The sequence below is a fragment of the Lepisma saccharinum genome, chromosome 16, assembly GCF_977018435.1.
Source record: "Lepisma saccharinum chromosome 16, izLepSacc3.1, whole genome shotgun sequence".
Lineage (NCBI taxonomy): Eukaryota > Metazoa > Arthropoda > Insecta > Zygentoma > Lepismatidae > Lepisma > Lepisma saccharinum.
In genome coordinates this window covers 17349299-17482443 of record NC_139244.1, presented here as the reverse complement: position 1 = coordinate 17482443, position 133145 = coordinate 17349299, and the positions used below count along the sequence as shown (strand labels likewise).

At 39.7% G+C, this 133145-nt stretch overlaps 3 protein-coding genes across 4 annotated transcripts; 1 reads left to right on the top strand and 2 right to left on the bottom strand.

Moving 5' to 3' along the window:
- Positions 1 to 22523: 22523 nt before the first annotated feature.
- LOC146000292 (UDP-glycosyltransferase UGT5-like) lies at positions 22524 to 65248 on the bottom strand. Its single transcript, XM_083137785.1, has 5 exons — positions 65146 to 65248; positions 45045 to 45886; positions 43191 to 43413; positions 40853 to 41072; positions 22524 to 24451 (listed from the first exon to the last, which is right to left on the bottom strand). Exons 1-5 carry the CDS (start codon positions 65165 to 65167, stop codon positions 24160 to 24162), a joined length of 1599 nt encoding a protein of 532 aa, XP_082993911.1. The 5' UTR covers positions 65168 to 65248; the 3' UTR covers positions 22524 to 24159.
- Positions 65249 to 68280: 3032 nt separating this feature from the next.
- On the bottom strand, positions 68281 to 91799 carry LOC146000293 (UDP-glycosyltransferase UGT5-like). Of its 2 annotated transcripts, none has more exons than XM_083137787.1 (5): positions 91669 to 91799; positions 73267 to 74109; positions 72032 to 72254; positions 70746 to 70965; positions 68281 to 68635 (listed from the first exon to the last, which is right to left on the bottom strand). In XM_083137787.1, the coding sequence occupies exons 2-5, from the start codon at positions 74104 to 74106 to the stop codon at positions 68341 to 68343; spliced, it is 1578 nt and encodes a 525-aa protein (XP_082993913.1). In that variant the 5' UTR covers positions 74107 to 74109; positions 91669 to 91799; the 3' UTR covers positions 68281 to 68340. The 2 variants fall into 2 exon arrangements, with proteins under 2 accessions (XP_082993913.1, XP_082993912.1); XM_083137786.1 differs by lacking the exon at positions 91669 to 91799 and adding an exon at positions 77400 to 77732.
- On the top strand, positions 77442 to 121281 carry LOC146000171 (UDP-glycosyltransferase UGT5-like). Its single transcript, XM_083137513.1, has 5 exons — positions 77442 to 77573; positions 113909 to 114744; positions 118513 to 118735; positions 119544 to 119763; positions 120990 to 121281. The coding sequence occupies exons 1-5, from the start codon at positions 77546 to 77548 to the stop codon at positions 121279 to 121281; spliced, it is 1599 nt and encodes a 532-aa protein (XP_082993639.1). The 5' UTR covers positions 77442 to 77545.
- The last annotated feature ends 11864 nt before the right edge of the window (positions 121282 to 133145 follow it).

Genomic DNA, 133145 nt, shown 5'->3' with positions numbered 1-133145 from the left:
TGTGGGTGTCCCTTCATCAATTACATCCTCGTATCATCACTCATCCTCATTGTCGCAATTAGCCAAAAGTCGCAGAAAAGCGAAAAACAACCTAATTCAATGAATCCAACAGCATTTCGGATTTTCTTTGTTCTACATTTTTTATCTGCCAACTGAATCAATTATTATTGGTCAACGTAAGTAGCTGTTGTGTGCTCATGTACTACAATTACTCACCCTTATCTCGAACAAGTTTGTAATACAGAGTGTCCCGTTATAACTCCATTAAGCCTTGTTTCCATGATTATGAAAAACTAAATATGCTGACCAAGGCAGTAATTTATTTTATTAAAAAACATAAACTAACGTAACGTTTCAACCTTCTAGCAAGGTCTTCTTCAGACTCTGTATCAAGTACAAAAGTAACCAGATACAACAAGAAGGGTAATATATATACACAAACATTACTCCCTCCAGACTATTTAGAAAGTTGTTTGGAACTTTCTAGCAGATGACTTTCACTTTCCAACTTTACTTTCACCTAAAAGGCTAAACACTTCCATATAGAACGTGGTTGGACTTTTTAATCTCACGCTCTTTTCCCTTCATTTTTCTTCCTTCTCCTCTCCTCTTTTTCTCTTGTCCTTTCCACTCTTTCCAACATCTTCTTCCATTCTTTGTTTAACTTCAGTCCCCCATTCCAGTTCATTGTGTCTTCTTCGCCTTTCTTCTCTATTTCCTTGGCTTCCTTCCATTTTCTCACTAGCATTCTCTTCTCCCTTCCTATCTGCTTAGCCTCATCCTACTCTATGTCATGTCCTGTTTCTCTCGTGTGTTTAAATATTGCATTTCTCTCTCTCTCTTAAGTCGTACATCATCCCTATGTTGTTTCAACCTGTCTTTCAGCCTTTTTTTCGTTTCTCCTATGTACACACTCTGACATTCTTTGCATTTTACTTCGTAGATAATCCCTTCTTCTTCCTCTTCTCTGTTTTCCTTTTTCTTGTTAGCATTCCTCGCTATTCCTAAGATGCTTCTTCCTCCCTTCCTGTAAGTTTTAATTCCTGCTTTCCTAAGCACTTTGCATATCTTTTCTGTGGTCTTCCCCATACTCCTTATTCCAAACCTTCTCTCCTCTTTTTCTTTCTCTTCCAATTCTCCCCTGCCCGTTTTCTTACTTCTTCTGTTTATGTCCAGTCTATCCTGCTTCTCATAGCCATTCTTTTCCAGCTGTTTCCATAGGCTATTTATTTTGCCTTCTTTTTCACATTCTTTCATGCATATTTTCTTGATTCTGTCCTCCATATTCTTTATAAAATTTATTTTTGTCACCTCACTTACATCACTTCTTTTGTGGCAGAATACCCCTGCTGCACACTTCTTCTGATGCCAAGCGGTTTCAATTTCTTGTCCTCTTTTCCTTTTCATCAATATATCTAGATAGCTTAACTTGTCTTCTTCTTCTATTTCAAGTTCCAATAATATCCCTCTTTCTTCATCTTGAATTTCTTTGGCAAAAATGTCAAGCTGCCTCTTCGTTCCCTTCCATATGCCAAAACAGTCGTCCACATATCTGCAAAACAGAATCATTTTGTCACCTCCCTTTTCTATCACTTTCTTTTCCCATTCATTCATAACCAATTCAGCCAATGCTGGGCTTAGACTGGAACCTATATTTAGTCCTTCACTCATTAACATTATTTTATCTCCCATTATACTGCAACCGTTATTCCAAATGGTTTCCAGCGCCTTCACTACCCTTTCACTATCCCATTCTCCTATAATTTCTTGTCCCATTCTCTTTTTAATAATGTCCAAAACGTGTCCCCTCTTGATGCTCGGGAACATACTTTTCACGTCTAAGCTAAACATTGTCGTTTTCATCTCATTTAACTTAAGTCCTTTTATGAGGTCTACTACTTGTTCACTGTTCTTAACTGCTCTGCTTTCTTGCTGTGTTACTAACACGTCAATAACTTTCTTTAATTTATTTTCTAAGGGTTCCAAAATATTGTTTCTGCAGTTCATTACTGGTCTTAACTTTATCTCCTCTTTGTGTATCTTTGGAAAGCCTTTCAAACTTGGTAGTCTTCCTGTCTCCCTTATGCATTTCTCGAATCCACTCCTCCTACAGTCTTTAATGATTCTTTCTTTTATAGTTTGTTCTTCACCTGTTCCACAAATCTCCTCATATCCATTTTCTTTTAGGTCTTCAAACTTCCTCTCGTACCATTCTCTTTCCATCACCACAATTGCTCCACCTTTATCTGTCTGCTCTATCACCACATCATTTCTTGTTTTGATTTTCTTCATCCCTTCCCTTTCTTTTTGACTCAAATTATCTACTTTTCCTTGTTTTCCCATTTCTTTCTTCAGTATGGCTGCTGTTCTTCTTCTAATCTTGTCTCTTTCTGGTTCTTCTTTTATATGGAGCACTGCTTCTTCAATGTCATATATAACTTCCTCATAATCTACATTTCTTTCTTTAACTTTGAAACCTCTGCCTAGTTTTAAAAAAGCTTCCTCTTCTTTTGTTAGATCTACATTCCCTATTACCACAACTCTTCTTCTGGTATCCTCTTCTTCTTCCTCTTCTCCTCTTTCTTCTTTCCATCCTAGTCCCTCTCCTTTCTTCTTCAATTTTATTTTCATTTTCTCTCTAAAGGAGAGAAAATGAGAGAAAGGAGAAAGGAGAACCTGACAAGAATTGAAAAAGCTATTGAAGATGGTCTCACCATTTTTACGAGAGAATATACATTTCATGAAATGAAAATCTGGCAGGAGAAATTTAGAGAGAAAATGAAAATAAAATTGAAGAAGAAAGGAGAGGGACTAGGATGGAAAGAAGAAAGAGGAGAAGAGGAAGAAGAAGAGGATACCAGAAGAAGAGTTGTGGTAATAGGGAATGTAGATCTAACAAAAGAAGAGGAAGCTTTATTAAAACTAGGCAGAGGTTTCAAAGTTAAAGAAAGAAATGTAGATTATGAGGAAGTTATATATGACATTGAAGAAGCAGTGCTCCATATAAAAGAAGAACCAGAAAGAGACAAGATTAGAAGAAGAACAGCAGCCATACTGAAGAAAGAAATGGGAAAACAAGGAAAAGTAGATAATTTGAGTCAAAAAGAAAGGGAAGGGATGAAGAAAATCAAAACAAGAAATGATGTGGTGATAGAGCAGGCAGATAAAGGTGGAGCAATTGTGGTGATGGAAAGAGAATGGTACGAGAGGAAGTTTGAAGACCTAAAAGAAAATGGATATGAGGAGATTTGTGGAACAGGTGAAGAACAAACTATAAAAGAAAGAATCATTAAAGACTGTAGGAGGAGTGGATTCAAGAAATGCATAAGGGAGACAGGAAGACTACCAAGTTTGAAAGGCTTTCCAAAGATACACAAAGAGGAGATAAAGTTAAGACCAGTAATGAACTGCAGAAACAATATTTTGGAACCCTTAGAAAATAAATTAAAGAAAGTTATTGACGTGTTAGTAACACAGCAAGAAAGCAGAGCAGTTAAGAACAGTGAACAAGTAGTAGACCTCATAAAAGGACTTAAGTTAAATGAGATGAAGACGACAATGTTTAGCTTAGACGTGAAAAGTATGTTCCCGAGCATCAAGAGGGGACACGTTTTGGACATTATTAAAAAGAGAATGGGACAAGAAATTATAGGAGAATGGGATAGTGAAAGGGTAGTGAAGGCGCTGGAAACCATTTGGAATAACGGTTACAGTATAATGGGAGATAAAATAATGTTAATGAGTGAAGGACTAAATATAGGTTCCAGTCTAAGCCCAGCATTGGCTGAATTGGTTATGAATGAATGGGAAAAGAAAGTGATAGAAAAGGGAGGTGACAAAATGATTCTGTTTTGCAGATATGTGGACGACTGTTTTGGCATATGGAAGGGAACGAAGAGGCAGCTTGACATTTTTGCCAAAGAAATTCAAGATGAAGAAAGAGGGATATTATTGGAACTTGAAATAGAAGAAGAAGACAAGTTAAGCTATCTAGATATATTGATGAAAAGGAAAAGAGGACAAGAAATTGAAACCGCTTGGCATCAGAAGAAGTGTGCAGCAGGGGTATTCTGCCACAAAAGAAGTGATGTAAGTGAGGTGACAAAAATAAATTTTATAAAGAATATGGAGGACAGAATCAAGAAAATATGCATGAAAGAATGTGAAAAAGAAGGCAAAATAAATAGCCTATGGAAACAGCTGGAAAAGAATGGCTATGAGAAGCAGGATAGACTGGACATAAACAGAAGAAGTAAGAAACGGGCAGGGGAGAATTGGAAGAGAAAGAAAAAGAGGAGAGAAGGTTTGGAATAAGGAGTATGGGGAAGACCACAGAAAAGATATGCAAAGTGCTTAGGAAAGCAGGAATTAAAACTTACAGGAAGGGAGGAAGAAGCATCTTAGGAATAGCGAGAAATGCTAACAAGAAAAAGGAAAACAGAGAAGAGGAAGAAGAAGGGATTATCTACGAAGTAAAATGCAAAGAATGTCAGAGTGTGTACATAGGAGAAACGAAAAAAAGGCTGAAAGACAGGTTGAAACAACATAGGGATGATGTACGACTTAAGAGAGAGAGAGAAATGCAATATTTAAACACACGAGAGAAACAGGACATGACATAGAGTAGGATGAGGCTAAGCAGATAGGAAGGGAGAAGAGAATGCTAGTGAGAAAATGGAAGGAAGCCAAGGAAATAGAGAAGAAAGGCGAAGAAGACACAATGAACTGGAATGGGGGACTGAAGTTAAACAAAGAATGGAAGAAGATGTTGGAAAGAGTGGAAAGGACAAGAGAAAAAGAGGAGAGGAGAAGGAAGAAAAATGAAGGGAAAAGAGCGTGAGATTAAAAAGTCCAACCACGTTCTATATGGAAGTGTTTAGCCTTTTAGGTGAAAGTAAAGTTGGAAAGTGAAAGTCATCTGCTAGAAAGTTCCAAACAACTTTCTAAATAGTCTGGAGGGAGTAATGTTTGTGTATATATATTACCCTTCTTGTTGTATCTGGTTACTTTTGTACTTGATACAGAGTCTGAAGAAGACCTTGCTAGAAGGTTGAAACTTTACGTTAGTTTATGTTTTTTAATAAAATAAATTACTGCCTTGGTCAGAGTGTCCCGCTTATACGTATAATAAAAGAAAAAATCACAACTTTTTTATTTACCAATATTTTTTGTCCAAACTTTGTACAACCATGGAACAACTCAGATTTTTTTTTACAAATCGAGAAAACTAGCGCACTTCTACCTGTGAACCGTTATTGGCATGTCAAACCTGTTGTCAGCCTCAAGCCACATGTTTTGAAGCATGTGCGGGGTAATGTTGCTTGCAACCATAATTCTTTCACGCAAGTCTTGCAAATCTCTAACCGGTGTACAGTAAACTTTGTTCTTAACACACCCCTACAACAAAAAAATCACACACAGTGAGGTCTGGTGACCGTGGGGGCCATTCAATAAAATTCGAACCTCTTCCTATCCATTTTTCATTGAAATGCTCGTCCAGGAAGTCTCTAACGAGCTTTGAGAAATGAGCAGGTTTCGCGTAACTGTTTTTCCAATTTCTTTATTGAAATGTACGATGGAACTACTTCTTTAACACCAAAACCAGGTGCACGAAATTATCTCTGCACAAGTGTCACAGACTTCACTTCAGACAACGTTAAAACACAAAACACCTTTTCTTGTGGTGACCACTTGACGAATGGCTACTGAGAAATTGATAACATCAGTTTTCAAGATATTCTGGCTACTGCGCATGCGCAACTACCACTGACTGTGTTGCTAAAAAAAATTCTGAGTCATTCTTTAAAATGAAACAACAATCACATCATTCTGACAGTTTGTTTAGAAGTTATGAATTTTTATTTTATTATACGTATAAGCGGGACACGCTGTATGTAAACCAGAACAACCAGGGTACTTGTAAATGTAATGAAATAATGTAAAAATAAAAATGAATAGCATACAAAAACGGGGAAACCGTAATTCTGAAGAAATGAGATCCTAGTTTATTGTTTAAAGGCATCAGGACATAAGCGTATACCCCTGAACCTATTTCTAATCTGTGCCCTCTAATGTATGCGGGAGGAGGGGGCTTCTTGAGAAGGTTCCCTGCCCTTTTTTTTCCAGGCCAGGTGTTTGGACTTATTTCTTGAAATCAAAGCAAGTTTCTACCCATCTGCATGACCTCCCTTCACCACCCGCTTAATCAGGCACTTATTATTACCTGAAATCTTACTTTTGCAGGTCATGTAGTGAATGCTTATAGCCAGTAGCGGCGATTGGGTGCCAAAACTGGGCGCAAGGGGAGTTTATTTTCTCTTGGAAGAGAAGGTTTAGCATTAAACAAAAGTAAAGGGTATTAAGAGCCCGTATCACCCCTGGTGACGATACCTAAAAAATAGGTTCTTGCGTCGACGTTCTGTGCTCGAACAGTCAAGTCTGTGGCATTTAAATTTTACTGAGTTAAAGATCAAATATGAAATTTGTTATGTCGCGAAGCCTTTTTTTAAATACATTATTTATTACGTAGTTTTCCTTATCTCAATTCCGTAAAATTCACTTGCTCGCCAATTGTATGTAATAACTTAAATCGACATTTTAAAGCACAAGAAAGCTTCAACTGTTCTTCTACAGCAAAGAAATGAAACTGATCTTACAGAATTGTATTTAGAATGTCTGTAGTTTGTCGACGTACAGAGCAATGTATGTAAATTTTAACTTCTACTTTTCTAAGCTGGTCGCGCTAGCCGTTTCCCCCTCTGTACCGCTGGCGCTCCTATTGAACCCTCCTCCTCACTCCTCGGCCGTCCCTTTTTCTTTCACAATCGTCCAGTCTTCCCTTCCTCAAGTGACAAGAAAACCGCATGCTGAGAGCTAGGAAAAGAAAAAAGAAGGCAGGGAAAGGTTTTGGGGGAGAATCAATGGTTCGGGCGATGCTTGTAAACAGTTCTTCACTACGCGATATCCTAATACTAAATCACGGTCAGTAGAATTGAAAATACTTAGTGCCAAACAATAGACCTTTAAATTGACATTTATGGCTTTTTTATTCATTATCGAGGGGTGACGCTATTGTTAATTAATTAAGCGCCACGTGTCGGGGGTGGAGGAGGAGGTGAGTCATCGATGACTCATGCACACGTGTGAGTTTGGAATTAATGGTTTTCCATTAGTGCACAAAAGATACTATTATGTATCCCGTTTTTACCCTAACCTAACCCTATTGTTGTACTTTATATATGCGTTACAACCGGATATGAGTCATGGGTGCCTCATGCACACGTGGGAGTTTGAATTTAATGGTTTTCCATTAATGTACAAAAGACACTATTATGGAGTTCGTTTTTTACCTTCACCTAACACTATTGTTGTACTTTATATATGCGTTTCAGCCGGATATGAGTCACGGATGATTTATGCAGACGTGTGGAGCTTGGTTTTAAGGGTTTTCCATTAGTGCATAATAGATACTATTATGGCACCCGGTTCCGCCCTATTCTAACCCAAGGAACTCAGTTCCGGCCTATTCTAAGACAGTTTATGCTTTTCTTATACGCGTTACGCCCGGATATGAGTCAAGGCTGATTCAGGCACTCGTGGGAACTTGACGTTAATGCGTTTTCAGGACACGTTTTTCGCTATTCTAATCCAATTTTTGGCTATTTATGCGTGATTTGCAGACGCCGTCGACATCACGAGCGGCCATTTTGGCGTCGGTGGTAAGTCATATTTGGTATAATTGAGGAGCTCGAAGGGTCCTTAGTAGAGGCTAGAAAATATTAATAAATGAATCAACCAATCAGAGAAGAGCAATGAAAAATAATATTAATATTGACGGGCCTTTTTTCTAAGCGTCTATAAATAACGAACGGAAGACGAAGCGGTCCAAGAGAATTCTCAAGTGTTTGGCTTGAAAGTTGAAAGACGTGCCGATCTAAGCGTAACTGAGTTGTTACAGTGCAACTAAAGGCTTTTTTAACTTGGTAAGTATTTTTTTTGCGTGCTATTCTTTATTTGAAGTTGTTTTTTTAGCTGCCATGGAAACAAAGTTTAAGCGTTTTACATTATTTTTGAAAATATTATACAAAGAATACTAGAAAATAACACTAACAATATGTATTGTTATTGTTCCAGGTTCTGTCAATTTCTCTCTCTGAATTCAACGACCGAACTAAGAATGGCTTCCAGCTCCTGGTCCAACATCAGTGCGCTGAGTACTGCCGAGTCCATTTTAACCCATTTTACCCTGGGATTTTACACTTCTCCAGACGATATTATTAACGCATATTACAACTTTTGCGAGAGGGTGGTGATTTACAATGATTACCCATATTCTGATCCGACCTTGTTTTGTGAGACTGCTCACAACATACTGAATCAAACTGGCACGGGCGAACCTCTTTTTTCAGTGACTGGTGAACGGAACAGATATTTCAGGCGCTTTGCCATGGTAGGTCGGGAGGTTTCCTTTGATATCCCAACGCAGGTAGTCGGGGATCCCCAATCTTTTGTCACTGCGATGTTTTTTTTATAAAATATTATACAAAAATATTAGAAAATAATACTAACAATATGTATTGTTATTGTTGCAAGTTCTTTCTGAGAAGCAGTTGTGATGTACTCTGCAAAGAACTGAAGGGCCGATAATTATTCGGTTGGAAGAAACGAATAGTGAAAACTGACGTTATTGAGCAGGTCCCCAGGGAGATGAGTGATTTGGTGCTTATATGTCCATGTTTCTTCGATTATATCGATAAGGATTGTGTGCTGGAGGCTTTGAAAAAGTATACTCCTTACAAGTACATTACATGCTGGGACTGTTATTCAAATGAAGGCAACCAACTAGCCCACGATTGCGTTATTAAACATTTTTACGAGTGCGAGGATGTGCGCGGTAAAGATGAAGTTCAACTCTCCGATTGTTTTATAATTTGCCAAGAGGAATGCGGAGTGAATGAATGCCAGAATTGTGTAGAGTGGATGTGCGAGAGAACCAGTGTTATCTGCAGGATCCGGACAATACAAGTTATATTTTTTATTTGTATCTTGCTAACCATGAAGATGTAACTGATGCTTTGAAGGCACAGGAGGAATCGCCAGGGTACAGAAACTTTTACAGTGTGTTATGTGAAATTTCAAATGATTTCGAACTAGTAAAAACTCTTATTACCCCTATACGTCAATCGGAGCTTGCCCTGGGTTAACAATCAATATTTGTAAATATCTAAAGTGAAAATGGTGCAATTTATTATTGACGCGCAAGGTTTTATGTACAATAATAAATTTATATTGCGTGAGATGTGTGTTAGTTCTACAAATTTGGATACTGTGTATTATGCTCTTGTAAGAGTGCCAGAATATTTCAAAGACAATAATGAATCCCAATGGATGAAAGAAAATATTCATGCATTATCGTACGATACTCCTCTGGGATGTGAAGTGTACTATGTTCGGAGTGTAATTAGAAATTTGAGCTGTCATGGTTCAACTTTCTATTGCAAGGGAGAAGAAAAATCGAAACTTCTCAAAGATTTGTTCAATATTTATAATATTGTAGATTTTCAAAGTGCAAACTGCCCTTCGCTTAGAAATTTGTATATGTTTCAAGGAGGATTGTGCAAGTATTATTTTGATACTTCGCCTCCATGAGAATAAGGTTGTGCATTCAGAAATGTACAAAGACTTGTATCTTGGTACAATACTAAATTTACCAATATGTAATGTATTTTAGTGCAAATAATAAAAGATTTGTGAAAAAATAATTGTTTTCTATGTTGTTATTTAGCCTTATAGGCCTTTTTTTCAAGAACTACTAACTTTCTTGAGTGTTTGATTTAATACCAGGGATTATTTGTGTCTGTTATACTGTATCATACGAGGCTTATTTTTACTACAGTCAGGACTAAATTCCACTTATTGAAACTTTATGCTTAGGCTCTATAGCATGTTTATTGGTTAATCACACGAACCTTACAGAGAATTTTACTGGTCGTACGTCCAGACGCCAGAGCCTTATTATACTGCAAGAAGCACGTACAAACAGTATTACGAGGAAACAATAATTTTTTTGAGTGCTTTACTATAAGGTTACCAGTTACACAGCCAATATTTCCTATTTCAAGTAACTATATGTACCAGAAGCACTTGCACCCCAACACTAACTAGACTTCAATTTATACTATATCAGGAGCTAAGAGAAATTACAAAAGCAGATTATGCTATGTAAATAGCCTTTTGCAAAAGACCGATGACAAAATTTTAAAAATTGTAACAGCCCAGACAGGGACTCGAACCCTGGACCGATAGGTTAAAAGCCTAATGCTATACCAACTAAGCTATCCGGGCACACGGTCTACACGTGAAAAGTTGGTTATGTTAAGAAATATCCAAGTGATCAATAGCATAGAAGTTTTATGTGTATGAAAGGAAATTATAAGATTGACATTAATAATCATTACTCCAAAAGCATAGAAGACATGGTTCACAAAATCCCCTGAACAAGTGCGGGAAGCAAAGAAAGACTGCCAAACCCTTACCCAGGGGGAAATTTTCCCACCATTCGCTCGCCCGTGGGGTGAGCCTCCATTGTTAGTTCTCGCGGTCATTGCTAAAAGGTTTTCTTCTCTCATCTAAAGGGCATTACGCCCTGACTCTATTATGATTTTTGAATGGTGCTTAAATTTGTAGTGGTTAGCGCGTGTCGCAAATATTTTATTTTGGAAAGTTGCACGCGCCCCCTGATAGTCGAGACTTCTGTGAAAAAAAACATCTATAATTGTTTACCGAATATAGATAGTTTTACTGGAAAGAGACATGCCACATATCTCACATTCTATAAATAGGAAGTAATAAGTTATGTATCCGGGAGGGCTACGAAGCGACTTCAAGACTGAATACCAAAGTTATCGGGTAAAATGAAAGCTGGATTTTTATAAGGTACTTTATGATGCTTGGGGGTATGCTCACTCTTGTAATCTGATACCAAATTGTTACTCTGGAGTGTGGTGAGAAGAGTGTTCTATCCAAAGATGACATCTTTGCCAATGAGTATTGTAAGTATATTTTTTAATACTGTGGTGGTTTATTTACTTTTTAAATACCTCTTTTAGTAACTCAATACCATTTTTTTAAATGAAACAAATGGTTTCTACACACGAATTTTTTTATTTTCACAAACTAGTCTACTACAAAGTATGTAATACATAAAGCTTTTTCAATTGTTACATATCAGGGAATACTATTCTACTACAAAGTAACGTTATACTAACGCTTTTTTTTACCTCAAATATACATTTGTAAACATTACATTATTGTTTGAGAAAGAGCTCCTCTTTTTTGCTAGTTTTTGGGTTGATTGTTGCAAATTGCCTCCCAGAACTCGTCCTCTAAAGAACAATCATGAATGTGAAAAGGGTGCAAATTTAATGCACAAGTAGAATCTGGTATATAGATAGGTCCTGCCCCCAAAAGTAAAACTTTTTTGACGAGACTTCATTATATTTAAACAAACAGTGGCGTGCGGGATTACCGTACAACTCCCTCGTTCGTAATGTCTGTATGGGGGTACCAGAAAAGTACACTTTTCATCATTGGTGACAAATTTATTTATGTGCCTTACACTTTTTTGCTCAGTCCTTGATTTGTTTCCTTGCCACAGATAGTTGCATGTATATGCAAAGCTGACCTGAAGATCAGATAGCATTTTGGTATATAATTGCATAACAAGAGTAATATCCAGACTGTCTATTTTTGTTTCAAAGGCTCGTTTAATTCTCACAACTATTCTGTTGTGACTGGTTTGAAATAGGCTCCAGACACGTCCCTTGTATTTATTGATCAACTGCTTCATTTTTTCTTTCTTTATGCACTCGAGATTAAGGCATCTATGATTGCTTTCTTCTTTTTCTCCATGCTCGCATTTCACACAAGTAGGGTGAGGATAGTGAAACACTATTGTCCGGGCCACAGCTTCTACGAGGCACTGCTCATTGATTAGGCTCTCACAGCATCCACACTGTGAAGAAAAGTCAAGAAAAACACATTTGTAAATTTTTTCTCACTTTACGACCATTCTTTTTCAAATCTTTCGCATAGATATTGTGTATCAGTTCCTGCTATACATTGGCCAAGGAATAATTATTCTGGTTATACACTTAGAGTACAGTTTAAAAACCACTTGAGTTTTCACCAAAACTGTGTTCCGTGGCAATTCGAATCAATGTACACTGCAGTCCAATGTATTCCAGGCCCCAGAATCTCTGTCTGTATTGAAACTTTATGTTTTTCGGTAACGTTTTGTCTGTACCAGACCAACAGAAATTTTCACTTAGAACACTGTCATGGCAATGCTTATGGTATCCATTTTGAAGCCGAATTCAATGAATATAAGTTCTCGTCTGTCGACGAGATGCTGCCTTCTTTGTAGTCTGATGTCGAGTTGTTCTCGTCTTGGGTTGAGGCACAAACAGGAACAACGTGCTGAATGAAACTGTAGTGGTGTAGAAACTGACCGTACAGGTGAGCGTTTCTCAGAGCACAAGCTATTTTTCTCAGGCGGTGGTTCTTCTCACAGCAGGTATAGGCAGGGAAACTTAGTAGAGCTGATTTAGGACATCCAAGCTGCTCCAAGTTAATCACATTGCGTTGAAGTGTAGGTAGAAAGGAAATGGCACTTTTCTGCGCCAAAGGAATAAATGGCTGAGGCATTTTCGATAGAGCGGGATAAAATAGTGGACATATTGGAAAAATTCACTTCTCCAGCTTGCCAAGGGAGGCCGTGCACATTTTGAGTTTCCCATAAATTTTCATTTTGTATTATGATATCGAGATCTTCCCACGCGCACGGTGGTTTAAATACCCATGATTGCAAACAATTAGAATCTGGATCCACAACACCTAATTCTTTTGGAATATATTTTCCATGATTATCTCGAGATCCTATAAAATCGATAACTGCTCTCATATTGTGATCCGACTTTGTGACTGACACTCACTCAACTGAAGGGATATTTGCTATAATCAAAATATACGTCAAGATAAGACCCCCGTGAAATCAGTTTAAATGGATGGTGAAAGAATAAAGATATACAGAACAGATTATGCTCAATACATAGGAAAAGTTGGTTATTTTAGAGTTTCTTTGTTATTTAGAAGCAGGTTAAGTTTCCTAAATATATAAGGTAGAGTTTTCTTGTTCTTGCATGTAATTCAGCATTGAGGCTTGGTGGGACCTAGCCACTTTATGCATGAGCTGAAAAATTCGAAGTCAGATAACCCACAACCTTCTGTCAGAGTACATATTTGTTACATGGTACATTTTTGTTTTCAGGAAGAAATAAAGCAGGACTGCACCTTCTGCGAAATTGAAGGGTTTAAGGTGGTGAAAGAACTTTTGCATCATATATAATTGCATCACCCCCCCTACATTAGAAGAAGAAGACAGTTACCTTCGCGGAGGCAGCACTCAACAATAACATTTATAACTATAAATAAGAAACCATATAATAGTGACTGAAAAAGAACTATATGAAAATACGTGTGTGTGAGTGTGTGTGTGTGTAAGAGTGCATGAAAAAAATATGTAAGTATTTATTTTTACATTATATATACATCTTTTGAAAAATGACATTTATATTTTGTTTCATCCCGTACGGTAAGGAGACAGAGTTCTCCAGTTTTCGGCGTTTCGTGTGAACTGCCTGGTGAGTTTTTTGTTCCTTTTCCGAGACTACCTCAAAATTAGCTTTACGTTTAATTTTTCGAGGGTTTTCAACCACTCTCTTTTCAATTTCTCCTTTAACAAGTTGCTTGAAATAGTCAAAATTAATTTGCAATTGCGTCCTGTAGTTCATGGTAATTCCGCGCACTTTAATGACATGTTTCTCATCGTTTGCATCATATTTGTTTTCCATTTTATATGCATAAATCTTGGGGCCACCACCAAGGACATGAGATTTCATACGGGTCTTTAATCTCATTGGTCAGTTCACCGAGAAAGGAACTTGTAGGTAACAGCGTTTCACCCTGCTTTTCAACATAGAATACAGAGTCAAGTGCCCACATAATGGATAGATTCTTTTACTTGATCCATGAATGAATATAAATGCATTCTTCCATAAGCAGTGATAAATGCTGAGACAAGGACATTGGAGAGTACTAGCGGTGAATTGGCCGCTTCCAGGTCGACATAGTTTACTAGCAAGCATTTTTCAAAAATATGGACTACATTTTTAATCTCAAATTGTGGATTGAATACAATATCATGGAATTTCTTTTCTGTATTGACAAAAACTGACTTAGTTTTTAAGACGGATTCTGCAAATTTACCAAAAATCGAGTTAAGGAGAATTTTGGATATGTAACGCAGCCCAGCATTGTATCCAATTTCTTCCTTGACAAGCTGAATACCCTCATGTTCGAAATAATCTCGAATATACTTGTCTTTGTCATGTTCTGTACTGCAAGTAGAAGGATATCCTGAGGACAGTTGTTTCAGTCTAAGGAAAGTATCTACGTATTCTCTGAACACATTATCTGATTCTTGTGCTGAAGGAAAATCCCATACTTCATAAATTTTTAGTATTTTGTACCCTGTCTCTACAGCCAACTTGCGTTCTTCTGATACCCAGGTGCCATGTAAGTATCTTTGTTTTTCGGTGTGTGGGCACTCTTCCTGATTCTCACTTTGTGCACATGCACGTCAGAGAGCAAACATTAACTTGCTATTGCACGCCATGCCCAGAACAGGTAAGTATAAATCTTTAGGTGGGAGAACATCGCACTTTACTACACCGAATATATTCTCCAGTGGGGGAAACTCAGAAGTATAAATCACAGGTTTGCCCGTAGGCATCTTTCGCTGTTTCATCATGGCCGGGTACAGGGAAACAACATCTAAAAGTTTCATACATGAATTCTCGCCATCTTGGCGTTTGTATAGAGCCCTGAAAAGTTCTGTACGACCACCATTGAAAGCTTGTTTGGGGATAAGCGGGGAGTCAAGTGAGTAGCAGTTCTCACCAATAAATTTGCGTAGTTCCGGATTAGTTTTGATTTCGTTATGGAACTCACATTCCCATTTTTCAATTACCGTGTACCCCATTTGCTCCAGCAACGCTTTTCTTGTTACTGTGCGTTCGTACCTCTGATTTAATGTTTCTCCTGTTTCATTAAGGGGTTGATTCATATTTTCAGGGGATCATAACCTGCAAGCGTGAAAACAACAGCCAAGAAAACCGTACACAGTTTTAGTCCCTTCATGGAGCCCGTCCAGCTTATAACGGCCTACTTTCGCTTCCCCGAGATTGCCAGCATGCCTCAATGTGATATTGTTGGTATATTCTAACCATTTCAACCATTTCAACGAAATTAATGAATAAGTATCCTGGTCCCGGAATCCCATCGGTGGTATCTTGATAAGCGTGTTTTCTTTTAGAAATTTAGCCCTGAATATCAATTAGGCTAAAGATACAAGTGTGGCACATCTCAGAAAGCACTGTAATCCCGACAATTGTTCAATTAAATTTGAAAATTTAATATACGCAGCTGCAAGGATTTCAACATCACTAATACAATACTGTCGCAACTCTTGTTGGAAATCAAATATTTTCCCAGTCTGAACAGTTTCTTCATGCCACTTGCGAATTTCCTCCCGTTCTTTAGTGGACTTGGCTTCCACGTCATAAAAAGAAATATCAGGGTAGGGTCCAACATAATGTTGGTTCTCAGGCGTAGAGAAAAGATAGGGAAAGTCGCCTTTACACAGTTCATCTCCGAGACCCAGACTTGTAGGCAAGTCTTTTAATTTCATTAACATGAAATTTAATGAATCACAGAAAATGATTTTCTTGCCCACGGTCATTTCAATAATATTTCGGCCTCTCATAATTACTGAAAGCAAAATATTTTCTTTAGTTATCAAATAATTCAGTACAAAATGAGAATCGTAACGTCCCGCATTATGTGCAGTGCACACAATTTTCTCAAATCCTTCCCTGGGTGTTTGAATATAATGCATAAATTCTGTAATGTTTGGGGGAAATATGCATACGAGAGCCACACGTTTCGCAGAAATCTGCGTCAGAATCTTTACACGCGTGACAAGCCTGCTTGGCAACAGCCAGATTCACTTCATGTTTCTGTGCATCTTCCCCGTCAACCAACATACATTCAAAATCATAAAAAATATACAGAAATTTACTGAATGGATCTACTTTGACCGGGAGAATATAACATTTGTGTGTAGGGTCGACAAAAGCACTACGTACGTGCCTTCCGTACGTAAATGGTTCTGGAAACATTTTCCAGACAGAAACGTACGGTTACATTCTGCACATTTTCGCGGGACAGAGTTAGTGTTTTCCTCTAAATGACTACCTTCACATTTGGAGCAATGCAATGTACACTCACTATGTTGATATTTGTTATTATAACCTAATTGGCATTTGGCAGAGTAGTAATTTTTTACAAGAAGGTTCCGAACTGAATTGACTATATCAAAGTGTTCGTTATGATGCAACAAATTGATTTGTTTAGGGGCAAATGGAGTAGACCGTATCACCTCGTAGTCTCTTTCCCCGTCTTTCATTGCAAAAACAACAATCTGGTACTCGGGACCAAGATGATTCTGGAATTTCATAATATCTTCCACTGTACAGCCATTGGAAGGGTCGACGCTTGCTTCATAACTCAAGTGCATAGCTGCTTCTTTAAATAGATGATCCGTGCGTGTAAACAAGCGGATGTCTTGTGTGTCTTTATCGATTTTAGCCTTATTTTAGCCTTGCCAAGTATATTTGCACGTAGTAAGCACAAATTATAATCGTTATCGATTACAGTGATAGCCCGTTGTCTTTGATTAGCATTATTCACAGTCAGTAATGGAGCGTACTTTCTGTAGAGAGGGACTTTGCTCTTTCCTCTTCCGCGCCGCGGTTCCACAATATGCGCCGTGCATTTAATGGTATTCCCCACAAACAAAAACTCGTTGCTATTGAGCACTTGGCAATATAATGCTGGATAATGTCCGTATTTAACACTGAAAGGCGACGCCAAGGGATATAGATATCCCTGTCGATACCTCCCGCAGAAATAATCACCCCAACTTCGCTTTCGGGTACAACATCATAAAAAAAACCTTCTCATCAGGAACTGGAACATCGAACTTACAAAAGATTGTGGGTCCCCGACTACCTGCGTTGTGATATCAAAGGAAACCTCCCGGCCTACCATGGCAAAGCGCCTGAAATATCTGTTCCGTTCACCAGCCACTGAAAAAAGAGGTTCGCCCGCGCCAATTTGATTCAGTTTGTTGTGAGCAGTCTCACAAAACAAGGTCGGATCAGAATATGGGTAATCATTGTAAATCACCACCCTCTCGCAAAAGTTGTAATATGCGTTAATAATATCATCTGGAGAAGTGTAAAATCCCAGGATAAAATGGGTTAAAATGGACTCGGCAGTACTCAGCGAACTGATGTTGGACCAGGAGCTGGAAGCCATTCTTAGTTCGGTCGTTGAATTCAGAGAGAGAAATTGACAGAACCTGGAACAATAACAATACATATTGTTAGTGTTATTTTCTAGTATTCTTTGTATAATATTTTCAAAAATAATGTAAAACGCTTAAACTTTGTTTCCATGTCAGCTACAAAACAACTTCAAATGAAGAATAGCACGCGAAAAAATACTCACCAAGTTAAAAAAGCCTTTAGTTGCACTGTGACAACTCAGTCACGCTAAGATCAGCACGTCTTTCAAGCCAAACACTTGAGAATTCTCTTGGACCGCTTCGTCTTCCGTTCGTTATTTATAGACTCTTAGACAAAAGGCCCATCAATATGAATATTATTTTTCATTGCTCTTCTCTGATTGGTTGATTCATTTATTAAAAACCTTCTCTCATTGGTTAATATTTTCTAGGCTCTTACCAGGACCCTTCGAGCTCCTCAATTATACCAAATATGACTTACCACCGACGCCAAAATGGCCGCTCGTGACGTCGACGGCGTCTGCAAACCACGCATAAATAGCCAAAAAATGGATTAGAATAGCGAAAAACGTGTCCTGAAAACGCATTAACTTCAAGTTCCCAGGAGTGCCTGAATCAGCCTTGACTCATATCCGGGCGTAACGCGTATAAGAAAAGCATAAACTGGCTTAGAATAGGCCGGAACTGAGTTACTTGGGTTAGAATAGGGCGGAACCGGATACCATAATAGTATCTATTATGCACTAATGGAAAACCCTTAAAACCAAGCTCCACACGTCTGCATAAATCATCCGTGACTCATATCCGGCTGAAACGCATATATAAAGTACAACAATAGTGTTAGTTTAGGGTAAAAAGCGAACTCCATAATAGTGTATTTTGTACAGTAATGGAAAACCATTAAATTCAAACTCCCACGTGTGCATGAGGCACCCATGACTCATATCCGGCTGTAACGCATATATAAAGTACAACAATAGTGTTAGGTTAGGGTAAAAACGGGATACATAATAGTGTCTTTTGTGCACTAATGGAAAACCATTAATTCCAAACTCACACGTGTGCATGAGTCATTGATGACTCATCTCCTCCTCCACCCCCGACACGTGGCGCTTGATTAATTAACAATAGCGTCACCCCTCGATAATGAATGAAAAAGCCATTAATGTCAATTTAAAGGTCTATTGTTTGGCACTAAGTATTTTCAATTCTACTACGGTGGGTTTGTAGTGCAATGACAACAGTGAAGGACGGTGGATATCCCCAGTATATTGTTCACAAATGGGAAGGGCTGACTGCACAGGCTGAAGTACACCTTTACAAAAGGTTTGGCCGCGAAAGAGAAATTGTGCCAAATTATAACTTTTTTTTGTGAGATCACGATAGTCCATTACCAAGGGATTTTTTTAGGGGGAAGGTAACTGTACCCAAAGTTTTCAGGTAAATATTGTGTAAATTCTATCTGGTGGTGGATTATCAACCAGTCACGCAAATGAATGACTTTTTAGCTGTCGATCATAAATAAGTACAATGAACGTTCATTGTCAGTTTGAGATATTTCTGAGGGTCAATGGTAAAAAAATACTTGATGATCTGTTATGGAAATAGTGCTATTTTTAAAGATTTTGAACGTCCGTGCAATTTAATTTCGATTTGACTCCTTTCATGATTTGTAAGTAAAGGGATAAAATATATTTACTTAATTCTTTACTGCGTTATTTTTTCACCAATTACATATATATATATATATTACAGTCAGGCCCAAGGATAAATCGCAACATAAGATAGTTCTGTGTTATCATATACAAAAGTACTTTTAGGCATAGGTCTTATGTAAAATAAAATACATTAATTATGTTGTTTTTTCTTTTCCAAAGACATTATTTAGTGGAATAATATGAAAGACTTACTATTGATAATGACCATACAAAACACACCATAAAAATTGCATTCACTTTCAACTTTCTGCGTCCGGCCACCGTAGGGGAGTGGTTAGCACATAGCGCTACGACGCCAGGGCTCCTGGGTTCGAATTCCGGCTTGGGCGCGGATGTCTGTGAGTGTCCATTCATCAATTACATCATATCATCAATTCATCACTCATCCCCATCTTCGCAAATTGGCCAAAAGTGGCACAAAAAGCGAAGTAAAATGAAGCAAATCAATCAATCAATCAACTTTCTGGATATACGATAAATAACACTATGTAATGTTACACTATTTCTGTATAAGGAATTTTAGGCGTGCTCAGATCCTCCGATTATGGGGAGCAAGGGCCTTGATAAAAGTTTAGCTAACGAAATAAAGCCCTCATTCCATCTCACTGTTTTTATTACATTGATGGGCACAAAACAGGGTCGTGTGTGTCCCGACGCACCTAAAATCACTTTATTAGATGAATTTCAACTTCAGTGGCACCATTGTTCTACTGGCGCTTTATTTTCCATCTCTGTCGTTCAAAGACTAATTTGCGTATAAACGTGGATTAGTACCGCAAATTCAAAAGAACTACACATAATTTATTCATGTGCATTATATGGACAATTTATTCTATGGACACATACAGATAATACAACTAAAGAATAAAATATGTGGAGGTGTTAATAAGAAATTTGCTAGTGGGAGAGTCCAATTACATAGGAAGTAATACACTACCCTTCCCCTATGTAGTTACTTGGAACTTTCGTCGGTTTGAAAATATTTTTACTTTTATTTCTATAAAAGCATAATGTTGTTTAAGAACGGTTATAAGATTCCTCTGCACTAAATTTGTAAGTGAGACTATTAAGCAACTTCTCCCTCACCCCCTCATTTACGCAGCGTATGCAAAGAGTGTGAATACTTTTTTTTGCTGAAAATGGGAAATGAACCACAGCAAGAAACTAATGAAATACGTCTGTTTTTGTGAACAGCCGCAGAATTATCTACAAACTTGTTGAAATTCACAATTTTGCTAGCTTGTACTCATTGGACAAATTACATAGAGCCAGGGACTGCGGTACATGGATCAACAACGGACATTGATTATTTAATACGTACTAAGTGATTGTTAAATCACAAGTCTCCAAACTTGCCAAAAAAAAATTGCAGATCTGGTAGGTGGATGTGTTCAGTGGCTGTAAGATTGCTGTTTGGTTGTTGGAGGGTAAAACGATGATGATAATACGATGCCTACGAAGCTAACTGTTAACAATTATTATCCTATGTAAATCATGTCAACGATCAAAAATTTGGATCGAAAAATTTTCTTGCTCGGTTCGCTCGCAGTTTGCTATTTGCTGCTATAACAGTTTGGTTTGGAGGAAAACGAGCGCTCACAATTCACATACAATTTATATAATATTTGCTGTTGGTTTGTTAAGGGGCGGATGAATAGATTACGTAATGTATTTAAATAATATGTTAATACTTAGGTGTGTGTGTGTGTGTGTGTGTGTGTGTATATATATATATATATATATATATATATATATATATATATATATATATATATATATATATATATATATACTGTATATATAATATACACGCGTGCGCACGAACACACACACACACACACACACACACACACACATATATATATATATATATATATATCACATCAATGCAAAAAACTAAAACAGTGAGATAAAATGAGTTGTTTCTTTCCCGATCTGACATAATTTTCAAGGCCTTTGACCCCCCCCCCTCCTTATCATAGGATCTGCGCACGCTTATGATGTTGGTACCTTATTCTAATAATAAAAACAAGTTAAAATAACGGTAATATTAAATTAATTAATGTTGTTATCACATGAATGGGAAAAGACGGCATAAGAATAGGAATATAACAGCATGTATTCATTATCTAGCTCATGAATAGTTAAGATCGCTTCAATTTGTATAAAAACAACTGCCCTGGCAAGGTGATTTTGAAACAGATAAGGAATTTAATATTTATTGAATAACGAAAAAGGATGCTAGATCCATTGACGAAAAGTAAAGCTCTTAATTTAATATTTAAGCATATTACTTTTTTAGTCGTGTGCATAAATCTTCTTTGACACAGTCATCCAAAGTTGTATGACCCCAATGTAATCCTTCCCTTACAATATGACGGAAATACACCTCTCTCGGTTTTACGACAGATGCTAAACAAAACAAGCATATTTACTTTATTTAATTTTAGTACTTCTTAAGTCTCTCGTGGAAGATTCGGACTCCCTGGACAACCCCACCCCGCCTCCCCTAAATAGTCCTTGGCTCTATTATATGTAAGTTGTATTGTGATGTTCGTCAATGTGTGTCTTTCTTCTTTCAGACACTCGGAAAAAGTGTTGTCTTGTCACAGAGACCCTCTCGGGGTTATAAACGTGGGGCTGAAAAGAAAGGTCTGTTATGGTCAGACTCTGACCTTCCAGGCTGGGGAAGTAGCGGACAGGGAACCTTGTCTGTTTCTTTCGACAGAGCAACCCTCCCTCCAGCAAAGTCTCAAGAGGTATCCCATGCAATGGATTTGCGTTCGACGGGGGAAATGGAATCAATACTGGTAAGACTAGGAAGATTAAATGACATCTGTCCGGTGCTTTTTTCGAGTGACGCTGATACGGGCTGTTAATCGCCGCTACTGCTTACAGCATATTTGGAACATTAAGAATAGGTAAACTGCAACTATCTAACACGTAGGTTAATCCTAGCAAAACCTTAATATGGGAGTTGTAATAATTTCGACTGGTAAAAAGACCTCCACATATTCCGACTCCAGTGAATCACATGACAGTATTCTGTTACCTAGTTCTTCAAATTCTAATTTATTACTAAAACAGTGACAGTTTACCCATATTTATGACGCTCACATTAAGCAACTTGTGATTAAACACTTCTGATATATATACGACATAAAGTAGTAATGATTTACAATCCCAATATTATACTTCAATGGCGCAGTAACCAAATCATTAGAAGCTAAAATTGTTTTCACCTAAACCTGAGAATTGACATGTGTGACTCCTGTACCACAGATGCATTTCCTTGTTTAATGATAATTATGAAAATAGTTGTTTGTAAGACTTTATTTTTTCATATGTAATACATGCTGCAAGCGCATATAAAAGAATTACAAATTTGACTAGAATATATACATCTGGAATATCCTTTCTAGGTTTGCATATGTTGTTGATACCGAGTTCCTAAATGCATACAACATGCACTACATTTTTTTCAGATTTTGTGTTATCACGTAATCAAATATGTAAACACCATGTAGAAGTTGATTATGTGTACAGTTTTGAAAAGTGGTGCACCCCGTGCATTGTTGAAAATTGCTGAGTGCCGAACATCATTTCAAGTTGGTGCTTCCTGTGCATTGTTGAAAGTTGGTGCCCCCATACACCCTTGGAAGTTAGTGTCCCTGAACATCGTTGAAAGTTGGTGTCCACGCGCATCGTTGAAAGTTGGTGCTCTCAAACATCGACTATGTTTCTTTCATAAATCGTTTGTAAAGCTTCTCCCTGTTCTTTGTTCCGTCATGAAAGAAAGCGTGAAAGTAAAGGTTAAAGCGCATTATCCTACCCAACACTATATTCAGGTTAGAACATCAGAAGTTTGCTTCACCTTCTGTGTGTGATTCCAGTCACAACGGCTACAGCTGAGCGTTCATTCTCCAATCTGCGAAAAATCAAGACCTACCTTAGATCTACAATGGGTAATGAACGATTGAATGGTTTGGCTCTCCTGAACATCCATAAAGACAAATACCAAGTGAAAGCAAAGGAGGTTATTGACATATTTGCAAGGAAACATTCACCAAGAATACAGCTACAGTATTTGTAGGGTGAGTTAAATGTCTTTAGTAAGTTCCAATTACTTGACGATTGAAAAGTTAAACTGGTGTCCAAATTACTAGCAGCTTTATCATGTATCATGCATGTTACTGAAAAGGACTCGGGTGCTACTTTAAACTAATTATAAAGCAAAAAAGAATTAAGAAATGAAGTAAAACAGACTGTTTATAATATGAAAGTACTTCTGTAACTTGTGCGTTTCTGTGTTCGTGAGGAATACGCTATGTTTAATATATTGTTTCTTTTTATAATGTAATTTTTAAATATATTTGTTCTTAATAACTTGGCCGTATGTACAGATGACTGGAATTGGTATTTAAAGAAATATTAAAGTATAAAAGACTTGTTTCACCATGGTAAACTTTAATTAAAGTAGTACTGTAATCTTCATTAGTATTTTTGTGTACACTTTTGGAAATTGGTCCCCCCAAAAAACTGAAACCTGGATCCGCCCCTGACCACAAGTACCTCATAATATTATGAAATCATTTCGTTATGAATATTCTTACAATCGCATGCCTCTGAACTTACATTTTATTGTGAATATCACAAACAGTTGCTACACAACCTGATAATGGTGAGAAGAAGGAAAAATGTTGTGAACTTGTAGAACAGAAGTGAAAATTAAGTTGCTGGTCAAATTAGACGATGATATTGTGCGATGTGATATAAGCTGCTAGTCTGTATAGACGATGATCCAGTCTTATGTTCTCTAGTACATGTCCTGGTTACAGGTTTCTACATAACGTTTTTAGAATGTGAGAAGCGGAAATGTAATTGTGTAATGGGAACTGTTCGTATGTACATATGAGTGTTTAGACGCTGTGCAGCTAAAAATATTCGAGTAAATTAGTTCTTCTTAGATTTCTTTGCTTTCCGACAGACCATTGATCGAATGAAGAGTATGAGTTTCTTCAGAACGAAGTACAGAATGGTCGAAATGACCACGAGTACAAGCAGAATGACAGCAATGACATCTAGCAGGAAGTACTGGTACCACGCGAGATCCAAAGCAGCACTTCTCATGTGAGGTGCCCCTTTGTGTCTGATGACATATTCCACCCAATAGGCGGCACGATCCAAAGCGTTCTGTGGTTGGTCCTTGAAGACAGCAGATAATTTCTTGGCGTTATTCCTGTAGCTGTAAAAAACAAAGAATGGGAAAATATTAATGTAATCAGAAGCAATATTGTAGTTAGCGGTGGAAGTTCAATCATTGAAATATCCACAGGAACACTGCATAATCAAATAATGACAAAAATTGAATTTCTATAGGAGATTCCGTCAAGGATGACCACAGTATGATTACGTCGTGTGAAGTTTTTACTTTCTGAATAATAACTTACTTACTTTAAGGCTAATGGTTGTGTTTTCATTGGAAGTCCTTAATTAGAAAAAATAGTCCGTCAGAAAAGTCATTTCAGGCAAATTTGTGACTGACACTATCACGGGCGTCGCCACGAGGGGTGGGGGATAACATATATCGCATCATCCTGCGCAAGCACCTGGCCTTCATATGACAAGGAGACTCATGTACAGTAATCCTAGATTCACACACACACGAAAAATGCAACGAGACGAGAGGAAACTGAAGATATGAAAATAAATTGAGAGTGATAGGAGTAGAGAGGCAGCACTTCGTTCCTACGCGTCAGCAAAAATTCGATGCGACTGGTGTTATGTTACATCCGGTGTAGCGGGGTACGAGCGATTTTATTGTTGAGTCAGCAGAACGTGTCTGATCACGTTGAAGGCATCGGAAGCGGTGGGGGAGGGGGGTCAATGGATTTGTCACGTTGTTTCTTGATGTATGCTAACCTAACACGTGCGTATGTTTGTGTGTGTGTGTGTGTGTGTGTGTGTGTGTGTGTGTGTGTGTCTGTGGAGGAAATGCGCGCGCAACCATTGCGTATGATGCAAAGACATGAAGAAATGATTTAAAGATGGCGCCGAATTTTGCTGTACCCCGAAAGCTTAGCGGCTAAGGTTATTGCTCTGTAAAACAAGAGGCGTCGAGGGTTCGATTCCTGGTAGAGTCAATATTGATTGATTGATAGATTGAGTTAGTTTTTTTTAAGTCCATTTTATGCACGGTAAAACTAATCAGGATTGGACCTACAGTTGAAAAGTGGTGATTCGGACCACTATGTGCCTCCATCGAGTATCGAACCTGGGACCCTTTGATTACAAGGCGACGATGTCAATATTGAATGGTCTCGATTAGCCTGTGTGTACATAAAGCCAACAAAATGGTTGAGTTCGAAAATCGAGTTGGGTTAGTGGTTAATGTTGTCAGATGGCAAGGAAGAGGTCGCGGGTTCGATTCTCTAGGTAGTTAAATTAGGCCAATTGTTTAGTCCCGCCATTATAGGTCCCCGATTAGTCCATCTGTGCATAAATAGTGTTTGAATAAAATCAATATGGCGGCCTTGGGTTAGTGGTTAATGTTGTCGCCTGGTAATGAAGAGGTCGCGGGTTCGATTTTCTAGGTAGTTAAATGAGACCAATTGTTTTGTCCCGGCATTATAGGTCCCGATTAGTCCATCTGTGCATAAATAGTATTTGAATAAAATCAATATGGCGGCCGCATTTTGTGTTCAGCGGCGGCGGCGGCGGCGGAGCGGGGCGGCGCGGCGCGGCGCGGGGGGTGTTTTTTATTCCGCGAGATGTTTTAACCAAGTGGTTGAGGGTTCGATTCCCAATGTTGGTGAAAATTGAATATTCAATTGTATTTGTTTCCGATTAGCTTTTTGTGCACAAAGAGAAAATGAACTAATTGGAAATAGGATGTTTATGCTGTAATGAAAAGGTCCCCGGGTTCGATTCACAATGTCAAATTGGCTGATAATGATGTTGTTTTTAAAATAAAAAAAAAGAAGTGTGTTGAGTCCCCATTAGTATTTATGCAGGAACAGATATTAAAAATCAAAACAAAATGCCTTTTGATTACAACGCAAAGACTTTACCGCTAATGTATAAACATACATTAGAATCTGTTGTTTTGCCGTGTGGGGGCCCCCAGTACCGATTAGCTTAAATGCATAAAGAGTAGGTAAAATAAGCAAGATGGCCGTCACTATTGTTTTGTGATCAAAGAGGAGTCACAGGTTCGATTCAATCAAAGGAGGCATCATTCTATGTTTCAATTCCATGTAAAAGTCTAAAGTTATGTTTCGATTAACCTCAATGCATAAAAAAGAATTAAACAAAAAACAAGCAAAATGGCGACAGATGTGATAAAAAAAATTGAATTAGTTTTTTTTATAGTGACAAGAAAAAATAGCGAATCACTGTTAGAAATAGAATAAAAATAAAGATACTTGCCTTTGCGTGTCCAGCGCTGTGCAGAAAAGCTCTCATGCTTTATCTCCGACAAGTCCACAATACACATTTTTTTTATTGTATAGTTAATTATTAATGTTGTTATTAACACAGATTCTTACCAGTGTGAAGAAAAGCTCTCATGCTTTATCTCCGACAAGTCCACAATACACACTTTTTCATTATATAGTTAATTATTAATGTTGTTATTAACACCGATTTTTACCAGTGTGAAGAAAAGCTCTCATGCTTTATCTTCGACAAGTCCACAATACACACTTTTTCATTATATAGTTAATTATTAATGTTGTTATTAACGATTGTTACCAGTAAAAATATAAACCATGAGGATTTTTAAAGGGGTGATAAGTGAAAAAAAAGCCAAGACATATATTTTATCCCTGTTTATTACCAATATTTACAAAATTCAAAAGAGCCGCACACACACACATACATATGTAAAATGTTTATATTGTGTCACCAGTTTATCAGCATGTTATTTAACAAGTTTTTATTCTTCAAGTTTGTTCACTCACCCACATAAGGAATTGTGTCACTATCATATCCATTTTCTGCTGCAACCACTGAATTAAAATGTTTCACTATATTTTCCACAAGCATGTTCTCGCAAAAAACAAACACTTCTTTGGAAAGTCTTTTTCCGTCGATGTTTTGTATAGACAAAGGCTCAGGTTTTGTACATCCATGTAGATGGGAAAGCACAAACTTCTCCTTATTACATGCATGGACAGGGGAAATATCTGTGCAACCGAAACATTGTTCGCGAAGGTCGAGAATGCAAGATTCCACACAGTTTCCAAAATATGATTTTAGATACGGCGACACTGTTTCACACATAACTTTCGCATGCTCGATGCACACAAATATCTTCATAAAGTTCCGCCACGAACTTTCTGCGATGAACACTATCTCCAGGGAACCGTAAGCTGGTTTCTTCCTTATAATGATCTGACGGCGATTGTACAGTGTGGTTATCAGCAATTCATGTTGCTCACTTAGTGGGTAGGAAACACGAGGCTGCTCACCTGGAATAGCGATGTAATTGTCGATTACTGGAAACAATTCCTGAAGAGCGTGCCACTCCTGCAACTGCAGTTCAACACCGGCCGCCCCGCTTCTGTGTAGCCTGACCACAGGTTGGAAATACAGATGAGAGGAAAGTCCGATTGAAATAACCTTTGTTTTCGAAGCATTCAAATAGTAGACGTGATCAAATAATATCGACTGGCGTATAAGACTAGTTACTTGTTTTTGTTCTTCAGGTAAATGCTGATCGCTCTCCTTCTGAAGAACCCCCTTGAAATTAGTGTACGGTTGAAATCTTTTTTTCAGCGGCATCGAAATAGAGGATTCCATGACTAAGAACTGCGAGATACTGCATGTCGCAGCGTGCAGGTATACATTTGAAGAAATGCGTGGGTGTGTTTTTGAGACGCATGCGCGCGTAGCAAACCAAGCATGTGCTGGACAGAAAAGGTGGAGGGGGGCGGGGCTTTACAAAGATCAATGGTGAGAGAAAAATCAGCAGAATATCATAAACGTCATATTGAGGAAATATTGGATAACAAATATTAATTAATTTAATTAAAGCATCAACCGCATTGTCGATCTGAAATTAGGTTTATAGACAGGGGGCAAAATGGAAAATATCGACGATGTTCTAGTATTGGATTGTTTCTGTATTTCCATCGGTATAATCCTCCACCACATTTGAAGCATACTGTTTTATCCTCTTTTTGAATGTAAAATAATCCTGCTTCGGACAGAGCTTCTACAAACGGGAATTCTTTTGATTGCCAGTTTCTGAAAGAGGACAATCTAGCATTGAAAGATCCCATCTCTGGATATTGCGTCATTGTTCTGTAAAGACACAAAACAAGATAAATATTATAAGTAAGCTGTTGTAAACTGTAACGCTACAAAATTATTAATATACTATTAGTACTATATGTAACTTGTATAAAATTTCAAACAGTATTTACTGTCAATATTTTCTAGTATACGTACCGAGTATTATAAATTTAATTTACGAGTCAGCAAATAAGTTGTTATAATATTGTCGTTTTTTATCGGTACTGGGAATAAAATTTGAAATTTATGCATGGGTTTACCAGAGGCTCTATGGAATAAATACAGAAAACAGTAATGCCCACAGTACACAGACCCGTAACTTTGTATCTGATGAGTGTTGTACGTATAGAATTTAGAGTTACTTTCCAAAAATCGCAAATGGTTATGCACATGTGGAGGTTTTCCGTAACTATCAAAAAATTCCCCCCGGGAGTTACTGTCTATGTAAATTGCTACCCAGTGCTTCCCGGGGCTATCTTTGGGATCTGTATTTACAATCAACGCTGCTGGTAGTTCCACATGTACAGGTAATTCATTAGCTGCGAAAACCCCAACATGATGATTGTCAAAGGCTCTATTTGATATTAACCCGTGAAGCAAATTTAAAGTCGACAGCATTGCTGGACACTAAATAGTAATATTGTGCAACTCACCTTGTTATACAATTAATCCAGATGAATATCTCTTTGATTATTAATTTCCATGAGAGCGTCAAATTCAGAGTAGATAACACAAGTCACAGTAGATTCCAAAGCCGATTTGAAGTGGACTTCCAAGCTAACAGCCCCTTGCCGTTGAAGACTGCAGTGGGATATGGCACTTGCAGCTGCGTCTGGTGTTATATCGAAAACAAGTAATGCGTATCCCTGGGGGTATTCCTCACGCGATATATTGTGTCCTTCATCCATATGGTGTATCCCTGTTCCAGAGAATAATGTGTGATATGCTGTTATGTACTTGTTGTTTTCAAAGTCTGGTTGAAGTGGTTTGCCGGGAATTTGGACTCCATCAACATATAAAGTAAAGAAGTTGTAATTGAAATGTTGAAAATTGAATGGGTTTGTAGAGTGCCGTTGAATGCATCGTTGGTAACAAATCCCACAACTAATCGTTTCGGAAGACGTCCAAGTATCACATTGTCAATTGTTTTTGAAACAATATCTTTTGGAATAGTTACAGCTTTAAGTTGTACTCTTGTTAGAGGGTATTTTGCTGTATGTTTTTGCAATATGCGATTGTGACTAAGTTTGATGGATGAATTGACCGATACTTTTCTCACATATAGTGTAGCATCCAGAATTTCCACTTTGCCTTCACTGTCATCTAATCCCATCAAGCAGAAAGTGTTTTTCGAAGGAATCAGTTTTATTCGCATTTCCACTCCATTGATCAAAAATTTCTCTTGATTGAAAATATCAGAATGCAAGTAACCAAACATATCAAATGTTTTACTCTGTTTTGTTAGTTGGTTACGTTTTGTAAAGCCTTTGTTGTCTTCCGAAACGTTATCAAAAGCGCCTGCTGTATCCTTGTACCACAATGCACTTTGGAGATGAGATGATTTTGCAGATATGTCATAGTTCAGTGCTTTTTCAAAATAAGACCTGTATGGGTGCATGTGAGATGGAAACGAGATGAGTTTGTTATTTAGGTAGATTTGTACTTCGCTGAACATTGCATTGAGAAAATCATTGACAGGTCCAATTGTTTTATCTGTGGGTAGCAATAACTGACCATTCGCTTTTACAATTCTGGCATCTATATTCAACATTGTGTGTGCTAAATCCATATAATCATCACCATGTCCAGGTATTACAAACTCGGTGGGGGCATTATCTGCCAGAGAACTAACAGGTTTGTATCCGATGGTGTGGTGTTCTAAGATGCTTGTCTGAGTAGGTTTTACCGAGAAAATATCCAATTCACTTTTAAAACACTCACATGATTTCTCCCTAATTAGCGCCATATCTAATCAAAAATATCTGATGTTATTTGAATTTTCTTACGGTTGCGTTTGGTTGTTTTCTTGGTGTTTGTATTGGCACTGGATCTCTTCTTTCTCTGAGCGGTCCTTCCAGTTCGCTGTCCCTAAGCAGAGTGATTCCTTTTGAAATGTTTATGCCCCTGATAACCTGAACGAATCATTTCTTTTAGCTTTGTTTCAGCTTTTCTTTTAATATTTGATCTGGCATCCGAAATTCTGGATTGTAGTGACTGTTTTAGGGGTGTTTTGTCTACAACATCACCTAACACATTTACCCCTGTTTTTAACATTTCTTTCCCTACAGCTTTCGCTCCTTTCTTGATAAGAGGCAAAGCTGACCGAAAAAGTCCTCCAAGAAAACTTCCAATGCCATGTCCTTTTTGATAGGCAGCACCGTAATATATGTTACCCACACCAGATCCAGCTTGTTGATGGTAGTATTGAAAATATGGGTCATTCATAATCAGAGCTTTTCACCACAACATCTAAAATGAAGTTTCAAACACACTAGTCCGAAGGAGAATGGGATGTGTGCACCAGTGCTGTCCCTTAAGTCAATTTCTATTTGTTCGAAATTATGTTTCTGCACTGGGATGTTATGTGGTGAATCGAAAATTTGCACACCATCACTTCCAAAAGTATGTTCCATAGGATTAATGTTTATAATACGTAATAGAGGGGCGATAGCATCTCCCACCATATGTGATTCCGCAATATCTATGTAAATATACATCTGGGAAGGAATCTCTCTCACAACATTTGGAGGCGAGCGTCCAATTTTTACTTGTGATAGATCATCGGTCGGTTTAAAACCTAATATCCGTGCCAGTTGAGGTGACAATCGTACATTTATGTTTCTCTGCTTGGTAGATATATCAACAGTCACATGTTTGTACGCAGGATGATTTCGGAGACTAAAATTTAATGTTTCAGAATATTTATTGATTTCTGCAACAATGCTGTTTATAGATGCGTAATAGCCTTCGGATATTCGAAGTTCGTTCCATTTGACATCATCCATAGATTTATATTGAATATAGTTGTTAAATTTTGTAATGTTTAGTATTGAATAAGGATAATGCACTTCTACCAATGCCATCTCCCATTTGTTGGTGTCCAACTCCACACGGTTCTGAAGCTTTGTGGTGTAATTAGTTAGAGTATTACTTGGGAAATATTTCATGGAACTGTTACTAGGCAAACTAAGGCAGAAAGCGTTTGCTTTTCTCATGATGTGTTATGAAGGTTATTTGTACCACTGATGAGAATACCTACAAAAATTTATGCCTCTCTCTCTCTTTTTTTGACTCCAAAAACGATGCGCTAATCCAACTGTCAAATAATCTGGAGTAACCTTTCCAATGAACTAACAACTTTTTACTGGCTCCTTTACCTTTGGTCGCAAGGATTTTATCAATTTCATGCATATCCGGTAAGCGGACCAGTTGCAACTCTTCCGTATAAAATGTTCCATCGATTTTATGTCCTTGTAGATCTTTTAATTCATACACTTGAGGATTTCTTTTCAAAATACGTTCCACCACAAATATTTCTCTTGTCCAATTTTCCATGTAACCTTTGTCAAAGCGATTTTTGGTTTTTGTTATTCTCACTGTATCTCCTATTTTGAATGGCATCTTCAATGACAATAGTGGAGATGAATCAGATTTGAGTTTTTTGTCATACATATTGTGCCATACTTTCAAAACCTTCTCAGGAGTAACATCTGCTGGTGCCATTTTAATACTCGAATGAATTTCATGATTATAAGCTTTCAAAAGCTTTGGGAGTACATTAACATAACAGCTGGTTCTTTGCTTAGTAAAATACTTCCACATGCGTTCCTTTAAAGTTCTGTTGAATCTTTCAACAATACTAGCTTTAATATCAGGATTCTTTGTTGTAAAATAAATTATTGGGTTGGCAACTAAGTTCCCGCCGTTTTTTTTACTTGGAAAAATCTCTATGACATTAAATACGTTTGGCACGAAGGTGTACATCATGCGAAAGAGAATATATTGTTCTACCTAAATTTATGTTTCTTTGTTACTAAGACACATTTTTTTGTTATTTACAGATCATTAAATTGGAATGTCAAGTTGAGTAGAATGAGCATTTTCGACACCTCCTCCTTTTTTGCCTTTAATCAAGGTTCTAAGGCCGCAGAAGCTGCTCGCAACATTTGTGCTGTGTATGGAGTGGGTGCTATAGCTGAAAGAACCACCCGTGATTGGTATGCGAAGTTCAAAAAAGGAAATTTTGACCTCAAAGATGCATCTCGTTCTGGCCGTCCAGTTGAGTTCGATGAAGAGCGATTGAACCACCTGTTGGATGAAAATCCTCGTCAAACAACAAGGGAACTGGCAGAGACAATGGGTTGCTCCCACACTACTGTAGAGAAGCATCTTCACTCGATGGGAAAGGTTCAGAAGTGTGGAGCATGGGTGCCTCACACTTTAAGTGTCACCAACAAAAATCATGCAACAGGTGGTTCAATCGCTCTTCATTGAACTCAACTGGACGGCCAGAACGAGATGCGTCTTTGAGGTCAAAATTTCCTTTTTTGAACTTCGCATACCAATCACGGGTGGTTCTTTAAGCTATAGTACCCATTCCATACACAGCACAAATGTTGCGAGCAGCTTCTGCGGCCTTAGAACCTTGATTAAAGGCAAAAAGGAGGTGTCGAAAATGCTCATTCTTCTCAACTTGACATTCCATTTTAATGATCTGTAAATAACAAAAAAATGTGTCTTAGTAACAAAGAAACATAAATTTAGGTAGAACAATATATTCTCTTTCGCATGATGTACACCTTCGTGCCAAACGTATTTAATGTCATAGAGATTTTTCCAAGGAAAAAAAACGGCGGGAACTTAGTTGCCAACCAATACATTTTGTTTTTTGAGATATTCCTGCACAATACTGTTGGTAAACTCACGCCCTTTGTCAGTTTGTAATTTCAAAGGTTTTCTTTTGCTTTGTTTGAAAATTTGCTGGAAAGTCTTTTTTATACATACACCAGTTTTATTTTTTACAGGGACAGCCCAAGCATGCCTGCTAAAAATATCGATAACTGTGAGTATATATCTGTACCCTTTGTTGTGATTCCGCAAACTCTGCATGTCATTCAAGTCAGCCTGCCATTGGTCATCGATATTATGCACAAAATAAAAGTTTCTCGGAAATCGACGCTTTACAGGTCTATGCAAAGTGTATGCAGTTTGCTTTGTCAACCAATGTTTGATTGTTGACAATGGTATGGATTTTTTTACAGCTTTCCATAGTGTTGAAGCTGTAGAATAGGATGCTGGATGAGGTGGATTGTACCAGATATTCTCTAATATTTTTTCGCTCATGGTTTGTATCTTGACCAAACTGGAACAGTACGTTTACGTTTGTGCCCTGGAAATGATGATACAAAAGAAATTGGTTCCTTTTCTTCTTCTTCTTCTTCTGCTTCTGTCAATTCTTGTGCCTCTTCTTGGTTAGCTCCGGACAGCGGAACATGGCGTCCGGGGTTGCCAAAAACAATCTGTTGAATAAACTCCTGTCTCCGGGGGTTTCCAATATATTCTTGAGGAATATTAGATAACGCCAGAGCTCTATTGAACAGTTGCCACCCAACAGGATTGCTTGTTTTTCGTGGTCGAATTATATCCGATACTAGATCGACAATATTTGAGCCTTCAATTTTATTATTGTTAATAAAAACTGCCCCATATTTATCCCAATCAATATTACTATTATGTAAAAGACGTTCATACAACAGTTCGGCTTTTCTACGATACATGCTAGGTGTAGCAGCTAGAATTTCTTCTTTCATATCAGTCAACTTCTCAGTAGATTCTGTAATCGGTAGCGACACAGGTTCTCTTTGTTTTCGAGTAATAGACAGAAATTTTTGGAGCACAATGCTGTAACGATTCCATTTTTCATCATCCGAAAGACCTTTGAGATTCAAAATTACTTGCATATCCTGATCCAATTGCGATAAGGATGTAGACGGTGCAGACATTACAGGATGTCTCATGTTATCCATAAATTCTTGAGGTATTATAACCATTTTTTTGGCATGCTCCATGTTCAGATTTATTTTCACTTAAATAAACTTGATAACACACCTCCTATTAAAGGGGCTAATAACGCAGGTAGAAATCCTCCGTGTTGCACTAGTATCTGTTTCTTCTGCTTTGTAGAGTGTCCTTTGGCAGAGAGATTACGTATCACCTTCTTGTACCGGCTCAATCTTGTTTTCTGAGGTGTTGAAAGAGGAACATTCCCTTTTAGAACATTGTAACAACACTCACAGATTGAATTAACTAAGGAAGAATCAGCAGCTTGTAATATCGCTGTGCGAAGAGCTGGTTTAGCATCCGACAAAACTTGGAGCACTTTAGCGTGTTTCACTCTTGGAGCCATGATGACAGAATAAACGACTAGTGATTATGCTTGCTTTTTTTGTAGGAATATATACATAATTGATATCATCGTCGGGAAATATCCGCGACCGAAAACGTACTTCTTCCGGAGTGTTCTGCTTCAGATCAAACAGCAAATATCCATGGGGTTCAGCGGTGGCATTGTAATATGCATCTTTTATAAAATTTGGATTCTCCGGGTATACTTGTCTAGATAAATAATTAATTTGGGCTCTGTCTCTTGGATTCTTGAAGCATACAATATAATGACTATTTAAAGATATATCCCTATTCCCTTTTCCCTGATGGAATAGATTTTGAGTGATAAAGAAAAGACTAATATCACGATGATGACACCCTTTTGTGAATAAATCTGTGACTCTTTGATCGCATTCCCTCATCTGATCATCGATAATAATAAGATGAGGTCCAGAATTTGGCACAAATTGGTCAATATTAGGCATTCCTTCCCGAAATTATACAAAACCAGGGAAATCATTGTATGCAGATTGCCATTCCCCGTAGCACAACAAAATATTGTTGAATTTTACATTTACCATTTGGGGTAGACACTGGAGAAAATGCTTCAAAAAATATGTCTTTCCGCATCCTGATGGACCAGCCAATATTGCAGAGAACGGGTGTTTCCACAAGCACTCCATTTCTCAAACTGTGAAGAATGTTTTAAATTACATATAATATAAAAGTCGAATGTTATGAATATTTTTCTAGTTGTTAGATTTTACTGATATGTTGTATCTTCAAATTACATATATATATATTATATTGTATTGTATTATATATATTTTTTATACTTCATCAATAAATAAATATGTGTGTGTGTCTGTATATATATATATATATATATATATATATATATACACACACACACACACACACATACAGACAATTTTCTTATAGTACAAAATTCACTTTACAACAGCACAACAAATGCCAGGTAGCATTAACACTGTACGTATGCGCGTTTGTAAAACCCGCCTACATACTCCGAGTATCAGCGTTGTGTTAGATAGCTCTCCATTGTTTCAACAACGATAAACAGCTTGGTGGTCCAGATCAAATTGGTTCTGGAATCTACTGTGACGTGTACCGTCTACTTTGAAGTATAAAAAGGTGAGTTGCACAATATTACTATTTAGTGTCCAGCAATGCTGTCGACTTTAAATTTGCTTCACGGGTTAATATCAAATAGAGCCTTTGACAATCATCATGTTGGGGTTTTCGCAGCTAATGAATTACCTGTACATGTGGAACTACCAGCAGCGTTGATTGTAAATACAGATCCCAAAGATAGCCCCGGGAAGCACTGGGTAGCAATTTACATAGACAGTAACTCCCGGGGGGAATTTTTTGATAGTTACGGAAAACCTCCACATGTGCATAACCATTTGCGATTTTTGGAAAGTAACTCTAAATTCTATACGTACAACACTCATCAGATACAAAGTTACGGGTCTGTGTACTGTGGGCATTACTGTTTTCTGTATTTATTCCATAGAGCCTCTGGTAAACCCATGCATAAATTTCAAATTTTATTCCCAGTACCGATAAAAAACGACAATATTATAACAACTTATTTGCTGACTCGTAAATTAAATTTATAATACTCGGTACGTATACTAGAAAATATTGACAGTAAATACTGTTTGAAATTTTATACAAGTTACATATAGTACTAATAGTATATTAATAATTTTGTAGCGTTACAGTTTACAACAGCTTACTTATAATATTTATCTTGTTTTGTGTCTTTACAGAACAATGACGCAATATCCAGAGATGGGATCTTTCAATGCTAGATTGTCCTCTTTCAGAAACTGGCAATCAAAAGAATTCCCGTTTGTAGAAGCTCTGTCCGAAGCAGGATTATTTTACATTCAAAAAGAGGATAAAACAGTATGCTTCAAATGTGGTGGAGGATTATACCGATGGAAATACAGAAACAATCCAATACTAGAACATCGTCGATATTTTCCATTTTGCCCCCTGTCTATAAACCTAATTTCAGATCGACAATGCGGTTGATGCTTTAATTAAATTAATTAATATTTGTTATCCAATATTTCCTCAATATGACGTTTATGATATTCTGCTGATTTTTCTCTCACCATTGATCTTTGTAAAGCCCCGCCCCCCTCCACCTTTTCTGTCCAGCACATGCTTGGTTTGCTACGCGCGCATGCGTCTCAAAAACACACCCACGCATTTCTTCAAATGTATACCTGCACGCTGCGACATGCAGTATCTCGCAGTTCTTAGTCATGGAATCCTCTATTTCGATGCCGCTGAAAAAAAGATTTCAACCGTACACTAATTTCAAGGGGGTTCTTCAGAAGGAGAGCGATCAGCATTTACCTGAAGAACAAAAACAAGTAACTAGTCTTATACGCCAGTCGATATTATTTGATCACGTCTACTATTTGAATGCTTCGAAAACAAAGGTTATTTCAATCGGACTTTCCTCTCATCTGTATTTCCAACCTGTGGTCAGGCTACACAGAAGCGGGGCGGCCGGTGTTGAACTGCAGTTGCAGGAGTGGCACGCTCTTCAGGAATTGTTTCCAGTAATCGACAATTACATCGCTATTCCAGGTGAGCAGCCTCGTGTTTCCTACCCACTAAGTGAGCAACATGAATTGCTGATAACCACACTGTACAATCGCCGTCAGATCATTATAAGGAAGAAACCAGCTTACGGTTCCCTGGAGATAGTGTTCATCGCAGAAAGTTCGTGGCGGAACTTTATGAAGATATTTGTGTGCATCGAGCATGCGAAAGTTATGTGTGAAACAGTGTCGCCGTATCTAAAATCATATTTTGGAAACTGTGTGGAATCTTGCATTCTCGACCTTCGCGAACAATGTTTCGGTTGCACAGATATTTCCCCTGTCCATGCATGTAATAAGGAGAAGTTTGTGCTTTCCCATCTACATGGATGTACAAAACCTGAGCCTTTGTCTATACAAAACATCGACGGAAAAAGACTTTCCAAAGAAGTGTTTGTTTTTTGCGAGAACATGCTTGTGGAAAATATAGTGAAACATTTTAATTCAGTGGTTGCAGCAGAAAATGGATATGATAGTGACACAATTCCTTATGTGGGTGAGTGAACAAACTTGAAGAATAAAAACTTGTTAAATAACATGCTGATAAACTGGTGACACAATATAAACATTTTACATATGTATGTGTGTGTGTGCGGCTCTTTTGAATTTTGTAAATATTGGTAATAAACAGGGATAAAATATATGTCTTGGCTTTTTTTCACTTATCACCCCTTTAAAAATCCTCATGGTTTATATTTTTACTGGTAACAATCGTTAATAACAACATTAATAATTAACTATATAATGAAAAAGTGTGTATTGTGGACTTGTCGAAGATAAAGCATGAGAGCTTTTCTTCACACTGGTAAAAATCGGTGTTAATAACAACATTAATAATTAACTATATAATGAAAAAGTGTGTATTGTGGACTTGTCGGAGATAAAGCATGAGAGCTTTTCTTCACACTGGTAAGAATCTGTGTTAATAACAACATTAATAATTAACTATACAATAAAAAAAATGTGTATTGTGGACTTGTCGGAGATAAAGCATGAGAGCTTTTCTGCACAGCGCTGGACACGCAAAGGCAAGTATCTTTATTTTTATTCTATTTCTAACAGTGATTCGCTATTTTTTCTTGTCACTATAAAAAAAACTAATTCAATTTTTTTTTATCACATCTGTCGCCATTTTGCTTGTTTTTTGTTTAATTCTTTTTTATGCATTGAGGTTAATCGAAACATAACTTTAGACTTTTACATGGAATTGAAACATAGAATGATGCCTCCTTTGATTGAATCGAACCTGTGACTCCTCTTTGATCACAAAACAATAGTGACGGCCATCTTGCTTATTTTACCTACTCTTTATGCATTTAAGCTAATCGGTACTGGGGGCCCCCACACGGCAAAACAACAGATTCTAATGTATGTTTATACATTAGCGGTAAAGTCTTTGCGTTGTAATCAAAAGGCATTTTGTTTTGATTTTTAATATCTGTTCCTGCATAAATACTAATGGGGACTCAACACACTTCTTTTTTTTTATTTTAAAAACAACATCATTATCAGCCAATTTGACATTGTGAATCGAACCCGGGGACCTTTTCATTACAGCATAAACATCCTATTTCCAATTAGTTCATTTTCTCTTTGTGCACAAAAAGCTAATCGGAAACAAATACAATTGAATATTCAATTTTCACCAACATTGGGAATCGAACCCTCAACCACTTGGTTAAAACATCTCGCGGAATAAAAAACACCCCCCGCGCCGCGCCGCGCCGCCCCGCTCCGCCGCCGCCGCCGCCGCTGAACACAAAATGCGGCCGCCATATTGATTTTATTCAAATACTATTTATGCACAGATGGACTAATCGGGACCTATAATGGCGGGACAAAACAATTGGTCTCATTTAACTACCTAGAAAATCGAACCCGCGACCTCTTCATTACCAGGCGACAACATTAACCACTAACCCAAGGCCGCCATATTGATTTTATTCAAACACTATTTATGCACAGATGGACTAATCGGGGACCTATAATGGCGGGACTAAACAATTGGCCTAATTTAACTACCTAGAGAATCGAACCCGCGACCTCTTCCTTGCCATCTGACAACATTAACCACTAACCCAACTCGATTTTCGAACTCAACCATTTTGTTGGCTTTATGTACACACAGGCTAATCGAGACCATTCAATATTGACATCGTCGCCTTGTAATCAAAGGGTCCCAGGTTCGATACTCGATGGAGGCACATAGTGGTCCGAATCACCACTTTTCAACTGTAGGTCCAATCCTGATTAGTTTTACCGTGCATAAAATGGACTTAAAAAAAACTAACTCAATCTATCAATCAATCAATATTGACTCTACCAGGAATCGAACCCTCGACGCCTCTTGTTTTACAGAGCAATAACCTTAGCCGCTAAGCTTTCGGGGTACAGCAAAATTCGGCGCCATCTTTAAATCATTTCTTCATGTCTTTGCATCATACGCAATGGTTGCGCGCGCATTTCCTCCACAGACACACACACACACACACACACACACACACACACACACACACACAAACATACGCACGTGTTAGGTTAGCATACATCAAGAAACAACGTGACAAATCCATTGACCCCCTCCCCCACCGCTTCCGATGCCTTCAACGTGATCAGACACGTTCTGCTGACTCAACAATAAAATCGCTCGTACCCCGCTACACCGGATGTAACATAACACTAGTCGCATCGAATTTTTGCTGACGCGTAGGAACGAAGTGCTGCCTCTCTACTATAGGAACAAATAGTGAGAGAGAGAGATAGAAATGTAGAGACAAACCGGAATTTAAAAAATGAAAAGAAAGTTATACAGACATACAGGGTTTAGATGGAAGCACTGGCGTACGCAAGTGTGGGTGATGAGATTACATGTCTCTCTGAAAATTTGACAAAGTCAAAATCTTCAAATCAAAGTACCGGTTGGTTAGAATTAATGTTGCCTTACTCGCAGCCTTCTAGAGCCAGTTCGGAAAAACGTATTGTGATGAAACTTTGTATAGATGCTATGCAGATCATAGGAAAGCGAACTCCAAAGAAAAGTTTGTTCAGATTTTCGCCACTAGGCAGGCGTTTGTGTGGCACTGAAATAATGACAACCAGAAATGCAATCTCTCGTAACGTCACTGTCGTCCAAGCTGGAACTTAAACCCAGAACATTTAGCGGTAAGATCATGAATTGAGTATTCAAATCACCCTTGATGACTGAAATCCCTCTTATGCCTCACCCCTGCATCTTGTAAATGGAGTTCTGACCATACGAATTGTGAATTTAGTCCTTGAAGACATGCTCTTTATCACTGAATTCTATTGAAACTAACCTGGAATCTTCCAGCAATTTCTTCAGCGTTGCCAGTAAGCTTTCTCTCGTCAGAGTGTCAATGTTCAGCTGTAATCCTAGTCCGTCCGTTTCTATTTTTTGTATGTTCAACCTCTGGTCACCCATGAAAGGGATTCCCAAGACGCAGATGCCGTGGTACAGGGACTCCTGCGTACTCAGGAGGCCTCCGTGGCTGATGAATACCTTCACATTGTGGTGCGCTGAAAAAGAAAGCCTTTCTATAATTTAGCAACTCAACAGATAATTTCCTTACCATTATTTGTTAAGATTTCTAATGTCTACTTCAAAGCTGATGGCGTTAGGTTAGGTTACATACAGAGTTCTTTGGCAGGGTATAACTACCGTTCATGTTCTACACTCTCAAAACCTGTAAGTTGTCACCAAAAGTGGAAGTAACAGGACACTTTTTATGGTGTTAATATGAATTTTGCGTTGTTTGGCACCATCTTTGTTATCTTGTTGCACCATTAGGCCTCTCAAAGTAAGGAAGTCTTTAACACTCGAAGGGGTGTTAAACACCCGTTACGGTATTATTCCGCTTTTGGTAGCAACTCAGTTTCATGGTTTTTACAGTGTACAAAGCAAATGAGTTTTTGCAGACAGTTTATGCGGAGTATAGATTACTGGTTATCTGTAGAATCAATTGTTAAGTGCTTAGAGGTCATTGTATACCTGGTGGGGCACCTAAAAGTACCACCAGAAATATTTCGTGAACAACATAAATATTGAAAAACTGCTTTTGCAGATATATAAGTATGAGAGGGGCTCATGAAATTAGTGGACACAATACGTTCAACTACGTAAGGAAGTACGATTTTCAACACAAACTTCGTTTTTTAAAAATGGAAATCCCATTTTATTTTCAGCTCATTTGAAAGTACGGAAAAACTCATTAAGAATGGCTTTGTTACATTATAATACGTCGAGTAGTTCTCAAGTAATTGTAACCTGAAGTTGAGCGTGAAGGCGCATCCTTCCTTTACAATGCCTGTCGGCAGAGCCGAGCGCAAATGCCGTCGCTCATACAGCCTGCACGCATGTGCTGCATTTTTTCCTACACTCGCCACAGATAAGTATCATCTCGGCCTTTTCTGAAAACACTATTTTCTCTGCAACAGTTCTGACGTACATACACTATGACAAACATCTTGTTAATTAGTGCACTTTGTTACGCCCTTGCTTTATTTGATAAATTTGATAAATCAATTTGAAGGAAAAAATGTATAAGCTGCAAAATTTAAAAGTTGAAAACTTAAAGATTTGTCATGACCAAACGAGAAGAGATGATTATTCCAATGTACTAAAAATTATGACGGAAATAAATGAACGCCAATTTAAAATTAGGAAGATAATGTACTAACAGTTATGTATGTAACTGATGGCGGAATGTTTAAAATTTATACTTTTTAATTAAGTTATTTGTTAACTCAGAAAGATGTAATAGAACCTTTTAGATAATTTGTCAGAGCTTCCTTATGTACAAACTACACATTTTATTGTAACCCGCAGTTGTTGGAACGTAACAACTTTCCTAAGCACAGCGCATAGTATGCAGAAGAGTAACATGTTTGTTACGATACACGAATGGCGTCAAAAGGGGAATATGTATGTTACGACACACGAATCAACTTGTGAGAATGTTTGTTTCCAAGCTTCAACTTCAGGTTACAATTACTTGAGAACTACTTGACCTATTACAATGTAACAAACGCCATTCTTAATGATTTTTTTCCGTACTATCAAACTAGCTGAAAATAAAATGGGGTTTCCATTAAAAAAACTAAGTTTGTGTTGAAAATCGTACTTCCTTACGTAGTTGAACGTATTGTGCCCACTAATTTCATGAGCCCCTCTCATACCTATATATCTGCGAAAGCAGTTTTTCAATATTTATTGTTGTTCACGAAATATTTCTGCATGTATACAAATGCTTATCTTCCAACCTCCGTGATGGAGTTGTTAACATGGCACGCTATTATGCCCAGGGTCCTGAGATCGAATCTCGGCTACTGTAAAGGGATTGACCACGTATAATGTGATTGGTTCAAGTAACCTAAGTGCTGACGCACCCATACTTTTAGTTTCAATCAATCAACAAATGCTCGAGCCTGCATTGTGATGTATTCGTACACTGATGAGGCTACTTTTTGACTTGTGGTATCTTTGAATCTTAAGTTCTATCATAAAGTTGAATGTAACTCTCTCCATTGTCCACGGTTACTAATTCTTCCTTGAATAAAATATTAGGCAACGAGTTACATTTTACGAATGCATACCCACCATGAGAAATTTCCCTGAGATGCCAACACTAAGCTTACCCAATATATCCGTCTGTGGCAGCCACTTCCCTATCTTCACATTCTCGGGTTGTCCAGGGAGGACGTCCGACTCCCACTTCCAGAGAATCCTCTGCGGAAGCTGGGCGAAGACGTCCAGGAAGATCTGCCTCTTCTCCGCGGGCATCTTGTCACTCCGCACGTTGGAGCCGAAGCTGAAATAGATGGCTCCATCTTTGGCTCCGTCCAGGAATTGTTTTAAATCCTGCAAAAGGAAACAAGTATCCCGTAGTAGTTAACATCTATGAAGTCTATGTATTTGTGTTATGTGTTTGTTTTTAATATCCTCAGTGCAAATATTTTGGAACTTAGTTTTCTAACAAGTATTGTACTTGGTTTGACCAAGGGTGGTTGTTGAGGTGAAGTAGAGTAGTGTTTAGAGTGCTGGATCACTAGTGAGTAGTTCACATGTCTGTAGTAGTATTGATCACATCAAAGACGATAGTAGAGAGGCTTCCGAGAATTTAGTGTTAGAAAAGTACAATATCCACTTAAGACTTCATTCTAATTGTCAAAAACACCTGGACAAGAATCTGCCCCATCTTGTAACCCCAACGCACCGTATATCAAACTAAAGCTCTTTTAATAGCGTATTAGAAAGTACTGGATATTATATACATTGATGTTAACATTTTTTTCACAAAATTCATTTGGGTAAATAATTTATCTTAAACATTTTCTTTTTACATATTAGCCATTATTTATATATTCTTTGGAGTGTATATTCAAATGAAACTTAGCTATAATCCAAGTCCTGAGGGCCAGGGCTTGCCAAGCAGCCTTTTCATTGGGTGACACTCTTCAGCACACAGCGCTGCTGTTTTCTGGATTTAGAGACCGGACCCCGCTACCTTTTTTCCAAGTAGCTCCTCAGTTGTCCTCATGGTGTTGATTGTAGACTTTGATTTTGGTGGTTCGCACCGAGAATCGAATCCGAGACCGCTCGCACCACTCACCATTTGGCTAGGCGGGAACCCATATATTCAAATATGAGACGTAAACTCTTTTAAACAGACGATTGAAACAAAAATGCCGTGGAATTTGATTGCTGAGAAAACTAGCTTGATAGGAAACTGTGCTGTGTGAAAGAACCAGTGTTATATCTATAGATATATAACATCATCTTTTTACCTGTTTATGTCCTAATAAGAATAATAATTATTGACATATTAATATAAGTAACCTATTAATTGTAACTTTCTTGTTGTTAATATAATTAGTGCATGTGACACACATGGTTCGGGCCACTCCCGATAAATAATTCTTGATGTGTGCCTGCTCTGAGCACTTGGTACTAAAGGTTGTTCCAACAAGAACGCCGGATTTAATAACGTGTTTTTTTATTGTCATGAAAAGACACACATTTCTACATTATTACAAAGGGACATGTTGCCAGTTAAGTCTAAAAACAATATCTGTCATATGTGCCCACGACTTGTTCTTCATGTAGACACTCTATCGATGAAGTTACTGATAACTCTTACAACGACTTACTCGTCGAATTGAGTTCTGGTAGGTTTCGGAAATTGTTTTCATAAACATACGATTCCACATACCCCAAAGGAAGAAGTCGCAGGCTGTCAGGTCACATGACCTAGCTGGCCAGTTCTGGTCTCCGTTGCGCGGAAGGACTCGGCCCAGAAATATGTCGTGCAGCAAGGCCATCGTCTCGTGGGAGTAGCGCCATCCTGCTTAAACCACAAGCGTTCAAGATCCACACCATTCAAATAAGGCAACAACAATGTGTAAGAACAGTGCCGCCAACCCAACAACAACAAGACAATGGAACAATTCAAATCCGACGTTCTTGTTTGGACACCCTTACATTAAACTCACCTGCGGAAGCTCCTTTGGCGGTTTCAAGTGGATTCCTCCAATCTCTATAACGTTGGGCAGATTCGGTTTTGGATACGACAGGCTCACATGTGTGTTAAGCATCACCAGACTCACGTTCTTCTGTATCTCGGAAATGGTAGGCGTCGACTCACCGAAGTGTTTCATCATTAACTTCTCCTGCTCTGGGACATAGAGCTGAGACACCATAAGTTCTATGAACACACTGGTTAGCGTGTTCTCGAGACGTTGCGTGAAGCTCATCCTATCCCCGTACGTAAGATATAAGTTAGGGATGTACGAATAGAATTTGGGATTTCCGCCGTAATTCATCATCAGGGTGTTGTGCGTCGGGCTCAGTATGATGTACGGTGCTTGGAACTTTTGGACCAGCCCTAGGTAGCACTCGTTGAGGAACGCGCTGAAGATGATCAGATCAAACTTCTCGTCCGAGCTGATGAGCTCCTGAATCTCTGGCATTTCCAACCCCAACTTGCAGAACTGTGTCCCCATGTTGATCATCATCATCATCATGACTGGCATCGACATATCCTTCATGTCGTACATACTGAAGTCGTCGCTCTTGTACAGGAAGTCTTCGACGAACTTCGCGTGGATGTTTTTCACGTTTTTGGTGTCTTTAATGGGAAACGGACTGAAGGCGACGATCTCGTGCCCCCTTCTGGCAAGCTCCGTTAATAGAGGTCTGTAGATATTCATATGGCTTCGTCCTGAGAACGGCATCACTGCTAGGATTCGTGAAGGTTTGGTTGGAGGCAGCTCACTCGATGCAGGAGCCAAGATGGCCGTCAGGATTAAAATGGTGGCCGATATGCGAAACATGCCTGACGGAAAAGAAAGTAGCCCATGAAAACTTCTCTATAAATACAGGGTGTTTCAATAAGAAATATACATACACTGCTGTTTGTGAAAATTGCAACACCAAGAAGGATGCATGTGATTGGAATGAAATTTATATCACAGATTTGGTACATGCCAATACACAAATGATTAGGATTACAGAACTGTACATGATCTCTGACCTTGAGAATTCAGTATGGTTTGAAGCCCCCACATGCTGCAAACAGAGCCTCTACAGGTTGTGGCATGGGATCAGAGAGGGTCTGGATATGTTTCTGAGGAATCTCGCTCCACGCAGTTTGTATGCGAGTCCACAAAGCATCCACACTGGTTGCTGGAGGACCGTCACGAACAAGTTGCCGACCAACCATATGCCAGACATGTTCGATGGACGACATGTCAGGCGAACGTGTTGGCCAGGGAAGCAGTGGTACCCATCGTTCTTCGAAGACGGCTTGCACATTCCTGTCCACATGTGGTCGAGCATTGTCCTGCTGAAATATGGCATGTGGAGTTGCCTGAAGGAAGGGCAGTACCTCAGGCTCCGAAAACCTCCCTCATGTAGCGGTTGCTGTTCAGATTGCCTTCATTACGTAGGAGGTGAGATCGCATGTTGTATCCAATGACACCCCAAACCATCACACTTGGCGTTTGTCCGCTATGCCGCTCAACAATGCAGGCTGCCAGATTGCGTTCACCACGGTAGCGTCTAACACGTATGCGGCCATCACTGTAGGAGAAGTTGAAGAGGGACTCGTCTTAAAACACTACATTTTGCCACTCAGCACGCCAGCGACGGCGTTCACGTGCCCATTGTAGTCTGAGGCATTCGTGGTTTTTGGACAGTGAAAGCCGACGCAATGGCATGTGTGCCACCAGTCCATCCTGCAGCAGACGGCGTTGAACCTGGTTGAACCGTCGACGCAGACAGGTCCACAGCAGTTGTAGTGCTCCAAAGTAGTAGTATTGATACTACGGACAGCGCGAGAAAGTACGAACCCCCCTCCAGCAGCTTTGGCCATACTTAAAACTTGCTCAACATGCCCATATGAGTTTTTTGCTCAAGTGTGGAGCTCTTATAATTCAAGATTTTTGTAAAAAATGCCCTCGGGAATTTTTCAGAAAGTACGAGCTCTTCAGATTGATTTGTGCATACTTACAAAAGTTGCATCAGCCAGATTTTTGTTCATAAAGTTGTCAATTTTTGGCTATACCAGAAATTAAGCTTATAGTATGTTTTTCTGTCAAAATCCCAGGAATTTTGAATTGATATCTATTGGGTTCTGAGACCGAGTGGAGTGTGGTGCATTGCCTTGTAATCAAAAGGTTCGGGTTTGAGTCCTCATAAAATCTGATGGCAAAATGTTAATATTGTTGTTTTGTAAACAAGGGGCTTTGGGTTCGAGTCCTGAGAGATGTGGCACTCCATACGTGAGATTTTGAGCTAGTTGATAGCTCCCAGATCTTAAACCTGGTAAAAATGTTATACAACAGAGCAAAATTATTCTCTATTAAGAATCACCAGAGTTTTGTTATCTCGGTAAAATATCGGCTCAACAATACGGGCGAAACTGCCTAATCAATACAATAGAATGGAGGTCAAGTAAACATTCCATGTTCTTTCCAATCTTTTGATCAGTCCCATGTTTCCGCCAACAATTAATCTTGCATGCCCGGGAGTTGTATGCCAGCAGATATAATCTATATTGCGTCTTTTCAGAGTTATTCATCATCAAAGAGTAATTGCCTTCTTTCTGTATGCCTGAGTGATTATATCTGTTGATATTACCTGTACTGTGCCTTTTCCGAGGGGAATTACATGTCATTTGTCATGGAACTCAAAGAGAAATTCTTATCTACACTATGCACCCTTTCAGGGACCATTCATCATATTGAGGAAATTTCTTCATGGATATTGTCATGCAAACCGAATAGCAGGCTTGGTCTTGTTGCACACAAGTCTGTAACTTACAGAATTACAATATTTCTGTATTTCAGCTTTTGGCAAATGTATTGTATTTTGGGTAGGTATCTGCTACGAGCAGAGGTGGTATAAAATGGGTAGGTAATATATTTTCTGACGGTAAAGTGTTGTTTTATATCCAAAGGGCCTTTGTGTTTGAATCGGGGCTCTAGAACTGCTCCGTGACTCTCTCATTTCTCACATCATAAACATATGATTTTTCCCCTATGAGAATGACACTACATATGGTGTCTTCAGGTAATGCCTCGTGGAATTCACAGATAATTTTAATGTTTGTCCTGTCATTAACCACAACTTGTTTCCTTTTTGAAGCGTTGATGACAAACATGGGTCTCCGTGCTTTGAATTCATCTGGTGTGTAATACATGTCAGTACTGCCAGTAGTGACCCTCTTGAAAGCCGAAAAAGCTTCATATAATTTGAGGAAATCATCCTTGGACATGTCTAAATTGTAATTTTCTCTAGGAAATACCTCATTTCTGCCATTTTTAAGATATATGTTCTTGATGTTGCAGTTATCAAATCTACTCGAATTTTTTTCCTGATTATTGTGTCTCCCAGTCTGAAACAGTACCACTACAAAATCGGGCATGTCAAATTGAATACTGGAGAATGAATTTGTGGCATCAAATTCATAATAAGTACCAGATGCAGGCTTCTGTACGCATTGATATGTGTAAAATTGCAGAGGAATCTGTGGATTTTTTACTATATCTGCTTTGTGTTTAAGAGCGTAACTGGCTTCATATTCAACAACAGGGATTCTTAACTCCATAGTCTGAATAATGCATTTGCCCTCATCAGGTAAGGTATTAGGCAGAGCTTCTCCTGTAGAGTTTATTGCACTGTACCTCATCAAAGCATTGTTATCATTTGCAGCTCTTCTAAATGTAATTCTTAACCCGCCCTTCCACATAATTTCTTTGTAATCCGAGAAGAATCCTGGCAACAGGCGCATAGGAAACAGCACTGTATGATTTTTAGATAATATCTTATCACCAGCCTCAAATCCACCTATTTGGTAGTATGAAGCCTCGGTTTTGGATAATTTTAGTGTGGCCAAAGCTGTGGAGGTAATGCCGGGATAATCTATTCTGTTTATAACAACACCATGCTTTCTGATCTCAATTTCAGAGAACAGATGCGGCACAAAATTATCTACCAATCTTATGTTTGAATTTGCAGGGTAATCTGTTCCATCGAGCTTTACAACATCAAATTTGATGTATAGATCTGCTCTGTGAGGGTGTATAAATCCATCCCCTACATCAAGATCAACCTCAATCTCTGTGTTGGGTTGATTTAAATTTGCAAATGTCCTCCTGTTTGGGGGGAATGATTGTAGCTCATAACTCTCAATATTTTCCATTGTATGTATTTTTATTTAAATGTTAATCTCTATGATTGCAGTTGTTGTGGCTCCAGCAAAATCAACTAATTCTTCCTTTTCATTAGTGACCATCAACTCAATGTTATCTATTCTATTATGACACACAGGAAAATATAATGTTGGGGATGGATTGTAGATGATGGGCTCCATGAATTCGGAATTAGGTTTGAATGTTGCAATAATGCCAGTTTGTTTGTGAGTGCCTATGCCATTTGATTTGGTGATCATACCCTCGGCCACATTACAGTGAATATTCAGAGTCTCTATGGCTAAGAATTTGGGTATATTCATAGCAGTGTGTTTGATGCCCGCTTCAAGTTTTGTGTTGTTCTCAAAGCCTAACAGCTCTCCTATAGTACCCAGATGCACTGTTTCCGTAGCAGATACAATCTCTACTCTGTGAGTGACAGAATTTTGACTTAACACTACACCTCTGGGTAATTGAGCATTTAGAGTGGACAGATTATATTGCCCTGGAGTGATGACAATTTTTTGATCCCCTACTGCAATTGTGTTGTTGTGGTGTGTAATATTAGGGATCAAGTACATGCCGTAAAATGCTCTGAGAGCTATTGTTTTGGGATACACTATGTCATCATGCAATTTGAGTTTCAATATTGAATTTTGGCTGGTGAGATGGAATACCCCCATGATGTTTTAAATACCACAAGGCCTTTTGAAAATTTTCAATTGATGGTTTATTTATTTGAGACATATATCTAAGAACTGATAAACACAAATGTCCGCAATTAACATCTTTGAAGTTTTGAACACGGGCATTATTGTAATAAAGATTAGCTGATTTTAGATATTTTACTAAATTTTCAGGTGGATCACCTCCAAATGAATCAAACACAAATGCCTCATTGTTTACATATTTAAGATAACAGATCCAGTGAGTGCCCTGATTTTTGTACTCATCCAAATTAACAATGCCACACTCTTTGTTGAGTGGTTGTTTTGGTAAAGAATCAGACATGTACACACCCCTAAAATGTTTGATGCCCAGTGGCTTGATTAAAGCTTCAATATCTTGGTTTGTAAGCGGCTCTTGTTTTTTTTAAACTTACTCATGGCTCTCTTAACACCTTTGCCTTTTTTCTCCATGGCCAGGTTATGGCGCCTCTGCTCATCTAATTCTGCCCTATTTTTCTTGGCATCTATTACTGTTTTTGCTATGGCAGCTGATCCCCCAGCCAAGCTCCCAACAGCCCCGAGAGCAGCTAAGATGGCAGGGATAGTAAATATGAAACCCCCTGTATGCAATTTTTTTCTTGATTGCTGTAATTTTTTTAATTGGGGGGTACTAAGCAACAATTTCATACCATGTCCCTTTGCAAGACAAGAGCTTTTTTTCTTGCGCTGCTTTTTGGTCAAAAGACTATCAATAGTTTTAAGAGATTTGAGACCTGCATAAGGTATTTGATACATAACACCCTTGGCCTTCATTGTAGGTTTATTATATATATATTCACAAACCCCACCCCAGTTTTTGTTTGGTGCTCATAGCTATGGTGGTTCCCAATGCTGATATTCTCTCACTCAAAGAAGCGTCTTTGCTTACAAATCTACCAAATGCAGCCTCTTCTAATTTCTTGTCTGCAACATGTCTCTTGTCAAGATCAGAATGTGTGTTGTATGCTATGTCATGGTCTCTACAAGCAGCATCTAGGGGATTAACACCAGGATCACCTCTGTTTAATCTATGGTCCAATTTTGTGCCTGGACCACAATACTGATAGCCTGGAATGTGTAGTTCAAATGGCAGCTTGTTTATAATGTCATTAACAAGGCCCCGACCCTCAGAAATATTCCAAAATTTAGGTGGTAGAGTATTAATAATTTTTATGAGATATCCAATCCCCTTAGGGTCATTCACTATAAAATTAGACAATTTCGTGCTTATCATGTCCATAATTCCAACCTTTTCATTGTAAAAATTGTTGTTGCCAGCATTTTCCTCCCCAGCTATCACCAGCAACCTATCTACAAGTTTCCTGACATCATCAACCCACACAAATTCTTTGGGCAGGGTGTTGTATTGTTTGATTCCACTGCCAGTCTTAATTTGTGACCATATGGGCTTGATTAAATTATTGTATTTTGCCCCACTGCTAGACTTAACTCTTTTTTGTGTGGGATCATTGTTCTGGTATAGAGCATCTGATTTTATTAATATTTCTTTGTAGTGCTCATAATCTTGATCTGTATAGCTGCCAGGCCTTTTCCTAGTCATCAGTTCCCACAACCCAGGTGTGCCGGGATATTTAACAAAACCACCTTTTTCTCCGAGTCGAGATTCTGAATAAACAATCAGATCATCCCCCATAAAAGTTACTCTGAAATTGCCAATTCTATGAATGATGCTGCCATCAAGCTCTGTGTCAGCATATAAGCCAAAAACCTCATCTTTGTTGTCTTTAGGTGTGGTTAAATATTTTTGAGCAAGAAGACCCAATTCAATAGGATCCTGTGTTGCTTCAATTCTTCGAGGAGCAACAGGACTAGGTGTATGAATACTGGAAAGTGGGGTGAATGGATAATCTAATATGTTCCTTGCAGCTACAGGTACAAGCTCCGTGATCAAATCTTGATTCTGCTCTGTAACAGTTTTGATATTCTTACCTAAATTATTAATAGCATCAATTACAGGCTGTTCTGTTTGCTTGTGTTTTTCATAAATTCCTCGGTTCTCTGATTTCCATCCCTTAAATCTTTTTACAAGATAATCTCTTAATTTAAGATCGTCAATGACTGGTCGTTTCATGGTTATTTATATATGTTTCAACGTCTAGAAAATCGTTGATTTTATTTCTGTATTTGCCGCTATTGGGTGTTCTTGTCATATCAATAGTGACAAACCCATAACTGTCCTGGTTCCAGCACCTGCTGCAAAACTTGGAAAAATCATTGTAGCTCAAGTCCCCACCTACATATTCATCATGTATGTGTTTGAGGTTGGTATGATCTTGATGAAACACACATATAAAATTGCTGTTGTCTCGGATCAGCTGCTTCGGTATTTTAGAAAAAGTCTGTGCAAGGTAGAAGCAATCAATGTTTTTGTGCCGCCCCTGTGTAAAGAAATTTCTAACCTTGTTTTGATTATCCAGTATAACGTCATCAAACACAACAACAGAATTATCGAGACAGTCATCAAGTGGCTTAACATCTGATTCAAAAGTGGCAATATCCAATCCATCATATAGCTTCATCAGCTGCTGATATTTTAATTGTTCCAAGCTCTTAGAAAAGACATACAAGTGCCTGTTTTTCCAGTCTAACCAGTTGGGTGCCAATAAAAAATTATCAACTATTAGTGTAGTTTTACCACAAGCTGATGGCCCAACAATAAGACACCTAATATTTTCAGGCAGCAATTTGCCATTTCTCTTATTCTGTTGTTCAGGTTCTGGCAGCCTCTTTATAACATCCCAGGTGCTCATATTATTATTTTGTTTGCATCGATCCAGCTGTTTTCCGGATGACCCAGCCATTTGACAAGTAACTTGTTGCCTTTTCTGCGGATAATTTTTTCTATGAGATATGTGTCACGCTGCTTAGTTTTGCTGAGTTCTTGTTCATAGAACCTGCCTTTGAGAATTTCTCCTCGGTGGTCTTTTATTATATATGTGTTAAGGGTCCCGGGTTTAACTTGAACCACTGTAAATAATTCTGTGCTCCAGTTTCTCGTAAAGCCTCTTTTGAATAAGTGCTTATATTTGCTGATTCTTACTTGATCACCCACCCTGTATTTGGCCTTTCTTGTTGTTGGCTGGTATCTAGGATAATAAACAGTCCTGATCAATTTTTGCTCATCAGATGAAGTTACTTCAGAGGGTTTCATGTTGATTGTGGAATGGACAGAATTGTTATATTTATGTAGAAGTTCTGGAAGAATATTAATCCATTTATAATTACCTTGGAGGGTAAATTGTTTATACATAAGATTTTTTAAGGTTCTGTTGAATCTCTCTACAATTGAGGCTTTGAGGTCACTGTAACTCGAGTAATGTTTTATTGACTGGCTTTTAATAAATTGTTGAAACACCGAATTATAAAATTCTTTGCCATTATCTGTTTGCAAATAGCGCGGTGATCTTCCACTCTGATTGATGATTGTCCTGAAGGCTTCTGTAACACATGTTCCAGTCTTGGATTTGAGTGGCACAGCCCAGGCAAATTTTGAAAATGTGTCTATTACAGTGAGTAGATACTTGTAGCCCTTGTTGATTTTGTCTAAGTTTTTCAACTGTCCACTTGACAACTCAATCAAGTCGCTCTGCCATAAATCATCTATGCCTTTTGTGACTACTGGGAGTCTCTTAAAATTATGTCGGGCTTGTCTGTGTAATTCATCAACGATAATTTGTCTAGACATGGTATGTAAACAAGAATATTGCAACTATGGGGTGTTCAGCAGCTGAGACTGCAGGATTTTCTAAATATAATTTGTCTCCTATTTGTATATGAAATTCCAGAGAGCCATCATCTTCAACATATGCTGTTTCTAATGTATTGGGGTCTGTAAAATCCTCTAATTCTACACTGGTGATTTTTGGTTTGTTGTCAGCATTTGTTATTGATAAGGTAGGGTAGTGATGTGCCTGTGGCTGATGCCAATATTTGATCTTGATTGGTCTCAATGTGCCCCCAACAAAAAACTGGTAATAAAATTGTGCAGGGGACAGCATATATATTTTGCCACCTGGTGTAAATGGTGAATCATATTCTTTGTTGGGGATGCTGTACAATTCAAGAATTACTGTATGTTTTGGATTCTCGATTATGCCTGTTATTTCTTTTTCTGCTGTAAGCAATCTGCTTGTTACAGATTCAAGGTGCTCATTGATGGTCCTAACAACATCATCATGGCCTGGCTTGATTTTTATGTCCACAATAAGTTTCTTGTATTGTTGCACAATCTCTTGAAGCTGGGTGGCAAAAACAGACAGAGCATTTGCTTGATTGGATTCCATGGTCCCTAGCTGTTGCTTGATATTAGCTACAATTTGTTGCAAATTTTCAACAACTGCCAATTTTGAATTTTGAGCAGTAAGATCATGGACCTGTCTTCTGATATCCTCAAACAGGGCATGCAATTCATTAATATGTTGATTGGTTGGAAGAGTGGACACTGTCTGAGTGAGTTGTTTGATCTCTGTCTGGATATTCTTGATATCTTCTGATTTCAATATCCTATTCACTGACCTCTTAATATTTTTAAGTTCCTGTGATGTGGGAAGATTTGATACTGTATTTTGCAAAAATTCAAGTGCCAATTTCACATTGTTTAATTCAGATGCATCAGCCACATTTTGCATAGCATTTTGGAGCAGGGCTATATCTGCCTGAGAGGGTGTTGATTGTTGTAAAATTTCAAGCTTTGTTTGGATATCATCGATCAAGTGATGAAAATGAGATAGTTCAGATTCAGTGTTGAGGTTTTCAAGCTTTGTGATCTGTTCCTGGACACTGACAAGAGTATCTACAATCCCAGGCAGGCGGGATTCTAGTACATTTGCCAAATCACTTTGCACTGCTGCTATTGTACCTTCAAGATGGGTTATGGTACTTTGAATTTTTCCAAAATCTTCATATGTTTCAAGTTGCAGCTTAATATTTGCTACACTCCGAGTTATTGCATTCAAAGCATCAGAAGATGGCAAGTTGTTCATAAAATTTTCAAGTGTCTCAATTTTTTCTTTAACCTCGGCTATGGCATTGTGCAGAGGATCCAGGTTAGGTATCTGGAGTGACTGAATCTGTTCTTTTAGAGTGGAAATCACTAGATCAAAATCTTCTTGTGATTTTATGCTTTTGACAATTGTTTGGAGCTGTGTCTGGACATTATTTATCTGCTCTTCCAATTGCTGTTTCAATTGCTCGGAGTTGGTGGCCTGGGTCTTAAATTTGGCTTGAAGAGCTGCTACAGCTTCTTCTAAACTTTGAAAATTATCCAATGTGGCCAGATCAGTATATTTTTGAAGCAACAGTTTGAGTTCGGAATCAATTTTAAGGAGAGGGTCCATGCATTGTGATTGCAAATTTGTAATTTCTAATTGAAGACTGGCATTGAGTGTGGTTTGCAAAGCTTGTAAATCACTTCTTAATTTCTTGACTCTGACATCAAGCATCAGAATCTCATCACTGTGATCTTCATGTCTTGTATGGCCAAATATATCATTAGGCATTTTGTTTTAGTGGTTATTTATTATAGAGTATCTGATTCTTAATTCTATAAAAAAGGGTATAAGCTTGTCATAAGATCCAGGGACCTCAATATATAAGCAGTCACCAGCAGAAACAGTATATACAGTGCCAGAAACCATGTTTGAGTGCTTAATTCTATAAATATTTCGCCCTATTGAAATCTTGACATCACCCTCAGGGGTTGTAATAAATTGCAATTGCCCACCTACAGGTAATTGGTAATGATTTAAATTATTGTTAAATATGTACAATGTTTTGCCCGTTTCTTCATCATTATCTGTAAGTATGCTGTTCAGATGAATAATTAACAAGCCACTCAGTTTAGACAGCATATCAGAAGAGGCTTGTGGTGTCGGCAGCTCCATAATAGCCTGTTTTTTGAACCCAAATAAGTTCATAGGCATGTTTATTTATTTCAAATCATGCTCTGTAATTGGGCATTGATTGCCATTTTTCAAATCACAATGCCCCCAAGGTAAAGTATGTATGCCACATGATAAAATGCATCTCTTATCATCATGTGGGTCCAGAGCCACTTTTCTTACAACATTTGAAGTCAATAAGTGATTCTCACTCTGAATTCTATTTTCTGATGTTTTGATTGAATTCTGGGATTTGATGCAATTTTCATAATCTTCAAATTGGAGATCTTTTTCAACAGTAACTCTGCCAATGCCCTTGGCTTTTTTGGCAACAGCACCACTACATGTTTCAAAACTGTACATCTTGGCACTTAACCCAGCAAATTTCACAATAACATCACCAAGCGTCTCATCTTTTAACTTGCCAGGCACCTTTTTGTTGTGGGGTTGAATATTCAGATGGCCAGGCAATTCACTGGTATCAAAATATTTAAACAATTCAGACTGTGCAATATCTTGATAAACATCTTCTGTTTGAATATCAAGAATAAAACTATCCGTGTCCATGTACAATAATTTTACACGATCACCATAAAAAGGTTTCAGCACATCATAATACAATATTAACATATGTAATTTGGACAATTCCAATATCACAGCCCCTACATAAATAGGTTTATCAAACTTGATCTTTGTTTTCATCATGTTGAAAAGTGCCATGTGCTCATCATAAATTCTTCTGTAATTGAAGTTGGGCTTTGCAACCAATTTTTTGCTCCGGCTGGGGTCAGTAATTATTTTAACATCGGTATGTTTCCTGACATTTTCAATTGTTTTGCCATACACTGAATTCACCATCAATTTAAACAAGCCCTTATCAAATTGGCTCTTTGCAGATGTTCGAAGCTCTGTATTTGTATCAATATATGGTTTCAACCATTCTGAGTGCCTGAACCTCAAGACTTTGCCAACTTTGGTTACTTGAACACCATGTTTCATCAGGAACTGGAGGTTTTTGTAATATATGACATATCCTTGTTTCGGATCCAGAGTCATCATGAGCTTCTTCTGTTTAGAGCCAGGTGAGCACTTAACCTCAGGAATTGGGGACAAATCAGAAAATTTATTGTGCAAATAATCAGGAATTGTCAGATCAACCTCTATGAATAGGCCATATTTACTGTCATCAAAGTCCTTAAGATCTTCAATATTGAAATTTTCAACCCATTCAAGCTCTGCATATGGCAGTTTTTGCATCATGGCGTGACCATAGAGGTTGTTCGCATCTACATACAGTATATAATTTGATGGCCGTGCTGGATCATAATCAGGCATATACTTGTTATTTGCTCTGGCATATCTCTGGGAACATTGCACCATCCCTCCTCTTATACATTTCTCCATAAACAAGTACTTATCTTGATCGTGGATCAGATCCAATTGCATTTTAGTGTTCAAAAACGTTGCGGCCCATGCTAGGCCCGGGGCACTGAAAAAATATATTGGATCCAGTCTATAATTTTGCATGGAAGATTTTCTGAATGCTTGCAATATATCAGCTAAGAGGGTTACATCAAGTTTTAAATATGCCATGTGATAATCACCAAATGTCTTGCATTTTAAATTGTTCCACATCAACTGAGCATGGTGATAATCATCATCAGTGATTCCAGATCCTCTGATTTTGCTGTAAAATGCTTGTTGTGGTGGCAGGGAACACTCATCAAATTTAGAAAAATCTGTAACATAGTCATATGGATATACACCCTTCCGCCTAATTAATTTCAGGTCCTGATTTGGAAACAATGCACGTGTGATTTTGAATTGATCATCAGATAATTGAGAGGCCAGTGTGGCCAGGCCAGCAGATAAAAATCTGTAAGAATCAAGAAATCTTATGTGAATAGGAACACCATCAACTTTAATTATCTTGCTAATAGATATATATTTTTCATCATTTTCAGCTAAAATATTTAAATTCTGCTTGTCAAACCCCTCGTACCTGATCAGATGATGGAAATCATAATTGGATGCTCCATGGCAAAATATGGGGACAAATCTTGGTCTCTTGATCTTAATATTACAGCTATTACACAGGGCCTGTTTATATCGACCATCTGTATGAGAATGGTGATGTACCTTGATATTTGTATCTGAAAATTCAGAATCACATACCGGGCATTTTTCTGCATTGTTGAAATCTTCAATCTGTTCCTCTGTTAAAGGCAACATAGGCTTTGATTTTAATAAGATGTTAGATGCTATGTCACGGCACACATTTTCTATTCTATGTGCAAATATTTTGATGGCATTTGGTCCCTTGTATGAATATTCTTTAATAACAATACCATCCCGTACAACTACATAACAAAAACTGGAAGGTTCATGTAACTGGTATGGTGTAGTTGAAGATTCTTCGGGATCTGGGCTACAGAATGCAAGAGGTTTGAGGTTCGATTCGAAATCACAGACAATATGTGCTGGGTGTTCCAACAAGGCTTCATACTTTTTGAATTTGCAATTTTCACTTGGATTGGGCATCACCATATGAACAGGTTTATGGTTGCCACAGTATTTCAGATGCTCAATTAACTTGTTTTTGGCAATTTCTGCATTTTTTTCACGAACCCCATTTACCATTTTTTGACCATCAAATACAGTTAAGCATCTTCTGCACAACTTAAATATTGTATGAGTTTTGTCTAGTTGTGTTCTCACTAAAGCTTGAAGACTGTGTATCAGAGTATAATGATATGTGCTATCTCCTTCAATTAAGAGCAAATCAATCGGAATTGCAGCTTCATCATCAAGTGTACTGATTCTGAGAGGTGCTATCGGGCAATTGCCAGTGGAACAAATAAATACATTAATAGATAATTGTTTGCCATTGATGTGCCTGGCCTTTTTTTCAAATTTATCAATATTCTGAACTGACATTGGATATTCTAAACCCTCCATTGCATCGTCAAAATCATGTTCATGTTGTTTGTAATAAGTTATTCTCTGAGGATCCCTTGAAACTGGATACAAAGCAGCTAATATACACCACAAAAAGCATTTCTGGTCGGCATTTTTTATATTAACCACGGCTCTTTTGTTTTTGATATTGGCAGGTAATTGCAGATAAGTGGAACCTTGTAATGGGCTAAATTCAGAAATATTAACATATAACTTGTGTGATGAACCGCATAGGCTCCATCCTGACTCTTTTGCAGCAAATTCAGAGTGTTTAATATTCAGTTGATTTATCAAGCTGCTTATTATTGTGTCTGAATTTGCATTTGAATATACAGGTACAGTTTCTGTTATGTGGGGCTGTGTAAATTTTGTGCCATTCGGCTTCTTATATTGTACAAACAATTTGAGGGAGAGCTTATAAGAGCCATTTTGTGCATTAAGAATTGCCTGGAGATCAGAATTTATACTGTTCAAGAAATTCTCAATGCCACATCTTGGCTCTGATACAAACCGGTGATCTCTTAATTGGCCGTTAAAACTGCTACGGATGGGTTCATAGCGTGGCTGTTTTGCTGCTCTGGCATTAACAGGTGCTTCGTGCCTTCTTTTCAGACCAGATGTAGATGGTTGAGAGGGCAATGCAGAGCAAGTATCTTTATGTTTATATGTGAAATATTCCATGTTATATTTTCTATTGCATTTGGGGCAAATTTTTGTGGGAGTTTTGTATTTGTCTGGATTACAAATTTTTTGATGCTTGGCCCAATTAGAGCTGGATATATTCTTATTGCACTGATTACAATATTTTTGATTCGGCATTTTTGCTGTTGTTTATTATATACAATTTCCTGGGTTTCAATTCAAAACTTTATACTGAATAAAAAATATCAGTTGGGTTCAGCACTGTACTTTGTGTGTGTGTATGTATATATGTGTGTATACACTTAATATTTTTGGTTTTGGTATTTATATAAAATTTCCTGGGATTCAAATCTAATCTCTATGGATTAATATTAATAATATTAATCTTATGACAGGTTGTAAAGCCAATAGCCCACAAGTGGAAAATCATTCACACTGACCCTCCGCAAATGCCTGCACGAACATGCATATCTTGAATGGCAATAACCTTGTTATGTATAACAGGCTGTGACAAATATAAGCTTGACTCTAAATATGAGTAAATTACAACAAATATCAGATTTTATATTGTTCAATATGAATTTAAACCTGTAAGTATGAGAAGTACTGTATCAACACATCTGTTCTCCTCAGTCAGTCTCACAATACTGGCTGATGCAATAATCGGGAATTTCTGTAAATACTGGCGCTGAGGAAAAAAATCAATACTACCGTCTCGGGAATTCCACACACTGACACAGAGGGGAAACATGCAAACACGAAGCAATTCTAGAAGAGGGTCTCTGCATATTGCATTGTTTTAATATTGGATAAGCAAATTGAATGGTATCCAATTAAACTTAAACCTGAAGTAAATATGTATAGGTAGGTATAGATACAAGTTTATAGACAAACTAATGCAATTTTGTAAATCTGCTTGAGGAGGGGTTTGATATTTTCCGAATTATAAAATTCTTGGGTTAGGCAGGTGCTACACTTGAACAAATGGACATGTTGAGCAAGTTTTAAGTATAGCAAATCTGCTGGAGAGGGGTTCGTACTTTCTGAAAAATTCCCGAGGGCATTTTTTACAAAAATCTTGAATTATAAGAGCTCCACACTTGAGCAAAAAACTCATATGGGCATGTTGAGCAAGTTTTAAGTATGGCCAAAGCTGCTGGAGGGGGGTTCGTACTTTCTCGCGCTGTCCGTAGTATCAATACTACTACTCTCCAACATCGAGTCAACACTGTGGACGAAACTTTACGGTCCGTTACAGACATGCGGACAAGATGGCGGTCATCCCGTGCTGTGGTCACATCGCGTGGTCCAGTACCTTCCCCTTCGCTGCATACAACCCTCTTCTATCCACTGGTTCCACACATGCATCACTGTGGTAGCAGCATGCCCTGTACAAGCCGAAATGTCAGGGTATGACAAACCCGCTTCCCGGAGACCGATCATTCTGCCCCGTTCGAATTTACTCACATGCTGATATTGCGCCACTTGACGTCGACGAGGCATACCGGCACTTGCTTTCACGTTTCCACTTCGTTTGATGGCTCTTCACTGACTGAGCTTGGCGTAACACTGACCTTTCCGGTCACAGAAGAGAGGGCGCTGCTGAGCCTACGTGTACGCCATATCTGTGCAATCCTAATCACTTATTGCTCACACACTGTTCTACACATTCTCCGAGTTTGGATTCATTCGTGCTATTCTTTCTAGGTGTTGCAATTTTCACAAACAGCAGTGTATATTAGTACATCTGAATCTCAGTAAGGCTTTAGACACGGTGCAGCATGATTTATTATTAGATAAACTTAAATATTACAAGTTTTCTGCTTCAACGTAAAACTGGTTTCGATCATATCTGTTTAACAGCATAAATCACCATCTCATGTATCACAGCCTATAATGCTAAAAGTAGGTGTGGCACAAGGATCGATATTAGGCCCCTTCTGTTTACCATATTTACACTGCAGTTTTGCAGCAAGCCATACAATTCTTCACTCCACATTTTTTACGCTAATGACACCCAACTATACTTATCAGGTCATCACGCTTCATTAGAACATAACCTTCAGTTACAGAACTCCGGCTTGAACATCGTCAATAACTGGTGCGAATCTAACGCTCTTAAAATCAATCGGTATAAATCCACTTTCATGATAATTGGCAAGGTCGTTCATTAAAAATATCAACATCGAGCTGAAATGAACAATTTGTGTATTGTCAGGATTAACACTGCAAAAAATCTTGGTCTGGTCTTCGATGATACATTGGATTGGACAGAACATGTAAAGAAGCAATGTAGGAAAGCTTGTTGACCACCCAGAAGTCTGAATCGTTTCCGTGACTTCCTCTTTGTTGAATGCAAGCTACTAAGACTCATACAAGCATTAATCTACCCGTTCTTTGACTATTGTGATAATGTTTACGGCCCTCAACTCTCGCAAAAGCTCAGTAAAAAATACAAATGGTTCAAAATGCTTTTATCAGGTACATTTTTCAACTAATAAAATCTGATCTCCTTCTTCCGATTTTAAATAATAATCAGGTTGTTACTATGGCAGACAGAAGGAAGCTGCACTATCTCCGTTTCAACCGCGGTATATTAGAAGAAGGTAAACTGCAGTATCTGTTAGGAAAAAAATGCATTCTCATAGGGATATCCATGAATATGCTACCCGCAAGTGGAACAATTTCAACTTATCCTATCATTGAACCACGGACTACAAATGATCTTTCTTCTTTTCTGCTCCCAAAGCATGGAATGTATTGCCTGCGAACATCGCATGCATAAACAACACCTTAAATTTCAGAGTTAAATTAAAAGATCTGCTGTTATTGGAAGAATGGCACATACTGAAGGTTACTAGTCACTATATGAAATTGTATTTTCATTATTACTTATTATTTTGTCTTTTGTATTTGTAGTTAAACACTGTGTGTACGTGGTATTCATTTAATTTTGTGTATCTTATACAAGAATATGTGTATCATTAGCTTACTGCTTCATATGCAGTTTATCATGTATGTAACATTACATTGACAAGGGTTAGGTGGCAGAGCAGCCTATAGGCTGAACCATTGCCCACGATTATGGTGGTCGTAGCGGTACAACCTATAACATAAGGTTCAAAACTACTCTGAATGCTATGGCTTAACCATATGCATTATCTTCCTATGTGCAGTTGCCATTAAAGGAACTAATGGGATTGCTCAGAAGTGAAGTGCATTTGTTTACTTTCATTTCATTCTTGTAGCGGACAGAGAATAGTAACACATCAAAGTCAATTGCAATTATTCTGTGTAATAATAATAGCAACAGTTATGTAATATATAAATACATACATACAAACATAAAACCATGGTCGTAACTTGCGACCTAATTTTGAGGTGGCAGAATTAAACTGGTCCTAATTTTCAGGGGGCAGAATTAAACGGGTGCTAATTTTGAGGGGGTAGAATCGAAACTGGGGTTTAACTTTGGGGGAAGAGACTTGAAAAGTTTTCTATCCCGTAAAAACAGCGTCCAGGATTACTTGCTAAATAACTGTGACGTTTGCGAAATCACAAACAATACTCTTTATTACGATGCTCCTCAGTTCCTCTAACTTGTAAATTTTAATAAAACTGAAAATTTCGGGGAGGGGCAAGTGCCCCCCTTACCCCCGCCAAATTACGCCTATGCATAAAACATACAAATACTAATATTGTCTGATAATATTTCAAACTCGATAAATTATGAATAACAATTTAAAAAAAAGAGCATATCTTCAACCGACTTTTGTGGCGGAGTGTATTTGTTTACTTTTTACTTTACACAGCGGACTACGACCCCAGAGATCCAGGATTCGAATCTCAGCATGGGCGTGGGTGTTCTTCGTGAGTATCCCATCATCAGTTTCATCATATCACCACTCATCGTCATCTTCGCGATTAGCCAAAAGTGACAGAAAAGCCAAGTGAAATAAACCCAATGAATCCATTATATTCCTTTAATAGCTATCATTTAAGAAACGATCAATCAATGAAGATCATGTCTTCAGAGGGAGAGAGAGAGAAAGATAAATAAATATCGGGAACGTCGTTAGGGGAGGGGCCAGGGGCTCTGGCCCCACCAGTTGCAACTATGGCCCCCATAAACAAAATTCTGATCGATTAAAGATTATCATAAATTAATACTTATATACCTTTCCGGTAAATTTGTATTAGAGCTGGACCTCTGCGCGGGGAACAAATTTGCTATTTTTAAGAAAATCGTCAGAAGCAAATGTAGGACACCAGAATTTCCACCCTTTCGTTGCTTACCAGTTTATAACTGAAGTAATAATCTGCCTGCCTTGCCACAAGTTCCTAGAAACCAGAAAAATCGAACCTTTGCTGTAAATTAATCTTCCCTTACTAATGGAATCAAAGTTTCCGCCGAACGTCAATAGCAACGGGATGGGATACATGGGAGTTCTCCTACAACTGATAATGTTCTGATATTTAATATTTCTCTCTAGTTGATGTGGGTGCAGTCAAAGTATATTAGTTCGTGTGTGAGAAGAGTTCTTAAGTGTTGTAGTGCATTTCCATTTTTAATGGATAAATTCCTATTTTTTATGATAGTTTTTATCAATTAACTTGGATTTGGCAAAAATAAACCATACTAACGCCTATACTTTATCCGTTAATGTAGAAAAATTTAAGATTTCGCCCCACCAAACTGAAAAAAGAAACTAGCCACGTCCCTGAGAGAGATAGAGTTCTTCTCTCTGTTCGATAAAACTTATATCTTGGAATAATGAAAACATAGTATTTACTGGTTTTCCCTTGTGAATTCGAACACTGGCCTAGTCCAAGACTGAATGCAAAATCGTGATCTCGTAAATATGAATACCGCAAAAATACTTTTAAATGACAATTGAAGGGTCTACTGAGAGAGGGAGCTATGCCACTTTGACAAGAAATGGAAATAAATTGAGTTTTCTAAAGCATTGCGTTGAGTCATAATTTGTATAACAAAGTGTAATTTTTTTTCTGAACATATTGTTTGGTAAATTATTCAAAAGGAAAAATATGAATTTCAATATAAATGCCATTTATTATGAACATGTATGGTATATTGTTGTAGTATACCCATGTGGAAAAATCAATCTAGCACATCAAATACTTTGAACAAGGCTTAAATACTCTTGCATGAGTGTAAATCATGTTCACAGGGTTACATATGATCTACATAAAGACAACTTCATATGTCTTCTGGAGGATGTTCACTGTCCATTGTTTCTGTGGATTTTAGTTTTTGGTAAATATATTTTGGAGGAATATAAGGCATTATTGCCAAGATATCTTTTAACTTGAGGGCTGATATTAAATCTATCACCGGTTACTGCAACACAACCTCTGCCACTCGTATTGCAGACCCCATTAGTAAGTGGCATAGCTCCTTCTCTCACTCAAAATGCTGATGAGGACGTATTCAAGAACTCAGAAAACCTGCTGCAGAACAAGCGGGAGCTATGCCACATGGTTGTAGTTCACATGATAGATGACAGATGGTAGGAGAAGACTGAAAATGGCAAAAAATAAAATTTTCAAGATTTGTGGCATAGCTCCCTCTCTCACTAGACCCCTCAATTATTGTTGTCTTCATTACAAACAGCCCACGAATTCATTACAGTATCCTCAGATGCAATAAGATGATAATTAAAGCTAACTTACTGTGCGTCTTCTCCAGCGACATTGCAAATTACAAATAACAAATGCTTTGCAGGAGCTCTACATGGAATGTAGCAATGTCATCTTGTGTACTTGAGATAATAGGTTTTATCTTCGTGGTAAGTCATAGAGTACATTGTTAATCTATTCTACGTGACTCGAAGAAATGTACGGAACAAATATTTAGATATTTTGGAAATCGCTACTCATTGTAAAGCGATTATTTGCTGCTGATAACAACAGTTTCTTGACTTCTTATCAGCTGTTTTTTCGAGACTACGATCTCTTTATATAATTCGCAGAAATATCACAATTGCACAAGGTAGCATTGGTAAACTGTAATTCACGTACAGGAATCAATCACAAGGAATCAGTTCATCAATTGGAATCGTTCGAAAGCTCTGTTCCCGCAAAATCAGGCTGTAAAAAAGTAATAAGCAAATTTCTTGATAAATATAGAAAGGAGATTATACAGATAATACCTATGATGGGAATCTTTAGATGATTCGAACCCTGGATCTCTGGTTTCGGAGCACAATCTACTAATCCCTGGATCGTGCAAGTCTGTAGTATTTTTGGGAGTGTACGGGACCCCCAATAGTAGAGAAATTCCAAATTATAATATGTTTAAAGTGGTTAATAATTATTATTGATGTTTCTGCACTATAAGCACATACGGTTCCTTGGGAATTGTAGTTGTATTGCAGAAAATGAAAAAACAATCATTTTAGGAATGGTGTTGTGGAGGGTGGGGGACTGTGCAGAAATCAAAATTTTTCTTTTATTATTGTCGCTAAATTTCAAATATTTCTCGTTCAGAAATATTTTCTGACATAGCCGATTATTTCCGTTCGGAACACAGGGGTGTTAGAGAGAGAGAGAAACACACAGACATGGATAGAAAGAGAGAGAGGCAAAGAAAAATCAAATCGGAACAAGAGAGGTGGAGATAGAGAAGCCAGCATGCGTGGTTGAGTGGTGAGTTACACAAGGTAGGAAGCCAGAGGCACAAAGTTCGAACCCTAGTGACGGCTTGAATATATTGGCATGGTCGTCCCATCGTCAATTTCATCTGTTCATAATTTTTCCCCATCGTCGCGATTAATGCAAGAGATAGAAAAGCGATGTCAAATAATCAATATAGAAATAAAGCCAAGGAAATAATCAACAAAGGGAAGGAGACTGCAAGAAGAAAGAGGTACAAAGACAGGAAGGTGAACATTTGAAATTACAAGAAAATAAACATGGAATGTGCAGCGTTACAGTTATCATCACACTTACCTAACATATCTTGATGCTGTTAGTAATAGTCCTGTGCAAAACAGTACAAAGATCTCTGCGAGAAGCGAGATTAGGTCCTTCCAGTGTGCTCTTTAGTCCCGTAGCCTTGCTAGTATATCAATGACCAATTCACAGACCTACAATCACGTTCTGGCTTGAAGGTCGTCAGCAATTGTATAATACTCGGAGCGAGAGAGAATCCTCCTTTCTGCTTCTGTTCATCTGTTCGTATAATTATTATTATTTTAGTTAGGTGTTCAGGGACGGCGCCAAAGAAAGACAATTGGCCATCACAGCAAATGCAAAAGAAGAGACCCTTTACACTTTTAAAAATATATGCTTCCGGAAATATGTACATGTATATTTTCTTGAGAATATTGTCGATACTGGAAATATTCACTCACTGTAATGTAAGCATAGATGTTCCTTGACGTAATCGTCCTCGTGAGTGAAGAGTGTACCTGCATCAATTTCATGTAATAATCACTCATCCTCAACGTGGCAATCAGACAAGAATGGCAGAAAAATGGCGCAAAGTAACAAAAATATGTACTGAAGTAATCGTACCTAAACGTATTGCACAGAACACGTGTTTATTTTTGCAGACGTAAGCTTCTCAGGCTTTGGAGAGTGAAGGAGAGACGGGGGAAGGAGTATGAGATGGATAGAGAGGAAAATATGGACGGAAAGAGAGAGAGACAGGGGAAGGGAGAGAGTGGGAGAGGGAAAGAGAGAGGAGGAGATAGAGACACAGGGGATAGGAGAGAGGAAGAGATATCCGGAAAGAGACAGAGAAAGAGAAGGAGAGAGACAGAGAAGAGAGAGATGGAGAGAGAGACATAGGGGAAGGTAGAGTGTGGAATTGTGGGAGAGGAAGAGAGAGACGGGGGAAGGAAGAGAGTGGGAGATGGGGAGGGAGAGAGAGAGAGAGAGAGAGAGAGAGAGAGAGAGAGAGAGAGAGGCAGGAGAAGAGAGAGACGTAACTGGTTGAAAGTAATTCAAATATAGAGATAGAAGTAGAAAAGATTGAAAAGAAACATGGATGCGAGAGAAAGACGAGGATAACATCGAATTATGGAAAGAGTGTGAGAGATTTGATACGAACGTCTCCTTAACTTTCAATACCGATTTGCCTTCCCAGATCTCTTAGCATTAAGACAACATAAGGACCTCTTCAATAGCGTTGTGTTTATATATTTTAATAACTCCTGCTTCAATTACCGGCAGGAGCACATACAGAGTGTTGTATCAAACTTAAAACTGTGGGGCCAGTCGCAATTAGCCTGCCTGTGCATGTAGTGGGGTTTAAAAGAACAACTTTTACATTTTTTAGCTCACACGTAGCTGAATGGTCAGTGTTGTAGTATTTGGTGCGAACGGTCCTAGTTTCGATCTCGGTTTGCTGTTCATCCAGAGAGCAATTGGAAAACTACTCCATGTAAGAAAATGGATGGCTCCGGTCCAGAAAGCCAGATAACAGCGGCGATGAGACTCGATGCTCTCACCACGTTTTACCCAATTAAACAATAGACAGGGCTTGGCCTTCAATGGGCTGTTGCACAACAGTGAGTTTAGAGTTTGAGTCCTATTACTTTCGGCACATCTCCAGCTCCGCTAGTCTAGTTAGAGAGCCTGTCAACAGTGTAGAACGTGAGCAAGAGAGTTAGCAATAGGTGCTGTGTTGAATTGACGTCAGCGACTCGCTTGTTGATTGGATGCTTCGGGAGTTCCGACTCGTTCCCAAGCTGCAAATGCATAACGCCCAGAGATTGTACGAAAATAATCTGTATCAATTTTTACGATAGGGATTTTATACAAAGCAAACTTGAGATTTTTTTAAATTTTATTTTTGTACAATATTGTTGATGTGTTCCACATAGTCACAGCCTTGTTTCAAAAACGAAATTGTAAGTCCAGTTATTTTTGCTTTTGTTTCTGTTGACCATTTCTCCTCAGTCTAGACTTGATGATTGACACCGTTGCCTTGACGAGGAAGAAACACAATCCTCCGAAGCATAGAGTGGTCAGAAGAAGAACAGCGATCACATCCAGCAGGAAGTACTGGTGCCACCAGAGCTCGACGGCAGCTGATCTTAGGTGATGGGCGCCCTTGTGTCTGATGACGTACTCTGTCCAAAACACCGCCCGTTCCAGAGGTGTTTGCGGCTGGTCCTTCAAGATGGCGGATGCACGCTGTGCGTTCTCCATGTACCTAGAAAACAGTGTTCAGAAAAGTAACTCTTTGGAAGTTGCAGTTAACTACAAATAAGTTACTTTTACAGTCACTTAAATCTAGATAAGCTTCATGAATAAACTTACATGGCCATACCAAAATAACATCATTAACCACCATGTTCCCTTCAAGATGTGGATATCTGCTTCGAACTTGTTCATAAATTCAGTCATTCTTTCAGTAGACTTGTTGATTCATGATAGAGCAAAATCAGGCACGTATCTAGTACCAGAACCTAACTTGCCTGAAGTTAAACATTCTATTAAAGGCTAATGAATAACGAAGCACCTGGCATTGATTTCTTACCAGCTGAGTTAATTAAATATGGCGGGAATTCGTTAACACGTCAAATTCATAAATTAATTTGTTTAATATGGAATAAAGAAGAAATTCCTTAGCAGTGGAAAGAATCCATCATTGCTCCTGTGTTTAAAAAGGGTGATAAAATAAACTGCAATAATTACCGTGGAATTTCTTTCCTCTCAACATCATATAAAAGATTATCGAACATTCTTTTAACACAACTAACTCTATATGGTAATGAAACTATAGGTGATTATATCAATGTAGATTCAAACGTAACAGATCAAATTTTTCACATCAGACAAACACTTGAGAGAAAGTGGGAATATAATAAAAATGTCCATCAGGTATTCACTGATTTTAAAAAAGCATATGAAACGGTTAAAAGGGATAAATTGTATAATATATTAGTAGAGCTTGGAATACCTAAGAAGCTTGCTAATACTATAAAAGTATGCAATTATGAAACCGAAAATAATATTCCTGTAGGTATTAACATGTCTGAAAAATGTACAGTTCATGATGGGTTGAGACAGGGAGATGTATTATCTCCATTGTTCTTTAATTATGCCTTAGAATACGCTGTTAGGAAGGTAAAATAAACTAACGAAGGACTAAAATTAAATGGTCTAACTCAGTTGTTAGCATATGATATAGACTTGATAGGGGATGATATAAATACAATTGAGAATAATGCTAAATATTTTTAAAAGCAGCTAAAAAAGATAGATTTGGAAGTTAGCAAAGAGAAAACTACGAGTAAACATATGCTTACAGGCCGAAACCAAATGTTAGGTAATAATCATAATTTAATTATTGATAAGAACTCGTTTGAATCAGTTTCCAAATGCCAGTACTTAGGAGTAATACTAACAAATGAAAATGATATTAAAGAGGAAATAAAAAGCAGACTTAATGCGTGTTACTTTTCTCTTCATAAACTTTTATCTTCTCGTATAATATCTAAGAAACTAAAAATTAAAATATCCAAAACAGTAATTTTACCTGTAGTATTATATGGCTGTGAAACGTGGTCCCTACAATTAAAAGAGGAAAATAAAATAGGAGTATTTGAAAATAAGATTCTTAGCCAAATATTTGGTCCTAAAAGGTATGAGGAGACAGGTGAGTGGAGATGGTTACATAATTTGGAACTGCATAGTTTGTATCCATGTCCAGATATTATTAGAATGATTAAATCAAGAAGACTCAGGTGGGCAGGCCATGTGACACGAATGGGATTGGAAAGAAGAGTTTACAGGATTCTTGTAGGGATGGTAAGAGACCTGTAGGAAGACCAAGACGAAGATGGAGGGGTACTGTTGAGATGGACCTAAAGGAAATCGGCAAGGATGGAAAAGATTGTATTGATCTTGCCCAGGATAGGGACAGATGGAAGGCTTGTGTTGCTGCAGACATAAATCTTCGGGTTTAAGAAGGCTACAGAGTTAGTTAGTGGAAGATAATTGAAGTAAATAATAAAAAAAAACTATTGAATCGAGGTGTGAAGAGGAAATACCGAAGGAGCTGAGAGAGTTGAACAGCAGCGAGAGAGTAGTGAAATGACAATGGAAAGGATAAGATAATTCCTGTAGACCTTAGGACTAACAAACTCGTTAGTTCAAAAACAAGAGTAAGAAATATATTTACCAAAAAAAGCTTATAAGTGCAAAAGAACACAAACTAAACAATAAAATCAGATATAAAATTGAATATCCACAAGGACTACAATAGTGACATCAGGTAAACATGAAATAATAATGATGGAAGAACTGGTTTTACTAGCCTTGGATCTTCCAGCAACTTCTTCAACGCTTCCAACAGATTTTCTCTGGTCATCGTCCTCAGGTCAAGACGAACGCCTCGGCCAGCCGTAACAATCCTGTGCACGTTGAGTTTCTGGTCACCCATAATGGGGATCCCCAAGACACAGACGCCATGGTACAAGGCCTCCTGGGAACTCAGCAGTCCTCCGTGGTTGATGAAGACTTTCACATTTGGATGAGCTGAAAAAAAAATACTCATCCGCTTTTAAATTTCTCCCTATTTCTTCCATAAGATTAAGTATTGGCTTTAAATAAAGACTTTGAGAACATTTACCATAGAAATTCCTCATATCATGAACAAACAGTAGAAGGAAAACTTGGAAAATGGAGAGAATGATGGTCACAGATTAGTGGAAAATGTACACTAGAATATAAAGATTAAACCACTGCAAATTCAAACTATGCTATAATGTACCCAGATGTAGTGAAATAAAGGAAAATATAAGAATGTTACTGAGAGAGGTCTATGTCAACAAAAAAAGAAAGAATATCAAGGCTCTGTTACATTAAACATTGTACCAAAGCATGAAATGAGTAACAAATTGTTCCAGGTTTTACTGCTGTGAGTATACAAGGGAAATATGAAAATTTCTCAGCATAAAATAAAAAAATTAGAAATCTTAGGAGGAAGGGTAATGAAAACTGAAGCTGTTCTTAACTCTCCAACAGTAAAATTGGAGAAAATTATACTCCTGTGAGAGGAGAGAATACAGTAATAAATACATGGATTAATTGAGTAACAAAAAAGTCAAGATGAAAACATTTAGATCCGAGCCTACAACATGGAGTTGCATAAAAATAAAATGGAAGGAGGTGGAAGACAAAATCAACATACACAGCTAATTCATCACGTGAAGATGAAAGTGGGGCATAAGGAAAAGAGAGATGATATGGTACACTGGGAAGGTAACTACAATTCGTCTTGTGATAACAGCTCTGTAAGTAACAATAAAGAAAGCATCAAGAACGTGTAAATTGATGACAATGAATGGAAATAATTTATACAGAGAAAAGCAGGGTGGTATGGACGATGTTGTTTACTACAGGAAGATGGGAGCCACACTACCATTATAGACGTAAAGATTAAATGGACATACGAGGAAATAATGATATAAAATGATATTGAGTGATGGCTAATTCATTATTCCTGCTCAACCTCATAGAGGGCAGTAAGTACTGTTCAAGTAATAGCAGCGACCTTTTACAATGATTTATCTAAGAACTGTTAATACGAGGTTGTACTCACCTAATATATCTGCTTGGGGAAGCCATTTTCCCACTTTCACATTCTTTGGCTGTCCAGGGAGTACGTCTGATTCCCACTTCCAAAGGATCCTCTGTGGAAGCTGGGCGAAGACGTCCAGGAAGATCTGTCGCTGCTCCTGGGGCATCTTGTCGCTCCTCACTATGGAGCCTAGGTTGAAGTAAATGGCGCCATCTTTGGCTCCGTCCAAGAAGGTTTTCAGATCCTGCAGAGAAATTAACTTTGAATTTATTGCGTATCACTTCGACAAATGTCTCATCTTTGTGTTAACTCTATATGAGAGTTATGGGATTGTTCAGGGCTGCGGTGATTTTTAACAACAACACCAGTTATTGTCGTTCGCATTTCTTCAGACATTTAAAACAAATCAGAGTATAACAGCTACAAAATATCAAAATATGGTGACTGCATGACTTACTGCAAGGGCTGGACCCTGCAATGTGTCGTGTCTTTTATGTTTTTTAAATGTTCGGCTTATTCTTCTCGAATGTGCCGATTTTACTTTCATCCATGTTGGGAGATGATGCCTGTTTTAACAATTGTTTTTAGTTTCTTGAGAAGAGCGAGCCTGTTACACTGTTCTGAGGAAGTTTTGTAGTATTCTTACTTTGTGCACGTCCTGTGCAGGTCTCTTTACAATCTTGCACTTTTAACATTTATCAAGGGTCTCTATACATCCCTTTTTTAAAACTTTAAGGTAAGGTTATTGAGTTTTAAGTCCACTTTATACACAGATAGTCTAATTGGGGCTGAACCTACAGTTTAAAGAGGGATTCTAGCCACTGTGCAATGCGTCTGCACAGGGTATTGAACCCGAGACCCCTTAATTACAAGGCGTCGACGTTACCACTACGCCATCGTGTAGGACCCAGATTTTCTAAGGTAAGGGTTCCTTGTATACTTTGAACTGTGCAAAATGGCCATACTGGTCGACGAACCTAAAAATTTTAACTATTTCATTCTTTCATTCGATTGATTGAGTTGATGTTTTGAGTCCACTTTATGCACATTAAGGCTAATCGAGACGGGACCTACAGTTTAAAGTGGGATCCGAACCACCAAGTGCCTCCACCGGGTATCAAACCCGGGACCCCATGATTACAAGGTGATGACGCTACCACTGCGCCATCGGGGAGGCCTCTTTCATTCTGATAGAAGACACGTGTATTGGTTTATATTGTCGTCATTCTTACAATGCACATAAGCAGCTGACTTACCTGAGGCAGCTCATGCGGTGGATGCAAATGAATCCCTCCAATCTCAATGACGTTAGGAAGATTTGGTCTTGGGTAGGAGAAGCTCACATGGGTATTGACAAACATCAAGCTAGCGTTCTTCAGTATCTCCGCTAAGGGTGGCGTGGATTGGCCAAAGTATGTCCGCATGATCTCATCCTGTTCTGGAAGGTAGATCCAAGATCCAAGAACCCTGGCAGTCACACCAGAGATCGTGTTGAAGAGCCGTTCTTGAAAGGTCATCCTATCCGTGTACGGGAGAGTGGGGCTCGGTACGTAAGAGTAGAACTCAGGGTTACCCATATACTCCAAGTACAATGGAGATCTGTGCGGGCTGAACATGATGAACGGCGCTTGGAATTTATGAACGAGACCCAGATAGCACTCTGCACTGAACGCGCCGAAGATTATCAAATCGAACCGCTCGCTAGAGTGCAGCAGCTGCTGCACTTCCGGCATCTCGAGACATTTCTTGCACACCTCACGCGCCATTCCAAAACTAGTGTACAGCATTTCCGTCAAAGACATGTCTTTCGTGTCGTAAACGTTGAACACGTTCGTGTTCAGAATGCTTTCGATGAACTTGACGTGAATCTGCTTGAAGTTAGGGATTAGCTTCTTTACCGGATATGGGTTTATGCTGATAACGTCATGTCCTCTTTTTGCGAGCTCTGTTGTCAGTGCTGAGTATGTGTTCATGTAGCTGTGACCTGCCACTGGAAAGACGGCCATAATTCTGCTTCGTTTGGTTGCTTCTTCGCCGGTAGATCTGCTTACCAGTACCACTAAGGCGAATAACAGTGCTCTAGTGATGAGTTCCATTGTCTGAGGAAAGATCAAGATATTAGTACATCATAAGGCTGTCCAGGTATCGCTATTTTTTACATGCTGAAAAGTATCGATATACTGAAATATCGGGAACACTGCTATATTTATACGGAAATAATGAGGAAGGTTCTACTTTCCAGTAGTAAAACTTAAGGTAGTGATTGCTGCCACAACTGTTTCAAGCATTCCCATTGGCTGGTAGCTTTTTGGTGTCGTAAATAATCTGTGGTGGTTAGGTTAGGCTTGTTGGGTTTGGTTCTCTTAGAAGAAGACGACGACGAAAAAGGTTGTAGCAGTAATGCCTACCAAAAGGTAAATACCTGAAGGCAAATATTAATACTAACTATTGGTTATGAATGTTATTCACTAATGGTAAACCATGCACCTATGGTGGGCACGAAGCTTGTACCCCACTCTTCCTGCCAAGTGTCAAGAAGGCAAAAACGAAACACATTCTGCAGGTCGCTAGCTGCACGAGAATATCACCATCTGCATCAGCAGACTTGACGGCAGCATCGGCTGCTTCGTTTCCCTGTATGCCCACGTGACTAGGGCCCCAGCAGAGGCGGACATCAGCAATGGCAGATAAGGACACGAGCCGTCGAAAGATGCGCTGCACTACCAGATGCCGGGAATCGGCGAGATTTCAGACTCGGAAACACACTGGTCGAATGAATGCAGAAAAGGATTAACTTCAGGGCATTGACGTAGGCAGTATAGATGGAACAGGCAGAATGTAACTTTGATGTTTAGGATGAAGGCGCAACCAACTGATTCGACTGACTTGGACCCATCCGCATAAAACACGTTAAATTTGGAGTGCTGCGTGCAAAACGCTAGAAACCTCTCCTGGTATTCGACCATTGGTTCATACAAATTGAGTGATAGATGGAATTACGCTTATTTTACGTCGCTTTTCTGCCACTTTTGTCTAATTGCGACAAATGATTCATACGAAATTCCAACAATTCCCAATTCATTAGCATACTCCAATATCATCGAAGAACACGAGCATATTCACATTGTTTCATTAACAGTATCCATTGGTATTTTGGGAGGAAATTTGCATTTCACCTATTTGTTACCATTCTACGCTAATCACTTACATATACACTATGTTGCCATTCGTCACCGGACATCCTTCAAAAAGTGCTTGGGGTCATCTGTACACATCATACAACCTATAAAAGGCATTGCCGGTTGAGAATCCACTCATACCAGCTACAGCAGTCCATATGGACAGACGATGCGAACTGAGTGAGGCAGAACGAGGGAAGATCATTGGAGCCCACAGGTTTGGGCATTCGACCCGTGAGATTTCCAACAAATTTCAGATACCCCGGTCTACAGTGAGTGATGTTATCGTGAAGTGGAAGCGAGAGGGGGTTATGACATGCCGACCCAGACCCAATAAACAGAAAATATTAACAGATCATGACCGTAGATGCTTGAAACATGTGGTGAAGTCAAACCGGAAGGCGTCGTTACAGATGGTGGCACAGGAGTTTTGATTGGCTTCCAGTAGTGCCAACCTGCCCTGTCCCTGTCCTGCCCTGTCCGCCGGGAGATCGTTGCACTTGGTTTTCATGGTCGCGCAGCAGTTCACAAGCCGCATATCAAAGCCCGCAATGGGGCCCGTCTTTTTCGGTGGTGCAAGGAACGCCGCCATTGGACTCTCGAACAATGGAAATCCCTCCTATGGAGTGATGAATCGTGCTACCAGATGTGGCGGTATGATGGACATGTGTGCGTGTGAAGTATGCTCGGTGAACGCTGTTTACAGGACTGTATCGTACCCACAGTGAAATTCGGTGGAGGTGGCATCATGGTGTGGTCCTGCTTTTCGTGGTATGTATTTGCCCTCTTGTTTTAGTTCGGGAAAACATGAATGCCGATGCGTACCAAAAGGTTCTGGACAATTCTGCGCTACCGACATTATGGGAACAATTCGGTATTGGCCCATGCCTGTTTCAGTACGACAATGCTCCATGTCATACGGCAGGCATTATCAACACGTGGTTCGAGGACATGGGTGTGCAAAAACTTGATTGGCCAGCCCAAAGTCCAGATATCAACCGCATTGTACACGTTTGGGACAAGTTGGAGCGACGCTTGAGAGCCAGGCCATGCCGCCCAAGAAACACCACTGAGCTGTTTGCCGCTTTGCAGGAGAAATGGGGCAAGATTCCCTTCGACACGTATCGCAAATTGGTGGAAAGTCTTCTTCGAAGGGTTGCGGATATCATTGCGGCTAAAGGTGGCCCTACATGATACTGATGTGGTGCTGCGACCGGATTAACGTTCTGGTATGGGGTGTCCGGTGACGAATGGCAACATAGTGTACACTGTGGCTGTACCCATGGACGTCCGCAGGAATTTTTCCAGGGAGGGGCAAGGAATGTATTTTTTTGCAGGGGGGCAAACAAGGCACATTTTCTCCAAAAATAGTGTTGTTCCATAAAAAAAAACATTGCTTAAATTTGAATTTATGGTGTTCATGCAACAATTAACACATATTATTGTGGCTAAAATTAAATTATATGTGGAATACATAATTTTGGTAGACTTTCATTTTCCAGGGGGGGCCACGGCCTCCTCTTGCCCCCCGTTCCGGACGCCCATGGCTGGACCTTGTAGAGTGCTTCGGGTCCAACTTTAAACTGTAGGACCAGTCCCGATTAGCCTATCTGTACATAAAGTGGACTTCTCTTCCACACAGGCCAATATTCTTAGGGAGGTTTCAGACCTTAGCGCCACGCGGCACATGTCACTTGGGATTGAACCAATCAACGCCAGAGATTAATGCCGTAGCGGCGTAAGACGCAGTACAAGCCTACATTCGATTGGTTAAGTCTTCAAGCGACACGTGACACTGCATTTGATTTTTTTTATTGTGGCACATACCAGTGCCTCGAGTTGCAATCATAATGGGTATAAAAGTAGATATTGAATAGAACTTTTGCATTTTTTGTTGCTTAGTTTCGCTTTTCAACAAATCACGTCGATTAGGATGAGTGGTGATGAAATTGTTGAAGGGACAGTTACAAAAAAAACACACATACCCACTCCGGGATTTGAACCTGTGAACTTCAGTAGCGAGATCGAAGAATAGATCATTTAACTCTCGCAGTCGCAGAGCCGGCAAATAAAACTTTTGTTCAACAAATTACACGGCGTGCACTTAGCAACAAATAATGCGGTTGGCAACACTATGCTTATGCAAACCATTTAGTTACGTTACGTCCGGTGATATTAAAAAGCAAAACGAACAACACAAAATAACTTACCTTATGAATACTTTCTGGCTGATACAGCGAAGTTCTCTTGGTTTTTGCAACGCTTTTCCCGGGCTGCCTAGAGATAATGAACGATATCTGTTGTTACACAAAAACCTTATCTCTTCAACTGTGAAGTACTTCCACATTCAGCTGTGATGTTGGTGTTGAAAACACACGCACACGGTAAGTGCTAAGAATTAGAGAAAACTTCCACACTAAAACCTTCCGAGCAGGATTCCATCTGCGAATTGACAACCCTTGAGCGAGAATTAGAGACGGAAGACTGCAGTGTTGCCACAATATGAGGGAAAAATTACAAAACAAGGGGAAAATCGAAACTTGAACTTCCAAAGCACACACTAGTGCTTTTCGAATCATCATTTACGTATTCAGCTGCAAGAGCGTGGAATGAACTTCCTCCTTCCATGACGTCCCTCACTAATCGCAACAACTTCAAAGACAAATTAAAAACTCTATTGTTAAATGAACAATATCTGTGTTCCAGCACTCACGAATAATAGCTCGCATATCTGAACCAACTTCCTAATAACAAGTATTTTCATCTTCATTTTGCATGTTTACTTTTCCCCTTACATGTTGCCAACCCTTAACAATATTTTGTCCTCTCTCGCATATTAAGAACATTTATATGTTTTTTACACATAACATTAATATTACTTTGTACTATTCTTAACCATATCACACCAAGCACAATTGTGTCAATTAATTTGTGTATCCTTGTGTATTTGTTTTCAATCTTTTTATTATTATTATTATTTTTAGTGTGTAGACGAGCCTTTGTTCTCAATTTTGTATTTGTTCTTTTTGTGTCTTCTTTATGTTTCTCTCTTTCTTCCTTGTTTGTTATTGTACAAACATTTAGTAGGTAGAATGTATTTAGTATGTATATGTATCCATCGGGGTTAGGTGGTAGAACAGCCACAGGCTGAACCTCGCCCTTTAATAAAGGAAAATTGAACCTTGAACTTTTTTTGTTGGTTGGTTTGCTTCTTTGGACACGTGGTGGTTTCGAAGTTCTATTTTCGAATTTTACCAGACAGTAGCAGCAATTAGGGGGCCCCCAGTCTTTGCCCCCCAGTTCCGTAGCCAGAAAGTCTCAGTAGGGGGGGGGGGGTGAAGTCAATCCTAGAGGGGACAAATTTGTAATATATTGTGTTGCATTGGCAGATATAGCAAGGTACAGAGGAGCACTTGCCCCCTCCTCCAAAAGTGATAAGTAACAGGAAAGGAGTGATATCTTGAAACTCCAACGAACCAAAAAAAAGTTCGAGCAACATCAAATAGCAATATTTCGATAATGACTTATCGGACTACCAAAGAATACAAAAATAAAGTTTAACATAAATAGGCTAATCGGGATTGTATCTACTTTATATTTACAGGTCAATAATGTTAATAGACGATTAACATGTACCAACACTTTAGGGCTTCTCTGCAGAACTGATTAAGGGAGCCCTTTATAAATCGTGCTTCATAATGTTTCCCTCTAGTTTCCAGTATGAAAGATTTTTACGCACAAAGGAATCTAACGAGAATCCAACAACACCATTGTGTTGTATTATGCAAGAAAAATCGAATTAATTAAATAATAATGGTTACACATTATCTACACTTTGATGAATTGTGTAATAATTTGTAATACATTTTTTGTAGGCCTACTTGCTAAAACATTAAAACATGGGTCCCTTACTCCACCACGGATTCTATTTGCTTCAAATGAAAGACTCTTGCATCACTACAGACAATGTTTGCCTACTGGATTTTGCAAAATATTGTGTTGTTGAAATACTGTGTTTGACACCCGACAAACAAATAGGAATCCTTTCATTGATCAATGACTTCTTGGATTACAGTGTCATCATTAATATTTCATATCGAGTTTTATAGAGGGAAATATATCCTCTTTACATTGTGAAAAATACCTTCCTTAATGACTATGGTACGAAACCGAACGATATAAGGGGCCTCCTTCACCTTACCCCATTTCCGCTGCACGAGGTGTCTGGGTTGCTTATCGCCACCACTTTTTGAGCAGAAGCGTACAAACCGCAAATATCAGTTTTTTTAAATGCTGATACTAATTTCTGCCAGTCACAACATGGCGAAAGATATATGAATATCTCCATAGCAGAAGAGTTGACAATTATTTGTCAAAAAATTAGGTTGTGCCTGAGGTACTTTAACAGACAACGTGCTACAGACACAACGTTCAATTTCATATTAGCTAATAATGGAAAACAAGCACACAAACTGTATTTTTGAAAGACAGAATATGCATAACGAAACTTATTCTTTTTGTGCATATGACACGTATAACTTTCATATACGACATATATTTTAAACATATGCAACATGGAGCGACGTAAAATAAGAAAATACATGTGCAACATAATAACGCTCAATTGTGTATGTAATTATTCAAAGTTTATTTAATATATATACAGTATATATATGTTATTTGAATACATTGCATGATGAATTCATCCGCCAAATTTTCTCTCAAATGTGCGCGCCCCATTCTTGCGAGGGAAGCGAGGATGAAAATTTTACGAAATGTACATTTATTTGTATAAAATTTAAAATCGTGGGGGCAATTGCCCCTCTGTGCCTCCTGCAAGTGCCCTTAACCGTATGGAAGAAAAATGCAAGAAACACCTGAAAACTAATTTCGTCTTGAGTATCCATTTGTCCTGCTATTCTTAGATCCTGCTAGTCATGTTTCTTTACTTCGATGTTTGCCCCCCCCCCCCTAGAGTGGACATCCGTCCAAGATTGATGGGGACAATGAACCTGCCCCCTGTAGTTGCAGCACTGTTTGTGAGTGTCTCTTCATCAATTTCACGTCATCACTCATCACGATTAGCTAGATGTGGCAGAAAGCAACGCTAAGTAAAAAATCCCCTCTCTCTATCACATGAATCGCTATTACCAAAAGGTATAGACAGGCTGAGGAAACAAAGAAATTATGCAGTCCAAACTTCATAGCAACACATCCAAGCAAAACATCCAAACACATTAGGCACTTTTAATACAAGACTACTCAAAATGTCACAACTGTTCTAGATACTTAAAATTGCGAGATCATTTCCCGAAATCTGAATCCGGAAGGTAATTTTTCCCCCCCAATACTGATACATTATACGCAATCCCACACATCTGCATAAATCACAAAATCAATAAATGTCTTTGTCATGTTGCTAGAGTAATACAGGATATAATTGTAAAGAGTAGTGAGAATTCCAGGTTCCAGGTAGGAATGTGTTCTGTATTTTTCACAGGGGTGGCAGAGAAGGCTCCCCTTGCCCCCCTCTATCTACAGGCCTGTTGCCCCCTCTCCCCAGCTTTGGCACCATGCCCCTCCGGTTTTGGAACTCAATCGCCGCCAGTGTTGCCAGAAATTCAAAAGTTAGTACTGAATATTGTACAGATGGGTCATTCCATGTCAAAACTCTTAAGAACAGGGGAAAATCTGCCACCACTTCTCCAATATTTTTACCAAAATTACAGCATTTGTTACATCAGGTCGCTTTGTCTGGCAATGTTTTGGCGACAAAATCCATCTCGGTGTCAGAGTTACGTCATTCTGGAAATTTCTGTTTCTTTGGTAAACGTTAAGCTTTGACTCAATTTGCCTTCAAAATCTAAAAGTTGTTTTCATGATATCAGAAGGGAAAATAAGGGTGAGATAAACGAAGGCATGAAAGGAACGATACACAATGAAAGGTAGAGGAACTTTAAGAAGAGACATGTGTAGAACAAAGGAAAGAGAAGGAAAAATAGAGCGTAAGAATAGGGAGGAAGGAAACAGATGAGAAAGAAAGAGAAGGGAAGAAAAGATAACAGAGATAAATGAAGGGAAGAGGAGAGAAAGAAGCAAGAGGGGAAAGCGATGAAAAGAATCGATGCAGAGAAATGAAGTGAGAAAGAGATAATAAATAAGAAAATGGGACAGTAAACTGTACTGCAAACAGGAAGGAAAATATGGGGATAAGACAGGTAAAAGGCAGTGAATCTACAAAGAGGAACCAGCAAAGTAAAAACAGAATAGAGATGCAAATGAGAGAGGAAAGATTAACAATAAGTAAGTAATGTTCCCTATTGCAGGGTTCAAGTGACTCCGTTGACCCTCTTTGCGGACGCCCAGTACAAAGAGTTACTATTCAGAATTCCTTTCCCAACTCTGCATGTAATTTCACGTTGTTTTTTTTTTATTATTGTTCTCTTATTAACGATTAAGAGCCTCTGTTGGAGGCAGAAAAGGAACACAAGCCATGAGAGAAACATAGCAATTATGGAAACCCATCGTCAGTGTTGCCAACTTATTTGAAGTAATTTATCCAGGGGCGTTTCGAAATGGCGAACACATAAGTAGATTTATAGCGATTGGAATTTCCACGAGGAAACCAAAATACGTTGACATGCTTGAAGGGACAAATTCATCACCAGAACAAGATATGGTACGACACAGATTTTATTATTATTATTATTATTATTATTTTATTATTTATTATATTGATTATATAACTTACTTCCAGAAAACAAATAACTCTTTGAATCGATTCTCAAACTTAAATTATCACGCACTTACTGACAAGCGAAACGTGCGTTACATGGCATGCCACTGTTTCTCTCAGTAATCGCATGCTTATGCGTGGTGGCCACCGTCATAGTGAGAGCTTTCTATTTCTACCACTTGGCAGCGCCACCATACATTGAGCTGCGTTGAATTCAGACCGTTTTTAGCATTGACAAGGGCCTAGCAGGGAGGGAAGTTGAAGCAGTGCTTACGTTAGAGTTAACATGGAGATGTAGAGCCCAGCACACATATTTCTGCCGTGCGATGCGCGACACAACTCAAGAAGCAGTGTTGCTAATGGAGCAGATAGAAAAATCGCTGCAGTGCGCCGATGCACAGCTGTTACGTACAACAAGAAAATTAGAGAATTCAGGTCTATCTAACGTTGAGTTTTAAACGTCATGCATTATACCAGGACTAGGGTTAATATGTACTAACAAGTGGCTTTGTATGTAGCTACATACATATGGACTAAAAATTCGCAAAATATGGACTAACACATACGTAAAATTACCCAAAATGCTGCAAAGAAGACTTCTTCATAGTGATTCCTTATTTGAGTGATTTCAAACAAAATAAACACTTTATTACTTTCCATTGCATTAATGCACTGGTGGCGTTCTAACTGTTCACTCCAAAAACCAGTCTACACTGGTACGGAACTGCAACGACAGATAATACACCACCACTGCTTTGAGAACTAATCATAGGCGCCAACTCAATGGGGCTTGGGGAGAATGCGGGGGGGCAGAGCCCCTCAAATAATTTTGCTTAAGAGGATCTAATGTATTATTTTGCTTCTCTTGTAAAGTTTATTCTGAATTGTGCCACGTGAACTTAACTTTAAATACAGATTTGAAATGTTCTAGACCATCAAATTTGGGGCTGAGACCGCTAAACCATCAACTTTGGGGGGGGGGGGGGGCTATGAACGGAGACAGCAAAACACATGACTTATTACTATATACTAAGTATATAATTATGAGTATTGTTCAGATTTTTATTAAAAAGAGTTTCAAAATAACGAGGTGATATGACAATTATACCAGTATGTTGTTTAGTGAATTCTGAACAATGTGAGATCGTAAACACGACTTTCAGGCAATATTGATATGTACGATATTTAGTTATCCTCGAAATTTCTTCCTGTAGTCCAAAGAATAAGGGGAAATAATTCTAAAGTCTTTGAGTTTATTTAACACTGGCTTGCAGTAAAGTACGCAAGGAAAGCTTATGAAAAGTCTGAATTGCGAAAGCAGGAACGGCTATGATCAAAGGCATTATTGCTAAAGCACGGCGTGCTATGTGTTTATTTATTATTGCAAAATTAAATTTATAAAGTAAAATATTGTAGCAAGAACAAAAAAGTAAAACTATTTGCCTGCGATTTGTGTTAGCATTTATGTAAATAATTAAATAAAACTGTTAAATATTGTAAATAGGTATTCGCTATTTTTATGGATACGTCAACACTAAGGTTCTTTGCTACGTCACATGCCCTTTCTTTACAAGTCTCTTGCGGACATTAAAACACACCCATGCCCTCGCCGGGACTCGAACCCGAGACCTCCGGATCAAACCGAGTTGAGCCAACCACCCAACACGCTCGGCTACCGAGGGCGGCATAAAACTGTTATGTTGGCCTCTTAATTTAAATACACAGCCTACTTTTAAATAAAAATGTTCATTGTTATCTAAAAAACAAATGAGCAGACACACGTCTTTCATGTTACATTTCATTTGGATAAGGAATATAATAGCTGCTTAAAAACTGCTATACGAAAATGTAAATTTTAATTTTAAAAAAGGGAGGAACTGAGTCATTCATTCATTTATTTCAGTGATCAGAGGACCCCCCAATAATTTTGACAAGTCGGCGCCCCTGGAACTAATAACACGCAAACGTTTTGAACCTCGATAATTAGACCACAACACTCCTCCTCAAGCAGTATTTTTGCCTCTCTGTGATCGGCGACAGTCGGTTGCCTTTGTTGTACATTTAAAAACGATGCCGGCTTCCACAACAATAACAAGTACATATACTGCGATAAGCTGCGCGTAATTTTTTTTCTATGAACTTGTCACCCATCAAAGCATGGCAATTTTAACACAGAAAACAATATGCATCGCATTAAGCAGTAAAAATGACAGCCTCCTCTATGCAATTTCAACAAGAACACGTGCCGGAGTCCTGCAGAGTCCCTTCATCGGCCGCCCCTGGCTATGACCATTCTGAATAAGCCACATAGCAAAGCAATATTGATTTAGTCGAGACTTTCAATAGTAGTGATTGTTGCTACAACTGTTTCAAGCATTGCCATTGGCTGGTAGCTTTTTGGGGTAGTAAATAATCTGTGGTGGTTAGGTTAGGCAAGTTGGATTTGGTTCTCTTAGAAGAAGATGACGACGAAAATTGTTGTAGCAGCACACCGACCGTAATTAAAATCTAATTCGATAAAATCCCATGTGCTTGGTGGCGGAGCGCATTAAGTGGTCAACTTTCGACACCCCCTCACCCAAATTCCTGGGTTCGAGTCCCGGCCTGGGTATAGGTGTCCTTTGTAAGTGTCGCTGCATCAGTTTCACATAATCATCACTCGTTGCCATCGTTGCGAGTTGTCAAAAGTGGAAGAAAAGCGACGCTTATCTTCAAAATGAAAAATACATAATATACAGCTAATGTCTCGAACTAGGTTATAATCTCATGGCGTCTCATGTACTGATAACGCTGTCAAGAAATCCATGGTTCGATCCTCGATAGAACACATATATTCTATCCCGTGAGTCTCTGAAACAAGGCATAAAGGCAGAGAAGGGGAGAAAACGAGTGGGCGGAGCGAAGTAGTACACGCTGCTAGAAAGGCTGGTAACCGCAATCACTTTCCCCCTCCACGCAATCCCGTCCCCTCACACGCGTTCATTGCGCAGATACTTGCTTTCGTTCGCTTGCTGCCTCCTCGATGGCGCAGTGGAAGCGTCGTCGCCTTGTAACCAAGGGGTCCCGGGTTCGATACCGGTGGAGGCACATAGTGGTTCGGATCCCACTTTAAACTGTAGGTCCAGTCCCAACTGTTCATACCGTGGACTTAGAACACCAAATCAACCAAAACGTTCGCTTGCTCCAGAAATCCCTTGGACAGAGTATAGTTGTACGGATCCCACTTTAAACTGAAGTGGCAGTCTCGATTAGCCTATTAGTGCGAAAAGTGGACTTTAAGGAAACTCAAACTTGGACACGAAAACTTCGAAAAGTAAGTCTTATTATGTGGGTGTGAAACTTGGTCTCTTACATTGAAAGGAACATAAATTGAGAGTATTTGAAAATAAGATCCTTAGGAAAATATTTGGGCCTAGAAGGGATGAGGAGACAGGTGAGTGGAGAAGGTTACATAATTTAGAAGTACATAACTTGTATTCATGTCCAGATATTACTGGAATATTTAAATCAAGAAGACTTAGGTGTGCAGGCCATGTGGCACGAATGGGAGAGGAAAGAGGAGTTTACAGTATTCTTGTTGGGAAACCTGATGGTAAGAGACCTGTAGGGAGGCCAAGACGAAGATGGAGGGACAACGTTGAGATGGACCTAAAGGAAATCGGTAGGGATGGAAAAGAGTATATAGATCTTGCTCAAGATAGGGACAGATGGAAGGCCTGTGTTGTTGCAGCCATGAAACTTCGGGTTTAAGAAGGCTAGAGAGTTAGTTAGTTAGTCTTAGTGTTTTGTCTCGACTTTACAAATATGTCTCGTTTACAGCCTCGTCTCGATTTTTAACTCGTTTGATCTCGTTCTTTTCTCGGTACCTTCTCCACTCAGATTCAATTTTAAAGCACTGTAACATAGTAAGATTCAACTTCAAGAAATTTTGTACATTTTCAAAGGGACATGCACATGAGGTTGACAACACTAAGTTCGAAGGTCGCGAAATGATATCCTTGCGTAAGGTAATTGTCAGGTACGTGACTGGCAACACTGCGTGTCTTCTTCTCGATTTCAAGGATATTTCCTCTCGACTTTTGTTTGCTCTCCTTGCTCTTGCATTGCCTTGTGCAAGACCATGATGCGGCAATATTGACTAACTGTTGTAATTGTAAACAAAGATCACCAGACACCACCAAGTTTGACCACCGGGCGAGAGACATCCCGTCAATAATTTTGAATTATATTTTTTTAGTCTGTTTTCATCCACTTTTGGCTAACCGCGAAGACAGGCCCGTACCCAGAATTTATTTGAGGGAGGGGTCAGATCGGTGTGTGTGTGTGTGTATATATATATATATATATACCAGGGTCACTATTTATATTTTGAGCCTTGGCAACACTGATTGAAGTTAGGCGCAATTTGACGTTTCCACGGAATCGTCTGGCATTATTGACCATAACGTACTTCAAATGTTTTGTCAATAGCTTCATTTGTGTTGTTTATGTTGCCTTGGAGATTGCGCGACAACAATAAAATGGAATTAACTCGTGAACATTTTCGTGCGATGATTTTTTACGATTTTCGACGTGGATTATCAAGACAAGAGTGCATCGATCAACTTACTTCCACATTTGGCGATGAAGCCCCATCCTTTGCCACTGTGAAACGCTGGTATAACGAATTTAATCGTGGCCGCCATTCGCTCACCGACGAGATTCGCGAAGGTCGTCCAAAATCAGTTGTTGTTCAAGAAAACATTGATGCTGTGCAAAACCTAATACTGCAAGATCGTCATGTGACATACTGTGAGATTGAGGCAACCGTAGGCATTAGTTCCACCAGCGTATATAAAATATTACATGATCATTTAGCTGTGAGAAAGGTATGTTCTCGTTGGATCCCTCACAATTTGACAAAAACTCAAAAAGACGCTCGCGTCAATTGGTGCAAACAAATGCTCAATAAATACAATCGTGGTGCTTCAAAAGACGTATATAAGATTGTAACAGGTGACGAATCATGGATATATGCATATGAGCCGGAACGTAAACAGCAGTCGACTGTATGGGTGTTTCAAGATGAACCCAATCCAACAAAAGTTGTTCGCGCTCGAAGCACATCGAAACAAATGGTCGCCTGTCTTTTCGGGAAAACTGGTCATGTGGCAACTGTGCCTTTAGAGGAACGTAGAACGGTCAACTCTGAATGGTACACAACAATTTGTTTGTCAGAGGTCTTCGGTCAAATACGGAAAACAAACAAACGCCGTCGGATCATTCTTCATCAAGACAATGCCAGCTGTCACACATCTCGTCTAACAACCGACTTTACGAACAGTCAAAAAAATCGAATTGATGGGTCATCCGCCGTACAGTCCTGATTTGGCACCCAATGACTTCTTCTTGTTCCCGAATGTCAAGAATAAATTGCGTGGACAACGATTTTCGTCGGCGGAAGATGCCGTTGATGCGTTCAAAAACCATATTATGGAGGTGTCTCAAGAAGATTGGAAAAACTGCTTTGACAAATGGTTCGAACGAATGCAAAAGTAAATTGACCATAAAGGAGAATACTTCGAAAAACAATAAAGCAGTTTTCAATGCCAAATTCCTGTTTTTTCATTGTTAGGCTCAAAATATAAATAGTGACCCTCGTATATACATATACACAACCAAAATTTAATTATTACTACAATTAAACCAACAACTCTTCATTTATACCCCCACGTCTAACCGCGGCAGCTGGCACGAATTTAGCCGGGCAACATCATTAAAAATTAAAATCCTGTAATCTAAATTATACAGGGTGGGGCATTTTCGACTACACAGAGGTAGGCAACACTGCAAAACAAATGCATTGGGAGGGCGGTTTCCTCCTGCCTCGTGTACACTGTGACCTTGGATTTCAGTAACAATGGAGCGTTGGCCTCTACAGCAACGTATATTTTGTGTGGAGCAGTTCGTGTTGACGAAGTCAATTGTAGCGGTGCAGCGTGCATTCCGCAGGGAGTATGGTGATCAACAATTCAGTGGACGAGTTCATAACAGGAAAACAATCAATGAATGGTGGAAACAATGGCGTGAAGTTGTAAGTGTTCAAAATAAACAGGATGGGAGAAAATGAACAGTCAGAACACCAGAGAACATTGAACGAGTTGTCGTTGATGTGGTTCGCAGTCCTCGGCGTTCGGACATTACAGTTGAAAGTGTATGGTTTCAACAGGATGGGGCAACAGCACACACTTCCCGTCTCAGCATGGGTACACTTCGTCAGTTTTTTCAGGGTCGCATTATTCCAAGATTTGGTGACATTCCATGGCCTCCGCGATCACCAGACTTAACTGCCCCATTTTTTTTTCCTTTGGGCCTATCTGAAAGAGAGAGTTTTTGCCAACAGACCGGAGACAACTGATGACTGAAGGCACGAATCAGAGAAGAGATTGCACGCATTAATCCAGATGTTATTGCACGTGTCATGCGTAGCTTTCAAGACCGTCTTGCACAATGTGTTGCCTGCCAAAAAAGTCATTTGAAAGATGTTATTTTCAAGAAATAATTGTGTGCATATTGTTCATGTTTACATTTTATGTAATCCAAAGGTGCAATGTTTGTTCTAGAAATGAAAAATGAAAGTAAATGTAATCCAGCTAATCACCTGTCTTCATTATAAAATAGGTAGTCAAAAATGCTTCACCCGTTATTAAACTAAACCAATCCACGCACTGCGAACCATCAACCTTAATAATTGTCTACGAAGAGAAAATAAACTGTCCTTGCCCCCCTCCCCTTCCCCAGTTTTTGCACTCAATAGCCGATACTGGTCAGAAGTATTCAGATAGTTCAGAGTTTCGCAAATTAAAAATTCTTTCAAATTTCCTTATACCAGAACCATTGAACAACCACGATAATTTGTGTTTAGAATATAATAAATTCATAAATTAAATTATATGCATTAGCAATTATTATTACAATAATTCTAAATGTGAGTTAACCCATAGCCTTCGTATGGCTATAGTTAACCAAAAAGGAGAGAGATAGACACAAATTTCCTTTATTTTCTTACACCAGAACCATTAAACTACAACGATAATTCTGTGTTTAGAATATAATAAATTTATAAATTAAATTATATGCATTAGCAATTATTATTACAATAATTCTAAATGTGAGTTAACTCATAGCCTTCGTATGGCTATGGTTAACCAAAAAGGAGAGAGATAGACACAAATTTCCTTTATTTTCTTATACCAGAACCATTGAACTACCACGATCATTCTGTGTTTAGAATATAATAAATTTATAAATTAAATTATATGCATTAGCAATTATTATTACAATAATTCTAAATGTGAGTTAACCCATAGCCTTCGTATGGCTATGGTTAACCAAAAAAGAGAGAGATAGACATTTTCACCAGGTAGCCAGTGGCGGCGATTGGGTGCCAAAACTGGTGACAAGGACAATTTACTTTCTCTTAGTAGACTAGTTTCAGTTTTGTTTCACGTCCACTTTTATGCACAGATAGGCTAATTGGGACTGGACTTACAGTTTAAAGCCACCTCCGGGTCTGGGTAGACAAGGCTTAGCATTATGAGGCCATAGTGCGGGGCAACTGTCCCCATGCCCCTCCAATCGTCGCCACTGCTGGTAGCCTTGCATCAATGATTATAAAACTAAAAGTACCCAATATCGAAGTTATTTTCGTATAGGTTCACATTTAAAAATGTCATGGCTCAAGGAGGAGGGGCCATGGCTCCTCCCCTGGGTACGGGCCTGCGTGAAGATGAGGATGACTGATAACATCGATGCCCAGGCCGGGATTTGAACCTGGAATTCTTGGCATGAGTAATTATTAGATATAATTGATGAAGCGATACTCGCAGAGAAACCCCATCCCATCTCAGAATTCGAACCTGGAGACATCGCACACAGTCGGCTGGAACAGACAAAATGAAGGACAGGGGAATTAGACTGGGAAAATGAACGATGTCAGTAAGGCATCACCAAAGATCATGGGCGTCGGCAGGGGAGGGCAAACCGGTCGGTGGACCCCCCTGGAAATTTCCATTTACCTTTTTCAATTTATGGCAACTTATAAACGAAGACTTTATTTCACCTAATTTTGCATCATTGTTTAAAAATGGTTTTCTAATCGCAAGGATGATTGATTGATTGAATTGGTGTTTTAAGTCCCCTTTATGCGCAGTAAGGCTAATCGGGACTGGACCTACAGTTTAAAGTGGGATCCGAACCACTATGTGCCTCCACACGGTATCGAACCCGAGACAATCGCAAAGATGAGAATGAGTGGTGATGAGCATAGGTGCAACTTAGGAGCTAACTTTGGTGAGGCAGAATCGAACTTGAGGCTTAACTTTAGGAGGGAAGGGGGCAGAATCAAAAAGTTTTCTGTCCAATAAAAATAGCGCCCTGGACAATTTTGCTGAATAACTGTTAAATTGCGAAGTTATAAAAAATACTCATTACTTGCTTCTGAAGTACGAGAGGTTAACAAAAGCAGCTTTAACTTGTAAATTTGAACAAACATGTATTTTATTTGGGGGGCACAAGTGACTCCTTGCCCCCGCCAAGTTACGCCTATGCTCATGAGGTAAAACTGATGAAAGACAAACTACAAACATGAACACAACACAAGCCCTAAAGAGGATCATACTGGAAGCGAGTCTAAACACCAGATCCTTATTGCAAACGCGATACCAACCTTGCGTTCTGACGTCAGATGTGGAATGCCTACAAATTTAGGTTAGGTCTCTTAGGTTTTATGCTAAAAGAACTAAACGGAACAAACCTAACCTAACAACTTAGGCATTTAGCCTCACAATGAAAGCATTCCGTAGTGACACCAGAACGCAAGGTTGTGCGATAAGAGAGACGTAATATGTGGAAGTGAGGCTGACTTTTCGGTGCCTGCTCGTAAGGTCACGCCCCGAAACTCAGTAAACAATGAGAAAGGCAGTGCTCGCAGTGGTAGTGTCAGACTTTGTGGTTGAACTGGCTTACCTTGTTTGTCAAAGATTTAAGTGGGCCACGTCTTCAAAGAAAAAAACAAATGATCATCGTTATATATCGTATCATTCTAAAGAATGATGGGGATCAAAACCAGTCACTCCCACAATAAATCAATGGGTGATGTAACTTATTCATCCTTCATCCTCAATGATGAGAGCACTCGTCATTAACATGACAAGTCAAACGCTTGGCAGTGCGAAAGGCACAACTAAAACTAAACAGCTTAGCAACTAGAAAAGACAATGGTCACTCATTGGGTTTTATGAACCTTCGAACCTGAATCATGGCTGGGTTAGGATAATTACCTGTCTATCTGAAGAGGGATGATAAATTCAGAGTAATTCGTTGCTCGTTGACCAGTACTCACCTCACTTTCCCTCAAGTCATTTCTCCAAGCTCAATCTCCTCAATCCAAAACCAAAGTCAGTCCCTTCTCAGTCTGTCTCACCTCTATATCACCAGGCCATGGAGACCTTCCTCCATTCCGAATCATGATTTTTACTACCTCTATCGCAAACAACTGATTCCATAAACCTGATGGAACTTCCTATATCCTGAATATATCAGGAAGTTTGCATAGCACAACACTGAGCATTATTCACATACCACAGAGGTTGAGACAACTGGAGTAAACAAGTGAATGCCCTGTTCAACATGAAGCATCCAGAGAGAGTTTAAATAAAATATAATCTTATAGATTAATACGATATCGCGAAATTTGCACGTACCAGGGTGGGCCAGCTAGATTTTGGGTGTGCAGTAGCCCCTGTGTCCTACCCTTGGCACCGTCCTTGGGTACTCAGACAATACGAGCAAGCTGCTCCAATCGTATTAATTCCCCATTTACGTCCTTTTTTCGTTCCACTGCACTACATCCATTTGACCTTTGAAGCATGACACGAATACAGCTGTCATCGCTCTTCAAACATGTTATGCAATAATCGGCAATGACCTTTAAGCTCTTCCGCTCCTCTGCCAGAAGAGTCAATTCAGTGTTGCCAACCCCGTCATAAGTGTCGTACAGTACTTGCATCTGTCTTAATTTACTCGTTCTTCTTACTTTATAGGCTAATCGCGACGATGATGATGAATGCGATTGTATGTAATTGACGAAGGGAGGGTGAGATGTCTGACTGGAACCCCGAATCTTGAATGGGAAGTTTATGAATTGAGAAGTAGGCTATTGTGTTAATTATGATAAGTGCTGCTGTTAAAATTATTGATGATGCTAATGCTTGAATTAAGAAATACTTAAGTGATGATTCTGCAGTTCGTTGATTATTTGGTGCGGATAAATGAGATAAATGATATTAATTTAATTTCTTATATTATATCTAGTTACTAGCTGTTTACCCGGCGTTGCCCGGGTATTTATTTATGCCAATCTTCCATTAGACAGGAAAATAATGCATTCTAACTATAGTGTAAAAGGAACTTGGAGTTGAACGGCATTGGGAGTGTCACTATTCATCTTAGAGACCCAGAAAACTATGGATTACACACTAATATCGGTTGTTTTCGATTATTTTTATATATCACCCCCTTAAGAGGCTATATCATGGGCAGCGGAAAAACAGACCTTCATTCAGAACACTTTTACTCGAAAACTATTTGAGACATTTGAATGAGCTTTGTGGTGAATTGATTAGAAAGGATGAATCTTAACAGTGAATATTGAAATTTTTTTATCACTTCCATATTTTAAAAGATATTAGCTGTCAAATATCTCACTTTTTGGATCGGCGTATAGAGCCCGATTCTAAGTTACTGTAAAAATTAAACCTTGCAAGGCTTTCTTGCATCCTTCCTGAGTAAACTGATTTTTTGTTTTTTTCAAATTGAGAGGCCCATTGTGACAATACGCCATTTGCAAACATTGATATGCATTTTCAAACAGCTTTGAGAATGGCTTTATTCGAGCCATAGCGGGGCTGGCCATCGGCTGGCGGGGTTATGTTCAAGTCCTACAAGTTCAGCCGTCTGCCGATAGATGACTCTGACCAGGTTTTACAATAGTGGGCGTGGCTTCGCTTACATCTTCTTCTTCTACCCTTGGTATCGTCTTTTCCCCTGGGGGCGGATTTTGACCGTGCTCCGACCATTTCGGAAAATCCAAAGTTGATTTCCTTCACCCGGCTGTTTTTTCATTGTGTTCCATTTGTCTTATTTCTGTTTTCCAAAAGGATAAATACAATAATACAGAGACTGTCCCAATTGAATCTTACATACATTATAGCAAAATTAAAGTTAGTTTTAAGTCAATTACATGCTTAAATAGGGTAATCGGGACTGGGGCTACAGGATAAAGTGGGATCCAGACCACTGTGTAGTTCTACCGGGGATCGAACGTGAGACCCCTTGAATACAAGTCGAGATAATTACTACTAATTTCATCGAGGAAACTCAAGGACTTATTTGGGGAGGGGTCCGGACCCCTCCCCAAGAAAGACTTTCCAAGTGCAAAAAATAAATAATGAAAATATATTTGTGTAGCATTCATTTATTACATAATCGATGGTTATAATTTCCTTTGAACTTATTGATTGATTTGTAGTTTGTAAGTCCACTTTTTGCACAGAAAGGCTAATCGGGACTGGACTTACAGTTTAAAGTGAGATTCGAACCACTACTTGCATCCACCGGGTATCCAACCCGGGATCCCTTGATTACAAGGCAACGACGATACCGCTGCGCCATCGAGGCCCACTCTTTGAACTTATTGGAAGAAAGTTTGGAATTAGGGGGCTTAGAAGGACAGTACCAATTACCAAAGATTTATGATTGCACGCTACTATTTATAACAATATACATAAAATATTAATCAGGAACTTTACTTTTCGCTAACCGGATCTAACATTCTCTTTTATTCAATAAATATTCAATTCTTCATCAATTTGAAATGAATTTCTTTGTCAGGGCACTTGTTTTTTATGCAAATTATGCCGATCTTAACTACAGGTAAGCTAGATAATGAATACGTGCTGTTATCCGATCTTTTTACCTATTTATGTGGTAATAATATAATTTTAACTTAAACATCATATTATTATTATTATTCCTGACACAATTGGTTCGGTGTATTTCTAGATACGTGCCTTTTAGAGGCCCTACAGAAATTACAGCGAAAGGAAGAGACAGTCGGGTACTCTTTTAAACTCTAAATCTTGTTCTTGTCCCAAGTTATGTAAACGCTCTCTCGTTTTAGTCTCGATCGCTGAATATAATTTCAATTATAGTCACATTAACTTCAACGCATTTTAAAAATACAATTTGTGTCTATACAAAGAACACGCTTGGGCAATACATTCACATTTAGAGAACACAGATCTATTTCATAAAGAGGTAAGACAACTATGCTGAAGGTAGATATTTAAATTTTAAAAAAAATTCACTGCACATTCAATTATACTATATGTAATGTTATGTTATAATAATGGAACCCACATCTTGAAAATTTTTTAATTCTAGTTTCATTGATATTTTACTTTGGATATTATGTGAATACATTATTCGTGATGGAGGGAGAAAACACACCGGAACGACAAGTGACCGGCGACAAGTGTCGCTTGAGAATTGCACCAATCGAGCGTAGGCATGTGCTGCCTGTCATGCCGCTACGGTGTGAAACGTTGCTGCTGATTGGCTCGTTACCAAGCGACATGTGTTGCTTGTCGCTTCGGTGTGAGTTCTCCCTAAGAGGGCGAGTGACAATGAATTCAATTACATCTTCATAGCTTGTTCGTGACTGAAAGAAGCTACTCGTGTCGCATGTCGCTCGGATTGGGACTTTCTCTCAATATCGTGTATTATGTCGACTCGGTTTGTTGTTCGTGCATGTTTTGCTTTAAACTGAATAGGCTCTTGTTGCTTGATGTGAATGTCCCGTGTCGCTTGGGAACGAGCCAGTCAACAGCAACGTTTCTCAATGTAGCTGCAGACCGAAGTGACAAGCGACACATACCTCTAGAGAACAATCCAATCAACAGCAACGTTTCACACAGCTGTAGAATAACATGTCATACAAGCCTGCGTTCAATTGGTGAAATCCTCAAGCGACACGGATATTTCATGCCGTCTAAAGCAAAATATTCACTGTGCATGAGCGAACAACAGGCCAGGGCGACACGATGCACGGTATGAAAAAGAACTCAGTCTGAGGGACACACAAGCAACAGACAACACAAGCTGAATGTTTGGTAGCATTTATTACTGAGAGCCAGTTACCAAGAGACACGTGTCGCTTGTCGCGTGTTGCTTCGATATGAAGTATCCCTAAAAGTAAGCAGCTTTTGAATAGTTAATAGGTAAACAGCAGTGACAGCGCCAGACTTTCTTACGTGGGAGAACTACTGGATACCTGTCAAAGATTTGGGTGGACCACATCTTCACATAAATATATTTTGATATTCAAATTTTACGTGATCGATACTAAGAGGGTCCCTACCCTTGCAGCCACTTCTGTAGCCTTTTTAGCACATATGCTCTTAAGCTGACAATAACTATTAGTTAATCATTTTCAAATGTCATTTTAACATGAATTAATTCAGAGAACAACCAGTGTAGCATATAGGTATGAATAAGCGCATGATTTTCTAATGTCACTATATGTTTCCATTCACCACACCTACCATAGTTTATCAGAAAGATATTAATTTACATTGAAGAACGAGATCAGATCAGGCCTAGGGACACGAGATCGAGTATGAGACTCCGTCTCTAAAATAGAGCCAAACCAGAATTGGAGGTAGGATATTTATTCCTTCTCATGTGTGAGCCGACGAGCTGTAGCTATGTATACAGTTGTGAAATACGTTTTCTACCACACTTTCCTTTTCGTTTTGGAGAAAAACTACCAGTTGCCCTGTAGTTTCTAATAATTTTTGACACCGCTGATTTCCCAACACCAGCCACTTCAGCGATTTGCCGCACAGTCATGGATGTGTTCTCACTCAATGTAATAATTCTAGAACGTTTTCTGGGTGTTATATCCATACTGAAAACACGTAGGAACACGGAGCACAACAAAAGCGTGTTTACTACAGCCAAGCACTCACAGAAGTCTGTTGGTTAATAATTGGCATTGCACGACAACGACAATAATGAAACAACAGAAATGCTTCAAACCTTGCAATTGTTGTAAACAGTATCAAGTACGTATCAAACAGTTAGCTGATACTACTAGTATAAGTTTATGTTACGTATTTATTCGATTATCTCCCATAAAGCGTGGAGAACTGTGGAAGGGTGATTTTTCTCTCTTTGTCCGCATTAATTTGCACAGCACTGTATGTGTGAGTGTGAGTGTGTGTGCCCGTATCTATAGGTTAGATTACCATTCTTATATGTATTTTTTCTTTGTATTTCTTATTTCTCTGTAATTTTAATATATATTTTTATTTTTCAGTATTTTAATTATTTCACATTTATATTTTTTTGTAAACATGGTCAAGTGGAAGAAAAGGCTCCTAAGTCTTAACTTCGCCATGTAAAAGAAGACGAAATAAATAAATATAGATACATTGTTTGAAAAGTAATAATAATTCAAAGGAATTTTAATGGTACACTTCTATGGTACGGCTAAATGATCGGGCAAGAAATTTTATGTTAATTGCGCAGTACTTCCACATTTATGGTAAACACCAACAAATACTGCTGTTTCACTACATCTAACACGGATGATCTTTCTTCTTCCTCGCCGTTACCTCATTTCTGCAGGTTTAATTTTTTTATTAGTATTTCATACTCTCGGTCTCGACTACTTCAAACATACCTGAACGTTATTTATCAACTTCATTATTTACAGATTATCATAATCGAAATTACATCCATAAAGATAAATCGTAAGTGTCAACTGTGAACCTGTGCGCCGTCATTTCACATATTCAGGCGAATTCATTTTTCCGAGGTTCTAAGAGTTGAAACAAGACGCCAGCCCCATAGATCAGTCCCTGGGCAGGATTGTCGTTTGGTGCCTCCCTTTCCCCCGCACTACTAAGCACCGACATTTTATACTTTTTTCTTATGCAAATTGTGAAATGATGAAACAATTAAAACTCAGTAAATGAAACAACAACAATAATATACTAGACCTTGGTGGCGTCCCTTCATCATCATCGCGATTAGCCGATGTTGGCTAAAAAATGACGCTAAATGACAGAAATTGAATAAAATATATAAATAATACTTGTTAAATTTGAAGATCAGTAAAGCCGGCGAATGGCAAAACTGTCATAAAAGTAACAACAATAACAGCGGCGCAGCGTAGCGACCATTTTATTTTCGTAAAGTGTTTGCGTTCCTAGAAACTACTCTATCCCTCTCCAGTAGTCGGGGCATCAACCCATCTCATGGTAGGTGTAAAGAAAATCCACCCACTGTTTATAAGTTAGACTGTAAATATTTATTTCCCACCAGAATACTTCCGATCTGCAGCAAATTTGAGCACCAGACCTTGAATATAGTTGTTTTTAATATACGAAGATAAAAGATACTCGTTCGTCTAGAGAACAATCCAATCAACGTTCGTCTAATATCACTAAGGTAAGGACTTAGGGCAGTGCTGGCTATTCTCAAAATTATATTATTGGTATCCTGAGATCCATGCCAACCCTATTAAACAAACACTTCAACTACCCCAACTTACGAGGAATTTATACTCAAGGTCTCAGCCTCGAACCCCTGTCCTTTAGTAATTTCAAGAATCTGAAATATTACATGCAGATATTCTGAAAATACACAGTTTCATTTCATGCAATGTACAAAGAGAATATGCACTCAAAAGGCAATTTGTTGATGATGTTGTTGATGAGTCCCTTCCCTTCCGCCAGCTTCCAGAATCGCGGGGGCAAGATGTTGATGATGTTGATCAGATACCCGATGCCTTTCGGTTCGTTAACGATGAAGCGGCTTAGTTTGGAAACGATCATGTCCACGATGCCAACCTTTTCGTTGTGAAAGTTTCGGTTTCCGGCCCTTTCTTCTCCGGCGATGACCAGCAGCCGGTCCACGAGTTTACGAACATCGTCCAGCCACACGAATTCCACGGGCAAATTGGAGTAGCGCTTGATACCGCTGCCCGTAGGCAGGCGAGTGGGTTGCTGCTTGATTTCGTTCCAAAACGGTTTGATGATGTTCCTGTACTTCTCGCTGCTACTCGACTTGACCCTGTTCTGAGATGGGTCGTTGTTCTGATACAAAGCATCGGTCATCTTGAGAATTTCCTTGTATTTGTCGTAATCCTCTTCGGAATACACGTTGGCGTCGGGGCGCTTTCTAGTGATCAGTTCCCATAGTCCCAGCGTGCCTGCGTACTTCTTGAAGAAACTTCTGCGTCCCGCTCGGCTCTCGTTGTAGATGATGATATCGTCCTTGTCGAACGTGACGTGCCAACTGCCTATCTTCCACACGACGCTCCCGGAAGGGTCGGGTGATGGATACAAACCGAAAACTTCGTCTCTGTCATCGCCTTTGGTGCTCAGATATTTGGCTGCGGTCGGTCCTAATCGTATTCCCTCGACGGAAGACGAACTGCTGCTGCTGCTGGGCGACGGAAACCTAGTGGGAAGCGATGGCAGTTGGAAGTGTTGGAGACTTGTGGCGGGTGAAGGAGGAGTGGGAGGATAGTCCGTAATGTTGCGAACTGCCACCGGTACCAACTCTGTGATCAAGTCCTTATTATGTTCGGCAACATCTTTAATTTCTTTGCCCAAGTCACCGATTGCATCGATGAGCGGTTGCTCCTGTCGCTTCTTCTGCTCATAATATCCACGATTCTCTTCCTTCCACCCTTTGAATCGTTTAGCAAGGTACTCGGTCAACTTGATGTTTTCTTCGGCTTTCCTTTTGGACGTTGCAAAATGGACCTATCTGTTTTCTTACAATTTTGTTATTTTATTTCGACGGAAGAAACAAGACAGAGCTGTCAATGAAATGATATTGTTGATAATCTTATCTTTTTCGTTGTTCATCTCGTACCATTCATCTGAAAATTTTCTAACACTCTGCTTATGATATCCATCAAGCATGTCTTCCATTTCGTCTGTTATTGCGTGAAGATCTTCGGTATTCATGATCTTTTTCCCCGTGATTTTATATATGTGGTCCTTCATGATCATCTGGCACGGCACGGCGAACGCTGGCGAACTATCGGCGATATCAATTATTCTGTGGATGTTATCTTCTTCTTTACCCGACACAATCTTGAAGATCTGATAGAGCAGCTCCACAGGAAGGTTAGCAGATCGTGATGTATTCATTTTTTCTTTTTGTTCGCATCGTACTATTATATTACATTTTCTGCCACGATAAACTCGTTGATCTTGTTACGATACTTCCCCTGGTTCGGTTTGCGAGTCATGTCTATCGTGGCGAAGCCGTAGTCGTCAGCATTCCAGCAATGCGTGCAGAGGTTGCGAAACGACTCGTACGTCATATTCCCTCCGACGAACTCGTCGTACACGTGCTTGAGGTTGGTGGCATCCTGCCGAAACAAGCAAATGAAGTTTGCGTTGTCCCTGATCAGTTGCTTGGGGATCTTCGAGAAGGTCTGAGCCAAGTAAAAGCAGTCCATGCCCTTGTGGCGACCTCGAGTGAAGTAGTTGCGAACCTCTTCCTGATTCTCGAGGATGACGTCGTCGAAGACAACCACCGAATTCTCACGACTCTCGTCCAAAGGTACCATCTGCGAGGCAAAGGTGGCTATTTCAAGATCGTCGTAGATTGCAATCAGCTGTCGGTATTTCGATTGCTCGAGGCTCTTGGAAAAGACGTACAGGTGTCTGTTCTCCCAATCGAGCCAGTGGGGAGCCAGGATGAAATTGTCTACCATCAATGTGGTTTTGCCACAACCTGAGGGCCCCACGATGAGGCATCTGATACTTTCGGGGAGCAATTCGCCATTTTTCTTTCTTCCTTTACCTTCGCCAACGTCCGGGAGCCTCTTGGTCACCTCCCAGCTCATATGATATCGACAGCATCAACCCAAGAATTCTGCGAAGAGGGAAGACCGAGCCACTTGACGTAAAGTTTGCCCTTGCTGCGTCGGAGCACTTTCTCCACAAGGTAAGTGTCCGGGAACCTAGTGGCGGACAGTTCCTGCTCGTAGAATCGACCCTCGATGTCCTCACCGTCCGCGGTGCTCTTCAGCTTGTAGGTGGGGATGTAGGGAGGTGATGAAGGCAGGAGAACATCGGTCACAGTGAAAATTTCTGTAGACCAGTTTCGAGTGAAACCTTTGTCGAACACTCCGGGGCGTTTGAACTTGCTCACTCTCACCTTGTCTCCTATTTTATACTTTAGTTTCTTGATTTTTTCGCCAGTGTTTCGTTTGCAGTACACTTCGGAGAGCAGCCACCTTTCGTTTCGCTTGGACACTTCCAAGGGTTTCATCCCGATCGTCCTGTGAATTCGGTTGTTGTATTCCTCCACCAGTTCGGGCACCAGATCCACCCACTTGTAGTTCCCGCGGAGGGTGAACCGTTTCCACATGAGTCCCTTGAGGGTCCTGTTGAATCGCTCCACGATGCTTGCTTTCAGCTCGCTGTAGGTTGAATAGTGAAGAATACCGTTCTCCTTGAGCATCCTCCCGAAGGCAGAGTTGTAGAATTCCCTGCCTCGATCGGTCTGCAGGAAACAAGGGGATCTCTCTTTGAGAACAGAAGCGAAAGCTTTGCTGACCTCAACCCCGGTCTTGTTTTTAACGGGTATCGCCCAAGCATACTTGCTGAAAGTATCGATCACGGTGAGGAGGTATCTGAACCCCTTGTTGATCTTGTGAAGCCCCTTGAGATTCCCCGTGCTCATCTCCACGAGGTCGGCCTGCCAGAGGTCGTCTATCCCTTTGGTGACCACGGGCAGTCGAGGATAATTCCTGCGGGCAGGTTTGAGCAGTTCGTTCACGATAGCTGCTCTCATGGCAATGGAGGTTGTTTGAGGCTTATAGACAACAGAGGCTCCGATGCAAAAATATGGATCTATTATCTTCCTTGCTTTCTTGCATTTTCTTTCTTTGCTTACGATAGACGACTGACACTGGCGACGGGATAGGAGAGCGCCAACTCCAAAAAAAGCGGTATCGGATGCTCCATATTCGTCTCGATAGATTCAGCGTACAGACGATCTCCGACGGAAACGTTGTCGTACGAGACTCCGACTTTCATGTTGTCGTGCTTGATCCTGAACAAACTCTCCCCGTGATGTAGACTTATCGCGACACCGCTCGGGGGATGCAAGTTCACAATCCGGAGACTTCCGCCACCTAGCGAGAGTTCGTAGAAGATGCTATTGTTGTTGAAGATGAAGAAGATCTTGCCAGTGTTCTCTTCGAACTGCTTCACAATACCGTTCAAGTGGACGATTGTAGCTGCCAACAGGTCGGTTCGGAAAGCAAGCAAGGCATCGTCAAGCATGTCTCGAGCTTTGACGACCTCTTCGCTGGATATCTTGACGTACTTGGGAACCGTGGCGCCAGGTTCCCTCCTGTTGTAGCCGAACACGTTGGTTGGCATGTTATAGCGCATTTCTTTCTTTCCCACTACTCAGACTATTTTATTAATTTTTCCTCTTCTTGCTTCGAGAAAAAGGTCTCGCAGATATTTTTACTGGTAAAGATTTTCTATCGAAGCATTTTTTTCTCTTGCGTAATTAACCAAGAACAGAGCCGCCCGAACGGCGAAAAGAGGCTCATCGGTAGAGGAAATGCTGGAATTTGTATTGTTTCTTTGTTTTCGAAAGCATACTTCATCCCCTGAAGAGCACTCGTTTTGATTTGTTAGCTAAATTTAGCTTGCGGCTCAAACAATGCATGATAGAATAAATGTTGCCAACTCACTAGGTTAGTTTAACTCGTAAAAATTTTGTGGTGAAATGTTGATGGCAGAGTTGGCAACGCTGACAGTGAGGCACCGTGAACTCTTGTAATAAACGGCTACGCAGAGCTGCGAACGCTGACAGTGAGGTTAACATACACCGTGAACTCTTGTAATATACAGCGTAAACGACATGTTGCCAACTCACTAGGTTAGTTTAACTCGTAAAATATTGTGGTGAAATGTTGATGGCAGAGTTGGCAACGCTGGCAGTTACCTGCGTTAGGTTTGGAAAAAACCGTTAAAGCGGGTTGTTATTTTGGACTCTTTGGAAAATAATCGTGAAGGTACTGCTCTATAGGTGCTTTCCGGTGAAGGTACTGGGTTAACCGTGAAGGTACTGCTCTATAGGTGCTTTCCGGTGAAGGTACTGGGTTAACTGTGAAGGTACTGCTCTATAGGTGTTTTCCGGTGAAGGTACTAGGTTAACCGTGAAGGTACTGCTCTATAGGTGTTTTCCGGTGAAGGTACATTAAAATATACAGCGTAAAACGCTACGATTCGCTACTACCCTATAGGAGCTTTCCCGTGAAGGTACTGTGTTAACCGTGAAGGTACTGCTCTATAGGCGCTTTCCCGTGAAGGTACTGGGTTAACCGTGAAGGTACTGCTCTATAGGTGCTTTCCCGTGAAGGTACTGGGTCAACCGTGAAGGTACTGCTCTATAAGTGTTTTCCGGTGAAGGTACCTTAAAATATACAGCGTAAAAGGCTACGATTCGCTACTACCCTAAAGGCGCTTTCCCGTGAAGGTACTGGGTTAACCGTGAAAGGTACTGCTCTATAGGCGCTTTCCCGTGAAGGTACTGGGTTAACCGTGAAGGTACTGCTCTATAGGTGCTTTCCCGTGAAGGTACTGGGTTAACCGTGAAGGTACTGCTCTATAGGTGCTTTCCCGTGAAGGTACTGGGTTAACCGTGAAGGTACTGCTCTATAGGTGTTTTCCGGTGAAGGTACTGGATTAACCGTGAAGGTACTGATCTATAGGTGCTTTCCGGTGAAGGTACCTTAAAATATATAGCGTAAAAGGCTACGATTCGCTACTACCCTATAGGCGTTTTCCCGTGAAGGTACTGTGTTAACCGTGAAGGTACTGCTCTATAGGCGCTTTCCCGTGAAGGTACTGTGTTAACCGTGAAGGTACTGCTCTATAGGTGCTTTCCCGTGAAGGTACCTTAAAATATACAGCGTAAAAGGCTACGATTCGCCCAAAATTAGCGTGAAGGTAGTGCTCTATAGGTGCTTTCCCGTGAAGGTACTGGGTTAACCGTGAAGGTACTACCCTATAGGTGATTTGCCGTGAAGGTATCCTTAAAATATACAGCGTAAAAGGCTACGGTTCACTACTACCCTATAGGTGCTTTCCCCGTGAAGGTACTGTGTTAAACCTGAAGGTACTGCTCTATAGGCGCTTTCCCGTGAAGGTACTGTGTTAACCGTGAAGGTACTGCTCTATAGGTGCTTTCCCGTGAAGGTACTGGGTTAACCGTGAAGGTACTACCCTATAGGTGCTTTTCCGTGAAGGTACTGGGTTAACCGTGAAGGTACTGCTCTATAGGTGCTTTCCCGTGAAGGTACCTTAAAATATACAGCGTAAAAGGCTACGATTCGCCCAAAATTACCGTGAAGGTAGTGCTCTATAGGTGCTATCCCGTGAAGGTACTGGGTTAACCGTGAAGGTACTACCCTATAGGTGATTTGCCGTGAAGATATCCTTACAATATACAGCGTAAAAGGCTACGGTTCACTACTACTCTATAGGTGCTTTCCCCGTGAAGGTACTGTGTTAACCGTGAAGGTACTGCTCTATAGGCGCTTTCCCGTGAAGGTACTGGGTCAACCGTGAAGATACTACATTATAGGTGCTTTCCCGTGAAGGTACTGGGTTAACCGTGAAGGTACTACCCTATAGGTGATTTGCCGTGAAGGTATCCTTAAAATATACAGCGTAAAAGGCTACGGTTCACTACTACCCTATAGGTGCTTTCCCCGTGAAGGTACTGTGTTAACCGTGAAGGTACTGCTCTATAGGCGCTTTCCCGTGAAGGTACTGGGTTAACCGTGAAGGTACTGCTCTATAGGTGCTTTCCCGTGAAGGTACTGGGTTAACCGTGAAGGTACTACCCTATAGGTGATTTGCCGTGAAGGTATCCTTAAAATATACAGCGTAAAAGGCTACGGTTCACTACTACCCTATAGGTGCTTTCCCCGAGAAGGTACTGTGTTAACCGTGAAGGTACTGCTCTATAGGCGCTTTCCCGTGAAGGTACTGTGTTAACCGTGAAGGTACTGCTCTATAGGTGCTTTCCCGTGAAGGTACTGGGTTAACCGTGAAGGTACTACCCTATAGGTGCTTTTCCGTGAAGGTACTGGGTTAACCGTGAAGGTACTGCTCTATAGGTGCTTTCCCGTGAAGGTACCTTAAAATATACAGCGTAAAAGGCTAGGATTCGCCCAAAATTACCGTGAAGGTAGTGCTCTATAGGTGCTTTCCCGTGAAGGTACTGGGTTAACCGTGAAGGTACTACCCTATAGGTGATTTGCCGTGAAGGTATCCTTAATATATACAGCGTAAAATACTACGGTTCACTACTACCCTATAGGTGCTTTCCCCGTGAAGGTACTGTGTTAACCGTGAAGGTACTGCTCTATAGGTGCTTTCCCGTGAAGGTACTGGGTTAACCGTGAAGGTACTACCCTATAAGTGCTTTCCCGTGAAGGTACTGGGTTAACCGTGAAGGTACTACCCTATAGGTGATTTGCCGTGAAGGTATCCTTAAAATATACAGCGTAAAAGGCTACGGTTCACTACTAGCCTATAGGTGCTTTCCCCGTGAAGGTACTGTGTTAACCGTGAAGGTACTGCTCTATAGGCGCTTTCCCGTGAAGGTACTGGGTTAACCGTGAAGGTACTGCTCTATAGGTACTTTCCCGTGAAGGTACCTTAAAATATACAGCGTAAAAGGCTAGGATTCGCCCAAAATTACCGTGAAGGTAGTGCTCTATAGGTGCTTTCCCGTGAAGGTACTGGGTTAACCGTGAAGGTACTACCCTATAGGTGATTTGCCGTGAAGGTATCCTTCATATATACAGCGTAAAAGGCTACGGTTCACTACTACCCTATAGGTGCTTTCCCCGTGAAGGTACTGTGTTAACCGTGAAGGTACTGCTCTATAGGTGCTTTCCCGTGAAGGTACTGGGTTAACCGTGAAGGTACTACCCTATAAGTGCTTTCCCGTGAAGGTACTGGGTTAACCGTGAAGGTACTACCCTATAGGTGATTTGCCGTGAAGGTATCCTTAAAATATACAGCGTAAAAGTCTACGGTTCACTACTAGCCTATAGGTGCTTTCCCCGTGAAGGTACTGTGTTAACCGTGAAGGTACTGCTCTATAGGCGCTTTCCCGTGAAGGTACTGGGTTAACCGTGAAGGTACTGCTCTATAGGTGCTTTCCCGTGAAGGTACCTTAAAATATACTGCGTAAAAGGCTACGAGTCGCCCAAAAGTACAGTGAAGGTACTACCCTATAGGTGATTTGCCGTGAAGGTATCCTTAAAATATACAGCGTAAAAGGCTACGGTTCACTACTACCCTATAGGTGCTTTCCCCGTGAAGGTACTGTGTTAACCGTGAAGATACTGCTCTATAGGCGCTTTCCCGTGAAGGTACTGGGTTAACCGTGAAGGTACTGCTCTATAGGTGCTTTCCCGTGAAGGTACCTTAAAATATACAGCGTAAAAGGCTACGATTCGCCCATAATTACCGTGAAGGTAGTGCTCTATAGGTGCTTTCTCGTGAAGGTACTGGGTTAACCGTGAAGGTACTACCCTATAGGTGATTTGCCGTGAAGGTATCCTTAAAATATACAGCGTAAAAGGCTACGGTTCACTACTACCCTATAGGTGCTTTCCCCGTGAAGGTACTGTGTTAACCGTGAAGGTACTGCTCTATAGGCGCTTTCCCGTGAAGGTACTGTGTTAACCGTTAAGGTACTGCTCTATAGGTGCTTTCCCGTGAAGGTACTAGGTTAACCGTGAAGGTACTACCCTATAGGTGCTTTCCCGTGAAGGTACCTTAAAATATACAGCGTAAAAGGCTACGATTCGCCCAAAATTACCGTGAAGGTAGTGCTCTATAGGCGCTTTCCCGTGAAGGTACTGTGTTAACCGTGAAGGTACTGCTCTATAGGCGCTTTCCCGTGAAGGTACTGGGTTAACCGTGAAGGTACTGCTCTATAGGTGCTTTCCCGTGAAGGTACTGGGTTAACCGTGAAGGTACTACCCTATAGGTGTTTTCCCGTGAAGGTACTGGGTTAACCGTGAAGGTACTACCCCTATAGGTGATTTGCCGTGGAGGTATCCTTAAAATATACAGCGTAAAAGGCTACGGTTCACTACTACCCTATAGGTGCTTTCCCCGTGAAGGTACTGTGTTAACCGTGAGTCTACTGCTCTATAGGCGCTTTCCCGTGAAGGTACTGGGTTAACCGTGAAGGTACTGCTCTATAGGTGCTTTCCCGTGAAGGTACCTTAAAATATACATCGTAAAAGGCTACGATTCGCCCAAAATTACCGTGAAGGTACTACCCTATAGGTGATTTGCCGTGAAGGTATCCTTAAAATATACAGCGTAAAAGGCTACGGTTCACTACTACCCTATAGGTGCTTTCCCCGTGAAGGTACTGTGTTAACCGTGAAGGTAGTGCTCTATAGGCGCTTTCCCGTGAAGGTACTGTGTTAACCGTGAAGGTACTGCTCTATAGGCGCTTTCCCGTGAAGGTACTGGGTTAACCGTGAAGGTACTGCTCTATAGGTGCTTTCCCGTGAAGGTACTGGGTTAACCGTGAAGGTACTACCCTATAGGTGTTTTCCCGTGAAGGTACTGGGTTAACCGTGAAGGTACTACCCTATAGGTGATTTCCCGTGGAGGTATCCTTAAAATATACAGCGTAAAAGGCTACGGTTCACTACTACCCTATAGGTGCTTTCCCCGTGGAGGTACTGTGTTAACCGTGAGTCTACTGCTCTATAGGCGCTTTCCCGTGAAGGTACTGGGTTAACCGTGAAGGTACTGCTCTATAGGTGCTTTCCCGTGAAGGTACCTTAAAATATACAGCGTAGAAGGCTACGATTCGCCCAAAATTACCGTGAAGGTAGTGCTCTATAGGTGCTTTCCCGTGAAGGTACTGGGTTAACCGTGAAGGTACTACCCTATAGGTGCTTTCCCGTGAAGGTACCCTTAAAATACAGCGTAAAAGGCTACGAATCTTCCGGATGAGTCAGCTCCGCCATTTTCCCACTACTTTTAGTTATCACTTGGGGATGTGCTTCCGGTTATTATGTTGATTATAACTTGATAATAAAATGTCATATTTATTGGTTTGGATATTGCTAGTTTTTGTAATTGATGCCGTATTGGTATGCCGTCGTCTTGTAATCACGGGGAAGCGGGTTCGATACAGGTGGAGCATATAGTGGTTCGGATCTCACCTTAAACTATGGTTTACTGAATTATCAAAACACGTTTGATTAAGCTTTTTGGGAACCGTAATAAAAAAAATGTAGGCTTTACTAAATTTGGTAATTTTTTACTAATTATTTCGCTAACTCTAAACAAATTTGCGCCATTACTAAAAGGATTAAGTTCTGCTGAACAATATTTGTTTATCGCTTTTTTTAAGCAAAGATTTTGGTAACGAGAAATTGTTTTCTGGTTATTCCAAACAAACTTTTCTCTGTGTATCTGTGCATAAACTGGGCTAGAATCCCATGATTTTTTTCATTTCTTTTTTAAAAAAAGGGTCGCCCGGTGTGGGGCTTTCCTTGACACTGGTATTAAGTCTTATGTTCTACCGTCTTTTTCTTTTTCATACCTTTCCCCTCGCCTCCTCGTTGGCTGAGTGGGTTCAGTTGTCGACTTTCAACTTTATATTTACATTTACTATTATTACCAAGCAGTATTTTAAAGGGTTTATGGAATCCCCCCCTTCGGTTGCTAATTTTTTGGCACTAGGGGGAAAACTATATGTAGAGGAGAAGCTCTAAATATGGGCGAAGGTTTAAATATGGGTTTAGGAGTTATCAGCGCTCCCGGGCGCTGCAGCCTGGCAGAGGCTATTGGAACTGGTTATCTGTCAAGGACAAAGTTGCAGCGCCAATTCGCAAGAGAAAGTGGTGGTTAGTTTCGGCCTTGGACGCTGTTATAGAATTGCGACCTCCGAAAACTTTTTGCAGGTATGTTTTACTAACTCAGCGTTTTCTGATTTCTCATCTGCTTTGTATAGGTTATGATATTAGCGGTACATAAAGCAAATGTGGGCTTTTATAATGCCATGATTTGTTTATGAAATATGTACCACAGAGAGCGAAAATAAATTAAAGAAGAAAAATAGCGTGATGGTCTAAATATGGTCTATGACAGTAGGTCTAATGTTGAGATCAGATTTTCAACAAATATCTAGATGTTTTTCTTAATTTCGATTTTTCCCATTCCGCGTGAGTTTCATAAATATGAATTTTATAATGTTTTAGCGATAAATGACTGTTTTTTTAAAATTTTAATTGCTTTTTGTGATATTGCCACTAGTAGCCCATATTTAGACCACAATTTTGAAAACATCATTTTACCATTTTTTGGAAAATGCTCTTTTTTTTAAAAAAAAAAATGGAGACTTCTATACTTACATTTAAGTATATATTTCATTTGATATGCAGTTTAAAGGCAGGTATATTATTTTTTATCCTCCGAAAATGACAACATAAAAAGGGGGGGCATATTTAGACCTTTTCCTCTATAATTTGTATGACATCCAATGATTCTAGAGATAATTCACTTGAATTCACCCACCTCTTGAAAAATTTACAAATACAACACTGATTATGAAGCCCCGCCAGCACTCCTGGGTACGCAACTGATTCTTGCGTTGCCATTCCTTCCCGTTGTAAACTCTGATGGTGACGTAACATTATCGTTAATCTGGCCGCCTATCAAGTGTCTTCAAATTTGACACATGGCCTACTTTCGTAGACCATTGTGTGGAGCGTTATTTGCTCTCTTCAAGTGGGTGTTGAAAGTGCTTCTCTTGTCGAAGTTAGCCTAATCTTTAACAAGAAAATACCCCGCATGAGTTTTGTTATTGGTCGTATATTTGTGTCGTGATTCTAATTGCAATATTTACACGTAATTTCCTCTGATCTTTGGGAGGCTGCAATTGGTGGAGCAAATTTGAGTGCAGGTTCGTATATATTATGTTAGGTCACGTGTCCTCTACAGGATAGTACATTGACACTTCCGTAAATATTTAATTAATAGCAGTGGCCGCTCCAGAGTCCTGATAGTTTCGTTCAAATGCGTCCTGGGCGGATTAAATATTTATATGGTGTTCCTGGCTATGGATATTGTGCCTTTGTCTCTGCTCCATTTCTTCTTGTTTCTCTTTTTCGTCAATTTATTACTTTCTCTCCTTCTTGCTCTTGCCATACTCTGTTCTTGTTTTTCTCCCTCTTTTCTTACTCCGTTTGTGCCTTTATCACTAATTTCTTACTCTTTTCTTACTTTGTTACTCTCTTCCTTGCTCTTTTCTTATTCTGTTTCTATCTCACACTTTTCTTACTATTTTCTCGCCTTGTCGTTCTTCTCATACTTATGTTTCTCTCTTGCTCGCAATTTTCTTACTCTGTTTCTCTCTTTCTCGCTCTTTTTTGCTCTTTCTCTCTCTATCTCACTCTCTTCTTACTCTTTTCTCGCCTTATCGTTCTTCTCATACTTATGTTTCTCTCTTTCTCGCTATTTTCTTACTCTGTTTCTCTCTTTCTCGCTCTTTTTTTACTCTGTTTCTCTCTTCCTCACTTTTTCTTACTCCGTTTCTCTCTTTCTCGCTTTTTTTACTCTGTTTCTCTCTTTCTCGCTATTTTCTACTCTGTTTCTCTCTTTCTCGCTATTTTCTTACTCTGTTTCTCTCTTTCTCGCTATTTTCTTACTCTGTTTCTCCCTTTCTCGCTATTTTTTACTCTGTTTCTCTCTTCCTCACTTTTTCTTACTCTGTTCCTCTCTTTCTCGCTTTTCTTACTCTGTTTCTCTCTTTCTCGCTATTTTCTTACTCTGTTTCTCTCTTTCTCGCTATTTTCTTACTCTGTTTCTCTCTTTCTCGCTATTTTCTTACTCTGTTTCTCTCTTTCTCGCTATTTTCTTACTCTGTTTCTCTCTTTCTCGCTATTTTTTACTCTGTTTCTCTCTTCCTCCTTTTTCTTACTCTGTTTCTCTCTTTCTCGCTTTTCTTACTCTGTTTCTCTCTTTCTCGCTATTTTCTTACTCTGTTTCTCTCTTTCTCGCTATTTTCTTACTCTGTTTCTCTCTTTCTCGCTATTTTCTTACTCTGTTTCTCTCTTTCTCGCTCTTTTTCTTACTCTTTTTCTCTATCTCACTCCCTTCTTACTCTTTTCTCGCCTTGTCGTTCTTGTCTTAATCGGTTTCTCCATCTATCGCTCATTTCGTATCCTGTTTTTTGTCATTGTCACTCTTCTCTTGCCGTTTCGACCTTATTCTGACTCTCGTTCTCGTTTCCCCATAACTTCTAAAGCTTTTCCTAGAACAAAACTTGTAAAAGTTAATAAAATAATACCCTAAGAGTGCTTCCAAACATAATATTAACATGAGAAGTGTAAGGAAAGTGAAGAGAAATATTGCACTGGATATAACAAATGTGGTGTATCGAGTAGAAGAATCTCCCCAAGGTTACGTTAATAATATTAATGATAGTTTAGCACCAAAATTACATAGTTATTAGTTGTTTATGATAATCATTGTCTATTCAACTTTATGAAAACGATCATCCCTACAAACATTTCTGGCGACATCCGTGATTCGTCACGTTCTTTCAGAGAAAATGTACTCAATGTGAAGTAGCACTTCTTACTTATCTGAATAACCTGTTACGTAATTGTTATCAGCACGTACTCGGAACTGTGTATATTTAGAGCAATTATGTGCCTGTTTATAACTCGAATTATCTTTTTACGGAACTAATACGTCACTCGAGATGGCAGGGAACTTAGAACTTTTTTTTGTTTTGTTTTTATTTGTTTTCACTGAATACTCTTTAAACTGCTTTTTAAAAACTGACTTGCCAATTTCGTGTCACGTACTCTTTGATAATTTTTTCATGCGTAAATGTTGGCTATGTTTTTTTTTCAATTCCTCAACAATAGCTGCATGCTATTTTGTTGTTTTACGGTCTCACTCTGTTTTCTTTGTCGCTCTTTTTACTCTATTTCTTCATTCTCGCTCTGTTCGTGCTCTTCTCTCTTTCTTGCTCTTTTTCTACTTTTTTCTAGCTTTCTTGCTCTGTTTCACCCTTTCTTGCCGCTTTCTTACTCTGTTTCTCCTTTTCTTAATTTGTTTCTGTCTTTGTAGCTCTTTTCTTACTATGTTCCTCCCTTTCTTGCCACTTTCTTACTCCCTTTCTCTTTTCTAGCTCCTTTCTTACTCTGTATCTCCCTTTTTGCCGCTTTCTTACTCTGTTTCTCCTTTTGTTAATTTGTTTCTCTCTTTCTAGTTCCTTTCTTACTCTGTATCTCCCTTTCTTGCTCCTTTCTTACTCTGTATCTTCCGTTCTTGCCTTTTCTTACTCGGTTTCTCTCTTTCTAGCTGCTGGCCCCGTGGCGGAGTGGTTAGCACATCCCCCTACGACGCCAGGTGTCCTGGGTTCGAATCCCGACCTGGGCATGGATGTTTGTGATTATCCATTCATGAATTTCATCATGTCATCATTCGTCCCCATCTTCGCAAATTAGTGAAAAGTGGCACAAGAAGCGAAGTAAAATAAAGCAAATCAATCAATCTCTTTGTAGCTCTTTTCTTGATTTGTTTCTCCCTTTCTATCTCCTTTCGTACTCTCTTTCCTTCTTTCCCGCCATTATCCTACTCTGTTTTTCTCTTTCTCGCTTTTTTGTTCTGTTTCTGTTTACCCTGAATGCTGTTAGATATTCAATCCTACGAATAAGCGTTAGTGAGTGTTTTGGGTGATATATACCCCTCTTCATGCTTGGATATACAATATCAGACATCTTGGATATATGTATGGAAGTCGTCCATTAAAATTACTCGTGTTTCATATTCGGAATGCTTATTGTACCACGATGTTCGTCCGTCAATACACGGCATCCTCATTTGCATATTTAGGGTTCTTTGATACAGCGTAACTGAAGCCTGGCCAACCCGCAGTATTTGCGACATAGCGCTCCCGTATGCACATGTAGACTGCAATGCGAGCAGCGGTGCTGTAGCGTTCTAAAAGAGCGGAAAGAAGAAAGTGAGCGAACAAGGAGTTCGTGCAGTGTGGCGTTGTATTCACGGCAGAAGGAACAGGAGCCCCCGCTCCCCATGTTTTTACCTCTCAACGAAAGTTGTTCCCCCACACCAGCTCTGCTGCTCACTAGCCTTGAAATACCGTGTGCAGGTGGAAAGCTCGAACTGCAAGTGCCAGCAACATTCTCAGGCTTGGCATATGTGGGTGATTTACAGCTGGTTATAGCCGAGGTGAGGTGACAACAAATAGGTCAAAGAACCTCGACACCAGGCACGTATCTAGAAATATGTTTCGGGGGGGGGTCCGAACCAACCGTTTCAGGAATAATAATAATAATAATATTTAAATGAAAATAATTATATTAAATCAAATTAATACTAATTACAATACATAAATTAATATTATATTATTATTACACGATTAGGTAAAAAGACTGTATAAGAATATAGATATAACAGCGCATATTCATTACGTAGCTTACCTGTAGTTAAGATCGGAATAATTTACATAAAAACAAGTGCCCTGGCAATTACATTAATGTGAAATACAGTAGATGAAAAATTGAATACTTACCGAATAACAAAAATTATGTTAAATGTAGTTGGAGAAAAGTAAGTTTCTGATTAAAATTTTATTCACATTATTTTGAGTAATAGTGTACATAAATCTTCTTTCTAATGTCATTCAAAGCCGAATGATCCCAATCTAATCCTTGCCTTCTAAAAAGTTCAGAGAAAATTAATAACCATCGATTATTCAAGAAATTCTAATTTTCATGAGTTAATTTTAGTACTTGGTAAGTCTATCGGTGGGTCCAGACCCCTGGACCATCCTAAATACGTCCTTCGTGTCCTTCAAACCCCCTTATAATCCTTGTCAGTCTTTCGGGTGGGGAAGGGGGGCGGGACCCCTAAATACGTCCTTTCCGTTCTTCAAAGCCCTATGATGTCAATATAATTTTTGTCTTTCAATAAGTTCAGAGGAAATTGTACAGCAAATGCTAAACGAGTATATTTTCATTATTTAGTTTTAGTATTTGATAAATCTAAATACGTCCTTGCTCGACACGGAGGTGAACTGTCTAGGGTTCTGTTGTTTCACCATTTGGTGAACTTGCTGTGTGAAATCATTTTGTATTTGTCCGCATGTTAAATACTTTTTTAAAATATTCTGACAGGGTCATGCTGAGGCATGTTTAAAATAGAGAATCAAAAAGTGACTTTTCCAGAACTTTTTCAAAAGGAGCAGGATTACGATCCTCTCTCGCTTGTACAGTACTACATATGTTTTCATGTTGCATATGCATATCTGACTTGCTTCTTTATTGAGGAAATCAACCAAACGTACTCATCGACATATAATTAGGACAATTTGCTACGGTTCAGGGCATACCTCTGGCAATCGTGTATTTTGTCTGTTGAAACATTCATTAAATGACAAGAGCCATTACTTCTACAAGACGACCACCTCCGTGGCAGAGTGTTTAACACAGTCTGCTTGCGAAGCAAGGGGTCCGTGGTTTGAATCCCGGCCTGGACATGGGTTTTCTTTGTGAGTCATTTTCTTTGTGAGTCACTTCAGCAATTTCATATCATCAATTATCCTTATTGTCGCGATTAGCCAAAAGTTGTAGAAAAGCAACGCTATATAACAAAAATTAATGAATCTACAAGAAGAGTTGTCATAGCTGCAAAATTCCTAATAGTCTACTACTGCACAGTATTCAGTGTGTGCGATAGTCGCATTTTCTTATTCTTGACACAGTTAAACTGTCATGGAACTGTTTTTTCTTTGCAGATATGCATCACACCTCAGCGACGGTTTTCACCACTCTGGCCATACTGGCATGCGCATCTAGTGTGACTCCCAGCACCCAGAGGTATAGGATTCTAGCCCTGTTTCCTTTCGCGGGTAAGAGTCACATGAACATATTCTCATCTCTAACCACGGAGCTTGCAAACAGAGGCCATGAGGTCGTCAGCGTGAACCCTTTTCCCTTAAAGGAGCCGATCCCAAACCTGAAGGAGATCTACTCCAACGTGATGGAACCAATGCTCAACGACGACCACTACGATATGTATTCCATGAAGGAACTGTCTCATGTTGGAATGCTGAATATGATGATAGAGACTGGAACGATGTTCTGCGAGCTAGGACTGAAGATTCCGGAAGTGCAGGAGCTTGTCCACGAGAAGTTCGACCTGGTGATAATCACCTACTTCTTCAGCGAGTGTCAGTTCGGACTTGTCCACAAGTTGCAGGCTCCTTTCATAGTCATCAGTCCGAACTCTGCCGCGCTGTGGAATGAGTATCTGGCCAATCCGGAGTTCTACTCCTACGTCCCGAATGTGCTCCTGCCTTTTACGGACAGGATGAGCTTCTTCCAGCGACTTGCCAACACTGCCTTCGGAGTAACGGCGAAGGTGCTGCACTCCTGGGTGTACCTGCCTGAGCATCAGAGGACTGCTGAGCGCTATTTCGGTGACTCCATGCCGCCCATTGCTGAAATCCAGAAGAACGTCAGCCTGGTCATGCTGAACTCACACGTGAGCCACTCGTACCCGAGGCCTAACTTTCCAGGAATTGTTGAGATTGGAGGCATTCACATACGACCACCCAAAGAGCTTCCTCAGGTGTGCTGGAAAATCTATATTCTTAAACCTGTACAGTGGGATGCACAAGTATTACTGGGCAAATTGTCTACGATTAATTGATTTTTCTCATGCATCCTACACGTTTTTAAGGAACAGATTTTATGTATGCTGATGTAGAGATTGTCAGCTGTTTGGCATTCTGTTCAATTTTTGCAACTCTCATTGGATAAACAGAGTGAATAAACATGTGATGGACAATTTGCTTCATAATACTTATGCATCCCACTCCATCTCTTTACACTAGCAGTTGACAAGAGTTTTCCGTTGTTCCATATTTTGTCCATGTGTGTGTAGTGATATATCCACACATCCCTAACACTCCCAAAATTTCCTCCACATTCACTACAATTTTTCACAACAGCCTAATTTTGGTCATTTCAGCTTTAAATTTATCATTACACCACACACAAACTTACCCCCCCTCCTCCCCAGATAGAAAATTCTGCATAAAAACCTGTATGTGAGTGCTAGCTGCTGCTACATAACCTTGTTTGCTATCATAGTCAACAGATATGTCTTAATTTTAATCCTTAATCTAGAGTGGATCACGGTTTTACTTTCGAATGAAAAAAAACAACTTTTACGAGGGTGGACATATTGTATTTTATCCAGCTCTTCTCTTGTTAGACTCGCCACCAACCATTCTATGTTTTATCCCTGTCGTAGATTCCCCATGTCAACATCCCTTGATCAATCTCATTTAATCATCATTCATCGTTATGATTAGCTAAAGAGGCAGAAGGGGTGCAAATAGCCAATGTGGTTATGTGCCCTTATTTTCGAAGTCAATAAGTCAACCATCATTGTTGACCTTTCCAATGGGTTTCTTTCAGAAATTAGAACTTCTGATTGGGCAACGCTATTCGCGATTAAAATAATCCGATATGCCATCTGGTGAGATTTTCAGGAACCACTCCAAATAGGACACTTCGCTGTTTTGAAGCCGTTCAAAGCATGGGGAACATGCGAAAAAGTAACGTCTACTGTTAAGTTTTCTTCCTCTAAATCGTTTTGTGAGTCAGGACAAGTGAAAAGCTTAGGGGAAAATGGGGTAGCCCCGGACATATTCACACAGTGATGTGCTTCTTGGTAAGAAGATGCAAAATTGTTTTAAAACAAGCCTGAAATATTTATTTGGAATGTGATCTTTATTGACAAAGCAAAGTTATCGATAGAAATGCAAAAAGAAGTACATAAACAAATGACAATACAGATCTCTACATTTTACATATTTTCACATATTGGCGGGTACCACCGGACACTTAAGATAATTGAAAAAAAAATCATATTCTACACTTGGAAGGAACAATAAGAACACCTACCCAGGAAGTTTACAGTGATCACATATGTAGTGGATATCAGTTGATTCGATATCGGTGCAGTTGTCATGGGCCCAGCTATTGCAGGATTGACACTGAATCCAGCCTTCATTGAACGTTTCAAATGATGCATTCAGTTGTGCTATCCTGTTCGTATGTCCTCTTTGTTATTGTCACAAGCAAGCTGATCGTGGCCCATTAGCTTCTTGCGACCTTTCCTTGCTAGTACATGTGTTGAGGTCACCTTTCTTTCAAGTTGCTTCTTATATGGTGAAGATGTTAGTATCTCACTCACTGCAGTTCTTCTTGTTCGTGACGCTAAACGTCTCTTACGATTTTCTGGTAATGGTGATAACTTTTCAATAATGGAGAGCTCTTTGCTAGTTGATGGACGAGGAGATTCAGGTTCCTCGGTGACATGTAGAGAACGTGGATCCACTGCAGACAACGGAGAAGAAGCAGCCCTCGTTGCCTCCACCGCTGCTGAAGTTGAAGGTTCTGGGTCTTCACAGGTTTGTGGAGTGTAACATCATTCAACGCGAGTCACGTTTGCGGGCAGGTAGTCAATGTCTGTGAATATTTTACGGTTGAATGGATATATTCCAGTGCACGAAAATCCATTGAGAGCAATGTCCATGCGACACACCTTAAAGATGCCTCTGCAACAAGGTGTGCTACATCATAATCGGTTATCTTTACTCCAGCATTCTTGCGCATCCACATCGAACAAGCTGCATTGTATGCTCCTTTAAACGGTTTCATAAAAGACCTGTCAAGGGGCTGAGTCTTGTGCGTGGTATGTGGAGGAGTACTGAGCATATGAATACTGTGATCCCTCGCATATTGGATCACTTTCAAATCCTTATGACTGCAATGTCCGTCAACAAGTAGCAGAACTGGAACGCTATCACACAGTGTCAAGAACTGCTACATTTTGTCCGGTGTTACCCTCCAATTGCCTGTCCGGCGCTACCCGACACGTACCATTTGACAATAACATGCCTCATACTATCACACAGTCAAATATATACTTGCGGTTTCACACACGATTTGTTCAAACCCTAACCAGTACACTGACAACTATTTGTGTTTCATTTGCTTAACTTTATAATAGCAATGACCTTCCTTAAGTTACTTCGGGACGAACACCGCATACGCAGAAACAGAGCGGCTTGCAGCACGTCCGCTATTCTTCACCGACCAACTCCTATTACTTGCACGTGCAGGGGAGAACAAAGTCCTTTCTTTTTCTGCTGATACAGTATTGCTAGCTCATACCGCAGTTTCGGAACTCACACTGTCCGATGGTACCCGATGTCCGGGGCTACCCGATTTTACCCTACATGTATTTCCACCCCGTGGAATCAACAAAATGAAATTTGTAAATAAATCAGGGAAAACAGAACTGATTGACAAGATTGGCATAACTGAAATGCGGCAAGGAAATTACGAAGAGTCTGTTCACTTTATTTTACGAAAGATGATTTTATTACCATGAAAGTAAGTTTTAAATGTTTTTTTATGAATATAACATTTTTTCTTCGAAAACAATGTAGTATGTATGTAATGTGGAACAGGTGCAAGTCGATTAAGTGCGAAGATTAAAATAGTTTGAGAATTAATTAATGTCTGTAATCATAATGGTAAGTCAGAAAAAGGAAATTGACATGCTAATGTTGCTGTTTCATTCAGTAAGTCAATTTTCAGTGAAGACTGAATATAGCCTCAATGAAATTGGTATTATTATTATTATTATTATTATTATTATTATTATTATCCTGTGTTGTTATTAAACCAGTTCGTGCTACGACGCCAGAGGTCCCGGGTTCGAATCCTGGCCTGGGCATGGATGTTTGTGAGTGTTCATTCATCATACCATCACTCATCCCCATCTTCGCAAATTAGCCAAAAGTGGCACAAAAGCGAAGTAAAATAAAGCAAGTCAATCAATCAATCAATCAATTATTAAACCAGCCTGCCTCTTTGGGGAAAGAATTGCAACTGCATGTTTACATCTTTCTCCTGCTCAAGCTTTGCAATACAGGTGAATTGCTTTATTTTTAAATCATTTCTGAGAGCCCCCGTTACAACCGAGGTGCAGATGAAACAACAATGCTTTGAAGAACCAGTGCGTATACATTAGTTTCGTCTGCGTTTTCCGTGTTATTTTTGCCTATCATAATTAAATGCTTCGCTCTCAGCACAGCTTCACCTTCGTTATAGTTCCTGGAATTCACATCGCATTCGCAATATTTAAAAATATCGCGTATTTTATACATCTCTTCCATACCAGCAATGACAACACGCTGCTATTACGTACTACTACTGAATGTAAACAAAGATTTATCCTACATAGAGCGGCCATATTGGAAGCGACACTAGCGCTCAGATGGTAATTTTAATCGCGAATTGTTCTGTGTTTTTCCAGGACCTGAAGGAGTTCCTGGACGGAGCGAAGGAAGGCGTCATCTACTTCAGTCTAGGCTCCATCGTCAAGAGCAGCAAGATGCCCACAGAGAAGAGGCAGATCTTCCTCGACGTCTTTGCCCAGCTTCCACAGAGAATCCTCTGGAAGTGGGAGTCGGACGACCTTCCTGGACAACCAAAGAATGTCAAGATAGGAAAGTGGCTGCCACAGACAGATATACTGGGTAAGGATGGCTTTGCTGTTCTCCGTACACAGCGTAACGCGCTACGAAATCAGTTACCATCGAACCACGGTTTGTATCATTGAGCTTATCTACTCATCAATTTCATCATTCATATTCGCGATATTTTGCAGCCTAACAGACCTCAATCAAATATTACCGTGTAGAGTCATGAACTCTTTTTCTTCTACATTTTTCCTACTTTTGCCCAATTATTTCACAACTCGTAAGGATGAAAATATTTTGATTTCATTTAAACAAAAAAATACACTAAAGATGCTACCAAGGCAATATTTATTACACACTAGAACACTTTACATGTAACGTTTCAACCATCTGTCAGCGTCTTATTCAGACTAAGAACTAAACTAAAATGAAATAAAGTACAACCAGGAAGATATTTATACATATTATAGGGTGTCTAGACACAAAAACACATTAGGTTGTTAGTCCATATCTAAGAGGCATTTCGTCCAACCTTGCTTTTTTCATTGACAGTACAGGATAACCCAAATTTGATTTTGAAGAATGAGAGCTATATGGCCTGTTCTAAAATGGAATGACCCATGTTTATACATGTATGTGGAGGTTGAACGTTTTGTAACCTCCTCCAATTCAAAAACGTTCCTGCGCCACTGGTTCTTATATAGCTTTCTTAGGATTATTTTTAGACCTAGATTTGTGTCATCTGGGAACTATCCCTAATTCAGCGGTCTAGTATCCATTTTGAACTGTAGATTAAATCGAGCTTAGTCCTTTTAAGTTAAAAGGAAAGTAACAAATTTTGAAATGCAATCCGTCTTTCCTTCAGCCCATCCCAACACGAGAGTGTTCATCAGCCACGGAGGCTTGCTGAGTTCCCAGGAGGCCCTGTTTCATGGCGTTCCCATCCTTGGCATCCCCATCATGGGAGACCAGAGGCTCAACTTGCAGAGGGTGGCCTCTGCAGGCCGAGGACTGCATCTGGAGATTGATACTTTGACCAGGGAAACTCTGCTGGAAGCACTGAAAGCATTGCTGGAGAATTCCAGGTGAGTGAATTCCCGTTATATCTTGATATCCATGGACTAACTTCTCTTTCAACTTAAAACCCTTTGTTTACAAGAGAACAAGACGTGTCTCAAATTACATTGGCCGAAAATAACATTCGATACATAGTGATTCTTGTCATTGTAAAGTTGCACTTTCAAACATTGATATAACTTCAGTTATAATATCATCCTAATCCTAATCTGTCACCCAATAAACAACAAATATTTTGACGATGTTAGCAACATGCACTATCATGATGGATGATATTCGATGAACAACTTGCCATATTTCGAGCAAACAGATCAGATCCTGCGTTGAAAACATGCCGTGTAAGCATTGTGCGTATTGACTTTGCCGAGAGTATTATTATAGTGATAATATTAGGAATGTGTACTTTTTACGTTTTCCGAAGCACTGTAGAAACGGTGTAAAGTGGTGAAATGTAAATTTTGTCGTTGTAAGAAAGCTTCTCATACCCTTTCCATAACACACACGAATCTGTTTGCTGGATTTTTCTCCCAGAGTACACTGCGTGATGACGTCAAGTAGAATATAATCAATTAACACAAAATTACAATAAATATTCAATAATTGACTGATAAGAAAACTCAGTTTTGTATTTAGTACCTAGTGCATTCACATATATTTATTAGAATTAATATAAATATCTTCTTAAAGATTGTAAAACACTTATTTAAACAAAAATTAAAGTGAAAACATTTAATATCACTACACTCATTACGATGCTTAATATAAATATCAACTAGAAGGAAAACATTATAGGCATAATGCAATGAACTCTTTTTAATTGAAACTCCAAGGGGACACGAAAAATATTCGAATTATCAAAAATTCGAATTAAGAAAATTATGTATCATTAGAGATGATTTCAAGGGGAATAAACCACAGATTAATAAACTTCTGTTAGAATTAAAGTTCGATTTGAAAAGAGTCCACTTTATTATCATAGGCTGATTCAGCCCATAATCATTTTGTTTGAATCAATGTCACAGTATAATTTATCCAACTTACAGTTCTACAGATTCAATTATTTCTAAACTATTTCACATAATTTTGCTCATTTCAACATTGGAACGAAGTTAATTGTGAACAGAATGCTTACCTAACGCCAATCGATGATATCGAAGCATGGTAGAACAGTTGAATTAGTTGATAGACATTATGCGTTCAGATGGTTTGAAGTGGTTCCTCTTCTCCTTTGTAGCTACACGAATAACGCAAGGCGTTCTTCTGAGATATTCAGAGACCAGCCACAGACTGCATTGGAGAGAGCCGTTTTCTGGACCGAGTACGTTCTGAGACACACAGGGGCTGCTCATTTGAAATCTGCTGCAGTGGATCTTGCATGGCACGAGTACTTTCTTATTGACGTCATCGCTTTCGTTCTGCTGGTCCTGTTTGCAGTTGCTACTCTGCTCTATTACTCGGTGAAGAAAAGTTTCAGGTGCCTGAAAACACTCTGTCGTAACTCTTTAAGAAAAGCTAAAGAACAATAAATGGTAAATTCTTTGTCAGTTCTTTTTATGTGTTCAGTGGAGTAAGAACATTTTAAATATCCCTTCCCAATATGAATATGCTCATTCTACTATTAAATGAGGAAACAGCTTAGCCGAAATGCATTGATAACAGAGGCAAATCGAGCGAGGTGAGGAATCGCTAGTTCTTGTACACGACATGGCAACGTTCACCATGCAGTGTTGACTTTCCCTCCATAGGAGAAGCGAGTGAAGGCCAAGAATCCCTATTTCCCGCACACGATGTGGCAACGTTCGAGGTGCAGTGTTGCCTAGTCCAAATAAAAATACACCGTTGTCATTCCTTGATCTTTCCAACAAGTGTTGATGCCGTTTTTATTTCAAGTTCAAAGTGACCCATTATAAACGGATGCATTTGACACACCCCTTGTTCAGCTAAGAGTTGTAACGGGAAGGGAAAGAATTGTTTGATGCTCACTGCAGAGCAGTAGCACTGCAGTATTATGGAGAGATCCTGTAAACTTCAAAACAACAACTCGTTTGTAACAAATTTTCGCTTATTATGATGTCACATTGATAATGCTGTTGGTGTCCCATAAAGAGAAACAAGGAAAAATAAAATCATCAAACGAGAGGTAGGTAGCATGGGCGTCGCCGTAAATGGTGGTAGGGGGAGTCAGGCGCTTGATATAAAATTGAATAGTAATAATAGTGAAATAATAATTGTAAACTAATAATATTAAAATATTTTATTAGCAATTTATTATTGTTATATCCTTGCACTTTGTCCATCAGATGAATGATCATTAAGCACAACCATTTTTTTTACATTTCATACAGTCAATATACTGAAATGAATTGTTATTCTACTTTGTTATTAACACGTAACGGATTTCTATAAAATCAATGTTATTTTGTATTATCTTTGCAAATTGTGGTAGTAGTGCAGGTTGGCCGGTTCTGCAACAGAAAATGAGGCTCGGTGAGGCTCGGTGGGGCTCGCCAAACCTCAAAAACCCACTTTCTCTCCACGTTCCGCGCCTTATTTATTGCGCTAACGATGTTTCACAGCATAGAAAACAGCACCAAAACATCAAAAACTCACTTTGATTTTTTGGAGCTCACTAAAACCTCAAAAACTTATTTTTATTAATTGAGGTTCACCAAACCTCAAAAACTCTTATTTTCTCTCTATGTTCAGCGCCTCATTTATTGCGCTGACACAACGTGATGAGTAAATAATGCAGTTTTTTATTCTTGAAGGATGAATGCACCTTATCGTAATTTTCCAAGCCCCGGTCAAATGTTTGTATATCGTGACCTTTGTAAACCTCTCTCTCGGGAACGATGTGCCACACACACGCGCGTGCACACCTATATTGTGACGCAAACAAACAAACAAATAATATTTTTTTAAGATACCTGGCCCCCCTAACCCCACTTCCGGTCGCCATTTTGGATTTCCGAACATAGGTTCTATTCATACTTTTTCTCACATATAGGCGTACCTGATGAATCACCAAACAGATTTTTCCTAAGTCTTACCGTTTCCAAGATAACCCCACTTCCGGTCGCCATTTTGGATTTCCGAACATAGGTTCTATTCATATTTTACTTACATATAGGCGTATGTGACGAATCCGCAAACAGATTTTTTCTAAGTCTTACCGTTTCAAAGATAACCCCACTTCCGGTCGCTATTTTGGATTTCCGAGCATAGGTTCTATTCATATTTTACTTACATATAGGCGTACATGACGAATCCGCAAACAGATTTTTCCTAAGTCTCACCGTTTCCAAGATAACTAGTAGTGCAGTTTAGAGAGTTCTGCAACAGAAAATGAGGCTCGGTGAGGCTCGCAGTGTTGCCAACTTCTTACTCGAAAAAAATCACCAAGGTTTTTCTTGGTCTAACCTAACCTAAAGCAAGGAGCTGGCAACCTTGCTTGAGAGTTCTGCAACCGGAAGTGGGGCTTGCAGTGTTGCCAACTCCTCACTCGAAAAAAATCACCAAGGTTTTTTGTCTAACCTAACCCAAAGCAAGAAGCTGGCAACTTTGCTTGAGGCTTGCCTTACAGTGCATAACGCAAGGTTGCCAACCTACTGGTACTTTTGCCATGGCCTTTTACAAAAAAAAGAGAGTGGAGAGAGAGAGGGAAGAGTTAAACAACCGACAGTTTACCTACAGCCTTTTTTTTCTTGGTCTAACCTAACCCAAAGCAAGGAGCTGGCAATCTTGCTTGAGGCTTGCCTTACAGTGCATAAAGCAAGGTTGCCAACCTACTGGTACTTTTGCCATAGTTTTTTTACAAAAAGGAGAGAGAGAGGGAAGAGTTAAACAACCGACAGTTTACCTACAGCCTTTTTTGGTCTAACCTAACCTAAAGCAAGGAGCTGGCAACCTTACTTAAGGCTTGCCTTACAGTGCATAAAGCAATTTTTGCCAACCTACACACACTAAACAAGGAGAGCCGGCAACAAATATGTACTGCCGTAAAAGAGAGAGAGATGGATGGCAACACAGTATGTGTGTGCGTGTGTGTGTGTATAATATGTAGCATTATTAACTAGAGTGTGTTGGCAATTTACTTACAACTAAAAAAAAATAGAGATGCCAACGTTGCTGTAAGATGAAAAGAGAGAGAGATTTATGGCTGGCAACAGTAATGAGCGAATGCGCCATATCGCAATTTTCCAAGTCCCGGGGGCCAATGTTTATATATCGCGATTTTTGTAAACCTCTCTCGGGGGAACGATGTGCCACACACGCGCGCGCAAACAAACAAACAAAATAATAATTGTTGTTTTTAGGATGCCTGGCCCCTATAACCTCGCCAGGGTGCGTGGTGCCCAACCAAAAATGTAAAAGTTTTCTAATGGCTGCGGTTATAGATTACCGCACCTCTGTAGAGTTTCACGTGTTTTTTTTTCCCCCAAACTTCCATGAAACCCTACAGAGGACCTCCGTAATGCATGCAACGTGTACTAACGACTCTAGTGTTATTTGATGTTGTGATATTTTTGGATATAGAGTTTTATTGTGAGATATAGATAAAAATAATTATGTTTATTATAATATTTTCTTGATGAAGATGGAGAATGTATGTGTGTGTTACAAATAAAGTTGCATGCTTTTTTTCTAGTGTGTGTGTATGTGTTTTTGATGTTTCGACAGCATCTGAAACGATAAAAAAAGAAATTTTATTGTTAATTTTCACGTGTAATAAACAACAACAAATTTTTTTGTGCAAATTTTCTGATTGTCTCGTGCTATAGTGCAAAAAAGATATTGTAACTGATAACTAATGAAATTGATATTTGTAACTGATCTGAACTAGTGAAATTCGTATTGTGCCATTGTAACTGATTGTGCTAGTACAAAAAATTTCTTATTGTGCAAGAAAAGATGTTAAAAACTTGTTAAAACTGCTCTGTGACCCTCTCGTTCTTCACGTCGTAGGCGAAGGACTTCTCTGCAATCAGGATGACACTGCATAGGGTATCCTCGGGCAAGGCATCGTGGAACTCGCAGACGACCTTGATGTTGGTTCGATCGTTGACCACAACCTTCTTTCTCTTAGATGTGTTGATGACGGTCATGGGTCTCCGTGCTTTGAACTCGCTGGGCGTGTAGTACATGTCCACGCTTCCCTCGGTCACGCGTTTGTAAGCCGAGAACGCTTCGTAAAGTTTGAGGTAATCGTTTTTGGTCACGTCGAGGTTGTAATTCTCGCGCGGGAACACTTCGTTCCTACCGTTCTTCAGATAAACGTTCTTGATCTTGCAGTCGTCGAACTTGCTGGAATCTTTTTCCTGATTCTTGTCCCTCCCGGTCTGAAAGAGCACTACGACGAAATCTGGCATGTCGAACTGTATGTTGTTGAACTGCGTCGTCACGTCGAATTCCATGTGACTTCCCGACGCCATCTTCTGCACGCACTGGTAACCGTGAAAGTGAATCGGCACCTGCGGACTTTTCAAGATCTCCGCTTTGTACTTGAGGGCGTAGTTCGTTTCGTATTCCACCACCGGCATTCTCAATTCCATGCTCCGGATGACGCACTTGGCTGCTTCGGGTAAAGTGTTGGCTATCGGCGTGGTGCCGTCCGGACCCAAAGTAGCGTATCGCATCAGTGCGTCGTTGTCGTTGGCCGCTCTTCGAAACGTAACGCGCAGTCCTCCCTTCCACATGATCTCCTTGTAGTCTGAGAAGAAACCAGGCAGCAGACGCATGGGAAAGAGCACCGTGTGACTTCTCGTCGATATTTTGGTCCCGGCTTCGAATCCCCCGGCCTGGTAGTATGCTGCGTCCGTTTTGGATAATTTCAACGTTCCCACTGCCGTCGACGTGATGCCTGGATAGTCTATTCTGTCGATGACGGTGTTGTGTTTCCTCACCTCCACCTGCGAGAACAGGTGAGGCACGAAGTTGTCCACGAGTATCAAGTTTGCTGCTGCGGGAAACGCGTCTCCGCTTTCTTTCTTCACCACGTCGAATTGAAGGTAGAGGTCCGCTCTGTGAGGATGAACGAACCCGTCGCCTACGTCCACGTCGTATTCGATCTCCCTGTTCGCCTCGTTCAGATTGGCGAACGTGCGACGGTTGGGAGGGAAAGATTGCAATTCATAACTTTCGATTTGCTCCATTTTACATGTATGGTTATTTATTATACGTTGATCTCCACGATGGCCGTCGTAGTGGCACCTGCGAAATCCACCACGTCTCCTTTCTCGTTCGTCACCACCAACTCTATGTCGTCTATGCGGTTGCGACATACTGGAAAATAGATCGGCGAAGAGGGTGTGTAGATGATCGGTTCCATGAACTCGGAACTTGGTTTGAACGTGGCTATAATTCCCGTCTGCTTGTGACTTCCTAACAATCCGTCCGAAGATTTCGTGATCATACCTTCGGCCACGTTACAGTGTACGTTCAGAGTCTCTATGGCCAAGAATTTAGGAATGTTGGTTGCTACATGCTTGATGCCAGCTTCGAGTTTGGTGTCGTTCTCGAAACCTAAAAGTTCTCCCATGGTGCCCAGGTCCACGGTCTCCGTCGCGGATAGGATTTCCACTCTGTGCGTGACCGAATTTTGAGAAAGGTATGTGCCTTTGGGTAACTGAGCTTGCAAAGTGGAAAGATTGTATTGTCCTGGCGTGACGACGATGTGTTCGCTTCCGACGCTAATTTTGTTGTTGTGCTGCGTAACATTGGGTATGAGGTACATGCTGTAGAATGCACGCAGAGCCACGGATTTAGGATAGACGATGTCGTCGTGCAGCGTGAGTTTCAAGATTGAAGATTCGCTCGTGAGATGGAACACGCCCATCCTAGTGATGCTGTTTGAGGTTCCACAATGCTTTCTGGAAATCTTCGACCGTAGGGTTATTTATTTTAGAGAGAAACGCGAGCACGGAGAGGCAGAGATGACCGCAGTTCACGTCTCCGAAATCTTGAATGCGTTCGTCGTTGTAGTATATGGAGGTTTTGTTCGTTTTCAGATAATGAACTAAATTTGTAGGTGGAACACCTCCGAAAGAATCGAAAACGAATGCTTTATCATTGTCGTTTTTGTGGTAACATATCCAATGCGTGCCTGGATTTTCTTGACCGTCCAAGTTGACTACTCCGCATTCTCTTCTTTTAACGCTTGAAGGTAACGAGTCGGACATGAAAACTCCTCTGAAGTGTTTGATTTGTAACGGTCCGATCAGAGATTCAATGTCTCGGTTGGTGAGTGCTTCTGTTTCTTTTTTTAAACTTTTTCATCACGCCCTTCCCCTTTTTCTTCTCCATGGCCAGGTTGTGACGTTTCTGTTCTTCCAATTCCGCCTTGTTCTTCTTCGAGTCGATGACGGTTTTCGCGATGGCGGCACTTCCGCCGGCCAAACTTCCAACGGCCCCCAATGCTGCCAGGATGGCCGGGATGCTGAATATGAAACCTCCGATCTTTTGCTGTTTCCGCGAACGCTGCAATCTTTTCAATTGAGGTGTGCTGAGCAGCAATTTCATTCCGTGTCCTTTCGACAAGCAAGAACGTTTCTTCTCGCGTTGTTTCTTGGTGAGTAAACCATCGAGGCCACCTAGATTTTTTAGATTGGAGTATGGTATCTGGTACACGACACCCTTGGGCTTCATGTTGATGCTCTATGTGTTATTTTCACGATATGTTATTTATATATATATTCTGAGATTTTTTCTTGTGTAGTTTTTTTACGGTATGTTATTTATATACCCCACCCCAATTTTTGTTTTGTGTTCATGGCGATGGTGGTACCCAGTGCGGCGACCCGTTCACCCAGCGATGCGTCTCTGCTCACGAACCTTTCGAAAGCTACATGTTCCAATTTTTTGTCTGCTTCGTGACGTGCGTCCAGATCCGTCTGCGTGGTGTTGTAAGCGATGTCGTGATCTTTGCATGCCGCGTCCAACGGATTCACACCCTTGTCTCCTCTCTCCAATCTTTTCTCGAGTTTGGTACCCGGTCCGCAGTACTGGTAGCCAGGTAGATGCATCTCGAAAGGTAACTTGTTGATGATGTCGTTCACGAGTCCCTTTCCTTCGGCCACGTTCCAGAATTTCGGAGGCAGCGTGTTGATGATTTTGATCAGGTAACCTATGCACTTGTCGTCGTTCACGATGAAGTTGGAAAGTTTCGTGCTGATCATGTCCACGATGCCAACCTTCTCGTTGTAGAAATTACGGTTGCCTGCATTCTCTTCGCCGGCTATCACCAACAATCGGTCCACGAGCTTCCTCACGTCGTCCACCCAAACGAATTCTTTGGGTAACGTGTTGTAGCGTTTGACGCCGCTGCCCGTTTTGACCTGGTTCCAAATCGGTTTGATGAGATTCCTGTACTTCTCGCCGCTGCTCGATTTCACCCTATTCTGCGAGGCGTCGTTGTTCTGGTACAAGGCATCCGTCATGATCAGAATTTCCTTGTAACTTTGGTAATCTTCGTCGGTGTAATCTTTCGGCTGCTTTTTGGCGACGAGTTCCCACAGTCCCACCGTGCCCGGATACCTGTTCCAACTATCCTTGTCGCCTAAATTAACTTTAATGTCGTTGCCTTCGAAGGTCACCTTCGATTTCCCAATCTTCCACACCACACCGCCGCCTTCGCTGGTTTCCATGCTGGGATACAATCCGAACACTTCATCCTTGTCGAATTTCCCCGTGCTCAGGTAGTCTCGTGCCAAAGGTCCCAACTCGATTTTATCCGAAGACGACGTGCTGCCTATGACTCGACGTCGTGCCGGTGCATCCTTCAGTTCGAACGGCGTCGAAGGAATGCTCGAAATGGGCGTGGGTACGGCGTAACTTTTAGCTGCGAGCGGTACGAGTTCATTAATCAAATTTTTATTTTGTTCCGTGACACTTTTAATTTCTTTACCTAGACTGCTGATGGCATCGATCACAGGTTGATCCTGACGTTTCTTCTCTTCGTAGAATCCGCGATTCTCGGATTTCCAACCTTTGAAGCGTTTCGCGAGGTAATCGCGAAGCTTGAGATTTTCGTCTTCGATTTTTCGTTTCGTCATGACGTTATTTATACACGTCGTTTCTCACAACGTTGCAACGTTTAGAAAGTCGTTGATTTTGTTTCTGTATTTTCCATCGTTGGGTTTCCTCGTCATGTCGATCGTCACAAATCCGAAATCGTCACCGTTCCAGCAAGTAGAACAGCAGCCTTCCGAAAATTGATTGTAGTTCATGTCTCCGCCTACGTAGTCATCGTACGCGTGCTTGAGGTTGGTGTGATCTTGACGAAACAAACATATGAAATTAGCGTTGTCGCGTACTAACTGTTTTGGAATTTTGGAAAACGTTTGAGCTAGGTATAAACAATCCATTCCTTTGTGACGACCTTGCGTGAAAAAGTTGCGAATTTCATTTTGATTTTCCAGGATGGCGTCGTCGAACACAACAACTGAATTTTCACGACAATCGTCGAGTGGTTTTATTTCCGAGGCGAACGTTGCAATGTCCAGACCATCGTACAGTTTCATCAGTTGCTGGTATTTGGATTGCTCCAAACTTTTCGAGAACACGTACAGGTGCCTGTTCTTCCAATCTAACCAATTCGGTGCGAGGAGAAAATTGTCCACGAGCAGTGTCGTTTTCCCACACCCCGAAGGACCTACGATCAGACAGCGGATGCTGTCGGGAAGCAACTCACCGTTCTTTTTTCTCTCGTTTGACTTTCCGGATCCGGTAGACGCTTCACCACGTTCCACGTACTTACAAGATCACTTCATTCGCGTCGATCCAACTCTTTTCCGAAAATCCCAGCCATTTGACAAACAGTTTGTCACCTTTCCTACGCAATACTTTCTCGATGAGGTACGTGTCGGGGTGTTTCGTTTTAGAGAGTTCCTCTTCGTAAAATCTTCCTTTCAAAATCTCGCCGCTACTATCTTTTATTATATACGTGTGTCGGTTTCCAGGTAAAACTCGAACCACCGTAAAGAGTTCCGTGCTCCAATTTTTGGTGAATCCCTTCTCGAAGGTGCGTTTGAATTTGCTGATCCTCACCTGGTCTCCAATTTTGTATTTAGCTTTCTTTGTCGTGGGTGTGTACTTTGGACAGTAAACGGTAGAAATTAAACGCCGCTCGTCAGACTTGGTAACGTCGGCTGGCTTCATGCCTATCGTTCTGTGTACCGTATCATTATAGGTGTCGACGAGTTCCGGCAGGATGTCGACCCATTTGTAATTTCCCCGAAGCGTGAATCGTTTCCACATGTGTGTTTTCAAGGTTCGATTGAATCTTTCCACGATGCTGGCTTTGATGTGACTGAAGCTCGAATAATGTCGAATCTTGTGTTTTTGAATAAACTTTTGGAATACGGCGTTGTAAAATTCTTTACCGTTGTCCGTTTGCAGAAACTGTGGTCGTCTGCCACCGCTTTCGCGAAAAATTGTCTTGAATGCTTCCGTGACGCACGTTCCCGTTTTCGCCTTCAAAGGTAGAGCCCATGCGAATTTCGAAAACGTGTCTATGACGGTGAGAAGGTACTTGTTGCCCTTGTTCAATTTATGCACGTTTTTCAAATTGCCGCTACTCATCTCCACGAGGTCACTTTGCCAGAGGTCGTCGATGCCCTTGGTTACCACAGCCAAACGTTCGTAGTTGCGGCGTGCAGGTTTCTGCAATTCTTCGACGATGGCTTGCCTAGACATTTTTTTAGAGATTACGTTTCAAGAGAAGCACAAGCGTGATGGGATTCAAAGAGGGTGGCACTTCGCTCGTGTTTTGAATGATCAGCTTATCGCCGGCACTCACGTCGAAAACGGTGAGATCTTCGTCTTCGTGTATTTCATATATGTTGCGCGTTTCGTTCCAACGTGCCAGAGGAATGTTTCCTGCTTTCTGGACACCACGATTCGATATCAGTCATGGTGGGAACGCTAGCTTTTCTACCGTGAGACCAGTACGAGAATTCGTTTATCTGAATCGTGCCATCGAGGAGAAACTTGTAGTACGGATGATAAGGATGTAACATGTACAGTTTGTTACCTTCGACAAACGTGGAGATTCTCTGTTGATTGGGTACGCTGTTGATTTCGATGGCTTGCAGAAAATGCAGTTTAGCGAATTTAGTGTCGACGCCGAGCAGATTACTGTGAACTTGTCCGAGTTTATTTTCGATGGGCAGCAAATGCTCGATTATGGTATCCGTTACGGCAGAAAACGACGGTTTGATTTTCACTTCCACGTTCAACTGCTTGTAGTTTTCGTTGAGTTCTTGCAACTTGGCACCGAAAGAGGCCAGCGTCGATTCCTGCGTGGATTCCAGCACTCCGACTTGATCTCTGATGTTGACGACGATATTCTGAAGGTTCTCGACTTGATTCAATTTCGAGCTCTTCTCGGTAAGATCGTTCACCATGCTTCGCATCTCTGTAAACTGCGTGTGAAGGTCGGCGACGCTCTGCGAAGTGGGCAGCGTCGACACCAGCGAACTAATTTCGTCTCGAATCTGTTCCACGTTCGCCGTTTCCGTTTCTAGTCGTTTCAGCATTCGAGATATGTTTCTTTTCAAAGCGTGCAATTCTTTGGAGGTGGGGAGATTGGCCACTTTACTCTCGAGATCGCTCAATGAGCTTTTGATGTCGCTCGATTCGGATAGTGCCGTCACCGCCGTTTTCAATTTTTCCAAATCTTCGCTCGAAGGCACGCTTGTCCGTAACGATTCCAAGTCACCCTGTATGTTGTCCAGTACGTGATGAAAATGAGCGAGATTCGTTTCGACGTTTAAATTTTCTAAATATTCGATTTTATGCTGAACCGTGCTCAACGTGTCTTGAATGCTCGTCAGCGCACTCGCTTCAGCGTGAATATTTTTAATTTCTTCGTTGATCAACTCCAAGGACGCCTGAAGCGTAGCGATGGTGGTTTGAATGTGTTCGAAATCTTGATAGGCCTCCAATTGAATTTTTATGTTCGCGACGCTTTTACCGATGACCTGCAGTTCGTCCGACGATGGTAGGTTCGTCATTGTATCTTCCAAAGTCTGCAACTTGGATTTAATTTCTTCCAACGTGCTGGTGAATTCTTCTTGTAATTTGGAAACAACGACATGCAAGCGTTCTGCGTCTATATCGTTCACGACGGTTTGAAGTTCGGAGAAATTCTTTTCGATTGCGGAAGTTCGTTCTTCGATTTCGAGTTTCAATTTTTCCAAATCTTCATTTTTCGATTGAAATTGCTGTAATTTGGCCAAATCATTTTGAAGCGAATCCACGCTCAACTGTATATTTTGAACGCTGTCGTAAGAAGGTACGTCGACATAATTTTTTATCAGCGTTTTCAGTTCGGAATCGATTTTCAGAATGGGGTCGAGACATTGCGTTTGGACCGTAGCGATTTCCGACTCTAAACTTTTGTTTAAGGTTTCCTGCAAAGCGATCAAATCGGTCCTCAACTTCTTAACTCGAATGTCCAACATGAGAATCTCTTCTGCGTGGTCTACACGCTTGGTGTTGCCGAAAATGTCGTTAGGCATTTTTGGTTAACGGTTATTTATAATAGGATAAACGATTCGTAATTCTACGAAGAGAGGAATGAGTTTGTCGTAATCTCCGAGGAGTTCCATGTAAAGATAATCTCCTGCAGACACATCGTACGTAATGTTAGAAAGCATCTTGTCGTGCTTGATTCGAAAAATGTTCTTGCCGGTAGAAATTTTGATTTCGCCTGCGTTTTCCTGATTCACGGTGATTTGAAGTTTCCCGTCGATCGGAATTTCGTAGAAATGTAAATTGTTATTAAAAACATAAAACATCTTGCCCACATCGTCATTCAGTTTCGTCCAAATGCTGTTGAGGTGAATGATCAACAGACCGTTGAGTTTAGGTAACACGGAAGGTAAGACTTCATGATCTGGTATGGTTTCCATAATAATCTGTTTTTTGAAACCGAACAAATTCATAGGCATGCTGGTTATTTAAGAATACGGTCAAAGTTTTTTTTGTAATGACAGTCAAAGTGTTTTTTTTTGTTTTGTTTTGTTTTTATGAATCTTCTGTTGAAGATGGACATATGTTGCAGGTTTTGCTTTCTGCTAAGCGATAGTACCCCCACGGCAATGTGTGAATACCACACTCGAGGACGCACCTCTTGTCGTCGTTGGGATCCAGCGCAATTTTTCTAACTTTGTTTGTGGTCAACACATGGTCGACGCTCTGGATGCGCTGTTCTTCTCTTAGAACCGACGACCTGGTCTTGAGGCAATCGACAAAGTCCTCGAATGCGAGATGCTCCCGAACCACCTGTCTGCCGACACCCTTGGCCTTCTTGGTAACGCTGCCCTCGGCTTTGATGGCATAGGCCTTGGCGCGAAGACCCGCAAACTCGAGAATTACATCACCGTCCTTC

Coding starts and splice junctions, on each gene's coding strand:
- LOC146000292 (XM_083137785.1), bottom strand. CDS start 65,167: ATGTCGCTGGAGAAGACGCACA. Junction 45,887..65,145: donor GTCGCTGGAGAAGACGCACA/GTAAGTTAGCTT, acceptor CTTTTCCGTCAG/GCATGTTTCGCATATCGGCC. Junction 41,073..43,190: donor GCCACAGACGGATATATTGG/GTAAGCTTAGTG, acceptor TTTCTTTTTCAG/CGCACCACAATGTGAAGGTA.
- LOC146000293 (XM_083137787.1), bottom strand. CDS start 74,106: ATGGAACTCATCACTAGAGCACTGTTATTCGCCTTAGTGGTACTGGTA. Junction 70,966..72,031: donor TCCCCAAGCAGATATATTAG/GTGAGTACAACC, acceptor TTTTTTTTTCAG/CTCATCCAAATGTGAAAGTC. Junction 68,636..70,745: donor AAGTTGCTGGAAGATCCAAG/GCTAGTAAAACC, acceptor ACTGTTTTCTAG/GTACATGGAGAACGCACAGC.
- LOC146000171 (XM_083137513.1), top strand. CDS start 77,546: ATGTTGGTGTTGAAAACACACGCACACG. Junction 77,574..113,908: donor GTTGAAAACACACGCACACG/GTAAGTGCTAAG, acceptor TTTTCTTTGCAG/ATATGCATCACACCTCAGCG. Junction 119,764..120,989: donor GCATTGCTGGAGAATTCCAG/GTGAGTGAATTC, acceptor TCTCCTTTGTAG/CTACACGAATAACGCAAGGC.